At 36.1% G+C, this 122,994-nt stretch overlaps 4 protein-coding genes and 2 non-coding genes across 6 annotated transcripts; 3 read left to right on the forward strand and 3 right to left on the reverse strand.

Moving 5' to 3' along the window:
- The first annotated feature begins 10,856 nt into the window (after positions 1-10,856).
- Positions 10,857-19,137, forward strand: LOC137394003 (ADAM DEC1-like). The gene is made up of 5 exons (XM_068080719.1): positions 10,857-10,994; positions 11,162-11,204; positions 13,126-13,415; positions 18,237-18,348; positions 18,953-19,137. Exons 1-5 carry the CDS (start codon positions 10,935-10,937, stop codon positions 19,135-19,137), a joined length of 690 nt encoding a protein of 229 aa, XP_067936820.1. The 5' UTR covers positions 10,857-10,934.
- Positions 19,138-21,659: 2,522 nt separating this feature from the next.
- LOC137393654 (A disintegrin and metalloproteinase with thrombospondin motifs 3-like) lies at positions 21,660-41,280 on the forward strand. Its single transcript, XM_068080293.1, has 16 exons — positions 21,660-21,729; positions 23,006-23,111; positions 25,157-25,303; positions 26,351-26,483; positions 27,620-27,736; positions 29,506-29,690; positions 30,907-30,970; positions 31,389-31,475; positions 32,224-32,317; positions 33,176-33,430; positions 34,536-34,613; positions 35,173-35,327; positions 36,274-36,457; positions 37,170-37,305; positions 38,003-38,231; positions 39,465-41,280. Exons 1-16 carry the CDS (start codon positions 21,696-21,698, stop codon positions 41,004-41,006), a joined length of 3,546 nt encoding a protein of 1,181 aa, XP_067936394.1. The 5' UTR covers positions 21,660-21,695; the 3' UTR covers positions 41,007-41,280.
- Positions 41,281-41,596: 316 nt separating this feature from the next.
- LOC137394004 (metabotropic glutamate receptor 2-like) lies at positions 41,597-49,975 on the reverse strand. The gene is made up of 4 exons (XM_068080720.1): positions 49,685-49,975; positions 44,929-45,105; positions 42,788-44,515; positions 41,597-42,304 (listed from the first exon to the last, which is right to left on the reverse strand). The coding sequence occupies exons 1-4, from the start codon at positions 49,973-49,975 to the stop codon at positions 41,597-41,599; spliced, it is 2,904 nt and encodes a 967-aa protein (XP_067936821.1).
- Positions 49,976-51,251: 1,276 nt separating this feature from the next.
- Positions 51,252-116,407, reverse strand: LOC137392902 (E3 ubiquitin-protein ligase UBR3-like). Its single transcript, XM_068079262.1, has 34 exons — positions 116,284-116,407; positions 113,320-113,533; positions 109,309-109,439; positions 106,668-106,832; positions 104,139-104,249; positions 102,749-102,954; positions 101,003-101,101; positions 100,029-100,167; positions 96,644-96,829; positions 95,899-96,050; positions 94,825-94,952; positions 93,082-93,193; positions 91,728-91,856; positions 91,321-91,462; positions 89,809-90,002; positions 88,664-88,830; positions 87,910-88,057; positions 85,623-85,724; positions 84,457-84,661; positions 82,334-82,433; positions 77,431-77,718; positions 72,625-72,728; positions 65,117-65,260; positions 64,014-64,147; positions 63,803-63,913; positions 62,559-62,750; positions 58,639-58,843; positions 57,641-57,859; positions 55,341-55,783; positions 55,088-55,256; positions 54,759-54,949; positions 53,174-53,374; positions 52,815-52,954; positions 51,252-52,057 (listed from the first exon to the last, which is right to left on the reverse strand). The coding sequence occupies exons 2-34, from the start codon at positions 113,439-113,441 to the stop codon at positions 51,940-51,942; spliced, it is 5,397 nt and encodes a 1,798-aa protein (XP_067935363.1). The 5' UTR covers positions 113,442-113,533; positions 116,284-116,407; the 3' UTR covers positions 51,252-51,939.
- Positions 67,067-67,138, reverse strand: Trnaq-uug (transfer RNA glutamine (anticodon UUG)). The gene has a single exon. It is a non-coding gene; the product is annotated as a tRNA-Gln (tRNA).
- Trnaq-cug (transfer RNA glutamine (anticodon CUG)) lies at positions 79,675-79,746 on the forward strand. The gene has a single exon. It is a non-coding gene; the product is annotated as a tRNA-Gln (tRNA).
- Positions 116,408-122,994: the final 6,587 nt, after the last annotated feature.

Raw genomic sequence — 122,994 nt, forward strand, 5'->3', positions numbered from 1 at the left:
CTCTGAGAGAGGCTGGCAAAAGTAGTTTAGTGGCATGTGAAGTGTTAGAGTTAGTACCTACTCGCTGGAACTTTAATGGATCGGCGTTGCCTAATCGAGCCTTAAAGTGTGAGATTAAGGAAGCCTTAGGACTTGATTTAAACGAACTAATTAAAAACAACACTGATTTTTTTGTTTTAAAGGAAGAATACGTACACCTCGACATTTTCTTCAACTGCACATATTCTCCTCATAAACTCAGTAAGTTTTCTCAGTAAATATATAGTTGAACAGGTACATACTTACCGAAAGGTAGCCAACCGATGTGCAGAGTTTAGTTAGTATGAGAGAATGAGACGGGAATTTTTAGTTGGAGTTTGCGAATACTGGCAGACTGCTGAATACTACTTAGTTTGGGGCAGTTAGTTATAAATTATTAGCTTATTATATATTATATATTATGTTATATAATATTACATATAATATATTAAACTGCATTATACTGTGCCAGATTAAATTATACTGTATTTTATTATATGATATTGTATTAAATCATAATATTACACTTGGCAGTCCCATGCATCATGAGAGATTGTAATGAACGATCAGTATGTGCATAATTAGTTCACAGTGGCAAGGCGGTTGAGTTGTGTAGTGGTTAGTGCGCTGGTCTGTAAGCCGTGTATCCGAGTTCAATTCCCATGCCAGGCAATTTTATTTTTATAACACTCTTAGGGTGACTTTGGGCAGACGGATAAGCGGACACTGCTCTTACTATAGTAAAATTATATCATAGCATATTAGATAGTGTTATATTACGGGTATAATATATAATATTATATTGCATTATATTATATCATTTTATGCTATATTATACTATAATGCATCATATTTTATACCATATAAGGTACCATCTAACTGGAATAGTTTTTATTAGCATACTACCCAATCAAAATAGAATATTGAAGAAGTGATTAATCATAAGCTATACATTTTGCATAGCTTGAGTAGTGGCAACTATAACTGGGAATAGCTTATGTAAAAAGCTGGCCTTCTATCCTTTCTCTTTGTTAAAAGTACATCTGCATGCAAATCTTTGCTTAATTAACTATTATGCAGGTTATGATAAAGGCAGTACATATCACAGCCTTTTGCATGTTAGGTAATATTGTCTGTGAGAAAGAAAAGTTTACTACAGTTTGCAAAGAGAGAAGCGATGCTACTTAATACTGCATTTCATTTTTGCAAACTCATATAGTCTAAGTCTATATATAAATTTCAGCATTTGTCATTAGTTATCCAGTTATAGCGGTAGTGATATGTTTTGGGGATGAAAAATCCATTGTGCACTGGATTTGAACTTGGAACCTCCTAGTGTGTAGACAGAAATTCTTTCCACTAGGCCAAGTCACTAAATTGTTTCACAATGAAATAATGTGGTCTTACTCATTACATGTTCGTTGATGCGCATGCATGCGTAAAGTGCTTTCGGAAATGTTATTGGTTGCTACTAGCATGCTTCAAGATCATGATTGCAAGAGAGATCATGACACATAAAGTAACACGTAACGATTACAAGCTGGCCTCATGACTCTTATTATAGTAAAGACTTAGACAAGCTCGAGTTACTAGCTTAAGTTACTGAATGTAGCCAATTCACTAAATTTGTCATTGGCTAATTGGTTAATTTCGCCAATAGCAACTGAATCACCTGCCAATGTTTATAAGCTGATTTTCATTACCCTTACAATGCCAGACGATTAGCTAGTATTTGATAAACAAAGAGAATCACAATAATAAAGTATTTTTGTTTACAGATTTTAAAAATACAGCACAAAGTGGGAGACAAATTATTATAACCATGAGGCTGCAAGACTGCGGCACCAATTGGGATGACATAAGTTTTCTTGGAGTTATTTATAGTCTCATGGAGGTCGAGATGATACAGACACTGGCTGAAACACCACCAACAACTCTTGTAAACGAAACGGATGTATGGGGAGGCCTTGATGAGCTCACCTACATTATGCTGTCTTTTAATAACTTCTTAGGACCTGTTAATTTACACCAGTTTTTGCCATTTCAGAACACTTCGATGGACGGTTTAGGGGTGCTGAGAGTACAGTGTTTAGATGACAGTCGAGGAAGTCGAGTGTATTGTCCGAGTAATATGGTGACGTACAATTCCACATTACTAAAAGTCTTGTTTCCACACCTTCAAACTCTCAGTCTAAACGGGGTGTATCCTGTTGAGAACATTAGCTTAGACTTTCCGTGGTCTTTTAAACCAATGTCTGTACCATTCAATTTTTCGCACTCTTCTCACTATTTGATGCTTTCGACAACAGAAGAATATCGTAACAAAGGAAACGTAACGGACGAGATTTCTCGAGTGTTGTGCATCAACGGTCAATACGGAGTGCATGTTAACTTTATGTGTCCATCGTATAAATCATTACACACTGTCCTTCTTCGTAATTCCAGTCTGAGTTACATTCCGACTGATTGTTTTGCGCCAGAACCCGGCAAGCAATCGAGCCTTCACTTTTTGGATTTGACATATAACAGCTTTGAGCAACTCCATGTGGATGTATTCAGAGGTCTTTATTCTTTAGAGATCCTTCATCTAGCTAAAGGCAAGCTAAAACACCTCTCTGATACCATGTTTGATGACCTAGTCAAGCTAAAGGTTTTAAACTTGGACTACAACAAAATCACAAGTCTGAAAAGTGGCATATTTGCTAAGCTTCACCGTTTGAAGTCTCTTTTCATGCATAACAATAATCTGATTTATATCGAAAGCCAAAGTTTGCCAACATATTCAAAACATTTGACTTTCGTCGACGTACGAGACAACAATCTTACCACTATACCACGAGATTGCTTTACACTACCATATCTTCATACCTGTGATTGTGATCACAACCAGATTACACTTAGAGACTTTGATGACATCGTTACAAGTTTTCATCCGGTAGACATGCTTTTCATGCAAGCTTGGGCTATCTATAGAGGCACATTCAATCACGCTGATGTTGGGCTTATGCATGAATCAGATCAGACTGAGATCAGTTTGAGAGACAATCCACTCGAGTACAGCAACACATGGTTAGAGTGAGTTTATAAAGCAAATATGTGAAATTATCATTCATAACTTTGAAAACAATGCTAAGTGCAACTGTCTATACAGTGAAATTTATGTCAAATATTAAATAAACAAGGCAAATATGACATCTCTATAAAAGCAGAAAATAGTGTACATATCGTTTTGGGTAAATAAAGTTCCTTGATATCAAACAAAAACTTAAGAATTGAAATTAAGAATTGAAAGTTTTTTTTAAATATTATATCATTTGAGGAGCAAAGAGTTCAAACAAACAAATTGTTTTTTTTATCTCACTGAACTCTGCCTCAGCGATTGTCTATCAAAGTGCTAGCTGATCAACATCAATGATTTAACAGAAAGAGAATTTTATAGTCAGTTGCGCTTTTTGTCCCAACCAATGGCTTTATCTAAAAATTGTACTTCAACTTGCTGTTGACAGGTCAAGCACTTTAGATCGCTTCAGAAAGTGCGAATGGGATCTTATTTACATTTTAGTAAAAGGGTATTCAACAACATTGAAAAATTTTGCTCATGTGTTAAGCTAATAGAAAAATTGGTAATGGTGCACCTTAGGTCGGTACAACGAGCATACAACACATGCGCAACGGACATACAAGGCACTTGCAATGCACAAACATTGCGGATACAACGCTGACACAAGTAATAACAAACGCATGCGCCACAACGTGGCACTGTTAACACAAACGCACAAGCAACACCATCATGCAGCACTTGCGACAGACTACTGCCGCACATTATTTAGGCACAACGCAGAATCATCAGACAAACATGGCTCCAACGATGTATCCTTATTTGATGCCTGGTGTGCAACAAGCATGCACTGTCAGACCGTTGTATGTGTGTTGTGATGATACTGTATGCGCGTTGTATCCACAATGTTTGTGCGTTGCAAGTGCCTTGTATGTCCGTTGCACATGCGTTGTATGCACGTTGTACCGACCTAAGATGCACCGTTACCAAAAATCGCCTTGCTTGCTCATGAGGTTTACTATTGTGTGTATTTAAAGGGATAAAAAGAGAGACTTGGCAGCTTTCCTGAGCTTCTTTGAACTGACATTGGAGCCAAAGGAGGGTGACAACTACAACTATTGTGATTGTGACTTCTACCATTTGAAGCAATTCATCATAACTGGAGAGGCAAAAAGACTAATAATACGTTCAGTTTATTATCACATCCTCCTGTTGACTGAGACTAATTTCCAATCATGGAAATGCAAACCACATCGGGTTCTTCAACAAAATAATATTCGCGATGCCGCTGCATTCCTGACATTCGAGGATGACGCTTTTGTTTGTAAATCCAACTCTACGTGCCCTGACGGTTGCGAATGCTTTAACCGAGCTAACAAGGCAAACAGCATGCTAGTTGACTGCTATAATCGAAATAAAACGGAATTTCCTATTAAAATTTCAAGCCCAAACCCTGGGGGCGAACTGATCGTTGATCTAAGAAAAAATATGATCGAAAAGCCTCCAAATTGTTACATGAAAGAATATGATTGGCTTAAGCACACTACCACCCTGAACTTAGAAGGAAACTCAGGCTTTCGTCCAAAAACTTCGCAAAGCATGCTTACCTTTCTGGAGTGTCTCGAAGTTGCTTCCAACGTTTATCTGGCAAACTGTAATATCCGTAACCTGCCACTGCAAATTCAACACGTCAACTTCACTAAGCTAACGATATCTGGAAATGCCTTACTGTGCGACTGTAAAACCAGTTGGCTCAAACCCTGGTTACAGAATTCTAGAGCAGTTGTATACGACGCTTGGAATACATACTGCGCAGACGATGAGGGAAATATAGCATTTGGTAAGTGAAACTCTGTCATTATCTCCACATTCTAGTTTATTCCAGTTGACGATTTTGATGGGTCAAGTTTAAAAACATGATGCAGAGTTGATCAGGTCATTCTAGATGTATCATTGGTAACTAGTCCCTATTCTAAAGATGATCCATATGTTCCTTGTCATTATCTGCTAGTTTTCATGAAACAACTACTGTGGTACAAAATATTTAATATTTTTAAGGAAATGATCATTATCTTTTAGATCATCCATTAAGATAACAGCTAAACATAATAAAGTTATTGGGCCAGTTCTCTTTATTAACCTTTTACCTTTAGTACTATTTGTTAGAGTTTGGTCCGCTTTTAGAACAGCAAAATTTTGTTCTAAAAAAATTTTTAAACCTATAAAGCAAAATTTTTATAACCCAGAATATTAGGGATCCTGATAAAAGTGAACAATTTGTAAAACAAGATAAGTTTTTTCAAGATTGGTTTATTATGTTCTGTATTGATTTAGTTAGTTGAAACTAACTTGAAACAATAATAGTGCTTATAAAATGCTTTACCAAAATCTGAAACAAATCACAATTGTAAAAATGTGCAAATCCATTGTAGAATTCATTTGCTATTAAATTAAAAACTCGATGTGTAAAGGTATAATATTAAGGCTCTAGAGAACATACTTAAAATTTATTAATATGTTGTATAACTTTTGTATTTTGTTTAACTTTATTTTAGAGTTGTCCACTATTTTCCTAATTTTTTTGACAAATGTAGAACCGATTTTCTGTTAAATATGGTGTAATGTATATACATTATATATATATATATATATATATTTGAAAAATTATTGCGAAAAAAGTAAACTTTTAGTATTTGCGTTACAAATTTGTTTCGTGCGAAGCACTCATCAGATGCGATTGTACTAAAATCTTTTAGTACAATCGCGTCTGATGAGTGCTTCGCATGAAACAAATTTGTAACGCAAATACTAAAAGTTTACTTTTTCGCAATAATTTTTCAAATATTTCATACTCCACTAATAATCTTTTAGGTTTTTAGTGTAGAGTTCTCTTTTTATATGCTTTTGCACTTGCTTTTAGTTAATATATATATATATATATATATATATATATATATATATATATATATATATATATATATATATATTTCTTTAAAATTTATCAAGTACTAACTTTGAACTATAGAAATTACTTTTTTTCAGAAATTTTGCATTGAAACAAGAACAGTCAACATCATAAAACAATTAATATAGTTGCTTGGTAAAAGCTAATAATTTTTAGCTGGAAATGCTAGATGTGTCCAAAATTACAGTTGTCTTATCTTGTTTGCTATTAAGTAATGCTAGCCTGCTTACAGGCCAGCCAATCATGGAGCTCGAACCCAAGCACTTTCAGTGTCCACTGTCTCTGTGGGAAGTTGTCCCACCACTGCTTTGTTTTATGGTAACAGCCATAATTCTTAGCACTACTTGCTACATCTATGACTTTGAAATCAAAATAATTTTATTTGAAAAGTTAAACTGGCATCCATTCGATAAACAAGAGCGAGATGATGAAAAGGAGTACGATGCATATTTGATGTATCATCGAGACGACGATGTGTGGGTAATCAACACCCTACGAGTTGGCTTAGAGAGATCAGGCTAAAAGCTGTGTATTCCTGAAATCAACTGGGTCCCTGGTGGTGCAAATGCTGCGTTACTCTCGAGCTCGTTACGAAATAGCTGCAGAGTCATCGTTGTTGTGTCACAAAACTTCATCGATAATACACGAAGCATGAGTGCGTTTCACTTTGCACACGAGTTTTACCCTATTACTGACAAAAAGCGATTTCTAGTACTTGTTAAACTGAGTGAGACGTTGGATCTGAAGGAGCATGAGGTGCTGAGAGGATACCTTTCAACCAACTACTTTGTTTTGGTCAATGCAAGAAGGTTTTGGTCTCGTCTCTGCTACTGGCTGCCTCGTCTCCAAAAATTAGAGCTGCCAGCTAGCACTGATAATATAGTGAGAGATGATAACTCCGGAGAATGCACTAGAACCACTGCTATTTAGTAAATATGCAGCATGAGGTTTGATTGAGATGAGATTGCTGGTTAATATTATATATCATGTCTCTGTTGAATACCAGAGCTATAAAAAAATTTATTTCTGTTTGCCAAATAAGGTTTGGTTTATTTTCTTGCTGTTTTTTTTACGCATTACTTGTTCTGGGCTAAAAATTAATAAGAATTGTAACACTGAACACCTAGATTCTAATTTGCTAGAATAATTTCCAAACTGCCTGAAATGCTTACTTAATAGATAGATGGAGATTAACTTTATTTACAACGATCAATGTCGTTTGAAGGAAATTAGACCAGGAGGCAAAAACAAAATACATAGTAAAGTAAATTGGGTATTGAAAGAAAATGCTCTTTTCACATAACTCTGTTCTATAATGTAAATTGAAAAGGTGTTAGCGCCTGGTATAAGGCATCGTGGTTTTTTTCGAGAAGTAGGAATGTAATGAATGGTCAGGCAGATTGGAAATGCTATTAGAGTGTTTTAAACAGCAAATATTTAAGAACACATTTAGCTTCTCAGTTTTAAGGTCATTAAGACTCTGGTCATAACTGTCCATATCAAGTAGCATCATCAATTTATCTTGCATCATTGTTTTATGCTTTTCATTCTTCCTGATGGCCAGAATTGTTATGTAAAGTAAATCTATCGCTGTAGTCTTTGTAACTCTTTTCATCTACTGGATGTAGTCATTACTGTATTATATATTCTTAATGATTAATGTTTTGTATTGTAAAAATAAAGTTGCAGATATTTTTATTATATAAATTTGATTTATATAATTTATTATATAAATATTATAACATTTATTATAATATTATTACAATATTTTAGTAATTTTAATATCAATTAATATTATAAAATTAACTAATATTAGTATTATAATAGTAATTTAACATTCAATTTAGTCTGCTTTGCATCTGATTACATCACATATAAACACTACTGTAGGAACCCAAATAAGCTCGGCTGTTAAGTACAAATCACAAATGACGTATTCTTTTTTCCAACTGTCAATAGTTGGAAGCAAAAACGATGGAAGCTTCAGGCAGCCGGACGGGCAGCAACTAATCTTATTACAGTAAAGATTTGAGTTGCCTTAGAATCTCAGGGTAAATTTGGGGTCTACGCTCTGGCAGCTGTTAACATGCTAACATGTTAACTGGGAAGCTGTCAGAAGCGTGTGTGAGTGCATGTGTCTGTTTTGTTTCATCAATTACTAAAAATATAGCATCAAGCAAAATAAACATAGCTACAAAATTGATTCAATGGAAAATATGGATAAAGAAAATTAAAGCTTAATTTTCAAATAAGTAAGGTCAGGCACAGTAGCACAGCAGATAGAAGAGGCGCTGGGCCCACAGAGTTTGGCATAGGTCGGTAACAAAGATAGCACCCGCTGTCTTATTAAAAGTAGGAAAGTAGGCTAGTCTTGGTTAATTTTGATTTAAAAAGTGGCTTTTGACATCTCTTTTATTTAAAGTTACTGAGTGTTGAAGTGTGTAATCATAGATTGTGTTGCAAAGAACCAATGTCCGAGTGAATTATTAGGAAAGGTGTGAACCACTCATAAATTTTAAATGAAATCTGTGAATGACATATAACTACCTTTTCATAAATCACCAACGGAATCTAATAGACACCTTATTGCTATTAATGTAAGAAAAACTGGTTTATATTTATATGCGATGCATGGACTCACCATGATCTCTAGACACATTCAGACAGTTTAGTAAGATAACAGAGATCAAAGTGCTTTTCTAATTCTCTAAGATTGGTTAGAAGGGAGCTTCAAGTATGGGCGGAGCTCGGTGGATGAGAGGTGAAGTATAATTGTTTATTAACTACGTAATAATCTGCATGTGTTTACTGGCAATCATATTAAATAGAGGATATCAGCTACATCGTTTGTAGTTCAAAGTGGTTATCTTTTACCGCAATGTTTAGACAAGCGGTTAACGAAAAGTGAACAAATTGCTATACACTCTTTAACACAGAGATAGCTCTCTTCAAAAATTTATGACTTATATCTTCCGACCAACCGAATTCCGTGGTAAGAAACTTTAAGCTAAGGTACATGCTTCTCATTCTCATTTTATCAGGTAAACAATTTTTATTAGCAGAAAATTAATGTAAACAAAAGGATGAAAAGCTCTCTATTATAAATTCCTTAGCTCCTAGTTCTCACAAAACAAGTACTGTACTTGGTAAAAAGTACACACTCTTTTGTTCTCGGTCGTTCGGTTGAAGGTCTTCAAGTCTAGCTGGAGGATTATACAAGACTAATTAAATATCAGGCAACTCGGTGTTAGCATAATTAGCATATGGTTGATATCAGGATATAAACAGATGGGAGATGAGAGATCTGTAGAGGAATCATTACCAGTCTAGCTAATAAAGGGGTGGCTACTCTTGCACAACAGTTAGTCTTTCTACCTTGATTAGATAACTCTCACATATGAGAGTATTTCCACCGCACATGCTTGGTGTTAGTGTCAGTAGGTGGGGCAGCAATAGATCCTCACCTCTCCGGATGTCTTCTTGCTAGCTAAGAGGGATAGAGTTAAGGTAAGTATTGGTATGGTCCAGACAGCATAAATACTATTAATTGTAAATAAAATTTTTGTTTGTAATATAAAACATTCTGATTTTTTTATGCTCTAAACTTTTAAAAGAGTATTAATTTGATTCAATATAAAATCTTCAAAAGCAATATAAAAGAAAACAGAATTTTGCTATTTTCTAAGTTTTTGACATCCAAAAAGTATTAATTTGATTTGATAAAAAATGTAAATACAAGTACACAAAAAATTTACACTAATTATTAGTTTTTTAATTTGACAATAAAAATGTGTAGTATAGCAGGTCTTTTAGCTTCTTGTTGTAGAATAGCAGCTTTATAATGGTATAAAAGTATTTATTAAATACAAGATCGGAGTAGTAAAAATGTGAAACTAGATTAAAAAACTTGTTTTGTTATTTTTGGGGAAAAATCAATCTGAATTATGTTTATTTTAAAATGTTCACCTGTAAGATCCTTCATCCTTCTTCGAGAGTCTGAACTTGTAAGCTTGACGTTAACAAATATCTGAGATTATTTTTAACTTTTCTTAGCACAGTTTTCTTAGTTTAATCGAAAAGTTGAAGACTATCGTTAACTTTTCGATTAAACTGAAAATAAAATTTCTTGTCTATCCGGAAAGATTCGAATGGCAATCTAATAAAACGTGATCATCTGCAACTGTATACATGAAATCACTAAAAATTTTAGATTTGAACTTTCTAGGATTGAAAGTGGTGGAAGATTGAAAGGTTCTGTGCACTGAGGCCACTGGTAGGATAGTAAAGCTTTACAGTTCTCAAATGTGTTGTCCTGTGAAACAGTTACTACCAGCTTAAATTCAATAAGATGTCTACAGTTAAAAATTTGTTAAGGGCAAATATAAATTAATTGATACACAAAAAATTTTCTAAATTTACTTACTCTACTATATGAAGGCCACAAAATATAATTTTTTGAAAGTTGATGTTACTAGTGATTACATCTAACCCACTACTAAATAGCTGTCACTAGCAAGATTTGATCATTCTCTGCATCTTTGGTTTGTAGATTGCATTTAGTATACATATAGCTCGGCAGCTTGTGTGTAGAAAAATTTGTTCTAGGTGGCTAGACAATTATGACAATGTGTAGAAAAGGCTGAGATGTGTAGACAGGTGTGACAGGTCTGCGTTGCAGATGTGTCGGCTGATGCCTACATGCGCTTACGTCTTCATGCCATGCTCTAGGTGAGCCGGTGCAACGCCGAGCATAACGATCTCAAGCTTTCAATTGCAGGCTGATTCGCGTTCATCTCGTTCAAAATAAAGGAGTAGCTCGGAGAAGAGTCAACAGATAAATTGGACTACTAGCTGTGGATATAAACATCTAAACCGCATGATATTTGAGAGAGGATGCATTGCTGGCTCATATTACTGCTGGGAACATTAATGCCTTCGTCTCTAATCGGGCAGGTTAGTGTTTACCACTCGGCTTTTGTTTGTCATGAGAGCATAAAAACATGCAGCAGGTGCTGAATAATTCAAAAAGACAATGGAACAATGTCAATATTGACTTTTAAATCGATTTGACTTGTTTTGTGTGGTATGTTTTAATTAAAGGGTTTGTATTTGTCTTGTAGTCTCAGGAGTATTTACAATACCAAAGTGAACATCCTCATTCAGGTAATATTTGGCATCAATTATATAACTTTTTTATATATCAACAAAGAGTAACAACACTTACAACAGCATTAATGACGCTGTAATATGCTGCCATTAAAAGTACGAATATGTTGGCATGCCTGTTATAAGACAACATATCCAAAGTTTGGTTACATTTCTATGTCTTGCAATAGCCTCAGTGTTTTCAAAGTTCTCCTAACTCTATCTGTGTTCTCAACAAAATTGATTGGTAGCTCTGTCAACATATTGAGCTATTTCAGCATATGGCTATACGCTGTTCACATGTCAAAGATTTTCTACCAAAAAAACATCAGTTCAAGCAGAGTACCATAATACAGGAAATGGGTTTTTATTTTGATGGTCTAATCACACTTTTGTAGAGGTATTTTCAATCTTAATGCAATGTCTACATGTACTGCAGACTTTTGGTGGATGCGTAGTTGACAGTTAAATCTATCTCACCTTGCTCTTACATCAATTGTGATAAGATGTCTATTAAATCATATAGGATGATCTATGCAAGAATAGCTCTATACCGTTTATATGTTCCACTTAAAATTTATGAGTGGCTCAAGCTTCATAAAAATTTCTGTTTATTTTACTCAAAGTAAAAATTTTCAGAATAACCTTTTTGTGGTAATAGTAAATGAGGATGTTAATGCTAAAAACAATGCAAATACGGTAAGTATTTGCAGCAAGGTCTTGACATACTTTTGGTTGATACGCTGAATTCAAAAATGCTGTCACTCAATATCACCATCTTTGGTGATTATCGAGAGAAGGAACCAAAGGGAGTAAGAAATGGCAAGGCCGAATTGACTCGTGTTTGTAAGACTAAAATCAAGTTTATTTTTATCGTGACCGGCCGGAGGTTTCAAAGCCAGATGCAATATACAGATTGAAAGGCTCTACTAATAATAGGTATAAAAAACTGTAAGACAACAGACAGTTTTATTAAGATCCACGAACATCTTAAAAAGGGTCTTGTTCATCCCAGCCTAGTAGTCCTAAGTCACTGACAGATGACAATACCAGCTAAACTGTAAAAAGCAATAGTAATAATTGCTATAACAATAATGGCAGGCTGTAGGAAGCCAAGACTTGTTTTATACCAATAGTGCTAGCAGCACTTGTAGGAATATCATTCTATCTGTGGGTTGGACTAAAACATCTGTTAAAACTATTCCTCATGCAGTGTGTTGGACAGACGCATAGATATTAATAAATGCTCTTTAGTCATATGGACACAGTAGTAATTCTATGGTCCTTAGGTAAAGCATATGGTAACATAATATCAGCACTTAGTTATGGCACAATAATAACAACAATATTAATCCGATGTGGCAGCCTAACAGTGTCACTAGTACCATGATTATTGTACTGCTATTTATATACTTGTTGTTTATATAAATACATATATATGTATATATTTATATACGATGAAATCTGACTGGAGATCTGTTATCATATATAAGCCACAACCATAGACAGTCTTACATGTAGTACCCTCGACTGACTGCAAAAGAGTGAGAAAGATTTACATGTATACACTACCAATATCTATTATTTTTTGACAAATAAATGCTGTTACCAGTAATACATGCTTTAAAATACTTTGCTATTTTGATCAGTGATGTGTCATTAAAAATGGTAGGCATAAAAATTTTGGCTACAAAATTGCCCTCAGCCCTATATTTACGCAGGCTGCAAGTTGCCCCTTATGATTGAAAACACAGGTGGAAAATGACCCCTTTTGGCTTTCACTTCATATAGCAAGTCACTATCAATTCTGTACATATACTAATACCGTTTAGTTAGTCTTTGTAAACTTGACTGGTTTTTCGCCTACTGACAGGTGTTTTATGTTATCATGTATACAAACAATCAAAGGCTTGTGCATAATTATTTTTCTCTTTTGCAGACATAGTATTTACAGTGCCACTTGTTTCTAATGGAAACAACGACGAGCCAAAACGAATGCGTCGAAGCGAAGGCGAAGAGACTGTTGTCGACATAACTTTGCCTACGCCGAGTGAAGACATCGTACTCAGGCTAGTGCGTGCAGAATCCTTACTCGTGCCTGGCGCTACCTTTGAAGTGCGCAAAGACAATATATCGTTAGCTACACCAGTTAGAGAAGACTGCTACTACCAAGGAAAAGTTGCGGGTGTGGAGGAATCCTATGCAGCTATGAGCCTATGCAATGGCTTGGTGAGCCAATACTGTTTAACCTGCTTTGTGCTGTATAAACTTAGCTTTGAAATCGGATTGTGTCGCCAAAGTATGAAATATGATAACTCTGTGTTACTCCGTTAGAATAGGGTTCAGTTTCCTTGATATTAACTGGTTCATCAGACTGATAACATGAAAACATTAACTAAAAATGAGCTATAGCTTTATTGCTTTACAAGCTAGTAATGTGTTAATGCTGCACTACATAAAATAATTATGCACTATTCTTGCATTACTTTCCAACAAATATGCTTTTGTATTGAGTAATCTGGAAGAAAGAATTTGCTAGTCATGCATTATTTGACAGTAACGAAGCACTAGCCATGTATTACTGGCAGCAATGATGAACTAACTTCACGTTACTTAGCAATAGAGATCCATCAGTTTTACCAATAAAATGCAATAACATTTTATACTAAGGCAATATTGATACATTGGTTTTGCAGAATTTGGTTGCACTGATGCGGCAGACTTGCATTACTCAGTAGCACTGATGCACGCACTAGCCTTGCATTACTCAGTAGCACTGATGCACTAGCCTTACATTACTCAGTAGCACTGATGCACTAGCCTTGCATTACTCAGTAGTACTGGTGCACTAGCCTTGCATTACTCAGTAGCACTGATGCACTAGCCTTGCACTACTCAGTAGTACTGATGCACTAGCCTTGCATTACTCAGTAGCACTGATGCACTAGTCTTGCATTACTCAGTAGTACTGATGCACTAGTCTTGCATTACTCTTTGTCGGGTCGTCGGCAACTAAACCGGCTCTCCCATCTGCACAAGTAGGATGGCTAGCAAGTCTGCAGCTCTAAAAACAAAACCCGAAAAAGAGAGTGAGAGCTCCTTTGCATGCCAATGGCCAACTAGCTAGAAGTATTGTCTCTGTAAAAACACCCAACAGAAGGTAATGGTAAACCACTGTTGAAGCCTGCCAAGAATAGTCATGGTTATAAGAAGTGAGCTGAACCATGATCGGCGACGTCCTCACAAGACAACGTACTTAGAGAGAGAGGGGGAGACTGATGCTTTGGTTTTGCATTAAACTGTAGAATGAGTAGTATTGCCATAGTTTCTAGAGATTGAAAACTATTTGAAAAGTTCAAAATCTAAATAAAGATTTGTGAGTTGCCTATAGCTGCCTCACAGACAGTTCAGTTATGCAGAAAATAACTTACATCCGTCTTCAATCAACTGCTAACCTGAATGAAAATACAATCGTTTCCTTTCACAGAAAGACCTTTAAAAATTAATGCGAGCGACCTTTTATACTTGAATGTATCACCGCCTATTTTTAACGAGTTAATATAATAAAGAAAATAGGCAAACCTGCCTTTACATACTTCAAAGGAAACCATCAGCTGTTGATTAAGGGTTGGTGAAAATCTGATAACAAACATAGCCAATAAGAATGCTCAGAACTGCGCTGTCAGTCACTCGTGTCAGCCATGATGGATCGAGTGTTTGCTGTATTTCGAATTATAAACTAAACACAATACTGCCTATAAATTAATAATGATTATTTTTCAGGTGTTCAGGGATGATAACCTCTTCATATGTATTTGAAAGTTCAAAAGGTCAAATATGTGGTAGAATTATAATCAGGGCTGTTATTGTTCTTGTTTATCATGGAAGTAATCAGAAGAGATGGCAGTATATATAGAGTGCAAAATATTGTATTGCGTAAGAGATTCATCAGTTTCAGATGGAATGTAGCAGCCTCCATGTTTGATGCATTAGAGTTGATTTCATTAAAGACAGCTTTATGGAAAAACACAGCAGTAGAAGTATCAGACTTTTTATATACTTCTCTGCATCTTGGACAATTTTAAATGAATTTTATAAATAATTAATTTTTTAGCTCTAAAGCTATACTATTGCAGCAAAGGTCATGTAAAAAATTTAACATGGAAAAAACTCACCATGTAAAAAACATACTGCAAATATACTATATTTTGCTTTGGGTGACAAAGAATGCCTAGGAAAAACTGCCAATAAGTGCATTGAGAAGACAACTACCATTATAGGGTTGTTAACTTTAGCTCTCAAACTCTGTTTTATAATTATAAGTTTGATATTATTATGTTGTTTGTTATTTCAACCGTATGAAAATTTTTCAAGCAAAATTTGCGAAAGCTTAGCTTTTTGTAATATTTTATCCTGTGTTTTTAAGCAAAATTTCCCAAACAATAGAAACAAAATGAGCACAATTTATGAAAGGGATTTGTTTATCAGTTATCTGTCAACAAAAGCATTTCTTTTTATCAATTAATTTTTGTTAATAGATGTTATGCAAAACTTTTATGGTTATTATTAGTATTTAAATAATGTTGCATTATATCTTTGTCACAGAACAAATGTTAGTTATATTATAGCACAAAATACTAATAATTCAGTAGTTTACACAACTAGTAAAAAACTGCAATTTAGAGTCATTTGGTTGGCTGCTAATAACGCACAATTACCTGGTGCTCACTAGTAAACAAATACCTGCAGCTATCTAGTAATGCCAATTATATACATTCCACTTACACTGATATTCATGAGTACATTATTGAACTGCAGTTTTAAGATATTTGTTCAAGTGTAGTGTCATGCAGATAGTCTTTGGACCAGCTTTAAATGCATTGGAGTTTGGGGGCTCAGGGCGCTCCACCCTTCAATAATGTAATACTGTATAGAATTTGGAGAGAAGGGATTAAATTTTTTAATCCAAAACTCAAACTGCAATACATTTTCAAAGTAAGTCAAAACAAGTATTAAAATGTTAATATGTTTTAGTGTATAAATTAATTTTTACTATAATAGGAACTGAGTCAATCTGTCCGACCCCCCCCCCCCCCCCCCCGCTTAAAGCATGAGAAAAAAATATTATACTGACTGGGAATCAAACCCAGACATTTGGATTCCCAGCCAATACTTGGATTTAGAATAATTGTGTACATACTTATTACCCACGACTTCCAGTCCACCCAGAATAAAATAAAATTAGCCTTGAAACAACTTTATTAATTGTTCTTTAATTAAATCCAATCGACAGACTTGTTGATATATTTTTTAAACCTAACAAATATATCCTTTAAAATTTTAATCCGCAATATTGCATAAATTTACTGGCTGATTTCGAGCTAACCTGCCATGTTGTTTCTAAGTAATTCCACACTTTGCCTACAAGTATCAGCGCTTGGATGGAAAAAAGAAACTACACATAATTGAGTTATTCTCAGCCTTCCTCCTAATTACTCATATTGAGATGAGCTCGAAGCAGCATTGGGAAAGAATGACTTTCTGATTATTTGAAATTTGTAGAATGAACGAGGGAACAGCTATGGCATTGTCTTCAATTCATTTGAGATGTGCTCAGCTTGAGGTCAGCGCGGTCTTTCTAACTGCTCTGCGAGTTTTACAATACAAGGTTATAATTAACTGCAAGTGTAGTATGTACGCATGCATAACATGCACATATCGCATGCATTTATTAGAATGTTGAAAAGATGACAGCATCAAATGAATAACAACAATTAACTTTCGTGCATTTTTTCATTTAAAAATAAGCTAACTTATTCTTAAAGAAAAAATGCAAAACTTTAGTTCGCATATAAATATTGTAACTAAAAGTATATTTTGAGTAAAAACATTTCACATAAAAAATGTTTTTTACCATTTCTCACTGAGTACCTTGTTCTGTGAGGATGTAGGCGATCATGGTCCTCCCCCTCTTTCTATAACTATGATTTTTCTTGGCAGTTTTCAACAGTGGTCTGTCATTACCTTTTGTTGATTGTTTTTTTATTGTGACGCCATCTCTAGCTAGCTGGCCGTTGGCTCGCAGAGGAGCTTCTTCGCTCTTTTTCAGGTCTTGTTTTTAGTCCTGCAGGGTTGCTAGCCACCCTCTTCATCCACGCTGAAGTGCAGATGAGGAGCCAGTTTAATCGCCAATGACCAATAAAATATGCTCATTTTAAAAACAAATGACAAGGATGTTGTTGTAGAATATGCATTTACTCTAATAGGTTTCCACTTAACTGATGGTAAAACATTTAGCTGACAACTCTGCACTGAAAATTTTGTAAACAAGAATTCCTTATTTTAAAAAATATGTGCAAGCCATGATTAATCATAGGAAATCCTTTTTACAATATATATACATTATTACACATTTTATATTTCAAATACTTTTTCTTTATTAGTAATAGAATTGGAACTTGAAAGTCATAAAAAACATAAAAAGTTCATGAAATAAACAGTAGAATGCTTTAATCGCAATAAAATGAATAAACTACAGCGATTAAACTAATAACAGTAAGTCTCTGTAATTCAGCTAAATAGTCTGTAGGTAGGTGTTTACAACTAAATAGAGTTTTGAGACCAAATATCTTTAGTGACCTGTTGGGAAAGTTTGGACAAAGTAATCTAAAATATGTAAAACCGCATTGCATTTATACACACACACAAACACCCACGGACACGCACAAGCACTCACACACATTCACAAACACCTACAGACACACACAAACACTCACAGACACACACAAACCATGAAAATAGTTCAAAAGACATTTATCATTATTTGCTTACATTGTATTCCCTGCACTGTCAGTTTCATGATTTGCAATTATCACTAATAGACATAGGATTTGTTTGTAAAATCAAGCGACCATTTTAAAGGTGATAGCGACTATATAATGACACTATTACCTTTAAAATGTTCTTCTCTCTATGTCTGATAAAGTGTATAACTGTATTTTAGAGTCTTTGAAAGTCCATGTTACCAGTAAATGTCTTTGTTATTTTCAGATTGGAATTTATGAATACAAAGGTGCTCAATATTCTGTTCAGCCTGTCAGCACAGATGAGAAAGATGACAACTCCCAATGGCTGCATAGCATTCACAAACTGAACCAAACAGGTTTATAATAAAACAATGTTTTTAAATGTTAATCTTTTAGTTATTTTTCCTTTTGCCTCTCTCTCTCCTTCTCCCCCCCCCCACCCCCTCCCGCTTTCTCTCTTCTCCTCTCTCTCTCTTCTCCTCTCTCTCTCTTCTCCTCTTTCTCTCTCTCTCTCTCTCCCTTTTTTTATCTCGTCAGGCAGGGTTGCTAGACACCCTTCTCATCCACGCTGGAGCACAGCTGGGAGAGTCAGCTTGGTGGCTAACAACTCAATCCTAACTGTGTTTTTACCATAACCGTGCATAAAATATGTTTATTTTAAAAACAATCCCAATGATTTTGTTTTAGCATGTGTATATACTCTAATAAGTTAATAAGTTTCTACTTAACTGATGGTATAACAATTAGTTGACATCTTTGCACTCTCTCTCTCTCCTTCGCTTTACCTCTATGACCTTCTTTTTCCCTTTTCTTCCACTTTTCTCTTCTCTTTTTGCACACAAACAGTTTGAATTGTGTTACTCAGTAATCAGCTGTTTTTTACTAATAGACAATGCTGCACTTTATCCATGCCCAGAGTTGACAAAGTATCAGATGAAATGAGATTTATTTGTAATGCAGGATATGAAGGCATGATTGACAGACGATTAGCAATGCCTGAGCGAGACCGGAGAAGCAAAAGAGATGTTGCTGAGCAAAAATATCTAGAAGTCATGGTTGTCATCGACCAGACTGTCATAGAGTTTCATGGAGAGGATGACACAGAGCTATTCATACTCGCCCTCTTTAACATGGTAAGCTTATAGACAGTTAGAGACTATAACAGTAAGCTTCGATACTTAACATGGGCATGAGTACTAACATGTGAGAATACAATGTCTGACATGAAGCCGTAATGGATACAGTTACCAAGTATCAGATACAAGCATGTAATTTGATATTGTTGTTGTCTAAAGTCATAAAGATGTATTAATATAGTATATGGACAGGCAGTCTTAAAGCGTTGGAGAGTTCTCACCCTAGTATATATATACCTAGAACCTATCACAGCACATTTCATATAGGCAGCATCAAGTTATAAATATAATAGTGGCTTGTGATCGTCATTAACTGAACTATAATTTCAAGCTTGATGTATGGAAGTATAATGCCATGCAATAGAGGTATAATACATATTTTGCTAAGTTATAGCTATGTGCTGTGCCCAAACAATCCCAAGACATAGGTGTGCTGTGCACACACAATATCAAGGTATACTTATGTGGTGTGCGCATGCAATGTTATGTTATTGTTATGTGATGGGTCCACACATTACTGATGTATAACTATGTGATGTGCTCACACAATACCAAAGTATAGCTGTGATGTGCTCACACATTACCAAGGTATAGATATGATGTACTCACGCAGTATTAAGATATAGCTGTGATGTGCTCACACAATACCAAGGTATATGTGAAATATGCACACACAATACTAAGTTATAGCTGTGATGTGCTTACACAATACCAAGGTATAGCTGTAGTGTGCTCACACAATACCAAGGTATAGCTGTGATGTGCTTACACAATACTAAGGTATAGCTGTATTGTGCTTACACAATACCAAGGCATAGCTGTGATGTGCTTACACAATTATGCTTTATAGAGATATAATGAGCATCTATTATATTGCGCTATAAATATGTAATGTGCACATTCACAATGTCAAACCTAGGTACTTAGTGTGCACATGCAATACTAAATTATGAAAATGTTTTTATTACAGATAAATTTGATTTATGATCATTCTTCTCTTGGAGTCAACATCAAACTTTCTTTAGTCAAACTTGTTCTGCTTGAGAAAGACACCGTGAGTATAAATTTTTTTGTCATTCAACCATTTTATACCAAAGTCTCAAGCTAACATCTTCACTGTATGTTTGCATTAGATTGATCAGGTTCCTCATTGTTTTTGCCTGCGCCTGAAAATAATATATCATTATTTTTATTAAAAACTTGACTGTTTGAAAAAATAAATGCTCACGGCACTGACATATTATAGCTTTATCTTGTATAGCTATAATATGACACAATATGAGCAGTTATTTTTTAAACTTTATTGTTCAAAAAATAAATGTTCATGACACCATGATATATTTATATTTAAAATAGTATCTCTAATTACTAGTAATAAATTACAAGTAAAGGGTGGCTGGCTGAAGCTGAGAACCAGCTTCAATCAGCCATCTTTTACTTGTAATTTATATTTTAAATAAATTAAAATATTTAAAGTGTTTTAAATATTTTCTCATATTGTAAAGTTATGGCGAAAGATACAAAGCAGATGCATGTGAAGTTGGAATGGAATCGGCCCAAAAAAGTATAGACATGCATAGCGTTTACACAGATTAACTGGCGCACAATGACAATGCCAGAATTATTAATGTAGATTGAGTACTCCACAGTTTTTAAAACAATATAAAATGTGTTGGAAGACAGCTATAGTTATCTGTTTCTCCTGTATTTACCAGCTACTAGCCAAGAAGTTGGTAGAATTATAATCAGCGCTGTTATTGTTCTTGTTTATCATGGAAGTAATCAGAAGAGATGGCAGTATAGAGTGCAAAATATTGTATTGCGTAAGAGATTCATCAGTTTCAGATGGAATGTAGCAGCCTCCATGTTTGATGCATTAGAGATGATTTCAATAAAAACAGTTTTACGCAGAAGCACAGCAGCAGAAGTATCAAACCTTCTAGATTCTTTTTTGCATCTTGTTAAAGTTTTAATCAAATTTTAAAAATCGTTAATTTTTTGCTTTAAAACAATACTAATGCAACAGAGGTTTTAAAGTTTAACTGGGGTAGTACCCTAATTATGTAAAAAATATCCTGCAAATATAATCTACTTCACTTTGTGCGACAAAGATACTTGGGAACAATGATCACGCTTGAATGGCCTGTCACGGTCAGTCATCAGATGGTTTCTGAATGTGGTTAAAGATGGTGATTATTCTGCTTTCTTCTGATTGGTTGTTATCTGCTCATCTTAGTTAGATTTATATTTACCGTATACTTATATTTACAATTATACTTATTTTTACATTTATATTTACATTTAAACTAACATTCTCACTGTTATTCCAAGTTTGCTTTGACAGCTGACTGAAACAATCTTTGAACGTTATTATTTAAAATTCCCAGGCATCATTTTTCAAGCTTATTATCCATTAAAAATCTAGAAGCACATTCATCCAAGATATTTGCTTATAGGCAGAAGAGATGTGGAAAGATGACAACCCAAGAGAAGCTCTTGACAAGTTCTGCATGTGGTCAGCGGTAAATAGCCTAAGGGAGCACGAAGTCGGCCATTATGATTTTGCCATGTATTTATCTAGAGGCAGAATGAGTCCTGCAGGTAAATACACTCCATCTGCGTCTTAGTACAGTTTACCTGTAACAAACTCTCAAGTCCAAAACAACTACAGTACAGACGGTTCCCTACATACGAACATTCGAGTTACGAACAACGGTACATACGAACGCATGTACGTTGTTTGTAACTCGATTAACTTTCGAATTATTTGTTTGAACTTTGTTTGAAGTTTACATACGTATTGTAAAGAGATTTGCCAGCCTTTACTTGGCAAGATCTCTACTATTAAATAAAGATAAGAGAGTGCCTGTAGTTTCATTCAGCTTTTAATTAGCGAAGGAAATTTCACCAGCCGAGGAGCATACGGCTATCTGCTCTGCTCAACTAAATGAGCACACTCATTTATATACAATAACATCAACCGTTCCGGCTAACGGCAAACGGTAAGAACACCGGCTAACAAGGTGAATGAATAGGACCGCTAGCGTGTTGGTATGACAACAATCTAAGGGAGGATAAGTGATAGTGTTATGACGGTATATCAGATATAACAATAGCATAACGAGTGAAACAACAATATAATAAACGAACAACACATACAAAAAATAAGACAACAACGATAAGTGATAGCATAACAATTAAAACAACAATATAATAGAAATGACAAGACATACAATAAATAAGAAATGCAGTGTTATGGCCCGGCGTCCACTAAAGTATTATTTCCATTTTATTAAATTTTTTTCTGTACAAACCAATACAGGTTAATTATACAAGCCTTAAACATACTTATATAAACCTTCAATATACTTATATAAGCCTTAAACATAAATTATAATACAAAATATAGCACTGAAGCAACTTACGAACAAATTCACCTTACGAACAATCGTTCGGAACGTAACGCGTTCGTAGGTTGGGAACCGTCTGTACATATATGTTTTACTTTCTCTATTGCCTTATGGATATTTATTATATTCCCTCATTATAAAAGTCTCCAAGGGCCATAAACTGCTTTAAATTCACTACAAAAACACAGTTTACTAACTACGTCATAATAATGCACAATTTCTTTATTATCGGGATGTCAGCATTTGGATAGCTTGTTAATAACATGCTAACATCTAACAAATCCCTAACATGCTCTAACATCAGGATGTTAGCACATTAGGTACTTGGAATGTTTTGACATTACATGTATACAGAAGTTGACAGGCTTGTGTAGAAGTCTATTTATTGGTTATTATATCATTATAACGAGAAATGTACTTACAGTGTATACAATGATAGACTTGCTCATGTAGAAGTATATTTGTAGGTTATGCACCTGTAACAGGAATGTGTAGGCCCGACAGGAGTTGTGCTCTCATCAAGGAAGATGGTTTTTCTACCTCCTTTGTGGCTGCGCATGAAATCGGTCATACGTGAGTCATAGCTCAAATATAAACAGTCAGCATTCAAAACACTATATCATATCTAGATCACAACTTTACACGATTGAGTAGAACATGTTTGGCTGTTGATCATTTTCACATCTCAATTAAGTTAACCTTAACATATATGGTGTAAATAGATTTAATAAAAGTTAACATTTGTCAAGTTTCTTGTTTATGTCGCATCACTAGTAAATTAAAACAGTCACACTTCAGCGTGATAGAAAATATGTATTTAGCATATTGCTACATGTTTCTGCATATTGTTGTTCTCTGTTATTGCATGGCATCATTGTGTACATGTACTATGTTGAAAGCTTTTATATCAAACTTCTCTATTTTTGTTCCAATATATAATTATATGTTACATAATACAACATGTATTATTGTATTATTGTACTTTTTATGTGTTAGCATAAAATTGAATTATTGTGTTGTTTTATTTTTTAAATTGAATGAAGGATGGACTTACACAAAGTTTTAGTAGATTTGATCAGAAAGCTTATTTTATTTTATGATTATAATATTATTTTACTGTTATTTTCCTATGATTTGAGATTGTTTTTTATGTTTGAAGTGATTTGACTGCCAGGATGTTTTAAGGTTACAATCGACAAAACTTGATCACAGTTAAAACGCTCAGAAGAAAAATGTGCGAAATAATTTCACTAGTTGAAATCGAATATTAGGCTCAAGTTGCAGTGTTATGCATTTCTATTCTGTCTCTTTGCAACTGTATATGTCATAATTGCACTGTCGGTTGATCTGAGTGTTTTAATTACAAATAAGTTTTATTGATTCTAATCTTGAAACATCCTGGCAATCAGATCACCTCAAACATCAAAAACAATCGCAAATGGTAAAAAGTACCAATACTTTCTGATAAAAATCTACTGAAATTTTGCACAAATTCACCTTTAAATGGTCTTATACTGCACTATTGTATGAATCCTACAGTATTATATTTTATTTTATTAAATGTAACTTTATGCTTACAGAGCATTACAGGTTACTATATTTTGTTACGTAATACATTATGTTATATTATGTATATTTTTTGTATATGGTAGCCTTAAGTTAGAATATACATGTATTACACCCTAATGTATCACATTTCATATCTCAATATTTCTATTATATTATATTGATTCTCAGTGCCAACTTTTAATGCAAGGTCTATCTAAAACCTTCTAGAACACTGGATGCATGTACTATAGGATAGGAACCTTCTAGAACACTGAATGCGTGTACTGTATGATAGGAATGTTCTAGAACACTGGATGCGTGTACTGTAGGATAGGAATGTTCTAGAACACTGGATGCGTGTACTGTAGGATAGGAATGTTCTAGAACACTGGATGCGTGTACTGTAGGATAGGAATGTTCTAGAACACTGGATGCGTGTACTGTAGGATAGGAATGTTCTAGAACACTGGATGCGTGTACTGTAGGATAGGAATGTTCTAGAACACTGGATGTGTGTATTGAAGGATAGGAATGTTCTAGAACACTGGATGCGTGTACTGTAGGATAGGAATGTTATAGAACACTGGATGCGTGTACTGTAGGATAGGAACCTTCTAGAACACTGGATGCGTGTACTGTAGGATAGGAATGTTCTAGAACACTGGATGCGTGTACTGTAGGATAGGAATGTTCTAGAACACTGGATGCGTGTACTGTAGGATAGGAATGTTCTAGAACACTGGATGCGTGTACTGTAGGATAGGAATGTTTTAGAACACTGGATGCGTGTACTGTAGGATAGGAATGTTCTAGAATACTGGATGCGTGTACTGTAGGATAGGAATGTTCTAGAACACTGGATGCGTGTACTGTAGGATAGGAATGTTCTAGAACACTGGATGCGTGTACTGTAGGATAGGAATGTTCTAGAATACTGGATGCGTGTACTGTAGGATAGGAATGTTCTAGAACACTGGATGCATGTACTGTAGGATAGGAATGTCCTAGAACACTGGATGCGTGTACTGTAGGATAGGAATGTTCTAGAACACTGGATGCGTGTACTGTAGGATAGGAATGAGTCATGACGGAGAAGGTACCAACAAGTGTGTAAATGAGCCAAAGAGAGGCTCCATCATGGCACCGCTTGTCATGGCCAACCTCAACAACTACTTCTGGTCTCCTTGCAGCAAAGAGGAAATTGACTCTATTCTCAGGTTAGCTAAAGGTCACACTGTTGCCTTGCCAACAAGGCTGATTGGTTAACTATTTTTGGTATTTGCATAAATAAACTAGAAGGCTGAACGTTTTCACAAACTTGCAACCTTTATAGCTGAATAAATGCACAGTCGTACTTCGACGTTGACCTTTATACATTTTTAAACTGCTCTCATAAGTCAAATCTTTTGTAGCTTAAAGCAAATTATTTTATATAACGTAATTGAATACAAATTAATCCGTTGTTTATTTTCTAAAACCACTTTAAAACAGGATATTACGAAAAGGAAAATGAGGTTTTAACTGTAATAATTTACCACCTATGCTCACAAAGTAATAAATACCTATTTAGCGGTTATGATCCGAAATAATAATAAACGTAACATTATTATGTACGGTACCGTTTGAAGTTCTTACTTTCCAGACAGACAGCAGCGACTAATGCAGTATGAGAGACTTGACGGCAACACTTTTATGATGCTTACATAACATAAACTTAAAATTTAACTTGAATGAATTTACTCTACTAAACACATACTTAAAATAAGTTTTAATCTTACAGTAAACTTATAATCCTAACTGTGTTTTCAATTTAATTTTTTATTAATTTCTTCCGGTTTACCTTTTTGAATCGCTTTCACATTAACTTTTAGCTGACCTTTTTAAAACCTTTTCAAACTAGTCTGACAAGAAAGACAGAGCGACGGTATTTTTATAAAAGACCTCTCACACACTCGGACACCTAGCAGCCACGTCGAGAACCGTCTGTTATGCTCGTATGTCTATCTGTTCTTGTATCTCACGGCAAAATTTGCGGCAAAATTCACGGAAATTTCTCATATCTTAAGTTTCTTGTATTTTGGGCACTTGTATGTCGAGGTATGACTGTAGAATGTTGGATGTTGTTTACAAATATCTTCACTTTGTTTCTATAGCTAATGCTGGCACAATTCTAAAATTTTCCGTATTCTATCGTTTAGTTGATGATAATGTCGCTTCACCAGATTCGCTGTTCAATTTTCATCCCTATTAGCCATTTTACGTAGCACTCTTTACTGCATGAGAGACAACCCTTTTACCGTCACCTGGTCCGATCTAGAGATGCCTCTCGGAAAAAACTGGGACCTCGATGATCAGTGTGAAAAGGAGTTTGGAAAAGGATTCCAGCTGTGCTCAAGGGTAATCTGTCCAAACATCGCATTTTATTTGACCTTGATCTTATTTGACCTTGCTTGACCTTGTTTGACCTTGTTTGACCTTGAAAATCCTTAGTAGGCCCAACAGCTGTTACATTGAAATTGTAGAAACATTGGCAAGTAATGAGTTTCGGTTTGATTTTGAGTTTGATATCAAAGCCAGTGGCATGTTACATATGAAACTAGCTGCTATTGCGACCTTGTACACAAATGCTACAGTACACTACCAGCTTGTTGTATGAACAGACGTAATTTTTTATTATTATAAAATATATATCATTATTAAGGATGAACTTACAAAAGATTTTAGTAGATTTTATCAGAAAGTGCCGGTACTTTTTATCACTTGCAATTATTTTTTTTATGTTTGAGGTGATTTGACTGCAAGGGTGTCTCAAAATTAAAAAACTGAAAAACTTGCTCACGATTAAAATGCTCAAATCGTTCGAAAGGGTGATTTTGATGGCTATAGTAGCAAAGAGACCAACAGAATAGAGACGCATAATGCTGCAACTTGAATGCAATAGCCGATATCAGCTATCACAATAATAGCAACTTCGGAGTGTTTTAACCTTAAACAATTATTATCGATTTTAATCTTGAAACATCCTGGCAGTCAGATCATCTCAAATATTAAAAACAATCACAAATGATAGAAAAACACCAAAACTTTCTTATAAAATCTACTAAAATTTTCTGTAAGTACATGTTTAAATAACTTTATTTTTCACCCTTACAAAGCATATGGACATTATAGTTTATCATACAGCAATAAATGTACCAGAGAAATGCAGTTTTTATGTATAATAGACTAAAACATTTTATTTTTGTCATTAAAACTTATTGTATCCAAAACCAAAGGCCTTCAGCATTCTGATAAAAAGGTTTAAGGGATAAAGAATAAACCCTTTAACCTCTAGGGGTTTTCAAAAATTCATTACATGGATTTATGCTTTGGTATGAGGAGCTCGTGCAACGGCATGCTTTTAAGCTGACGGTTGCAAACTGTTAAATCCTAATTCTGTTGGTAAATATTGAAACACAAGCATTTTAAACTTTGTTATTATTTATATAGCTGCCTTTAGGATACTAATGTATATCAATGCCCTCATATTGCAGACGACACACAACTTCAATCCGTGCGAGAACTTGTGGTGTTCGACACCTGGCAACAGGTACTTATGCAAAACAAAAAGAGCACCTCCGCTACCAGGAAGTACTTGTGCGAGAGACAGAGTATGTTTGACACTATATTTATTCATGTTAGATATTTTTACAAGAATGTTGGTCAGTAGCTTTTGTATTGTAAATTCTGCTCCACCGAAAATTTTGCGCGATAACTTTGTGGATTTATAAAAGCTACCAGAAATGATAAGCCCACCATTATGCCAATCATTCCCATTATATATCAGGCTACACAGAAAGCCATTGTATATAGCTTTAAACTTGTAGCTTCATTGGCCAGGTTTCAGACAGCACAGACATTTTTACAGAATATCAATTTTATCCTAGCTGAATGTCAGCTATCACTTTCTTCATTCCTAAACTTTCATTATTGACGAATGAGAAATAATTTATGTAGATTTGATTACGATTTCCATAGTGATTCCTTTCAATTGAAATCAGCTTTTCGTCTGAAATTCCTTGAAGGTGACTTTGAATCAATGTTAAATGTTGACTTGCAACAAAATTCACATTACAGTTATTTGGTATCAAAAGATTCACCATGTCTTACTCTGTTGTGTTGTAGGTGCCAAATACGTGGAAATGTGATTACGAGCTCTTAAAAGCTCAAAAACGAAAGGCCGCCGTAGATTGGAGTCTCTCTATTTATCTGACGTAGTCATTACAGTTTAGTTATCGTCTTGTCACGTGATGTTCTCACGTGAATTGAAAGGCCAATAAAAAGCTCAATATAAACTTATTGTAGCACTAGTTTATGACAAACACTTCGGGTTTTACCGAAGACCCCGTATCAAATGTAGATGCTCACTACTTTACAGTTTTGTTTCGGCTTGGACTAATTGTCAAATCGTAATCTGATCATGTGACCCAATATATCAAAAGTAATTTTTGCAGCATTTTTCGATTATCACAAGTGACCAACAGGCTCGGCATGATTATCAGACAATGATATGTACTCCTTTGAGCTAAGGTTGAAAAGTTTAACGATTTTTTACTGTAAGTTAAAAGATATCAGTGCTAAAAGTGACAGCATTACAATGACGATAAAACAGACGCGTAAGAACAAGAGACATGGTTTTATTGAATGCGTGAAGTATATTTGTGAAAATATTTCGACGAATGAGATTGCATGAACGTGTAAACAGAAACCATCCTGTAACAACTACATCCCATTTGAGCCGTTTTGGAAAGAGAATCCCAACTACGGCGGTCTCTTGTGGCTGCGATTAACTGTTCGTTTTATCTTTTAAGAGCTTGTAATCACATTCCCATATATTTTGCACCTACAACACAACAGAGTAAGACATGGTGAATCTTATGATACCAAATAACTGTACATAATGTGAATTTTGTTGCAATTCAACCTTTAAATTGTCAAAAATGAGAACGTGTAGTACGGATGTCAAGGCCTTTTATTTTTGTGTTACAATAGCTGTTGTTTTAAATTTGTCAACTTTCGCACAATTACAAAATTATTTTCCCACAATTAATGAGGCAACTGAAATGTTGGTCAATGCAGGGCTTGAACCCAGGACGTTCAGCTAATTAGACTGACTTATTCACCGACTCATGCGAATAATTGTGTCATTATTTATTTTTTGTACTTCGTGTCAGAAAAAGGGAAGGAATGGATGGACAACAGCCACCAATGGTATTTGTTATCTAAGCTGCGTCTTTTTGCTGCTAGCAGACGTCGCTGCTTCAGAAAGCTAATCTGTCAAAACTGGAATGTTTGACCTTTTTCCATAGCTACCAGCACAGTTCAAAAATTATCCATAAGTTATTTAACAAATCATACTCTATTTTGTAAAATTTGTTAGTGGTGTTTCAACTCTCAATGTATCGTGGCCAATCCTGATGACCCGATCTGGAAGGACAAAAAGGTTGAGCACAGCAGGCTAAAAAGTGTCGATGGATCTTGGTCTAGGTGGGCAAGCTGGAGCGGCTGTTCGACTACGTGCGGCAGGGGAATAAAGTCTCGCACAAGAACCTGCGATAATCCTGAGTATGACAGAAATTTATACTAACGGTAGTCTGATATAAGTGCATTTGAGGCGATGAGTCAGATAGTATTTACACTTGTCATACGCTATGTTTTCATGATGCGGATAATGTGGAAGTTTGCGTCAATCCACACATCATCCGCAAAATGAAAATGACAAAAATTTACGAGTCAAGAGAGTTTTGTTACTTGCAAACCTTCATCAAATATTTCATGCTTGCGAATGATGGAAACAGCACTTGCGAATAATGCATAAAACAAGCCGCGCAAGCTATTCCATTTTAAACATTTTCACACATCAGTGTTTTTATTTCAATTTAAGCAGTTTTGAATGCTCTAATGTTCCGAATGCCTTGCTAATTATTGATCTCTGGTGTAGAAATTCTTATCTTTATTAGCAAAGCGCCAGCGTTAATCCGCAAGATTGGAATGTTCATTGATACACTTATCACATGGTAACTCAAAGAGCACACAACTCCAAATCCACATGAAGGAAACATAGTGATAGGAGTGCTCAAGTGATGAGTCACAGGCTTGAGTCACATGATGGATGTATGAGTCATACACATGAGTCACACGCAAGGGTTTTATAGTGTCAAAAATAATTATCAAGTTTTTAACACCAATTTTTTATTACTTCACCATATGTTGGTGTTGGTTGCGATACTACGATGTAGTATTTCCATATAAGGAAATACTAAGTACAAGAACAAATAGTGTTATGGAACTTGTAGCTTTATGTGCATGTTTGGGTTTGAGGTGATCACGACTGTCACAAATGGGTGTTGAAACTAACTACATGTAATAGTCAAAAACTCTGATTTTGAATTTGAAGGGTGGTCACTTTAGGCCCCCGAGCTGTGAGTAGTGATACGAAAGATGGTACCAAAAATGTACCAAAGATTTAAATCACCAAATTTTAAATCTTAAGCCATGCTACTGCGCATATGGGCCCACGTTGCACCTTAATTTTCTATAATCTTATTATGTCATGATTTAATGTAAAATAAAACAAACAAGTACAGCAGGTTCTGTGCAAAACTTACAAAACTGAAGTCATCACAACAACTCTGTCTTTGGAACTAGGGCTTTTTAAAACAAACAAACTCAGAAAATCATGGAGTTATCATAGCTGCAAGAAAAACTAATACTTATGAATCCTGAGATGCAGTAGCTATTCTTTGTTATGTGATTTTCTTAGCTCAGGGCCATGTTTTAGGCCTGCACTAGGTGGACGAGATTGTGTGGGAGAAAGCTATGATCTAAGGCTATGTGACCTCCCTGTAAGTACCAAGCATGCCTATAGAATCTTTGTGAGCCGCATGAAAACATGTTTGCTTGATTTTGCAGCATGAAATAACTGAATATAAAAAAAGCCTTTTCATTTGTTGCTGTCAACTCAAGCTTCTATATTATGTTTTTTAATTTATTTTGATCCAGATCCATGCAAAGGTTTCAGTGATGTTAGCTTCGCTGCTTATAATAGCTTTTCCAATCAGCATTTTGCTAATTGCTAAGAAGACAACTCCAATGGCTCCAAATCATTCTACAGTATTAGCTTATTTGTTAGGAATGTTAAGGAGTTAAATGCTATTTTTAGCATCTGCTTTTATGCAATAGACATTCTGTGGCTGTATCTCGTTCGGCCTTTGGATAGATATTCATCTTTTGGCATGACTTGAAGTTGTGTTCTCATTTTAGGAGCAAATGAGAATGGTGTGTAAAATGTTTTCAACCCTGAGTTATAGTGTGAGGAGATCTTGCATGAAACATAAGGTGTATTATAGGGTAAGCATCGTCTTCTAGAATATTCCATCTGTTCCATGTTCTGCCATGCTAGATCGCGCATTTAGATATTTGTTACAGTGGTCTCTACCTGGTGCTCATCATTCTTTTTCTTACAAGATGCGCTTTAGCTTTTGCGCTGCTGTATTTGCATAACTTGCTATACAGCAGTTACGATTACTCTACAGTTTTGGAGCAAAGACTATTTTACTGCACCTCTCTGGTTGCATGTGAAAAAATAACTTTCAATGACTAAGGCTATGTGGTGAACTTGGGCACACCATAAACTTGGTTTGTTATTCTTTTCGTGTCTGTTTCAACAGTTTGCCAACAAAAACAGTACCATATATCCCTGCATATAAGCTGATCCTAAAAACAGTCCTAAAATAATGAATTTATAAAAATTCACATATAAGCCGAATCTACAAGTTGTAACACTCTGTTCACACCTACCACATCAAAAGGTTAAAGAAAAAAAATTATATCCGTTACTGTTATGTTTTACTTTTACTAATACAGTAACCTTTTTGTCAAGTGTTCTGACTAGGAAATTTCAAATGCGGAGTTTGTCATAAGTAGAGTTTTTACTGTATATGCTTGCTCGCATGCCATACCTCGAAGATACACGGGCCTATCCGCAGCACTAAAACATTCTTATGATGACAAAACGTTACATTGTCCAGTATCGTGTACATGAATTTGTGTTTTTTTTCATAAAAACTAGTTTCAGCAAAATAATGTGTTATGGCAGACATGCAAGAGAGAAATAGATGATGCAAGGCTTGACCAATGTTCAAGATACAACAAAAGAGGCAGAACTTATAAACCATTTGAACCAGACGAAGGTCAGCATTTTACGGGCTTTAAGAATCTGTATTAAAATTATGAGCTGTTTTTAATATAAAATAACAGCCATAGAATTTACATAAATTGGTATTGCATAGCCACCAAAATATGTAGTAATGATGTGTCAAAAAGAGTGAATGTGATTTAGCAATCTGCCACGAAATTTAAATTTGTGATAATTATCAGATGGAAGGGATTTTTGTTTCTCATTGTGTGCAAATCAACTTTGTCTTTTTGGGTTTACATCATGTTCGATTAGGCTGCTCATGCAGACAAGTTTGGGCATTAAAAAGCAATTTTTACAAATCATCTTCAATTCTGTTTATATTCTTTTCACTCTAAAAATAATATGTTTAGCTTTCTCAGTAAGATTTACATAAATAACATTTGAGGAACATCAGTTAGACTTTTGTTCTCAAGTTTTGAGACTTCATCATTGGTTAGATGTTTTTGCAACAAAAATTTGTATGAATTAAAAAACGTGTCTGTAAACAGCCTAATTGCTTCCGTTAGTAACCAAAAGGCAAACAAATAATTTATAGACCAAAAATCTTTTAGTTTGTGATAAGCTTCAAATTCCAATTAAACTTCTCACAATAGATGAATATAGTTATCTATTTCAGGGTCAAATATTTCTTGTCTTTCAAAAGAAATTAGAGAATTAGGGCTAACAGGATAGGTTTCACTGGTCAGTGAGACAGGTAATCAATCATTGTGCTTTTAGCTTGAAGGCCAAACTGCTTGATTTTTTAAAATTAAGTATTCCGTTCAAATTAGCATACTAAACAATTCTCAACTAGTAAAAAAATTTTGTTTTTTTTTAAATAAAGTCCAATGTCTTTCTTTTTATATTTTAGAGGCCGTATTCTGTCTACTCAACTGTAAAACCGAGGAACAGAACATCCCTCTGTATGGTGAGATAGAGGCGATGGATGGTACATTTTGTTCTTATAATGATAGAAATGCTATGTGCTATGCTGGCAAGTGTATTCCGGTTGGCTGTGATGGTAAGATTAACTCTGGTGCCAGGGAAGACATGTGCGGTCAGTGCAAAGGAGACAACTCTCAATGCACTCTAAGACAAGACTACTACAATGAGAAACTAGAAAGAGGTAAATCCATAGATATAGTAAACCCTATATATGCTAATAACCAACACAAGTGAGGCCTATTATTAGCATGACGCAACGTCATGGTGATGCGTAAAGTGAATCAGCTGATTTATGAACTCCTATTGACTTAACACCAAAAACTGCTCAATTTTTCCATAGTTTACTATATCTATGGGTAAATCGACATAGTTTCTTCATGGAAACCTTAGCTGTTTATTAATCTCTACAAATGGATAAACAATATTTATATATTTTCTCATATTGATTTATTCATTTACTTATTTTATTTGTTTTTGTTCCTTTTAGTTGTTTATAGCAGAGTTTTAAAAAAATTAAGGTTCCAGTAACTGGTGCTAAAATATAAAATATATAACTATGTTTATTAATTTTCTTACTGGTACCGTATGGCAGTTCGCCTTTTTAAAAATCACTCGATGATTTGGTTTGATATTGCATGTAGATGAGTTGCGATATGTAGCAATATTATAAAAAAACTTGTAAATTTTTGTTAATGTTTTTTTATATTTTAATTTCAAAAGAAACTGTTTTATGTTTGTGGTAATTGAAAATAGTTATTCGTGAATGTCCGTGTGCGTGGAAAGTCACAAAATGAGGCCCATGCATTTTAGTTCCAGTATTGCTCACTCTAAAAATTGGTAGGTATGATGAGATAAACCGCCATTACACGATTATATTGTTTATACAACTGGCAATATCTCTTTAAATGCTGGCAATTGTCAAATTGTCTACCTTAAAAATCACCACCAAACCATTAAATCGCCGTATCGGCAGCTTTAGTATTATACTAATAGTGCTCTTGTCAGAGTTGTTTTCTCTTGTTTAGCATAATTCAGTACTTAGAAAATTTGGAACTTAAAACAATAATGCGTCTTTAATGATGTCTGAACAGAATATTAGCTGTTGACAAAAACATTCTTCATAAAGAATCTGATCTAAACAATAATATTGTTTAGATATTATAATATAATAATATAATATTATTTATAATATAATTTAGGTATTTTATACCTACCATGAAAATTAGTAATGCCACAGGAAACAATATCATGCTACCAAAATTTATAAAGTTAATTTTTGGTTTTAGGTTACCAATTACTTGTGCGACTGTATCCTGGCACTCGCAATTTCAAGATCAAAAAGCCAAATGATGCCTATAAAATAGGTAAGATTTCATCACGGTTGTAATCTTTAGATGTGGAGCAGCTGTAGTGAGATCTGCTTAATTTCAGGCATAGATTTGAAGTTAAGCAATATCTAATCAGCTTATAGAATTAACCAATCAGCTCTGCTTCTCTTGAAAGTAACATTAGTTCTGCTTTTCATGAAAGTAACCAATCAGGTCTGCTACTCATGAATGTAACCAATCAGCTCTGCTACTCATGAATGTAACCAATCAGCTCGCTACTCATAAATGTAAACAATCAGCTCTGCTACTCATGAAAGTAACCAATCAGCTCTGCTACTCATGAATGTAACCAATCAGCTCTGCTACTCATAAATGTAAACAATCAACTCTGCTATTCATAAAAAGTAACCAATCAGCTCTGCTACTCATGAAATTAACCAATCAGTTTTGCTACATGTGGAAACAACCAATCAATCTTGTAATTATGTTGTACAGTATAATAGCAGCTGAGACCAAAGACCTAATAGAGTTATAAACAATACAATTTAATTTACTCAGTCTCCATTTAGGAAATAACTGACCGTTTATAACTTAGTTTTAAGGAATGTGAAAACGAATGAAACAATACTGCCTGTAAGACAGAGGGAACCTTTCAACAAGACAGACTACGGTGCCCTCTGGAGCTACTCAAATACAAGAAGTGATACACTGGAGTCTGCTGGACCTTTGCAGGCTGAATATGATGTCATGGTAAGATCTCATAATGTGATATAGTCTTGTGGTACAGATGACATGCCAAAGTGTTATAAAGTCAGGCAGAGATGCTGTCAGGAGTATATAACGAGATGATGTTGAATCAAAAAATTCCCAGTGTGCAGATGTCATGGTATGAAGACAAAAAGGGATAGGATCGCAGTGTGATCATGTCATATCATTGGAATCGTATGTAATGATGATGCCACATGGCGATTGGTGAAGTCATAACGTGGCAATTAAATAGTATTATGCTAGCGTAATGTTGTTTTGAATTATTAGCACCCGTAGAGCTCCTTCTGATATTAAACATGCCAGAGGGCTGTGCTAGTGCTGACTGAGAGAGGAAAACTCTTCAGGGAAATTCACCTATTTGTATCTAACATAATGGGTTGAAGATACTGTAGTGCATGTATAAGAAAAGGTGGGATGGTGAGATACCTTTATTTAACACCGGCTATAGTAATGATTCGTTGATGTCATTTAAATCCTAACTGTTAAAAATGGAATAAAAACTATACAGCAACGTAAATAAAAACAATTCTACCTAACAGTGTTTGCTAAAGAAGTTAACATAGTTTGTTTGGCTACCTTTTTCAGGAACAGCATTTCTTATGCTCTAACAAACCACTAAATTTCATAGAAGTAAGACGTGGAGTTATGGCCACGCTATCTTTAGATTGCTACATTTGTGTTGTCATATGTTATTAGAACGTGTATTCTCGGCCAGCCAAGCTCCGCATATGTAATCAGCTAGTTCATGTTTAAAAATATTTCGTGGTTGTTCCACCTTTTGCAATGTTAATTAAACACATAAAACTAAATTTACTGCTACATACGCTACTTTTGTAAGCGTTTACTTTTACTACACTATTATATAATCTGCACCCAAGTAACTTCGTCTTGCTCTGAGAGCTATAGTGTATTTAGTTTTACCTTCTAGATCTACTCTCTGTACAGTGGGATGAGAGTATCTTTAAGTATTACTTTCACCGAACCTCTCAGTGTCGTCAGAGAGAATGACCAGCTTTCAACAACGCAGAGCTCAAGAAATCAAAAGAAAGGCAAAACTAAATACTCCTGGTCAACTGACGGTTGGGGAGAGTGCAGCCAACCTTGCGGTGATGGTACGTCTACTTTCCCTTATCGTAAAGCTACGAAAGGTACATTGTTTGTCTTAATCACTCTACTGATGCTCATGATACTTACCTGTGCCTTACTTTAATAACAAAAAATTTGCAAATAATAATAAAATGATAATATAAAAAATTATATAATTATTAAAAATAATATAACTAATAATTAAAGTTAATAAATTAATAATAAAAATTGCTTGCAAAATATTGCTTCCTATGGTATTCAAACTCACAACTGTTAGACTTCCAGATCAATGCTCTAACAGCTACACCAATCAACTCCTCCTAACATGGCAAAATGAGTGTATGTATAGGTATTACACCTGACAATCTCTCACAGCACACTAGTCTGCCAGAGTACTAACACCACTTAACAAGATAAAAAATTGCAAAACTACAAAACTGTTAATATGTAACATCACCATTTATTTAGTTTTAGTAACAGTGGTTCTTGGCGTAAACAAAAACGTCCTGAAGAATTAGTATCACCTTTACAAACTCAGTTAATTGCATTTGTAAATAAAGTGTTCCATTTATGCCCATTTGCTTCAGGATGTTCATATTCTTTAAATAACTTTTTAGCCAACCAGTAAACATACTCTATGCCAAGGTCATTTGTTTAAAAGTATTTACTGCTTACTCATACACTAAAGGACTTGTGCTTCTTATCAGTATATTTAGGTTAAGCTGGTATACCTTATAGGAATGTATGAACAGCTTCTGGTATGCCGTAATACTAAAACTAACAGAACTGTTCATGAACTGCTCTGCAAAAGTGAGGAGAAACCCAACACCCTCAAGAAGACATGCAATATCAAAGCTTGTGAAGTGTGGTACAGGTAGGTAGGCAGCTACAGGTAGCAGATGCTGTGATGCGCTGGGTCATTCATTATACATTCAAGTCTATGGTGTGGTAAACAGAGGTTAAAGGTCATCAATATGGTAGCAGTACGTATATAAGGTTGTCAGGGTAGCACCCTAATTATTCTGACTTGCTAGCAGTTACCATAACAACAAGGTTGCTGAATTCGTTTGACGAATCAAGTATTTAACTTTCTATATTTTATTGTATATCGGTCCCAAGATAGATCTATTATTACCAAGTGTTTATATTTATAGATGTTACCTTATTATCTGTCGGAAAATATCTATGTTCATAGACACTCACCTTATTACCTGTAGAAGCATATCTATACTTATAGACACTTACCTTATTACCTGTAGGAGCATATCTATGTTCATAGTCACTTACCTCATTACCTGTAGGAGCATATCTATGTTCATAGACACCTTATTAATTGTAGGAGCATATCTATGTTCATAGACACCTTATTAATTGTAGGAGCACATCTATGTTCATAGACACCTTATTAATAGTAGGAGCATATCTATGTTCATAGACACCTTATTAATTGTAGGAGCATATCTATGTTCATAGACACCTTATTAATTGTAGGAGCATATCTATGTTCATAGACACCTTATTAATTGTAGGAGCATATCTATGTTCATAGACACTCACCTTGATACTTGTAGGTGGGTTGTCAGTGAGTGGACAAAGTGTCCAGAAGAGCTTTGCTCCCTGGAAAAAGCTTTGCAAAGGCGTTGGGCATTCTGCGTAAGGGAGAGTCCAGAACTGGAGGTCAGATGGCACAGAGTAAAGGATTCCTTCTGCAGCACAATCGAGTCACCACTACTCATGCGCGAGTGTAATAGAAGCAGCTGCTCTGAACCTGGCTATTGGAAAACTGACAGTATATCTTTGGTAAGATTATTTCTGTGTTCCAACTAGCAAGTATGGCTCCATATAAACAACAAGTTAGTCAAATACATTTTGATGAATATTCACTTTTCTGTAGTCTCATCCTATCATTCGAGAGACACAATAGACATATTGTCTTCTATTATATAGACTATAGTATAGCCTAGACTATAGTACACGCTAGATGAATGCCCAGCGATGCTCAAGTAATAAAATAATTAATTACACAATGAATTTGAGTAGATTACCTTGTAAGCTAGTAATCTAACTCTTGTTAAACAATAGTGATGTTTTAATGCCAGCATATTAATCCTAGTGCTAGGTACTAACCCCCAGCGTAAGTATTTTAACCAATGTAATGAATGTGATTACAATCATTTATCACTACGGTCAGTTGAACAATTGTAGTGTACTGGTTTAGTTCACCGGTCGTCAGACCTGGAGGGTCTGAGATCAAATCCACTGCAAAGCAGATTTTTCATTGCTAGACTTTAATCACTATAACTGGTCACAGGGATGACAGAAAACAAAAGACAAACACTGAGATTTACATATATATAGATTAGTAAAACAGTTAAGCTTATTATCAATATATCCTGTTCGGTGTTTCAGCAGTAAAATACTGAGCATATTAAACAACAGCCTTAGCTGGCCTACTAGCCAATTCTTATAGACTATGGAGGTGAAGAGAAACCCGCTGCAGCTTACATGTATAGATGATAAGGTGTGGTTTGCAAAAGGCAAGGCAGTTGCATCAGCAGTATCAGTCAATACATCCAACCACGAGACTTGATGCTGAGAGAGAGACATTTTCAGAAACACTTCTAATATCTCGATGGATATTAATTAGTCAAATTAACTCATTTATTTTGTATTTTAATGCTTTATACAAACTGCTGAGTGTTTTTAAAATACGAAATATATAAAATGATTAAATTTTTAAAGTGTTGATAGCCACCTATATGGTTTTTTAAAGTTTTTGAATGCTCAGCATTTATCTTAGTATAGCACAATCCACATATATATGATTTTTGCAGTTTGTATTGGTTAGGGAGCGTGAAGGTTGGCCATGTCTAGTCTTTTTGTTTAAATTATTCAGCTTTTTTTCAATAATCACATCTACATTCTGTCAGTTTCGTATCTGCTTTGCATGTAGACAACAACTTGTGTGAAACAAACTGATATTTGAAAATGAAAATTTGTTTTTATGATGCAGTTCCCTGCGTGCTGTTGTAGTGCTCAGTGAGTTGTGGTGAAGGAGTGCAGACAAGAGAAGTCTCCTGTGTGCCCATAAATCCTTCCAGTATTGTTATTGCCCGATGTGATGAAAGAGAGAAGCCATCGACATCTGAAATCTGTGTTCAGGAAGCTTGCACCTCTTCAACCTCTCTATTTGTACTCTCTACGACTATTCAACAAGAGAGTACTACACAAATTGAAAATACCTATCCCGTGTCAACTTCAACATTCGTGACTTCTTCAAGGCGGGAAAATGGTAATGAGTTGTTGGAAGAAGCTGGTGATGTCATATTCTCTACAGATTTGCCAACATCGGAGGAAGCAGTTTATAGAAATATAACTGTTGTACTACCTACAACAGTGACAACAATATCATCAAAATATGCAGAAGAGGTAACTCCAGTAGCTAAGACCACATCCATAGCATTCACTAGTGCAGATGAAAGACCTGCTAAAACAGTAACTAACACCAAAGGAACTGAATTGAGTAGCATCAGTAGAGTGAAGCAGGCAACCACAACAACAACAGGCATACCAACAGAAACAACAGTCATATCAACAGAGACAACAGGCATACCAACAGAGACAACAGTCATATCAACTGAGACAACAGACATACCAACAGAGACAACAGTCATATCAACAGAGACAATAGTCATACCCACAGAAACAACAGTCATACCAATAGAGGCAACAATCATACCAACAGAGACAACAGTCATATCAACAGAGACAACAGTCATACCTACAGAGACAATGGTCATACCGATAGAGACAACATTCACACCAATAGAGACAACAATCATACCAACAGAGACAACAGTCATATCAACAGAGACAACAGTCATACCAACAGAGACAATAACACCAGTCACAGATATACCAATAATGATATCAAAAGCATCAGATTCATCAACAGATAAATCAGTTACAATTGAAGCAACTAGCACAAGCAGCACAAAGGAGACAAAGAATGATGCCTCTTCCATAAGAGAGCAGAGTAATGGATACAATAGAGTTGAAACAACCCACTCAGACATTTTAACACAAACTCAGCCCCAAACCACTACAAGACTCGTAACTCAGATTGATGACAAAACACTGATCTCTACAAATCCCCACCAACTAGTGACTACTACACAGCCTAATGGGGAGACGACTCCAATAGTTTCAGATGCAACTAGTGAATCATACAGAGATGACTCAACTTCAAAATATGTCTGGTGGTGGACGGTTGTGACTACATCTACCACGAGCCTACCAACCAGAACGCAGTTTGTTTGGTGGTGGACAACTCCAACCATCTCTCAAACCTCTCTGACGACGCAGCAAGTACCAACCCCAGATGCCAGTACTGACAGCATTAGTATGGCTACCCAGACCACCCAAACTAATAAACTGACAACCACAAACAATAAAAGTAATCTCCAAAACTGTGATAAGGATGAATCAAGGATCTGTCCACTTATGGATTCACATAGATGTAAGCTACTTCTGTTTCGCAGGCTATGTTGCAATACATGTGCACAGTATCTCTAGCCTGAGTTCGTCAGGAACACAAATTTCCATATCTCTATGTATGACAACTGAACTGTTATCCAAGAACTGTTGCCATTTGGCTCTGGTATGAATTTGATGTAAAATAATTTGTTATTGTAATGTAGTTATTATTTATGTCATTTGCTTATTGTAACAATCACTATTGGTTTCTCAAAAAGTTCTGGTTTGCCATATTCTAGATTTCATTATGAACAATTATGGCAAAGGATACTTCAACTTTATTAAACTAAATTATTATTACAAAAATATATCAATGTAATTATAATGCGTAATAATAATTAATCAACATTTTTGCTTGATATTGAACAAAAAGGAATTTTGATAGCAAGTTTATCTGACATAAAAGTCAAACAGCGACAAGGGAGACAACTCCGATAAAGAAAATGCAATGCAAGGAATAGCGAAATATCAAAATATTTTAAAGTAAATTTTAAATAGATGAGTCAAAAGACTGGCTTAAAAATAGAATAATAAATGATATAGTAATGAATCACGTATAAAACAAGAATAATCACCAACAATAAGAATAACATCATCTCGTAATAAAAACCTGAATAAACACTACCTTATTACACAGGATACTCTGAGGAATCAAATTGAACATCACCGGAAAATTTAAAAGTGTCCGAATCTTGAAACGTAACAGTTGGCGAGCTGTTCGTTTCATGTGCCTGAATGTCTGCAGCGACGTTTTGATAGCAAGCTGTAGAAATAATGTCAGGAGGGGTTACATCGACAGCGGGGCTGCTGGTGCTCTGCGGTCTACTCCTACTGGCACTCGTGTTCGCTACGGAGCCACATCTAGGCTTGTCAGTGAACGATTGTAAAGACATTGACATAGAGCGTAGGTTCATCTGGCGTCTCTCTACCCATCGAAGAGCGTAAAGACGAGGCACAAACAAACAACTTGTAGTTATAAGTGAGTTGATAAGCATCGCGACACTGAGTGGCACTCCCTTATAGTAGTGGCTGTTTAATGACAAGTAGGCTGGGATGAATGCAATCCACATGATTATAGTTGTATAGACTGTCATTCCTATAAACCTCGACTCCTTAAAATTGTCGGGTAGTCGACGAGTTTTGAAGGCGTGATATGCGCAGGCGAGACCGAGTAATAAGTTGTAAACCACGGGAGGTAGTAGCATGGATAATGGAATTTCACATGCGATATACGACCTAGTTATGTCAACCTCGTCTAAACGGTTTGTAATATCCATTGACATATTGTTGCCTTGTGTGAAGTGTGACGCTACTGAACAACATATTATTATCACCATCTACAAGAAGAATGGAGATATTTAGTTTGTGGCAGATTTGCCTTCTCACAAACCTAATCAAAAATGTATTGAAAGTCATTTCAACACCAATACCAAAAACAATTTTGTCTAAAATTGACAATGAGAAATACAACATATAACATAAGAAAAAAATGAGAAAATTAGGTAATCCTACAATTTGACCTCTCCGGCATCAACTTAATAAAGTAGTTTGTTGCCTATATTTAAGGGCAGAGTTGTCTTCTCACAAAATTATTTAACAATGAATAGAAAGTCACATCAAAAACTATCCAGTATCAAAACTTTGAGGAGAAAAGCGGCATGTAGAATCGAAAATGAGATTATCTCACCAATTTGATCTCACTGTCATCAACTACATAGACTCCTCTTCTGTAACTATATTAAGGGCAGATGAGCTAGGTCAGAAGTAGGTCTAAAAACTCTGATAGCAAAATTGAATCTATAATTAGAGCAGCTACTGACCTGAATCAGTATCATAACTCCTGCAAACAAGAGCTGATAACGGTTCTCTATGAATCGAGGCTTGGCAGCGCCTTTATTCCCTATGTTGAATATTCGATATATCCTATTGGCACGAGTCAGCATTGGAGCAATAATTACTGTGAAGGACAGACTAAAAATCACGTATTGAATGTAGCACCAATGCATGTTTGGTATTGGATCGCATCGTGCTGGTGTGTCGCATCCACTCTGCAGAGGCATAAAGTAAACGAAGATGGATAAGTAGGAGCAGAGAACTCCTGTCCATATAACATAACTCAGCTCGAGGCTGGTTGCTTTTATAAGTTTTTCTTGTCGGTTCTTTAAATATATTATGAGCAAGATTAATGTTGCGATGATGCAGATAACGTCGATAATAAGAATCGTAATTGCGACAGGATCTGACCAGCTAATGCTTTGTGGAATGACTATTTCACAAGTGTCCTTGGAATCAGTCGGAGTTGTAAAAATTGTTAGCCTCGTTGTGTTAAGAATGCTGCATCTGTCGCACTGATATGCTGGAAGATCCTCAATGACCGTGATTTTAGTATATTCGTTTGATTGACAGTTCGTACATTCCCAGCAACATTTAGAATGAATAAAATCTAATCGTGTCTGTTTTTGGCCTAGCTTGCATTCCGTGCTGCAGATAGAGAGAGGGACTGAGCCATTGAAATTACTCGAGTTGATTTTAGGATTCCAGGAGACTATTGGAGAGTCGTGTGGAGGCATTTCGAGCCTGCCTGTAAGCGTGTCATATGAGCCAACTTGCGTCAATCCATACTTCCTAGGGTTCATGTATTGATAGTTCATGATCATGTATTTGCTGTTGCCTTCTCCCATCGTTACGCTTACATGTTCACCATCGATATCTCCTTCCATCGCTGACAATAAAGCTTGCAAATCATCCCCTGTGATGTAATCTCTGAATTCCTTGCCTGAGCATGGTACGCTGCTGTTACGATGAATTTGGTACTTGCACCGACCTAGTAGTTCTTGAAGACTCTCTGCTATAGCATAAATGGCGATCTTAACTAGGCCTACTGTCATCTCGGGCTGCCAAACTTCTTTCAGTTGACCAAATGTTGTGTTTCTGCCACATTTATCGACTCGAAGTTTGCAGGACTCATTCCAAAATTCTCTCAAAAATGGATTTTGGGTTGTAAATGGATTTAGCTTAGAAAAATGATCGTCAAAGGATGGATCGTTCTTTGATGCAAACTTTATAGTTAAAACTCCTTCTGCTACATCCTCTATGCCACTGAAGTCTCGTTCATTTCTTCCCCATGCGTCTGAACCGATCCAAGTAAACTTTCCAATAAGATGACGCTCTTGAGCGGCCTTCAAAATACCGGTGGCGGATGTTTGTGAGAGAAACAGCATTACGACATGAGAAGGTTTACCATTAGTTCCAGCAATGAGTGAGTCGATAGCATTACTAAAGTTCTCCTTTGTCGGATTCTCTGGAAGACCAACTGTAGCAGCGAAGCAAATATTGCTGCTGGACCGTTTGACTTCCCCCAACATTATCAAATATCCGTAGATTCCATAAAAGCTGAGAGAGTAGACAAATGACACATAAGACCAGTTATAGTATTCCATGAGATCTATCAAAGCTCTTATCTGGTGATTGTCCGACGGGACGATGCGAGAAAAATAGGGATAGAGAATATCATCTCCTAAAATCGGACTCGTAGAAAGATAGCTAATCTACAAAATAACAAACCAACAAAACTAAACACAAATACTTCATGTCATACCTATTTGTTTATATCTTCAAGAAAAAATTTAAACACAAAAACTAAATTGAACATTTTGGTCATTTGTTATGAATTCAAACTGATAAACAGAAAATTTTTGAAAATAAGTTTGTCAACATCCCTGTTTCGAAAATAAAAATACTTTACTTAGCACTTACTGCCGCCGCTAAAGCATTGTCTAAAAACGTTTCCAAATTTTGTGCAAACGAGTGCCTTCTGGAGCATTCACTCGCTGGATTTAGACCTACACATAGCAGAGTATGCAAACAGAGTGTAAAACTCTATGTACATAGTTCAATTATAAACTAAGCATTTAGGGAAGTAGAGAACCTAAGGAACACTACATTTCCTGTTATTTCTCACCTGGGGAATCGCAAAAAGACCAAGCAGTTCCGCTAGCTGTTTAGAATTAGTGCTGCTTTCTGCTCCGACCACAGCGACGACCTCATTCATGACTTGATGGGCTGAATGACTTTTGTTGCCTATTCCATATTCACCTTGTGGTATGAACTGTAGGCCTCGGGCTAAGGCAGCATTCTCCTACAGTTGAACCAAACGCAAGGATTAGGGCTATGATTTGGAAGTTGATGCGGATTATGTATATCATATATATTTCATTATCAGCCGTAGATAACACTAAGCTATGGAAAGTCAGGAGAGGGAAGTAAAAAAGTGAATCAAGGATGTGACCCCGTTTTTACTGCCGCCCAAATTTGTTGAACTTTTACACCTGAGACAATAGCATAAAAACCCCTTAGCCAGAGTGACCAAGAATGTTCAGTCTATCAATTGAGCAGCTTTGGAAACCATTTGGCATAGAAATCCTTCTTCAGTGTTGTGGACTGAGGCTGGATGGTTTACCAAATAATTTTTTTTTAAGACTGTCACAGGCGAGTCAAGTTGCTCAACTTATTTGCTCCTAATGACTAACTCTGCCATTTTTTTAATTCAGTATATTGTTTATCCTCTTAGGTGAGGCAAATGATAGGAAAATTCCTCTTTTATGAAAATGCTATAACCTTACTTGTTATCAGAAGAACTTGGAAAAGAATGATGCTTATATACTACTTTGGTATTACAAACATGTAAAAAAAAATTAATTCTTTAATCAATTAGTGGTTCTCTGCAAAATCTCTGAAGTAGATAAAAACTGTCAGACAATCAATTAAATATTGTATATTCATTAGATTCTTACTTCCTAAAAAAATAATAACACTTTATACAAAACACCAATACCTGACCAATTTACATTATAGAACAGAGTTATGCAAAGAGAGCTTTTTCTTTCAATACGCAATTTACTTTACTATTTTTTGTTTTTGTCTCATGTTCTAATTTGCTTTAAATGGCATTGACTGGTGTAAGTAAAATTAACATCTATCTATTTCCTTAATCTACTTCAAAGCTTTTAAGCACTTTAACCAAGAAGTAAGTGTAATCCTTCCTTACTTTTTTCACAAGTAAATGGATAAACTCATAAAACTGTTATTAGGCCTATTGGGCAGTCATTGAATAAGTCGTTGCGGAACAGAACGTAATTACATCAAACACAATAGCGTTCTAGGAAAGATATCAATTATCTTGAAGATCAACAAACTTAGAAAAGTAGCCTTTGATTGAGTGGGTAGTCTAATGGGATACTAATATAACTAAACTGTAATTAGATTGATTAAATGCGGCAGCCATTTGTTTCTCAGAATTTTCAGCACGCTGTAATCGGCCAGTGACTTATACACTGCAATCACAAAGGTGTCTGTCGGCTGTGAACTTCTGCAATATCTGTTTGAATAATAAATAAGCCATTAACTGATTGTTGAATTGTGTCGATCACCTTGCTCGATAAACAATATGGGAGCCAAGTTTGCTATCACAGGTTTGCGAACAAAGAAACTGCAGAATGCAGTTGTTTTTCTAAAGAGAATTCTTAACTACAGTCACAAATTAGATTTTGCTTTGCCTACTTTAAGTTAACTGATAGTGAACATACTTGTGGTATCGCATTATAAGGTGCCATGTAAAGTACTTGGGAAGCATTAGGGTTAAGTCATACCAAGTGCAAACTTAATAAAAATCATGTCAAATGTAAGTCGTATAAAATGAAAATCATGTCGAATGTAAGTCATACTAAATAAAAATCGTGTCAAATGTAAGTCATATCAAATGAAAATCGTGTCAAATGTAAGTCATATCAAAAGAAACTCCTGTCATATGTAAGTCATCAGTAATGTAAATGTAAAGTTAAATGTAAATTAAATGGGGCCTCAATAAGGATGTGCTTTCTTTAATTAGTAAAATTACGCTGTGTTAGGTCTCCCTTGTACTACATTTCTGTGAACTGGGATTACTTTGAAAATATGCTTCATTTTTATTTTTAAAAAAGTTTTTATTTGAATAACTGTTTATTTAGGTTACAGATTTGAAGCAATGCAGGATTCGCATACTGAACAACACTACCTCTATAATGAGTTATTTTACGTTTTGGCCAAAGGCTATGTATTTATGGAACACAGGCTTTAACTAATATTTTCCTAATCCTATATAAAACAAAGACAGCTAGCTATCCAGTTAGCATAAGTTTCAGCTAACAAAATCCTAGAAAGGCTGCGAGTGTGCATTGAAAACCATGCAATACGCAACTAACTGCTGTTTTAGGAAACAGCATTATACAACGGATAGAGAAGATTTTTATTTTAATTTTTCCTGACTAAAATCAACTGCATTTCAAGCTACAGATAGGTAACTCTGCGGTCTCTTTCTCAGCAATACAGACTTGTCCTCTGTTTGATATTATTTTGGTTAGTATCCTATAGGTGGAGACTCATTATACACGCCTCTACATGTTTCATGTTGTAAATCAAATGTCTTTCTATTCATGGGCTCTTTATATAGCATCCTTAATTATTCATAATCGGCTTCATTTGTTATAAATTTGTTTCAAGATTGCATGCAATAACTATGTTTGAAATTACTTTATAGATAGTATACTGACCAATTAGCTCAGAGGCTTAAAGTGAGGTAAAAAATGATCATTTACACTCCATGATGTAAAACCATTAGGCAGCTTTTTCATCTTATTTTCTATTTTCTTCCACACGGCAGCAATTAATTTAGAGCTCCCTCAGCATAAATAATAAATAAATAATTACTTGAATAAACAGAATGCATTAAAACTAGTTTTAGAAGAGAATAGTAAACAGCCTTCTATTTATGTATGTATATTTGCTTATGCATTGCTTCAAACTATTCTGTTAACACACTATTAAAAACACTAATCTATTGGTTACATATAAACACGTCATTCCTTGAGAGCTCTCGCACTTCTACCTTCCTCCTCTGCATCGGGTCATAAGCGAGTCACATTTCAGGTGTTAGCAGTATAGAACTCTTAGTCAACTAACCTCTGACAAATAAGCAATTGTAATCACTTTAAATCAAGTCTGGAGGAACACAGCCTTAATCTACTCAAATAGTCCTGCGTATTCTTTTCATCTCAATATGAATCAACTGCCTACCAGGGCTTGCAGTCTTGACTAGCTATGCTACTGCTCATGTGGTTCCTCGTTACACTTTCTTTTACTTTTACTTCTATTTCTAACTGTTATGTATTTTTCAATGAAATAAAACAAACAAACAGTCAGTTGACTACTGAGTTCACTAGGCAGTCAGTCAGCTGTACATAACAGGACATTTTGAAGCAATCTTTGCTAGAATCAAGTGTTTGACTTTCACAATGGTCTATGCTATCTGTTAAACTTACAGGGAAGTTTACATTGATATATATAACAGATGATGCTAGATTAGGAAAAATTTTTCACAACGATTCATTTCTATCAACATTAGGGAGAGGTACAGTAAACGATGCGGGGAAAATTTAAACAGAACAGTGCTCAATTTTTTTTCCATAGCGAGTTATCGCTTGAGATTATTTGTGTTACCTCTAATCCATTAGTTATGTGTCTTTGGCCGTGGGTGTGTGCATGTGGTCACTATTATCAGTGATAAGGGTTATAAGAGGGATCAAGGATTGCAAATTTGTTGATGTTGTTATGACGTATTCCGACTTTTTAGTACAAGGTGATAGTACAATGGCCACAACTAATGTTCAGTACAAACGTCTTGCTGTAAGTGGATGTTGTTACTGTACAGCTAACCTGCTCTATAGGAACGTGTGTTGGTGTTGTTGCTGTACAGCCAACTTGCTCTATAGAAACATGTGTGTTAGTGTTGTTAATGTACAGCCAACTTGCTCTATAGGAACATGTGTTGGTGTTGTTACTGTACAGCCAACTTGCTCTATAGAAACATGTGTGTTGGTGTTGTTACTGTACAGTTAACTTGCTCTATAGGAACGTGTTGGTGTTATTACTGTACAGCCAACTTGCTCTATAGAAACATGTGTGTTGGTGTTGTTACTGTACAGTCAACTTGCTCTATAGGAACGTGTTGGTGTTGTTACTGTACAGCCAATTTGCTCCATAGGAACATGTCTGTTGGTGTTGTTACTGTACAGCCAACTTGCTCTATAGAAACATGAGTGATGGTGTTGCTTTACACTCATTTGTCAGTTAGCCTATTAATCACAGGCCTGTTAGTAGAGTTCCAACTTGCTAGACTGAAAGGGCTGGTTCCAATCCCCAACCTCAGCCAAGATTTATATCTGGTGGTAAGCAATGGCTTGTTAACATTCTGGAATGGAATATAGCTATCCACAGCCTCTGTATGGGTACGTTGTCACAGCTCCAGTGAGTATACTTTCAGATACGTTTGCAACTGAATCTTCAGATGTGTGTCATATCATCATTGATTATTATCTACCTTTCCTCTGGTGATAAAAAGCTGCCTCTTTCAGGATATAGTTTTTGTTGTGAATATTGAATAAGAGTCTGTTAATCAGTTAAGTCAGTTAATCAATTTGCATTTTCTCTACAAGTAAGGACTATTTCTAAAAGATTAGTTTTTCTTTCGAAAATATTAGCTGTCCTTTTACGCTTCTAATGAAAAACATTTCTAGACCATATGAAGGACAACCTTCTGTTCGCTACCGAATGAAGTTGTCGTAAGATACTTGTTTTAAATCCCTTTCAAATGGTTTATAATTTACATGTTATGTACCTCTTACCTTGTAGCAGTCATCAAGGATAATAAATCCTAGGTTGATGCCAGGCAGTAATGAAGCGTTTTTGTTGATCTCTCGAATGTAGAAAGCCATCGCTTCGGCCCTTTGTAACACACCGAGTTCACGAAGCGGCCCGCAAAAGGCGTGGTCATGTCCAGCTTGATGAAGAGGGAACACACCACCAATGATTATGTCTCCATCCAGTTTATAACTAGTGTTAGGCAGTCCAGCAATATCTTGGTAAGTGCCGTAAACTTCGTACGGAAGCAGTAGGAGTATGAATTGTAACAGCATGTTTGTGAACGGTTAGAGGGAAACCAACTTAGATGGTATAAACTCACAGAATGATCAGTAATAAATTATATCTCAATCAACGGACTAAATATAATCAAAAACAGCTGTCTCCTGAGACCGCGCATCCAAGGCTTTATAGAATTCAACTGTTGAAAAATATCAACACGCATGCATCGACTTAACCATAGAAAATAGATAAGCTTCAGACATCAAGTGGCGAGTTGAGTTGAAGAGAGATAAGTCACCTATACCCTCTATCAGTGTATCAGTTTCGAAGCTCTCAGAAGCACACTCAGGAATATTCCCATAAAAAAAATGTGCGCTCATGTTATCACAGCAATTATTAACACTTGAGGCAGCCGCGTAGAATGCAGTCTATATTGAGGTGGAGATAGTAAATTCTATAAAAGTTTAGTTTGGGTCATCAACTGAAACAATAAACTTATATATGGGCATGACCATATATAATATGTTGGAATTTAGAGTTATTTGATGCTACTGCACATGCACATTTGCTCCCATTGTAAAATTATTGGAATTAATAATATTATTGATGGAGTACTTTCTTGGCTTTCAGATAATATAAAATTTACTGCTTTCTAAAATAGTAGTTCCGGAGCTATGAAGTGCAACATGCGTAAATGATGGGACGTCACAAAATGTCCTATCAATTACGCAAGTTGCGCTTAATTGCACTGGAACTACTATTTTGGAAGAAGTAAATTTTATATTATCTGAAAGCCAAGAAAGTACTGCATGAATTAATTCAAAGAATTTTATAATGGAAGTAAATGTGCATGTGTAGTTGGCATCAAATAACTCTTAATTCCAAATTATTATTTATAGACATACCCATATATAAACTTATAGATATTTAAATCAGCTAAACTATTTAAATCAGCAAATGGTACGGAAATTTTTTAACTATAATATTACCAGTATGTTGACTTGTAGTGAAGGCTATTGGCTACAAACTTATGAGTCCCTTGTTACAAAAGTCTGTTAATACAGAAAAACTTGGCCATCTAGATGACTAGTTACATTACAAGAGGAAACGACTCCAACCTTTTCACCATCATCACCAAAACCAACATAATGAGATCAATACCAAGTGACCAGGATACGGATGAAACTTTCCTAAAGCGAGCTGGTTTTTACACCGATCTTCACAGCTGGTCTACATTTGAACGACCAACAAAAATGCTACGCCGCTGTCAGGCATCACCCTTAGCTTTATATTTTGAACTGCTAGAGACATCAGAAAAAATAGTGAGCTAGCCAAATGTTTATTAGACAAACTGACTCATCAAAAATATTTTGAGACACAAAAATATAGCAAAAAATAAAAGCAAGTGGAGAAAAAATGGATGGAAGAATAGTGGCTTGCCGGGCTGTACCAGGTTCAACCCATCAGCTTGTATCACAACCTGTGATCAATTGAATTATTTAATTACTTCAGACAAGTATTGAATAGGCTATCAAAATATTGAATGGCTTGAGCTTTACAAAATAGAGACAATGCACTGCGAGTACACTAGCGCATAGAAACCAAGGGAAACAACTTCTATCTTGTTGAAAGATATTGGTTGCTGCATCAAATGCTATTAAATTTCCTAGGAAACTATTCATCTATCTCATTGGCTATAGAGTACATTCCAGCACCAAAGGTATGAGGAAGTAGGTTACCACCTTAACAATTCATTTCAATCATTGGTAAATACCAAAAAGACAGAGATATACCAACTTCAACATAATCTCATCGGCGAGTACAACATTACAACAACAAAACAGCTTTCTGCACAAATCTGTCTAGAGGGTGTACACAATTCCAAACAAAGTCGTAGAGTTGCAATAGATTTGTTGGCATTTAATAACATAGCTTAAAATATCAGTTGACACATAGAAGTAGCCATGAAGCAATTAGCTGTACGTAGAGCGGGTAGAAGAGGAGAGAGACAGCAAGGCTAAAGTTGGTCGGAGTGAAAGATCCATCTCTTGCAGACATAGTCAAAGTTGTGCGATAGCCATTGCTGTTCGAGCATCTGGTATCTCTCCTTACACAAGTAGAGTGGCCTGCCTCTCCTATCATAGAGTAATAGAGTTATCACACCAGCCATAGAGTACATAGATAGTTGTTAACTTTGTAAGTGTAATAATCGTATCAACTGCAGTATGAATTGAGTTAGCAATGTAACAGAGTGTAATAATACAAACCTGCGGTTGACTGAGTAGGATACGCATCCTCATAAAATAGACATGCTGTATGATATTATGTCATATTATTGTATACTACGCCATACTACATTATACTATTTCATGTTAAAATTTTATACTATATAATATACAAATATTTTATAAATACTTGTATTTAAAATACAAATATTTATATATTTGTATTATTATACACGTATGTATTATATAATAACACATAATATATTATTAAATTATATAGTGTTGTGTAATAATATACAATATAAAATATATAATAATATATATTATATAATTTAGCTTATATTATAGAACATAATATTATATATTATTATATTAATTATTATCACATTATTTATATTATTCGACCTTATTACCTCATATTTTACTATATTTACTACTTAATACATTTAATTAAATTATTTTATATGACCATCACAACTGTTTGAATCATCAACAACTTCTCATCTTCTGGACCTTCCAGAGTAGTTTAGTATCCTGAGAGACGCAGCTTTTAACACTGGTCAGCAAGTAATAACTAAACCATTGCTGTTATAACGCGAATGAGTGCAAGTCATTTTACTCTGTGGGCTGCCATGTCTACCACCCGTAAGAGAACAACAAAACTCACTTTAGATCACGGTCTTCCTCACCATGCTCATCAAGATAGACTGAGCCCCAGAGAGTGGCCCTCTTTCCTCTGATGATCGCCACAATAGAGGCATTAATGTCTAGGACTACTGAGGTGCCAGAACCACAGGCTTTGGAGTGCTGTAATATATGAGCTAAATTAAACAGATCTTCGCTTTGCAAAAAGTCATGAAGAATGGAAAACTAAACGAGAAAAAAATCCGAAAACAAACAAAAAATAGCGTACAAATAACGCAGTTGATAGTTAATAAATGAGAGAAAAAACCAAATGTGAGTGAAAAAAAGGGGAAAAGCAAAAAATCATGGAGTAAACAGACAGAGATGACAAATGGAACATACAGCAACACCACTTTGAGATACGCAGCAGACCTCCTTGAAGCACACAAAGGCACCACAAATGAGGCATATAGAGGGTGAGACTGGAGGCCGCTTGCACAGTGGACATTTCATTTTTCGATAGAATTGGAATATGGCATCATATTGAGTAGGCAATTCCAAAAGTCTAGGTGTGTACCAACGCCTGTTGTCCATGATGTATGACTACAACAAACGAAACTGCATGCGCATAACAATATCACTAAGCAACAGCATACACAATCACTTTTCTAAGCGAAGTTAATCGATTTTGAGATTTACTTTGTATGTTAAAGCCATTGTATTCTGAAGCAACTATTCCTCAAAGACTACACTGTGTTTCGCTTATTTGGTTTCAAAACCTAAAGACCAAACGATAAACATTTCAGGTAATTTACACAAACCTGGCGGAAAATCGCCCAGGCCAGGCTGCCGAGCCGACCACACGGCCAACGTCACGGAAAAGCTGAGCCCTAGCTGGGCAGTAAACATGGCTGCTGGTGAGACTTCGGGTCGATCAAAGGTCAGCTGGCGAGACTGACATGCTACCGATCTATCAATGGGGCAGAGCCAGCCAATGGGGCGGAGCCAGCCAATGATGAAAGCGTATGTAAGAAGCTCAGATGAGCCAAAGAAGTCAGAGATCCCTGGCAGTCTCTTGCACGCTGTTCAGTGTATGCGCACACTTTGAATCGCTTGGATGCTTATACTAATTATCAAATATATATCTTTTATTTAGTTGCACTCCGTGATTTTGATTCTTGTGCAGCAGTAAAGGGAACATTGCGGTTTCCTTTACACATAGTACTAAAATAAATTATATAATATATGAAGATATATAAAACCTAAATACCAAAAACCTGAAAAATGAGTATGTCTGCAGAGGCTGCAGAGGCTTTGTGTGTTTTTAAGAGGCTTGTTGCACAAACAATGTCTCTATGGTAGTGGCTGGGCATGCCTGAGTCCAGTGGTAAGGGAACCCCAATGACTGGAGACATGTTCAGTTGCAGATGGCAATTTAAGGTTAGACGTCATTACAGTCACCATCATTGGTATTTCCTGAGAATTGAGCCTCAACTGTTGCTTGCAAATCAGGCATTTCAGACCAATAGGCCACGGCTGCTCTCCGGAGAGTACAAAGTCATAATACACTAATCTAGCTAATATATTTTTTGGCTATATTCATATTTCTGCCTAATCATTAATTTTTATCAAATTCTTTACTTTTGAATTTAAATTTTTCAAGAAACTTCGAAATTCACTTGTTTGGTCTAAATCCGCTTGTCATGGTGATGGGAAGTGGGGGAAAACCATGATAACCCACGTCCTCAGAGGACATAATACTTGTAGAGAGAGAAAATTAAGGATTAACCCAAATGTTACATCATATGTTGAAAAATCACCTTGTTGAAGCATAGGTAAGGCAAACAAATGTTTGACTGAATTGTTATTGACTTGGATCAAATGATGCATTGGTTAAAAATTTTTGATTTAAAAAAATTGATGAGCTGATGATAATTTTGTTTGAAATGTTCGAAATCTAACATAGATACTTCATGACAGCACACACCTTAATAGTTGATCGCTCCTTAGAAGTCATGATAAAGTTTAGCCACCCCTTTACTATGCTATGAGAATCCTGGCCGGCCCAGTCCAGCGATTGGGCACTAGGGCTATCAGATATTTCTTCTGCCCGGCATAGTCCAAGATACTTGGCAAGCCCTGTGAACCACTGCTGACAATCCTGAAGAGCAAAATGGACTCAGTCATCATATTCATTTTTCGATACGTTCCTCCAGCAAAATGCTGCTTTCAGAAAGCCATATTGAAAACATAAAGCAAGTGCTAGGTAGTGTTCGACATTGATTATCGATAAGACAACTCCTAAAAGATATAAGCTTACCTCTGAGCAAGAAATCTCGGTGTTGGGGCACCCGGCAGGACGTTCTGGCAGAGGTACATTGTAGACATGCTTTTTCAAAATGGCTACAAACTCAAGGTAGCTGAGGCACCTTCTCTGCACAAAGCACTCTATGCTCTGTGGAGACCAGACACTGCACTCCAGAAACTGAAACATTGAACAAGGCATCCACGGGAGACGAATCTCATATTACGCGTTAACAAATGGCTAATATGATGAGTAAGTACTTACAGACACACGTGTATCATCAGAAGGGTAGAACCTGATTGTAGTCAGCTGCGTAATGATGGTCTGCAGTAGCTGCTCCATATCGGCGAGACCGTGCTGTGTTGGCGGTTCACTGTTTGGAGAGAGATTACCACGCTGTCTGCCGCCAACGACAGCTGATCGAGTCATTCGGGTGCCAGGAGAAACTTTCTCCGTCGATTGACTCCATCTTCGATTCGAGCTTGCTTCAATAGAAATACTCAAGCGATTTGAATAGGGAACGTCACTCGATCGTCTAGAACCAGGCTTGTCATTCAACTGGCAAACGTCACTGGAAAAACTGGGTTTTCTCATACCTCGTGTGACCCACGACTGCCGCTCATCCTCGTTGAACTTGCAGCTGACATGGAACAAAGCCTGCACAAATGCCAGATTGTAGACTGCCGATACGAGCCTTTCAAAATATCCTGTTAAATACAAGCAAGAACATTAGAGCTTTAGCACTGTTGTGCAATGTATAGAACCATCAGAAGCTTTAGTATTGTTGTGCTATGTATAGAACCATCAGAAGCGATCAACTGCAAAAGCAAGTGATTCTGGCTCTCATCCGCTGGCAGGCCAACAACAGCAAGATGTAGAAGCACCTAGTTAATACTTTTTTGCCACAAAGGAAAGACTGAAAGGCCTAGCTGACAACAACAGTAACACTGGAGATCTCTGTAAACAAACAAAAAGATAATGCAAACACTACGACTCATACATATCAATTTATTATTTGATGTTCATAATAAATATTTTGAATTTTAGCATTTTTATTTATTTTATTTTTAAAGCTCTCTTTATACTAGATTACCCAATATTATTTTAAAGCGACCAAGATTTTATTATAAATCAAACTCGTCTTTCAACGTATTTTAGTTTTAAATTTGGGAACATGCTGACAGTCAGTTAGTCTATCTCTACGAAGTGACAAGAGTGAATATCAGGAACTCCTAATACAGATGAATACAATGGTAATCTCCGCTAGCATCAGTCGAAGTGTCAGAGCTCACAGATTCAGCGACAAACTAGTTTGATATTTTTCCAGTGGGTTTTGGCCTTAAAGCTTGCTCACACTATATCGCCGTATCTCGCCGTTGATGCCACAATACGTCGGTGACCATCTGTGATAACAATGTTCACACTATCACAAATCCATCGACTTTTACATCAGCCAATAGTCGATGGTATAGTGTTCTCATTATACAATGGGGTAGCGAAAAAAATGAAATACTAGTCTCGCAGCAACTGTCATGGAAGAAAATATAGATCAGGCAATCCGTGACAGTCGATCACCATCACTGAAGTAGTACACATTACACAGACTGTCATGGGTGCACGGCGAACTAATAGATAATTTTGACAGTTGCAATCTTTCCAGACGTACCCTACAGGATGAAATTATTCGCCGAGTTGAATTTAGCAAAAATTGTCTTTTTATGCATATTCGCGGATTAATTTATTTGCGGATGAACACATTCTCGAATAAATTAATCCATGAATTCAGCTAGCAATAGAGTAAAACTTTCACATGCGTATACCATGTGTTTAGGTTTCTATTTAGCTGGAAGATTTATGTCGATCATGCTAGGCTATAAATTTTTGCCTGCATCCAGTGGTTTTCATGAATATTCATTGATTTGAAGGCCTTTGGTGAACCAACAACTTGTGGTAAGTTATGAGCTTTTCTAACGTAAAGAGCTGCAGGAGATATTTTTGCGATGACGATGCCAAATCCTGAATGACAACCTTGAGTAATTTTGTAAAGAAGTGCAATGTATTGGCAATGGGCTTAACTCAAAACCCCAGCGATTATTTTAAAAGAGTTTGGAACTCAGCTATGTTTACTAACTCTGCCTAGCGGCTAGTTTTTAATTTGGTGTGGTTGTTACAGTATTCTCCTTTGTGTTAAAAATAAAATTAATTATTCGCTGTTTTTAATAATTCGCGAAATTGACTGTACGCGAATTATTGAATCCATCGAATAATTTCATCCTGTAGGGTATTAACGTTGCACATAGTCACACACGTTGCGCACATCGCTGTGAGGAAAACGCCGAAACATGGTGATATAGTGTGAATCAGCCTTAAGGCAGAAAGAGAAAAACTCAAAAACACAGAGACGATTATCATGCCTTCATAGCATGGACACGTTTTCAGTGTTTTTCCCACCCGCTTCCTGAACCACTTAAGGCGGTAGGGATGACTTGAATGAACAACTTCGCTTGTACCAAAGATAGATTCAAGAGTTCAGTGAGCGTATAAATTTATATCTTAAAAGATACCAAGAGAGAGATGAGGAGGCATTCTGAGATAAAGTTGAAGGAAGATTGAGATGGGGTCTCTGAGCAAAAGGGGGACAGCTCCCTGGTGGAGTACAAGACTGCTGGTGCTAGCAGAAGGATGAAATTCCACGGATGTGAGCTGGGAGAGAAGGTCGAGTGCCTCTGCTCCCTGTCCATGCAACTTCAGAATGCTCTGGGAGAGGGCACCTAGTAGATGGGCTACAAAATTATAAGAAAACTAAACTTACCAAAATCTCTCATGACATTGCTAATCTGCAAATATAGAACAAGTTAGGTGTGAACCAGTTAGTGAGGTGCTCTAGTGACCAATCACAAGGAAGCAGTGGCCAATCACAATGAAGCATTGACCGATCACAATGAAGTAGTGGCCAATCACAATGAAGCAGTGACCATCTAAATTCTCAAGGTAAATAATTCAGTACAAACGCACAAGGGATGTAAGACAACTGCCTGATGGAATTTACAATGAGGGAATGGATGTTAAGGCTAAAAACGAAAGCTGGAAGGATCTTAACATTTTCGTAAAAATCTATTTAATAAATTTTAAAAACAAAAGATGCAAAAGCAATTGGATCAGCCTACTAGCACAGATGAGACAGCGATACGAAAACATCCAAATAATGCCAAATGAGTCATGTCTATATAAATACGCTCAAACAAGCACAGATGAGATACCTCTATGAATATACTCAATCAAGCATAGATGAGATACCTCTATGAATGTACTCAAACAAGCACAGATGAAATACCTCAATGAATATACTCAAACAAGCATAGATGATATGCATACATCAGTCGAGCACAGATGAGATGCATTTATGGATACACTCAATCATGCACAGATGAGACACATCTATGGATACACTACAACAAGCACAGAGGAGATACATCTATGGATACACTGCAACAAGCACAGATGAGATACATCTATGGATAGTAAGATCTGTAATTGCGGCAATGATTAGTTTTTAACTCACCAGTAGACGACTTCCTGCTGGGCACGCTGATGCCATTGGTTTCATACAGAACAGCATAGTCTAGGTTACAGCGTGCTACGGATATGAGAAACTGGGCTACCTCATAGGGATTTCCTGCCTGCGTGTACTTGTTGATGTTACCCATGGCATTCGATCTCATTCCCATTGTAACGACATTTAACTCTTTGTAGAAGGGCTCTGAAGGCTGCAATCACAGCATTTGAAGTCATCACCAACTGTTGGAGTCTGCCTTTAGTAAAGACTCACCGAGGGCCAATGCACAGATCTACTACACCCAAACCTCTACTTATGATAGCCTTGACATATGTTTGAGATATCCAACATAGAAATTGAATTAATATTTGACACTACACCTGCAGTGATGTTAACATACCGTGCTCAAAATTTCGTAAAACACCCGTTTCGTAAGAGATCATAAAGAGATTAAAGATGAAATTTAAAAGGAAAATGTAAAAAATATATACAAATATTAATACAAAAATTAATACAAAAAAATTTATATTAATAATTCCACTTTGTCCCAATAAACGCTATGCGTTTCCACATTTTTGATCAATTTTATCCGAACTTTCGCTTTGTTCTAAATTCTGTTTTTTCATTGTGTCTGTCTGTGTGTCCATTAGAAACGCTCTGCGTTTCCACATTTATTGGCTGATTTTATTCAAGCTCCACAAACGTAAGTTCCGTGCCTTCCGCCAGGTTGATAAAATATTTGGTTTCGAAACTCTATCTGGTTCCTGTGAACTAGCCTCTTAAACACCCACCTTCAAACTATCTGGTTCCTGTGAACTAGCCTCTTAAACACCCACCTTCAAACTATCTGGTTCCTGTGAACTAGCCTCTTAAACACCCACCTTCAAACTATCTGGTTCCTGTGAACTAGCCTCTTAAACACCCACCTTCAAACTATCTGGTTCCTGTGAACTAGCCTCTTAAACACCCACCTTCAAACTATCTGGTTCCTGTGAACTAGCCTCTTAAACACCCACCTTCAAACTATCTGGTTCCTGTGAACTAGCCTCTTAAACACCCACCTTCAAACTATCTGGTTCCTGTGAACTAGCCTCTTAAACACCCACCTTCAAACTATCTGGTTCCTGTGAACTAGCCTCTTAAACACCCACCTTCAAACTATCTGGTTCCTGTGAACTAGCCTCTTAAACACCCACCTACAAACTATCTGGTTCCTGTGAACTAGCCTCTTAAACACCCACCTACAAACTATCTGGTTCCTGTGAACTAGCCTCTTAAAAACCCACCTACAAACTATCTGGTTTAGATGAAAGAAATCCTGGGCATCACCGAGCTTAGTGCTAGTATAAGTAAAATTATTTAAACTTTAAATAATCTAGGTTAAAGTAAGTTACGCTGCATATATTCATCACCGCCTCTACTACTGTACCTACGCATTACCAAACCTACATATTCATTATTGTATCTTTAAGGAAAAGTAGCAATGAACACCTCATAGATTGACTGCTTGTTTACTAGCTTAAGTTATCAAATCTGTTCTTACATTTTTCTTATATAATTATTGCTCATAGCTGTGTAAATACCTGCAGTATTTAGTAATGAGTTACTGTAAGTTTTAGGAAGTTTGCAGAACAAATTAAGTGAATCACAATGTAGTTTTTAGAACTATTTAAATTAACATATAGAACAGTTTTGACATAAAAAGCTTGTCTCAGAGTGAACTAAACTCCTATGTAGAGGTTACACTGTATACATAGTAAACTACTATGACTACCTGATAATAAGACTCTGTTCTCCGAGAACTCCCAAGATCATAAACCTTTCCAATGAAATTTTTTTCAACTAATGCTGGCAGCAAATGGCATACAAAATTCTACGCAGTTCTCAGCATGCCGAATGATTGCCTCAGATTTATACCCTAGGACACTTATATTTCGCTAGTATTTAGTTTCATGAGTGGCATACAGAGTAAAATTTCGCTGCAACTTAATTTTGCAGCTCTGATGAGTGCGAAAATATAGTGATGTGAAAATAAATGCAGTGGAACAAACGTAATTAGATTCATCAGGTCCAGTTCAGTGTTACGAAATTGTTTTCAATTTGCGACTAGTTGGTATTTGTAAACCGCAGGTAGAAATGTGTTGACGAGATCGATAGTGCAATTTGATCGCTTGCTACTATTTGTTTCTTGGACTATCAATGACGTCAAGGTCCCTCCCGTCGTGACTGATGCAGTACCAATATGAGATCTCAAGTATTTATACCACGCGGTGGCCATGGCTCCGGGTTGTTATTGTTTTTGGTTGGTAATAAAACTCATCACTACAATAATTATTATTAAATTTTATGACTTTCCCTACCAGACTTTCATCCTCATCAGTTACAAATTCAGTGACTAAACTAATATCATCATCTTCCTCATTTGTCTTGGCTTTTCCAAAAAAACCTGTTATCGTAATTTGCTTTGCCATGCTGCTCAATCGGTGTATTAGCTATAATGAGTTTAGCAGAAATAGCCCAATGAGCCAACCACACACGAAAAATGCCTGCATTTCTAATACGCATGACGATTTTATTGTGAATATTAATGACCAAAGCTATTTAATTTCGCGTTTTCGCTCGTTCATTATGATAGCTTAGTTTCGCTCATGAAATTTTCGCGAAAGGATGATTCTGCGAAAACGCGAAAGTTAGATGAGGCGAATACATAAGTGTCCTAGGGTATTTCTCTAATATATTCTGCAAGAAGCAGCTATTAGTTATTTTCTGCTCTCATTTTTTTCAATGCTGTATCTCAGTCATAATTTCTTAGATTTTTAAAAGTTAGTAAACCGTAACAGAAAAGATGCGTAAGATTTAAAGTTGATTGCAAACAACAACAAAACCTGTTCATGAAACTTACAGAACATTTTACAGCTAAGTACTAACTTTATTAAGCCAATAGAAAGCTGTGCTGTTGGACAAAATGATGCTTGAAAGTACCGTCTTTGGAGGGTAGTTTCTTAGAAACATAGGTTTCCTACAATTCCTAGTACAACTACTATTCCAACAGCTGCGATGCACATAGATATCAGTACAGCAGCAAACAGGAAGTCAGTACTTAGTCACTAAACTGCTATCCTGGCTAAAGTGACTATTTAAATTACCATCACTATATTAAACTCAGTGACTTAAATCACTGTCATAAAGTATTATCACAATGTATTAATTTCAGTCGTGATCTTTTGTGATCAGTCGTGAAAACTTTTTAACATTAACATAAAATGTTTATTTTCATCATTAAAATCTGACTGTTAAGCTATTAAAACAATGAGCCATGAAACTAATAACACTTCTAGTGTAATGTGAAAAAATTACATATATAAGTGAACTAGATGAATGCCCGGTGCTGTACGGGTAATAAAATAGTTGTTGAGTAACTTATGAATTTGCATGAACTCATAAATTATAAATGAACTGTCCGAATTTGAGTAACTTAACCTAGCAATAATAACTTTACTATAATAAGATCGGTGTCTGTCCTTCTGTCTGGGTGTTAAGAAAAAAGATTTCACCCCAAGGAAAATGAACTCACACATTCGGCGGATGCACGGATGTGAAGTGGTAGTGTGCACACTACCACTAAGCCATGCAGCAAGCTTGCTACAACCCGGAATAAGTATACTTATAATTGTTACGCGTCATGATCTCTCATACAGTCATGATCTTTCATACAGTCATGATCGCTCATACAGTCATGAACTTCAGGTGAGCTAGTAACAACCAAACAATTATTCTCTAGTTTGGCAAGGTGGCTGCATGATGCGGTTGGTTAGTGCACCAGTCTGCAAACGGTTTTTTCGTTCCTATAACTTTATCGTTATAACTGGACATACGTACAACAGACCAACAAACACTTAGATTTATATATAGCTTTATATACCAACCCATTTAAAAGGCTTGTGATTGAGCATAGCCCCGATATCCTTCAAGCACTGAAGAGTGTCGTCAGGAGCAGTAACTACTACAGGTAAGTCACTCCCAGTCGGTAGAATAGGCAAGAGAGCATTGGCTAACTGTCTACACAGCGGGCAGTGGTACTCATCACCTGTCAAATTTTGTCTTTGCCTCGACTGCACCTGCGATGCACAGCGGGAGGCATGTAAACACAGTATGTACATGCTGCATGTACTATTCAGACTATAGTGGATATACAGTTGCTACAGCAAGGTTGTTTGAGAAAACTGTCATGTCTATATTATTTTACAGGAGTTTAAGAGAAACGCTTTACATTTTAGAGTATCGATAAATAATTGAATAATTGAATACATATACATGTACTTTGTTTCTTTCTGAGTAACTTGAAGTTTTCTGCATTCACTTGCGCTCCTCAGGCTGGACTTCTAACAGCGAGAAAACTGCTAGTAAAATAGGTTTTGAAGGACCCAAAGCTAATACTAAAATAAATAATTGTTTTAAACACTTTTACCTTAATCTTAGCGAGTTTGAAAACAAATCCTGCAGGAATTTAAAGGTATCATCCGGCAGATTAACAATTTGGAAGTATTTGCATATTGACAAAGCATTGGTGAGATTGTCTACCATATATCACTCTCTGTTCAGAGAGATCTTTTGTTCTCAAATTTCTACACAAGATCCACACTTACAGGACATTAAAAACCATCCTAGACCATATGCACAAATCATACTTTATATCGTACTTTTCAGACCATAAATTACACCCATATGTAAGCCGCATCTGCTTCATTTTCCAAAAAACGATAATAAAACAATACATAGGCCGCACCTTTGTATAGGCCGCAGAACTCAGGATGGTGCTGTTTAACGCGGCAGCAACTTTGCTGTTTAGAATGGCACAGTGCCTAACGGCACTGTTTCGTATTAACCGACGCTTTTTAACCTAGTGCCTAACGGAACAGTACCGTTAGGCATTGTTTTGTTTTTTCTTTCACCGCTAGAGGCGCACTAACTGGAGATTCCGGTTAATGTGCCCTAGCGGTCAAAGAAAAAGCCACAGAATAGCCGCACCCTTATATAAGCCGCATGGCTCAAACCATCAGAAAAAAGTAGCGGCTAATAGTCTGAAAAGTACGGTAGATAAACTGTACATATCATACTGAACAGATAAACTGTACATATCATACTGGCTACGTCAGGTCCATAGACTTACAGTGACAGACTCTTGGTAAGCTTTGAAGCAGTCCAGATGCAAGTAATGACCACAAGACTGAGTGAACACTCCGATACTTCGATCAGCTTCGAGGGCAGCGGTATTGTCTTGCTACAAACAGATCACACCATTCCTTGCATCATCTGTGGTAAGAGGAAGAGATGGAATCAGTCTACACTGACAGAGATGGAAGAGCTAGCCATCCACTCACCTTGCCCGCAAACATGTGATCAAGCCGAGCCTGTGCTCTACGATAGTAATCTGAGAATAGCTCACTAGAGGTTGGCTGTTCGTCCGCCAAAGGAAGCTTCTTTGCATTTGGCTCAGATCTTGCAAAGTTCATTACTATCAAGAAGAAAATCAGTGTTGAGAAAGAGAGCACATGATATAAAAGCTACCTATCAAATCAGGTAGAAGAATGCAAACTTTTATAACGTGTCAAATTCTACATACAAAGTTTATTTACTTTAAGAGCCACCTTTTAAGTTGAACCTGTCACACGCTAGATACCTTCATAAAAATACCCAGTATTTTGTTTAATTCATCTAATTTCATTTCTGGGCTTTAAACCTTGCAATAAATACTTTGGGTAATCACGCTTTACATTAAAACAAACGCATAATACGACGGTAGAAAAATCTTAAGAAAAAGTATATTATACTTATAAAACTAAATTGATGAAGTAATAATATTCCATAAAATAACTGAACCTTTAAATACTTGCAACAGGAAGAGGATGCTAGAGACGCAATGAGAGTGTAATCTACTTTAATTATACTGCGTAAAGTTTTAATTAATTTCACTACGTTCACAATGTTTTGCTAATCTTCCTTTTTTATTAATGATTTTTTTATTTTAATCAACTTTACCTTTTACTTAACCGCCACCTTTGGATGCTTTAAAAATCGTGCTTTGAAGTTTACTCTGGGTCTAGACTCAAATTTTATATGACATGCTGAGATGATCATAAACAGAGGTTACAGAGGACATGAAATACTGATGAAAACAACACACTCTCAATGTTTAGCGCCAAATAACATCTCTGCAGACAATTTAGTACTCATGCGTATATCCAACTGCTTGATGAATTTTTTACATGGGATGGTGAGGACTGAAAGATAACTGTAATTATAACACCAACTTCATAAGCCTGCATACTATGCATGTAATATAGATCAAATCTATGTTGGAGTGGCTCTATAGCGAGCATCACCATCACACTCAGATGTCATGAGACATTCAAAATGCTAGCATAACGAAGAAGCTACGACGGTCTAAAAGTAGGCTATGCTATAGCATGTTTGAGATGCTTACCACAAGTCGATTGGAGGAGGGAAACCATTCCCATGGGCCGCTCCATGGTTGAGGGGGTCGTAGAGGAGCAGATGCTACATTCATAGTGTTCTATTACTATGTAGTTATCTTCAGGCAACTCGGCCTCCGTCAGCTTCTCAAAGTCTGCAAAGACCACCAAAGTTAATTGAAATGATATACTAGATGCTAATTGGAGTTGATACTATTAAATTTGATGAGCTGACCATTTAGAAAAAGTGCCTACAGTTGCCAGCTACTGCTGTTAAAATGCTCTCACTCGAGCACGCTACATGCTTTACAATGGGAACTATGCGAAGCAAACAAAAGAAGGCAACAAATGAATAACAGAACGGAATTATATTTCTACATTTTTTGCACAACTGAGAAACATTGACAATACAATGCAAAGGTTTCATTTAAGACTCACAAATTGGGAGTACATTGGAAGTATATTGAATGTCACAATTTGATAAAAAGTGTAGCAACAGCAAAAAAATCAACTAATTCCAGGTTCGACCAAAACTTGAACTCAGATCGCAGGATTCAGAGTCCTGAGTGCTAACCATTACACTATGGAACCCAGTGGCAGATCTAGGAAAAAAGTTTGTGGTGCAAAATTTTTGTAATATATCTAGAGTGGGAGGGGGTGCGCAGGGCGATCCCCTCACCTGGCCCCGCGCTAGCGGAACTTTTTGAAATTTAGGCATCTTAGAATGAAGGAGAAGTGTGTTTGAGCCCAAAAAAGTGTAATCATTTATTTGCAGCAAACAACAAGTTTAGAGGTAAAAATTAACATTAAATATGATTAATTAAATTGGTGTTTTATAATGTTCCTTATACTATGCACATGTATATCATGTCTATGCATAAAAAAAGTTTTGTAGTATTAGCTACATAACGATACTATTATAAAACAGACATATTAGGGCATACTTTTTTGAATTGCTGTTTTGTCGTCGAAAGAAATGATTCAATGTTCGTTCTTGACCTTTCTTTTGAAACATTTTGCTTTTAAAATTGCTTGTAGTACTTCTTTCGAAAAAGTTGTGGCTCAATTGGGGATGTTTATCGGGACCACTCTCATTTGTTTATAAGCTAAAAAAATTCAAGTCAATGTTATTAAAACTGGTTTGTTGTAACGAGCTCTACTAGGCCGTTTTTGTTCATTTCCTCCCAAAGCAAGTTATCAGTGAAATGAATTGTAATTTACTCAATTCTTGATAGATTTCAAATCTTTTTTTTTAATTTTTTTGCCATATTTGTGGTGGTGCATTTGCACCATATGCACCACAGTAGATCCGCCCCTGGAACCCTACAAGTTCACAATTTATGGCATTGGGATTATTTCCTACGCAGTTGCATTTGATCAAGACAACTCACACAGAGAACAAATATAAGGTGTTCTTAGAGTGGCCATTTGAAACAATCTGTTCATATTATGTTACATTACGTAATTTGGAATTTGAGTATCTGTATAGCTAAACTTGCTAATAAGACTTGCAAGAGCAAGCTTTAGTGACATTGCAGAATAGCTATGCGTATTTTAATCCAGATAATGACTCATATCACCCAATTAATCCATTGCATTCTGTGTAGCTAAATGGGTCAGCTTGTCGCCTTGTGAATGGGGGATTACGAGATTTAATCTTGTGTGATATGGACTTTTGCTGAGTTATAATTGCTCTAGGTGGATAGACACCGAAAGACGACCAACTTTGAGATACATGTATATGTATCACTTTATTGGCAATTATTAGTAATTTAGTAATATTTCCATAGCAATAATTCTATAGACAGAATTCTATATTGAAAGTTTTTCACCATCCAAGCAACATTGATCATGATGTAGCGCTAAGGCTTTATTTTAGACTCACATACGGTATACAATTATTCTGGATGTCACAATCTGATAGAAAGCAAAACTAAAGCAAAAAAAATTGATCCAATATCAGGTTCCACCGAGATTTGAACTCGGATCGCAGGATTCAAAGTCCTGAGTGCTAACCATTACACCATGGAACCAATCTGTTGAGAGCTTAAGGCATTGGGATTATTTTCTATACAGTTGCATTTGATCAAGAAAGCTCACACAGAGAACCAATTTAGGTTGTTCTTAGACTGGCCATGTGGAACAATCTATTCATATCATATTACGCAGCAGAGCCCATTGCATTAGTCTCCCTGTGACTTGATCAAAAGTAAATACAGTAATCTCTCCTACTTTCAGTGATGTAGTGCTACCCTAGCTCTCCCTAACTAAGTTATGGTTAAAAAATTTGTGTTTTTTAAGTATAACTATAGTTAGGGTTAAAATTTTTAGACTTTGCCAATTCTCAATGTAAATTATAGCTCTATTTCATTGATTCAAGTACACTAATGTCATTATAGTCGACATTCAATGGCCATTCAATGTAAAGCAACATAAAGTTCAATACAGTGATGTAATGTTCATGTAACATGACAAGATTGTGATCCTAATTGGTTACAGCAAACCAATGGCAGTCAGCATTTATACCAAGGCAAAAGCATTGATTTTTGTTATTTTTTCAACTTATTTATTACTACAAATGTGCTCACTTTTCATATCATATACATGATTTTAAAGCCCTGTAGGCTTTGGCGCCAAGGCTTGCCAAGGCTTACATCGCCCCCAAGCCCCCAGCTGTTCCAACCAAGAGTTTTTGCGACCAAGAGTCGCGTTGTGACTCTTGGTCGCCTACATCTACTTATCTCAAAATACAGTTATGGTTAAAAAAAGGTTAGCACTACATCACTGCCTACTTTGTAGTTTGTATGATGTATCTTCTGCTGTATTACGCTGTATATCCGCTGTATGTTTTCAGCCTTTATATTTGCATACACTCTGATACGGTATCAGTTTAATGGGCGCACAGCCTATTGAAAGTTCTCCAGCAATGAGCTGGTTGTTGTCAACGATAAAAATGAAACCTCTACAGGGAATAGCTCGAAATGGCCTAGAATTCCTGAATCTGAATGCTTGGCAAGTACCCAACTACATACCCTCCCTATGCATAAGGCGTCCCAAACAGCCCTCAACAGCTCTCCAACAACCGTCAAACAAGGGTGAGTTGTCCTCACTCTACAATCTCTGTCCATACATCGTAAGAGTAACTTTGTTGGAAAGTCTACTTACAAATTCATTGAAAGGGTGATATTAGCAGAAATTACCATATTAAATATTACTAGGGTGGGTCAGTGTCTGCCTCTTGAATTATTTAGTTTTATTCAAAAACGAAACTAAAAATCTTGACTATTAATTTTACACGAGTTTTTGAAATGTGGATTTGGGATGCTGTCAATCCAATGGTCAAATGCCATAAGCAATGGCACACAGAAAAATACAAACTTGTTTTGACTATAGATGTTTGTTAAAGGTTGACTTGCAACAAAATTCACATTACAGTTATTTGGTATCAAAAGATTCACCATGTCTTACTCTGTTGTGTTGTAGGTGCAAAATATGTGAAAATGTGATTACAAGCTCTTAAAAGCTCAAAAACGCACAATTAATCGTCGCCATCACGAAATTGCCATATACTAGAATCTCTTTCCAAAATGGCTCAAATGGGACGTAGCTGAACAAGATGGCTTTTGTTTACACTTTCATGCAACCTCATTTGTCAAAATATTTTTACAAATATACTTCATGCATTCAATAAAACCATGTCTATTGTCCTTAAGGGTTTATTTCATCATAATTGTAATGCTGTCATTTTTAGCACTGATATCTCAAAACCTACCATGAAAATTCATTTAATTTTTTAACCTCAGCTCGGAGGAGTGCATATCATTCTCTCATAAACATGACGAGTTTGTTGGTCACCTGTGATAGTCGAAAAATGCTGCAGAAATTATTCGCGCTATTTGGCAGATGGGTTATATGATCAGATTACGACTAAGCGATTAGACCAAGCTGAAACAAAACTGTAAACTAGCGAGCATCTATATTTGGTAAAGGCTCTTTGGTAAAACCCGAAGTGTTTGTCATAAACTAGTGCAACGAGAAGTTTTATATTGAGCCTTTTATTGGCTTATCAATTCACGTGAGAACATCACATGTCGAAACAATAACCAAATGTAATGACTATGTCAGAGAAATAAACTGATTCCAGTCCATGGCGGTTTTGTGATGGCGGCGATTAACTGTTCGTTTTTGAGCTTTCGAGAGCTTTTAATCACATTTCCACATATTTTGAACCTACAACACAGCAGAGTAAGACATGGTGAATCTTTTGATACCAAATAACTGTAATGTGAATTTTGGTGCAAGTCAACCTTTAAGTTGATGGCAAAACATACTTATAACTGTTCTGTAATTACAAAAAGACGAACCTTTTAAATGTCTTGAAATTCAACAGCTGCGCAAGATGAGCTCAGCAAATTGATTCGATGACCCTAGTTTGAAATCAACATTTTAAGTTTTACCAAAATATCTTAAATGAACTTGTATCGGATAAAGTGTTCAGGCTTGTGAGAGTTGGTCGCCACACTGATCAACCTTATATTGTGAAAAACCTTGACATAAGAGCGCTCTAACATACAAGAAAATTGAGATACAAGCAAAATTTCGAGCAAGTTTCTGCTTAGAGATACGAAAAACCTTTGAGATACGAGCTGGTTCTCGATGGCCACTAAATGGCCCAGTATGTGAAAGGCTGTTTTCGAGAACAGCATCGCTCAGTTTTTCTCGTAAATTCAGTTAGAAAAAGTTTAAAAAAAAGTCTTTTCAAAATTATAGAAAAGGCGAAGCAAAAAGCATCAAGCCGGAAACAGATAATAAAAAATTTAGCCGAAGACAAAGCTAAATTTAGTAAAATATTAAAACTTAGCTTCAAGTTTGTAAGCTAAATTCGTTTAAGTTATATTCAAAGTTGATGTTATGTTACATGGCACCACAAGTCAAGTGTACTGAATGTGTTGCTGTCAAGCTGTCAGGTCTCTCACACACCGCCGTTAGCTACTATATCTGTAAGGTAAGAACTCCATACAGTACTTTACATAGTAATATTACATTCTATTGCAGATCATAACCACTAGGTAGGTATTTATTACTTTGTGAGCATAAGTACTGAATTACAACAATTAAAAACATGTTTCTCCATCGTAATATCCTGTTTTTAGGTTATTTTTTATAGTATGCGAACGAATTAATTTGTATTTAGTTTATTTATATAGGGAATATCGCCTTGAGACACGAGTAAATTGACATACAAGCTCGGTGCCAAAATGTATTAAAGCACATAAATTACATAATTTTTTATTATATAGTTCAATACATCAGAGTCTTGGCATTCGAATGAGCCTATATTCAATACACAAAGAATAATAGAACTATGAAAAACAGGGTGTCAAAAGTATGTACTGCAATAAAAAAACACTTGGTTGTGGTTCCCACAATGTGATGTCATAATTATTATTTAGCCTTAGGTAGTCGATCCCTTTCGCTGCCATTGAGGCTGCGCTTTTCTGTGATGATCGGTGCTGTTAAACCCAAAGAGCGCTAATTATGAACTAGGATTCTAGACAATCAACAATGCCCGGGGATCTGCTAACAGCCGACCAATACAAACACATGTTCTGGGTTAATTAATTATGCTTCAATAAATATACAGTCATACTTCAACTTACGAGCTTAATGCGATCCGAGACTGAGCTCGTATGTTAATTTACTCGCATGTTGGGGCAATTTATTTATATATAGAACCATTAAATATATATTGATTGGTTTCCATACTCTAAAAAATGCAAATAAAACACTCAAAACAAGATATTGTAACAGAAAGAACATGTTGGTTATTGTACTAATTTACCAAATGCTTTCAAAAAGCAACAATTAAAAATCAATGCAAGGAAATGTGATTAATTCAAATGTCAAAATTAAATACATACAATAGCAGCTAACGCTAGCATTTGCCAGAGAGGGAGATATAAGATATCCTTCATTACAACAGTTGACTTTGATAAATTTGGATTTTATTAATGTCTTAAAAGACAAACGTAGAAGCAAACCTAGAAGCAAACTTTCATTTTTAACTTAACGTAAATTAAAATTTCTTCGGCGTTCGTAGTTTGAAATTTCTCGCTGGTTTGCTAATTTTTCCATTGTTTCGCTTTCACGACTAGCCGGTCGTTTTAAGATAATCTTATCTAAAGACGTTTGCCTTTGTCGCCCTTTCAACATGTTGCGATTAGGACGAACGCGGGTGTCGTCACAAAAGGTTAACGCACGACCACTAGCCAACTTGTCCGAATGTCTATTTTTATAGTTTTGCTAGATAGCACCGACCTTTTCATACAGCATCGTTGCAGTTACGCTGTCACCGGCCAATTGTTTATCCAATACCTGAGCAGTCTCTCCATCAGCGGTCGTGAAGGCCGCTGCGCCGCTTAGAAACTACGGCCAGTCCTTTTGCGAACTAAATGCCCTGAATATAATCCTTCGGTTTGATAATTGTGGATGTATTTCTGTCATATTGCTGAGCTAGCTCAATCACGCATACACATTTTGCATATTTTTCAATAATTTTCCGTTTAATATCAACTGTTATCATTCGCTTTTTCTTTGCATTATCTTTCATTTTACTGGCAAACTTTTGGTCAACGCAGAGTACTTTTAATTCACATAATTCCGCAATGAAAATCGCACAAAAAATACGGTACAACAGTATAACCTGAGCAGTTGAAAAATAAAGAGTGATGCTGTTCTCATAAAACACATCCGGCATACTTTGCAACTGACTCACATGCTCGTATCTCAAACATGGCTCGTATGTTAGTGCTAAAGCTTGCTTAAAAGCTGGCTAGTATCTCAAGTTTCTCGTACGTTGGAACACTCGTAAGTTGAAGTATTACTGTACTGTCTTTGATAAAGGTAATAAAATCACATCGATTAAATTGTGACCTGCAGTTGCATGGCCCTAGGACTATGTCAATCGCACTTTCGCGAGATCACGCAATGCTTGAAATCAATTAGTCCCAGTCATGCCCCTTAGCATCACAATGAAAAGAGAGGACTCATGCATAATATCATCAGAAAATGTAGTATGGTGCTTGGAATCTGAGTTATTTATCATATAAATAATCTGTACATGGAGAGCTAATGACACTGATTCCTTTGTCAACTTCATTGGTTATCTGGAGTTGTCCTACTCTCGCCTGCCACTAGCGTCATTATCGTAGTTGATAAATATAAGTGGTAAGCAATAAAATAAGCGGTAAGAGCACACAACCCCCAATATGAAAATTGTGACATCACAATTTTCGAGCCTATACCATTAAACAATTCTGCGGTAGAGCTCTGGGGAAATCCTATAAACACCAACCAATGTCTGTCCCACCATGTCAAACAATGGCTCATTCAAAAGCCAAGATTCTGATGTATTAAAACATATGATAAAAAAACTATGTAATTTATGTGCTTTAAGCTCATATGTTGAGGTATGACTGTATAGTGAACACATCGAAGATGCTAAATAGAAAATCCTCACCTTCTTTACTCATCGTCTTCTCAATTTTATCCATAAACTTGTTTTGCATTTTATTCATCTTGTCCAACAACCTTTTCTGCCTATCCTGGGCTTTTTTCTTCTTCCTGTATAACCAAAAAGCCAGCATTTACATCAAGGTCAGTGCTTATACGGTCAGTGATTACCTCAAGGTCAGTGCATATACAGCCAGTGACTACCTCAAGGTCAGTGCTTATACAATTGGTGATTACCTCAAGGTCAGTGTTTATATGGTCAGTGGTTACCTCATGTCAGTATATATACAGTTAGTGATTACCTCAAGGTCAATGCATATACAGTCAGTGATTACCTCAAGGTCTGTGCATATACGGTCAGTAATAACCCCTGAGTCAGTGCATATACAATCAGTGATTACCTTAAGGTTGGTGCATATACAGTCAGTGATTACCTCAAGGTCAATGCTTATACAGTCAGTGATTACCTCAAGGTCAGTGCATTTATAGTCAGCAAAAATTTGAGTTTGTTACTTCTGTGAATTTCACTTGCAAAGATTGGGCACCCTATTCTATTTAATGTTGAACTAGACAGACATTTGTATAATGAGAGGCAATCAGACATTTTTAATACCGAATACCTTCACTGCCAATTGTTCCAAGAAGTCTAAATCCATAGTTCTTGTAACAGTAGATACTTATATAATATTCCAGAGAGAAAATGATCTGTTTAATGCACTGGTAAATGCTTCAAGCTGTCGGTTTATCTAAACAATAAATACTTGCATCTTCTAAAGAATTGTAACTGAAAAATCTTCAAAACTGTAAGAAGCTAGATGAGAAACTAAATAATTATAGATACACGTCGAGAAAAATCTGAATCAACAAAAATGTAAAGGTTACTTACATAGGTCATTTACGAAGGTCACTTACAAAGGTCACCTACAAAGGTCACTTACAAATGCTACTTACAAAGGTCACTTATAAAGCTCACTTACGAATGTCACTTACAAAGGTAACTTACAAAGGTCACTTATAAAGCTAACTTATGAAGGTCACTTACAAAGGTCACTTACAAAGGCCACTTACTAAGGTCACTTATAAAGCTCACTTACCAAGGTCAGTTACAAAGGTCACTTGCTAAGGTCACTTATAAAGCTCACTTACGAAGCTCACTTACGAAGGTCACTTACGAAGAGAAGACTATCTACAAAGGTCACTTACAAAACTCACGAAGGTCACTTACATACAAAGGTTACTTCTAAAGGTCATAGGTATACAAATGCTTTCCATACTAATAGCAGGTAAAAGCATAATGTACATATAATGTCACCCTTCATGAACACAGTTATCGACCGTCATTAACACAGTTCACTTGTACTTATGATATGCCCTTCAGTCCCTATTGTATGTTTGGGCTGGATATTAAAACTTAGGTGAGAGCTGAGGCTACCCTGAATTCAATATAAATACATATTTTAGTATTGAAAGCTATTTTCCGACATTATCCTCATTTTTTAGTCTAGTTATGGGGGTCCTACCACACAAAGTTGTCATCAGAATAGTCACTTTTAAAATCACTGTCACCTTTTTTAAGTTGGTAACCAAAACAACCTCTTTCTCACATTCATTATTTTAATACAAATATCCATTCTGGTGGCACTGGGCTGCGTTAAAAACTTGAAACTTGCTCAATTTGAACTTCTGCTAACCAAAAGCATGGCTCAACCAGCGACGTTCACAAGCTTATTAGTGATGTTTGGGAGCGTTGCTGATTACTCCGCGAAGAGTGACAGCCGTCTTATGTTTTTAGGGCTAGATTTCTTGTACTGAAAATAGACCGAGATCGTCTTTAATAACCACTGTCAGTCACAGACTTGGAAACGGATTTGCTGTCCATGTCGTGGCATTTCATTGCTGTTTACTTTAATTATTTGGCAGTCTATAAATGCTGGGCCAGATGCTTCAAACCAAAACTAGTGAAGTTTCGGTTGAACGTGTTGATTTATGGACAAATAATAAGTTAGTAAAGGTACGGCTACACGTAACAAATTTTTCGTTGGTTCTAACCAAAATCACAAAATGATTGAAACACACAGAATTATTCTGCGCTGCTGGAATCGTGCTAGCGAGCACGATTCCAGCAGCTTTTGCAATTAGTATAATCCAAGAGACGTATAATGACACACAATAAAAGTATAAGTGCAATTCAACATAGTAGACACGATGCAACTGCTTAGATTGCGTTCTTGTATGTATTTATTGTTTGGACGCTATAGCTACAAATTGTTTATTTTTTAATTATATTTTCTTTTTAGCAGCAAAAGTTTTGTGGTAGAAAATGTTGCCATCTTTAGCGCAATCAAGTCGGTTGCATCGTATTTACTATCATGGATTTCCGTAATATTTTTCTTGCGTGTCGCATTATGTTCTCGGACTACATATATCTTAAAATTTGCTAGAGTCGTGCTCGATCACCAACAATAGCGCAACTTAAACAGTTACACCGTGTGTTCTATGTTGAATTACTTTCGTACTTTTATTGTGTGTCGCAATACATGTCTTGGACTATACTAATTGCTAAAGCTGCTAAAATCGTGCTCGCTAATAATTTGTTTAATCTGTTAAAAGCGTTTCGTCGACGAACTCGGTGGGCATGCACAGCTCAAATAATTCTGTGAATTTCGACCAATTAATCCTGCGTTTTTCGTGATTTCGGCCAGAACTCAGAACCAACGAAAAATTTGTTACGTGTAGCCGTACCTTTAGTAATCCCCTTACACAATCATCGTCACCTTGTCACCTACATTGATAAATGGTCATCTCGTCTGTCACTTTTTAAATATCCCCGTCGTGGGGTCGTCAGAATCATCACAAAACATGGGAGGACCCCCAGTTATTAATGCTGCTCACTTGATTCTAGCACCGGAGTAAATAATCTGAAACTGACACTTTACAGTATGAAAAGGTTTATAGTCCATAGAGTATCCAATGATAGATGAGATCAGTCAGGAACATCAGACAAAATACGCCTTCAGTAGTTAGGCATCCATTTTAGGTATCATGTTAGGTCGGCAATGCATGGCTGTGTAGTCAACGAGCACGACAAATGTACTTACTAAATTACGTACAAATTTATGAAATAGCAAATGTACACGAACTCAATTCCCTTACGCAGTAAGCAAATAAGCGGACTTATGTTGTTTTGTAATTTTCGCTAAATAATATGTTTCACCGATCTTTTTATGTAGCACAAAAAATGTAATAGAATCCGAGTATTCCTACAATCCAAACAAAGAATGACCAATGCTAACTATATATACAGTGAAAGAATCGATTTCTTTCCGACTTTGTTTACAAAAATCTCCAATTGTTGAGACGAAATCAAACAAGCCTAATGTACAATATACTAGAGCTTAAAATGTATCTGTAAAACATTTACAGTCAAACATGGATAACTCGTCCACGGATAGCTCGAACACATGGTTAATTCGAACATTTCCTTTGGTCCGTTCCCACGTAATGATAAATTGCTATAGATAACTCGAACTCAACACTGTTAATTCGAACTGTTTTTTTGCCCAACGGCTACCGAAACGGTTGTTATCGCTTTAGAAAATCACTTAATTCAAAGCCATAGAGGTAAACTTCATCTTTTCGTAATTCATAAGCGCCGTTATTACCACCATCAGCAAAATATTTTTGTCAACGACTTTTCTAAAGGTTTGGTGAAATTTGATTTATACTGCTATACGATGAATAGCACGGGCTAGTCGGGTCACGCGCGCAAGGATTTTCGCCACGCACATACAAAACAAAAATCGCATGTTGTTTTTGTTTTGTATGTGCGTGGCGAAAATCCTTGAGTGCGTGGCGTAACCCAGCTAGCCCGTGATGAATAGTTTTCCGACGTTGATTCCGTGTTGAATCAACGTCGGAATGTTGAATGTTTAAAACGTCTTAAAAATTGTTGTAATTAAACTTTAACGTTGTCTGAGCTACAAAAAACTATTCATCGTTTGACCTAAACACAGAATACGTGTGTACATTCAATAAGTATCTATTAAAAAAACGTGAGTGATATAGAATGTACGTAAAACCTCGTAAAACTTCTAATTGAACTGCCTCGGAGTGTTGCTCTTAACGAATCCCAGGTAAAGTAAGATAATCTTTGCATAAACTTCAAGAAAAAACAGCAAAATTGATCGTGGGTAAAACCCCAAAAGAAAAAAATGTCTTTTCTTTTGAGCATTTCAACAACGATCAAGTTTTGCCAATGTCAATCTGAAAAACGTCCTGGCAATAACATCACCTCAAACAACAAACCAATCTCAAGTGATAGAAAAATCTCTATACTTTTTCATAAAAACGTTTTAAACTTTACATTAGAAGCATTTAATTTGAAACAAGCCATTTGTGCTTTTGATTTATATTATAGTTTGTATATGTACATGTATCTACTAATAAATAAGTAAATATATGGACTTGTGACAGTGCTCTGATAACTTGAACGCTCTGATAATTCGAACACTTTTGCTCGGTCCCTTGAAGTTCGAGTTATCCATGTTTGACTGTATATTGTATTTTATTGTATATGTATTTATAATTGTATATTTCATTTTCAACAAGTCAGTTTCCCGCATTCCTGCCCTGCAGTCTACAAATCATCCTGCAGTAATTAATGCTTTTATTTCTCTCACCCAGCTCAACAGTTTCATTCTAGCTTCATTTCTAACCTATATTGAGCATTCTTAGCTGGCAAACACTTTTATATAATCCAAATAATACTACAACAGGTCTTATACTACAACAGGACTTATAAAAAACACCTTACTTTGATGAATTGGAATTGCTGTCAGCTTCTAACTTTGGCTTGAGTGCTTCATACGTTTTTTCTATAGCTTCAGCACACTTGGTGCTCTTTGAGCTGAGAGTGTCGAGAACACGCCCGACAAAGAATGGCCCATCACCGACTAAGGTAGAGTAGTCCGGTTTGCGTTTGCTAATGGAAATGGGTACGTATGACCCTTCCTTGTCACTGAGCCTGTTATGCAGCTTCATGAGAAGAGAGACCAAACTCTCGCTTAGGGTTACATCGACGTCTCTAGAGAGTGAAGTGTTGCTAAAAGACAAACAACCATGATAGATGTGATTTCTATCACCATGTTTTCATGACGTCATCCGCAAGTTTGTCATCATATGCAAGATGGAAACAGTAAAGATCCGCGAGTCAAGCGAGTTTTGTCTTTCACGAATTTTTATCAATTACTTTATGCTTACAAAAAATGAAAACAGCACTTGCGAATGATGCGTAGAAAAATGCTGCGTAAGCTGATCTATTTTGAAAGTTTCCCACACTGGAGTCCTTTTAATTTCAATTTGAGTAGTTCCAAATGTGTCGCGATTAGCTCTAGTGTAGAAATCCTTATTTTTTTTAACAAAGCACCCAGTGTTAATCCGCAACATTGGAGTATTCAGTAAAACACTTATTACACAGAAACTCAATATGGGCACACAACTCCAAATCAGCATCATTAATAGTCATGAATACATAGTGTATGTCTATTTACCATGACTAAGCCATGTTTATCATAGACATCTAACCACTTATACGTGCAGATATGATAATTAAAGCAGCAGATGGCTTAACACACAACTTACCTTTATTGTCTTTCTCAATATCTTATAATGTAGTTCATTAAATAAAATTATAATTTATATGAAAAAAAATGTATTGTTAAATTATAAATTACATGATTTGGCAAGAAGCAGTATGCAGCAGACAGCGTCTTTTAAACTGAAGGTGAACATAACTAGCATCGGCAGCATATATATATATACTACTATATCGAATTATGATAATGTTTGTGAGTTGTCTACTCATAACACAAAGTGCTTATAAACTTTTCTGTTAAAGTTTACATGCACAGACTGCAGCATTTCCTAGTGTGACATTTCTGTTACAATTAAGTCACAATAAATACATGATCATCTTTACACCATGTTCATGCAAAATATTGCACCACATGGGAATCAAACTTCAGTATTCAACTTCTTGAACCAATGGTCTAACCACTGCACCACACAGGTACCCTGCAGGATGGTGGAATAACTGTACACATAGCTATTGCACATGATGATGCGCTCACACGGATCTGCCAGCATACCAGTAGCAATAAAGCAAGTAGCTATAATGGCACTGCGAGTAGAGCTTGCCAAAGACTTTTCATATGCTTATGCCTTGTATCCAGTCTTGTATTGGGTATCGATATCAATACTAGAGCTTACAGTAGAGTCTGGAACACGTCTATTTAAAGATTTTTATAGCGCATTAGTCCTTTTAAATAAAATGATCACTTATCTGGAAAAAATTAAAAAATTGCTTTAAAGTGGTTAACAATAATGAAATGGCAACGTTGTCAAGGAAATACAGACCCAACGTCGCATCATGGTTTTCAAGATAGCGAACAAAACTAAACACAAGTTCTTGAAAACATTATCAATATAATTCTATAAATTTAGTAGCGTTGATGTACAGTGTACCCTCACTATTTTGAGGTTCAGCTTTTGTGGCTTCAGTACTCCGCGGAGTAAAAAATATTTATTACAAAAATAAAAATTAAAGAAAATACGTAAAAATAAAAACCAATACAAATGCATCTCTCTCATACTCCTGCCCAGTGAGGCCCCTCCACGAGCATCATTGTGATATTAGTCGTTGCGTCTCGCTGTTTTCCTGCAACGCTTTGTCAAGTGTAAAAGTACAAAGCGCTTGGGCACACCAAGCGAAAGATAACTACATGTATGTAGATAACCACATAGATGAGTACATGCATACATGAGTAGATTAACTCATAACATAACTACTGTATGTACTTTTGATCACGTCATAAGAAGAATAATTCTTCAAATGGCCTCAAAGCTAAAGTAACGGCTCTGCTGCGTAACATGATACGAAAAGATTGCTTCACATGACCATAGTCTAAACACACCTTTAAATTGTTTTCTAGGTGAGCCATCTTGATTAAATGCAGCTGTGTACAAAATAATCCCAATGCCATAAATGAGGAACATGTGGGGTTCCATGGTGTAATGGTTAGCACTCAGGACTCTGAATCCTGCGATCCGAGTTCAAGTCTCGGTGGAACCTGAAGTAAGTTAGTTCTTTTTTGCTGTTGCAACAATTTCTATCAAATTGTGACATTTAATATACTGTACTTCCAATTTGCGCGTCTTAAATGAAACCTTTGCATTGTATTGTCAATGTTTCTCAGTTGTGCAAAAAATGTAGCAATGTAATTCTGTTCTGTTATTCAGTTGTTGCCTTCTTTAGTTTGTTTGGCATAATTCCCGATATAAAGCATGTAGGGTGCTCTAGCGAGAGAATTTTAATAGCAATAGCTGGCAACTGTAGGGCACTTTTTCACAGTTCATTAAATTTAATAGTATCAACTCCAATTAGCATCTAGTATATCACTTTTAATATTTGTACTCTTTGCAGACTTTGAGAAGCTGACAGAGGCCGAGTTGCCTGAAGATAACTACATAGTAATAGAACACTATGAATGTAGCATCTGCTCCTCTACGACTCCCTCAACCATGGAGCGGCCCATGAGAATTGTTTCCCTCCTCTAATCTACTTGTGGTAAACATCCCAAACATGCTATAGCATAGCCTACTTTTAGACCGTCGTAGCTTCTTTGTTGTGCTAGCATTTTGAGTGTCTTGTGACAGCTGAGTGTGATGGTGATGCTCACTGTAGAGCCACTTCATCATGGATTTGATCTATATTACATGCATAGTATGCAGGCCTATGAAGTTGGTGTTATAATTACAGTTATATCTCAGTCCTCACCATCTCATGTAAAAGATTCTTCTAGCAGTTGGATATACACATGAGTGCTAATTTGTCTGCAGAGTTGTTATACAGAGCTAAACACTGATAGCGTGTTGTTTTCATCAGTATTTCATGTCCTCCGTAACCTCTGTTTATGATCATCCCGGCATATCATGTAAAATTTGAGTCTACACACAGAGTAAATTTCAACGCATGGCTTTTCAAGTATCTCCAAACACATCAGTAAAGGGAATCATCTCAGCATGTCATGTCAAATTTGATTCGAAGAGGATAAGTTCCCAAAAAATTACACAAGAAAACAGTTATCTTTTAGAGTAGATCTTCAATATGGTCGCGACAGACCTCTGTATATATACATCGATATAGGGGTAATGCAGCTTCCTGGATTTTCTCTTATCACAGGGTTCTGGTCTTTATTAGCCATGATCAACGAGGAAATACCGTTCTGAATATTATGAAATCCTTAGTAGCTCTATGATTGATCCACAATATAATAACTTTATAATCTTGTGTAAAATTTGAAGACATTCAAGTACGTATCATGTATGACTCATTCTTGTTGGAAACACTTACAATGCCTGGTTTCAGGATGTAAAGTACTACACTACTTCAGTTTTCCTAGATTTGCTGTCTGACTACAAACTTTGAGACTCAGTTGTGCTTGAACGTAAGTGCACTCACATCTCTATTAAACACACTCTTCTACCACGAGGCAACGACTCCAAATTCTTACTCTAAGGCTTACAACAAACACACTAAGGACTGAAACATACTCAAAAAAGATCGCACAAACTAAGTTTGGAGAGCATAGTTGTTGCAGTGGTGCGAAACAGCGACTTTGTGTTTATCTAAAAGTGTTTGACATTGGCGGTCGAGGCTTTGTCACGATTGGCTAGATAATTGGGTTAATTGAAATCTAAATCTTAAACTGATTCAATCTTTACTATAATAAGATCCGTGTCCGTTAGTCCGCTTGAAGCAGGTACAGGATTCCAGCTCACGACATGCAGTTTGGTAGACCGACACTCAAACACCTTTGTTAATCGGCCACCTTACGGTACTTTGGAATGATTGTGCGTGTTGTAATTACACGTGACGATCTCTAAGGGCACTCGAGACTAGTGTACTAAGGTGGTAGTTTAATATGAAAATTCCTTTGCTCTATAATAATGTAAAGCAGCTCAAAATAAAAATGGTGTTAGAAATAAAATAGTAAGAATACATAATGAAAGTATTGCAATAATAAGTATAATAATAATAATAATAATGTTGCAAGCTTTAAAGGTGAGCTTACACAAATGTTTTGTAGATTTCATCAGAAAGTATCGGTACTATTTTTCTATCATTTGCGATTGTTTTTGATTTTTAAGGCGATCTGATTGCCAGGATGTTTCAAGATTAAAATTAATAAAACTTAATCGCAATTAGAACAATAAGATCAAGTGAAAGTATGATTATGACATCTACAATTGTAAAAAGACCGATAGAATAGAAACTCATAATGCTTCAACTTGAACGCAGTAGCTGATATCAACTATCGCTACGGTAACAACTAGTGTCACCAATTTGCACGTATTTTTTTCTGAAGCGTTTTAATTGCGATGAAGTTTTATCGATTTTAATATAGGAACATCCTGGCAGTCAGATCAACTTAAACATCAAAAACGATTGCAAATGATTGATAAATACCGATGCTTTCTGATAAAATCTACAAAAATTTTGTGGAAGCTCATCTTTGAAAGATGATTGGGCTTGTTAGAGCGTCAGGGACAGAAGATTTTTCCCATATTTTTCACATTTTCCCAGTGTGCCCTGCACATTCCGCCTTGAGAGCAGCAAAAAAGACAAACATATTAACAGAAAATAGATGCTTTATTACCTGGAAGAAGAGGCAACCGCTACTACTGGTGCAGGAGTGGCCAGAGCACCTGGAGTAGATCGACTGTCTCGTCCCATTTGAAGCAATCGTACCATTTCTGCTGTAATAAATAGGTATAAATAGGAACAAAAAAAGATGGTCTCTTCTCTTACTATATTCTGCTTCACCTGTAGTTCACTAAACATAATACAATAACAGAACACAATAGTTATTATGCAGTCTTTTTGATAGTAATATTGATAGAAACAAAAACACATGTAAAAAAATAAAAATGCTCCCAAACATTTATGAACGTCTTAGCAGCACAACGTGAATAACTCTGTGATTAATTTGGTTGACTCTAATAACCCACTGTTGTAGTATGAACTCCTTGTGGGCTCTACAGCTTCGCATTGAGAAAACAAAATTACTAGCTCATTTTTGCGATATGTCAACCATCTGACTTGCGTTAGTATGGGAGCGTAGCAAGTGGCTCGTTCAACGCAAAAAAGAGGAGTGATTATTTAGCCCTTTCAAGTTATAACAACTTCTTGAGGACACTCCCATGTAGATCCATAAATCACAAATGAATGACAGCTTTTTGGTCTCCAAAAAATAGTCGAAATAATGATGCTATTTTATTACGATGGAAAATAAGCTAAGGCTCACTGACTCACAAACCATGGTTACGGTAGGAATAGCTCTTAGGCTATTCATGCAGTTTGCTTAAAGTTTAAGACTGGCTAGCGGCCATGTTAGAATTTTTTATTGGTTCAAGCAGCAGCCCACTACATGTAGCTGGATTGTCAATGAGGAGCTCATGTAACCGCGGGATGACACACATGTAGCCATGGGATGACACACATGTAACCATGGGATGACACACATGTAGCCATTGGATGACACACATGTAACCATGGGATGACACACATGTAACCATGGGATGACACACATGTAACCATGGGATGACACACATGTAACCATGGGATGACACATGTAACCATGGGATGACACACATGTAACCATGGGATGACACACATGTAGCCATTGGATGACACACATGTAACCATGGGATGACACACATGTAACCATGGGATGACACACATGTAACCATGGGATGACACACATGTAGCCATTGGATGACACACATGTAACCATGGGATGACACACATGTAACCATGGGATGACACACATGTAGCCATTGGATGACACACATGTAACCATTGGATGACACACATGTAACCATGGGATAACACACATGTAACCGCGGGATGACACACATGTAACCATGGGATGACTAACATGCAACCGTGGGATGACACACATGTAACCATGGGATGACACACATGCAACCGTGGGATGACACACAGCAGGAAGTATGAGCACGTGTAACCAGACATATCGTATAATCTAAATAGCAAAGGTGTATAGGGTACTTGCGGGTTCTCTATGCGTACCCTAGAGAGGTATGTATTACGAAATGCTAAAATATTTCTATAGTGCAATGAAATACCCAATAGTTCTCTTTGTATCCATAGACTTTTGGAGTTACCTTCTATGTGTCGGTTTCAACAATATTTGAGCAACACAAAATTACTTCATCATAGACCCATGAACCAATCATAAAAGACATTTGGAATGCATCAAATGTGACTCTTATGAGGCGAGTGATTGATTACCGGAATATTAAATCATTAAAATCTTTACTATAATAAGAGCAGTGCCCGTCCATCCATTTGTCTGAGACCACAAGCCTAAGAGCGCTTGGAAAAAATTGCCTCGCATGGGAATTGAACTCGGATACTCCTATGTACAGCCCAGGACACTAACCACTACACCATCACACCATGACAATCTCTCACACTGCGCGAGACTGCCAAGGGTAATAGTATTTATAAGCGTTTGAAGCCACGAACTCTGTTGATGCATCACTATGCATGCATTTATCTACTGTCAATGGATACTACTCAACTCGATTATCATGTACCCCAGTCAAGGCAAAACTACCATAATTCTCCTCAAATTAAGGGGGTACGCATACTTCTATGCGTAGGAAATCCGAAAGCATCCCTTTGCCGTGGCCCATATACACAACCCAATATAATATTGTACAGGGTGACTCATACCAAGTGACTTACCTTGACTGCCAAACAAATTGGTGTGTGATGAAAACATTGTCTGTATATTCTGCTCAACTCCAGTTTCTTCAACATCCATCATCGTATCCCTACGTTGTTCCTTGTCTCGCCTCGACGAGGGTATATGCACGGTTACGGTGCCAATAGTATGTATTAGATTTTCCATGACAGTACCATAAGGAAACCAGCTGCTAGCCATTGCTGAACCAACCTACAAACATTGAAACATCCTCGACTTTGAATGACCTACTGAGTTGCAGTCGATAATTATGATAAACAGCACATCGCTACTAAAGCTACTAACAAGTACAGGTGCTAAATTAGAAAGTCAACTTTCATGGGATTTTATATATCTGAGTCCTGTGGGTCTCATCTGCTATAAGGACTCTCAACAGATGCTAGCATGCTATGCTACTAGTAGGCCTTCCATAATACAATAATAATAATAAAAACAACAACAGCATAACATTAATGGATATGTATTAGTTTGATATTGTATTATTCTGTTTTTCTAGGTGTTCCCATTATTTGTACATAAGCTAAAAATATGAGTTTATATTTTTAGTTTATGTCCAAATTATCAGCTAAAAATGTATTAAAGCTACGCAAAGCTACATATTATGTACATAGCTTATATTCTTAGCTTATGTAAATATGAGGTTATATCTTTAGTTAGTGCCATGTTTCAGCATGTTTCAGAAAGAAAATAAAAAAACTTCATCAATCATGATTGTTCAAAATTTTTATAACGCTGCAATTACATCACAACATGCCTTGTAAGGCAACAAAGGACAATAAACTATTTAAAAATACTTATACTCAGAAAAACTAAGGATATCCATATCTTCATCACTATAAGCAGATGTTATTTAATAACTGTAGATAAGTCTATAAATAGATAAGCGCAGTGATAAGTTTACTCCACGAATGCATTACCTTAAATTATAAGAAAGATGTTTGTCTCAACAGCTTTCATAAAATGGGAGAATTGACCATTGATACATCTTTTTTAATGTCCATTATTTAGAACAACACAAACTAACAGATCCTTTAGTAAATTTACGATATGACCTTTGTCGAGGCTGCAGTAACAGTACTGACTGTATGTATAAATAGTATCCTCCCATCATACCTACTGTACTACAATCACATGTTATAGAAAGGGCACTTACCATCTGAGTATCAGGCTCCATTTCATGTACAATAAGCTGCATAAAAAAGATGACCATGTAGAGAGAAGGCTCGGTGACAGTGCTGATTTTGCTGTTCAGTTTCTATAAATAGACGTAACGCTATACATGGCACAAATATAAGTAACACATGAAAAGAGATAAGCTCATACCTGAACTTAGCTGTGTGGGTTCACAGCATTCTATTTCATAGATTTTCCTTTCACACAAACGACTGGTAAGAATTGAAATTGAAATGTGGTCATGTTCTTCCATGAGAAAAGAAATTAAGCATCATAATCACACAGCTTCCATATGTAGTCTTACAAATATTATATAATGAATTGTACTGGGTAAATAAGATTGAGAAGGAAATACCACAAACAGTACTAAAAACTAAACGCTGTCATTTAGTAAAAAAGCATCCATGAAACAGCACTAAAAAACTAATAAACACAGAAATTAACCCTTTCAGTTCCAGGCAATATTAATAACCCTTTCAGTTCCAGGCAATATTAATAACCCTTTCAGTTCCAGGCAATATTAATAACCCTTTCAGTTCCAGGCAATATTAATAACCCTTTCAGTTCCAGGCAATATTAATAACCCTTTCAGTTCCAGGCAATATTAATAACCCTTTCAGTTCCAGGCAATATTAATAACCCTTTCAGTTCCAGGCAATATTAATAACCCTTTCATTTAGTGCATGCAAAACACGATTTCAACAAGTACAAGTAGTTGTAACACAGACGGCCATATTATGCTATATATCCTTGGAATGCTCAGTTTGTAAACATCCTGGTCCGTACAAATATTGGTGTTTCAACTTTTATTGAGCAGAATTCATACTAATTCAGAAAATAATCATTTCAGAGTTTTATTAGAATTATAGAGACCATCTAGCTGCGGGTAAAAATACACCTTAAATTGCTGAGACTAGCAATTAATGTATTAAAACAATCGGACAGTCCTGGCAGCAAAAAAGATTTAAATTTTGTGCTGAGATCTAAAGAATATACGGACGGTTCCCAACCTACGAACGAGTTATGTTCCGAACGATTGTTCGTAAAGTGAATTTGTTCGTAAGTCGCTTCAGTGCTATATTTTGTATTATAATTTATGTTTAAGGCCTATATAAGTATATTGAAGGTTTATATAAGTATGTTTAAGGCTTGTATAAGTAACCTGTATTGGTTTGTACTGAAACAAATATTTAATAAAATCGAGAGAATACTGTGGTGGACACCGGGCCATGACACTGCATTTCTTATTTATTGTAAGTCTTGTCCTTTTAATTATATTGTTGTTTTAATCGTTATGCTATCACTTATCGTTGTTGTCTTATTTTTTGTATGTGTTGTCCATTTACTATATCGTTTTTTCACTCAATATGCTATTGTTATATCTGATATACCGTCATAACACTATCACTTATCGTCACTTATATTGTTGTCATAACAACGCGCTAGCGGTCCTATTTATTCACCTTGTTAGCCGGTGTTCTTACCGTTTGCAGTTAGACGGAACGGTTGATATTATTGTATATAAAGGAGTGCACTCATTTAGTTGAGCAGAGCAGATAGCCGTACGCTCCTCGGCTGGTGAAATTTCCTTCGCTAATTAAAAGCTGAAATGAAACACTCTCTTCTCTTTATTTATTAGTCTTGATCGCGCCAAGTAAAGACCGGCAAATCCCTTTACAATACGTACAGTAAAAATAAAAAAGTTCTTTGCGCACTGGAGATACGTTCACGCACCTATGCACTGCAACGAACTGGGCAGAGAAAGGTGGATGCTGGGTGGTGCTTCTGAGTAGTGCCTACGCGCAGACCTGTTCGTATGTACCGTTGTTCGTAACTCGAATGTTCGTAAGTAGGGAACCATCTGTGTTTTAGTTATGACTATGTACTTTAGACTATGTACTATGGACTATGTACTGCTGACTATGGACTTTGCATGTTTCTTTATACAAGGGTTATACGTATAGACCTACATAATGAGAGGACAGTATTCCATCTCACCAAGATCAGCTAATAAGTGCATGAACTAGAGGGTTAGAGACAAATGCATTTTTAAAAAAACTAACCATCTATCTCAGCAAAGGCTTCTATTCTTATCTATGGAATAACTCAGACTGAGATCCATCACATTTTGTCAATTGCAGTGGGTGAGCATGTGCATACACCCCTATCAAAGTGAACAGCATGGAAGGCTAGATCAACTCAGGAAAACACTAATATTCATAGCACTGCAACAATCAACTGTGCGAGACACGTGGCAGCAGGCTGACCTTGTGGAGTAAGTTGAAGCAGAAGGTCAGCAAGGACCGAGAGTGCAGCATGTCATAGAGACCGCTGTATGCCTTCAAAGGTCGGTCAGGTATTCTAAGAGGAGGCCAGGGCGTCTGACCTTGGGGAAAAGTTTTCGAGTTGTGCACACTACAACGGTATGACAATTTCACAACAAAGTGCTTTATAATCCTACTCTACTTAAAAAGGTTTGTAACGTGATACTGTGACGATTTTTAATTATTTCCCCATCGAAATGATCCGATTTGTTAATTGCTTAAATTTACTTGAGCTTTAGGTCATTCTTTTAAAGTTCACCCATCTTTTATGGGTAAAAGTCTAAATTTTCAGTTTACATACGAAATAATGTAGTTTCGAGCACTTTTTTACAAATATCAAAGTCAGATTGAGTGGAACCATGTTTGAAATTTGTACTAACTTTAGTGTTGTGAAGTCTATTCAGACAAAAACCCATGCAATAAATTCAGAGGAACCCAATCAGTTCATAGCTCTTATATGAGGTTTATTAATGGAGTAATGTTGATTTCCACGTAATGGCTTCAGAGTCAGAGTACATGATACGGGCGACGAGAACCTCACAATACATTTATTGTAGACATAATTATGCTTGAAATGTTTATAAACAATGTAGAGCTTCTAGGTTATAACCATACTTTTATATAAGTTTGGAGACACAGAAAAAGCTTGATATGATCATAACGTTATGACGGATATGCAGACGAATTGCAGACTTACAATTCAGTATATCTGTCCATGGCTTGCTGAAATTCTCTACGATGGACGGTACGGAGCATGATATGCAAAGGGTCAAACTGTTTGAGCCAAATCTCAGGCTTAGGTGAGTAGGTTCCCTGCTGTAACTTCCCGCTGGCATTGAATCCGGGGGCATTGTAATCAGCCACCTGCATTTAAAGTTTAGACAGTACTCAACTTCTATCAATTATAATTATAGTATATGCAATCAATGTTGTTTCCACTATTTTTTCCTCATAGTTAAAGGTTAGAAAATTATGAATAGAAATTAAACCATAATATGTAGCTGGTTCTTTTGGATCTTTCAGTCACATCAGCTTACTCAAATGCAGAACACTGTGCCAAGAAGAAAGATGGAAACGTCAGACTTCCAATTAAGTCATAATTATGGGTGCTTTTGGACTCCCACTCGTAAAAGGTGTGAAATTGTGGTGCAAGTGAAGAGTTCAAAGTTCAATTGTGTACCCCTGACATTTGTATGAGATTTTTAGCAGCTTATATTACATTCATTGGAGTACACAATGGTGTATTCGCTGAATAACAAGGTCAGGTAAGGACAGCTGACAGTAGACAAGCAGATGCGTGTCATAGTATCATTAAAAGCGATGACTGAGGATCTTTCTAAATATTTTAACGTTTTCAGGTTATGATAACCAAACATTTACTTTATAACTAATGCGTTGGGTGTCTGTTCTTATGAACTCATTCGTCGGGCATCGACAGATATGAACCTCATTATTACCGGTCCATTTCATTCAAAGCAAATTAGACAAAAAATAAAAAATAATCAAGTAAAATTATTAAGTATTGGAAAAAAAGACCTTTTTGTATAACTTTTAATAATTTTCTTTTTCTTACATCTTTTGTCAATAGACAAATTACTGTGTCGGCCGAACATCGTTGACAATGGCATACAGAAGATTACTTCAATTAAACCGATACGTTTCGAACAACATGAAAGCTTATTGAGAAGTCTTAAGTATTTTCTGATATTTTGACATATTATACCCTAGACCTCCTCTAGGGTACGCGAAGAGAACCCAAAAGCATAACAGAGTTTAGTAGAACCAAACAATAGTGCACAGAATAGTGCAGAAAGTCAGAGCCATTTATGGCTGAATAAGAACCTCTTGAAGGTATAACTTGAGGTCAGCGGGAGGATTGTTTGAGCCAGACTTCTCTGGAATAGAGTCACAGAGCTGACTGTAGGTCCTGTCACTCATACAGAGCAGAGTCACTATCTCTGAGTGCATGATGTCGCTTGTTGACTCTCCGCTGTAGGTGCGGATACACAGAAGCATGGCCAAAGTTGTCAGCGCTCCTGTAAAAGCAGAGACAATATTCCCCTCGATGAAGACAGCAAACTGGTACATGCCCTAAATGCGTCTAAGAGAAATGAAACATGTAATCTTACTAATTATTCAGTTATAGTCGCCCACCACGGCCGCTCCTACTGCCATCAAATATAGCCCTAACATCAAATATAGCCCTAACATCAAATATAGCCCTAACATCAAATATAGCCCTAACATCAAATATAGCCCTAACATCAAATATAGCCCTAACATCAAATATAGCCCTAACATCAAATATAGCCCTAACATCAAATATAGCCCTAACATCAAATATAGCCCTAACATCAAATATAGCCCTAACATCAAATATAGCCCTAACATCAAATATAGCCCTAACATCAAATATAGCCCTAACATCAAATATAGCCCTAGCATCAAATATAGCTTCAACAAAATCTTGTTCAATTTATTTCACAGTTGTCTAAATGTTTTATTTCTTGAAACTTGTCTATTGAATGTCTATTGAATGTAGAGCTGAATAAAGAGATTTAATGGTTTGGAGGTGGTTTTTAAGGTGGACAATTTGAAAATTGCCACAATTTAAAGAGATATCACCAATGGTATAAACAATATAATCGTGTAATGGCGGTTTATCTCATCATACCTACCGATTTTTAGATTGTGCAATACTGGAACTAAAGTGCTGATAACCATGAGTTCTATCTTGAATTGAGATATTTAAAAAATTGAAAAAAGCCTTTATTTGCAGGCAAGATGAAAAGGTGATATTAACAACATAGATAATGTAGTCAAAACAAAAAGGTTGATATCACAGGATGTTGTAACCACAAACCACGGATATATATAACATAAAATACAATAGAATAAATCATGTTTAGAGGGCAACAAAAACACACGGGTCTTCTAGCCTTATAAAAAACTCGTTCCACGACCTTCCACGCACACGAGCATTCATGAAATAAATATTTCTAATTACCACAAACACAAAATAGCATGGTCGGAAGTTAAAATACTAATTAAAATTTACAAGTTTGTTGCATACTAATAATATCGCAATATAACACAAATCATCTATTTGCAATATCGAATCGTCTAGAGATTTTTGTAAATCGTGAAGCTCTAATTGAACGGCTTAAAGATTTACAACTTTAGTACCGTGTGTCAACATGTTAGCAACAGAGAGCTTCAATAAAATGTATCGTTAATATTCATTATTAACACAAAAATTTTCATATAATTTCAATAAAGACTGTATAATAGCACAAAAAGGCGTTTTTGGCAGGATAAAATGTTAAACCCTAAAAATTCCATAATAAAATGTACCTTCAAGCATAGACTCGTCCTGGTGTGTCTCAATATTCTCCCGGCTCGAGGAAGCTTCTATGGGCAGATTCCAATGCTCAACATGGAATGCTTTCAGTACTGTGTTGATGAAATAGTCTGCATTCAAATAGCTGCAGCCCACCTAAAGCCAAGGTAATAGAGTTATCACATAGAGCAATCGCATGAGTGATAATAAAGTAGGTTACTCAAACTCGCTGTTAACATTCCTTGTCCAACATGTCAAAAATAACAAAGCAAAAAAATTCTTTCTTTCAACTTATCATAAACAAACAACATATAGAATTAAAAACCTTTTACAATACAGCAGCCTATAAAAAGGCTTTTTGAGTGCCGAAAATGGCTGGCAACTAAAAGGGCTGATGGTTGGCCATCCATAAGGCTCTCACCTGCAGGAGATAGAGATCAAGATCGATGAGCGAGTTGCAGAAATGGCATTGAGTATATGTCATAGCTTGACCTCTAATTTGTAGGCCATTACGTACCCACATCTGAGCAAAGATCTCATAGAATGCCACCTGTTGAAATTGACAAATACTCAGATAACTATTTGTACTTCGGTACATAGTACAGTCTTAGTTATACAGAAGGTCCATCATATAGCGCTCATCCTTTGCACCCTAGTCTATAAAAACTGCAGGGTCAAGAGGTCAGTGAAATAAGCAGGAGATTGCTAGAAAATTTTAAACAAATCCTAAACATAGTCTTAAATTAATAGAGCAAAACCATAAGGATCACATGCTAGACAATTTATTGTTTAAATACAGGTTGGACTTCAATATATGCACCCGAATAAAAATGTATTTGATGCTTGCATACAGATTAAACTAATTCATATAATCTAAATACTGCGTTACCAATCAGACTTCAAACAGTTTAAAGTTGCCAAGAGGGAGCTGAATGAGCAAGATAGTTTTCACTGAATTTATATTTACCAAAAAGGATGCATGTGTATGAATCATCTTTGTCCTATGTTGATGGATATCTATTTGAGCCAAGTCCCGATTTTGGCTGATATAAAATAAGGGATAAAGAACCCCAAATATTCCTAGTGATAGCTTATAATACATACTTCCAATCAAGGATGCGAACATATTAGGCAATTGTAAAGCTGTGGTTGGTAAATTTGTTAGTAGAATGTAAAAAAAAAAAGAAAATTCAATACAACGACGATGACACTGAGTCCAAGCTTTCACTGACTATCATCTATGACTTATTTTGTTAATACTTATTCTTTATTATTATTTCAGGTTAGTAATTATTCTTTACGTTGCTGGTGTCTATAATACTATTTTATGTGTTCAAGCTTACAATATCTTATTGAACTTAAAAGTTATCGACTCGCTCGTTATTTGTCAAGTCTGAATGGTTTTATACTTGAGGTGTTATAATCCTGAGGTTTTACTATCCATGTGAGACACGATATGCAGTGTTTTAAATGGGTCATGAAATACCCCCACTTGTTCCTTCAAAGGGGTACAAACCTAAAATATATCATGCAGTAGAAGCTCATTCATGTCAAGAGTGTAATGATGTAGCATTTTCAACTTATCGGAGGTTTTATTTGTAAAAGAAGATCTCCTCTATCATAATTTCACACAAAAAGTACAGAAAGGATCGGTACAGGATGCATTTGGCCAGAATGAAAGGGTCTTCATAATTATAATAGGAAACCAAATGCAGTTTGGAATGAATGACATGACCAGCATTGCAAGTATAGCCGATACTCAAGCAATAACACACCTGTATCTGTAAGGGGTGAACTATGAGGAGTTCCAGAAACTCTACTGAGAGTTCCTCCTTAGGAAAAAAACCATCATGCAGAATGGCGGTGCAGAGGAACGCAGCAAAGTACCTGAAAATAAATTACAAGGAAAATTTACTTATACTCTCTAGGTTATAGCGTATATTTCACACTGGAAAATCATGCAATACTAACAATATAGCAAAACTACTTTTTAAAAAGCACCAGACTAATGACGGTCTCTGCAAAAGAAGTAATATACTTTTATGCCACAGAATAAAATGAAAATTTTTTATAAAACGACGAAAGATAATTGAAGCAGTGTAACATCACTTAGTTTGTGCTTGTATACTTGTAGTGTATCAGAATGAAATGTGTTACCCTTTCTTTTCCCAGACTTGCATAACAGTTTGAGTAGTTTCCCTTTTTGATAAGGTATATTTGGGTATACAAGGAGTTGTGTTGAATCAGGTGATAGCATCACCCACTTAGCGGACATCAAAATAAAAAGTTTAACATTGAAGGCAGCATTGTGAACTAGTGAACTACATACGGTGGAACTTTAGTGCTTGAACAAATCCAAACTCCAACAATTCAAAACTCGAACGAGAAATACGAGAATATTTTGCTTCAGAATTGGTACATATATTCGGATGCACCAATTTTTGTCACCACGTGAATGTGGATAGATGTACGTTTTGTGCAAAAACTTTACTTCATGTTTTGTGTGACCAATTTTTTATTAATAATGGGCCCCAAGAAAGTCAGCAGTGATGAGAAGCCAAAAAGGAAGAGTGTGAGGACCACAATGGAGTGGAAAAAGGAAATAATAGCAAAGCTGAAAAACAGCAATCATCTCATATTTATTTTTATAATTTACTGTTAATAGTTTATGTTGTTTTTCATACTATATCAAATTTTTTTTAAATACATACATTATATTATGTCTAGAAACGCATTATTCAATATCCCTTCTTTTCTTATAGAAAGAAATTGATTCGCTATTCCAACAATTCAGTCGTCGAACAAAAGTCTGAAACAGATTGTGTTCAAGGACTGAGGTACCACTGTACATGTAACTAATTTGGTATTTATAAGCAAATAAATACTGACAAGATTGAATATTTTATAAGAATACATTATAAAATAATAAATAACACTTTTCATATGCTACCTATTATAAGATTATACCAGTTTCACAAAGTAAATAAAACCTCTGCTATTATACTCATTAGCTGTTTAAAATTTGTGATAATCATACAGCAACAGATACCTTCTCATATCATAAATGCTCCCTCTTTTCCAGCTTTCATTTGCATAATCTGTACAAGGTGCATAGTTTATCAACTTGTGTCATGTACAACTAAACCCCACTCTATTGTATAACAGTAATCATCATTCATGTGGCCCCAAAATGCCTACCACTGTAAACTATGTACCAACTACCAACTATGTAAACAGTCTAGGTAAAGATTGAGAGTTTTGTAGTCCAGGTACTTCATCAATAGCTGCCAAAGTCATAGAGCTACTAACATCATAGAGCAACACCACAGTATTACATTGGCTTACCGATGCCATTGAATAATCAACGTCATAGAGTAACCAATTTCTAGAACGATCAGTGTCATGATACAACCAGTGCCATAGAACAAGTGATGTTGTAGAGCTAAGCTATCCGCAGACAAAAAATAAATAAAACCATAGAGCTATCAATCTCTAAAGAGGAATAGTCGAATTGCTACCTGTGTAGTGGCAGATGAAAGGAGACTTGATATTCATTGACTTTGGCACTCCCAGCAGGTACTCGTGAAAGTCCAGAATTTTCAAACCATACCTTCAGCGACTCCATTATCTTCCGCAAAACAGTTACCTGCGAAGCAGAACCAGGGCCTCACCTATATCTAGTTCAGACGATAAAAATAACGACAACGGGTACATATGTGCACTTGCTACCACAGGCTAACAGGCCAGGTAGTTAACAGTTTAACACTTTGAAGCCTAGTTTTATAAGCCGAGTCCTTGACCGTATTAATAACCTTCTATCGACTGTGAAAGCGCTAAAAATAACACAATTAATTCTGAGCTGAATATTATATTAAAGCTCCAAGCTTGTAGAGCTCAAAGAACACAAATCTAATAGAGTAAATAGTTTTTTCCATGTTTTTTAAAGAATTAATGTTTTAGAAGTAACTGAAGAAACATAATGGTTCACGTACACCGAGTCTGATAGACCGTGTATATTTATTATGTATAGAAAAGCAAATAGTTTTAGAGTAAAGCTTTTATTGTTGGGAGAAGCTTTCTAGCTTTTTATATTTTTGATTCTTCATTACTAAGAGTTTCAATCAGTGCTTCATGAGAAACTGATGTTCTGTCAGCAGGCATTTTGTATTTCTTGGTCGGTCAGAGGTGCCCTTGGTATTCCAGCGATATCTCAAAAAATAATAGTTCTATCGACTTGAAACTTCGGAATTACCCTGAAAAGCTATCAGGGGAAAAAGAGAGCTAAATTTTGTAATTCTACGTGAACCGGAAGTACAGCAAAAGAAAGCGAAATTATGCAGCTAAGTTTACTTGGGCGTATGATCTGGTGGGAAGACAATTCCCTGAATCATCTCAGGCCAAGGATTCAAAGCATTAATGTCTGTCTAAAGCTATCAAATAATGTGAGCACATGTTTTTAGCTGCCAACAACAACACGAATCGCATAAAACTCAGTGTTTAGCTGTCGTCTAGTCGGCATTGTTGTTTGCTAGGATGCAATGCCAAAAGACAATGTCATGAAGCGTGAAGAACATAAAGGAAGGACAACTCACGACATGGCTGTTGGTAGATGAGTCAGTACAGTGCAGTAACAGTCTCCAAAGGGGAGAACAGCTGATCTCAAACTCAGCGGAGAAGGAGGCGTAGTAAGTGTCTGTCTCATACTCAACGTGCTGCATCAGTTCCCTCTCATTCAGGTTCATACCTGTAAGAGTACTGCCTTAGACTACCCCTAGGCGAATTCATATTGTTTAAAACATAGTTACTAAAATGTAGTACATAACTACAGCTCTGACAAGTCTTTATGCTAACTAAATACGATATCTAATACATAACTGCGTATAAATTCATGTATATTACAATATTGGTTCTAAGTTCAAATCCAGCTCAAAGAGCATTTTTCGGTGCTTAAAATTTGATTGCTATAACTAGACTAATGACAAACACTGAAATGTACATTAGATACTACAAACATTCCTTTGTGCAATAAAGTATATAATTCCTTTGTGCGAGAAAGTGCTGCTTTCATTCCAATAGCAAGTTTTGCATCAAGATCAGGTGCCATAATTTTCTGTATAAACATTTCTTACGCTAAACAATTAATTGGTGTGCTCGTATGTAACCCGGATGTGCTACAATGCATATGTACTTGCATATGGTTAGCTATTGGTGTGCTCGCATATAACCCGGATGTGCTACAATGCATATGTACTTGCATATGGTTAGCTATTGGTGTGCTCGTATATAACCCGGATGTGCTACAATGCATATGTACTTGCATATGGTTAGCTCACATACCTTGAAGAAAGCCGACCATCTCAAACCAGATGTCGAGGAGGAGAGAGTTCTCCATAAACACGAGTGCGACTGGCTTGTGAGACATGATGTTAACAAGGTCACTGATGAGAGGCCAGAAGCAGTGGTCTTTGATGATATCATTAGAGCAGTCTAGCACTCGATGAAGGCTTGCTGTCGCACCTAAAACTGAGACAGGATAACGTATTGGACCATAATACCAATTGAGCAAGAACATACTCCTCGCTGTAGCAGTTCCACATAATACAAAAGTTGACTGGGAGTTGTTTGCAGTTGACGCAACTTTTATCAATACTAGTACACTAGCAGTGTGGTGTATTGTTAAAGGTTGACTTGCAACAAAATTCACATTACAGTTATTTGGTATCAAAAGATTCACCATGTCTTACTCTGATAAGTTGTAGGTGCCAAATACGTGGAAATGTGATTACAAGCTCTTAAAAGCTCAAAAACGAAAAGCCGCTGTAGATTGGAGTCTGTTTATTTATCTGACATAGTCATTACAGTTTGGTTATCGTCTTGTCACGTGATGTTCTCACGTGTATTGAAAGGCCAATAAAAAGCTCACTATAAAACATATTGTAGCACTAGTTTATGACAAACACTTCGGGTTTTATCAAAGTCTCCGTATTAAATATAGATGCTCACTACTTTACAGTTTTGTTTCGGCATTATGCAATCGTCAAGTCGTAATCTGATCAAGTGACCCAATACTTCGCAAATAATTTTTGCAGCACTTTTCAATTATCACAGGTAACCAACAGGCTCGTCATGATTATCAGACAATGATATGTACTCCTTCGAGCAAAAGTTAAAAAGTTTAACGATTTTTTACAGTAAGTTATAAGATATCAGTGCTAAAAGTGACAGCATTACAATGACGATAAAACAGACGCATAAGAACAATAGACATGGTTTTATTGAATACATGAAGTATATTTGTGAAAAATATTTCGACGAATGTGGTTGCATGAATGTGTAAACAGAAACCATCCTGTAACAACTACGTCCCATTTGAGCCGTTTTGAAAAGTGAATCCAAACAACGGTGGCCTCGTGTGGCTGCGATTAACTGTTCGTTTTTTAGCTTTTAAGAGCTTGTAATCACATATTTTGCACCTACAACACAACAGAATAAGACATGGTGAATCTTATGAAACCAAATAACTGTAATGTGAATTTTGTTGCACGTCAACCTTTAAAGACAGTCAGGTGTAATAGCTATACATATAATAATCCAGAGATTCCAGTAAGCAGTTGAGTGGTGCATGTGTTAGAGTGGTGAGTGGGGAAATGCAATATCATGGGTTTGAATCTCATATGATGCAACCTTTTTTCAAATCTCGAACAGTATCTTTGGACAGAAGGACAGGGCTTTTATTACAGTACAGATTGAAAATATCTTAGCATATTTCTACCATTATTAATCAAAGTCAAAAAAAAAATTTACTGACACTTCAAATTGTTGGCATGGAATGACCAAGCTGAAACTGTAAAGTAGCGAGCATCTATACTTGATGGCTTTCTGATAAAACACGAAGCGTTTTTCATAAAACTAGCGCTACAAGACGTTTTATATGGAGCCTTTCATTTCAAGTAATAACATCACCTGCCAAAACAACCATGTCGAGTTGAATACATCATCAAAATATGGGATTCCAACCTATGGCCATTTTCGTGATGGCTGTATTTAACTGTTCGTTTTTGAGCTTTTAAGAGCTTGTAATCACATTTCTACATATTTTGAACCTACAACACAGTAGAGTAAAACATGGTGAACCTTTTGATACCAAATAACTGTAATGTGAATTTTGTTGCAAGTCAATTTTTAAACAAGCCAATAAATCGAGTATCCGATGAACAATGGCGGACAACACAACAATTTGTCTGCTTTTTATAATGTCGAGAATGGAAGAGAAGACAATTGTTGTTCCTCAGCCTTATGATTAGTGGTATGAAGTTATTTGTTATGCCTCTCTAGCCTATTCACCTAGCTGCTACCTAGATTTTACTGAAAGCCAAAAGTTCAGTGAACAAGTAGCAAAGTATCCTATTATTATTATCTCTGTAACAAAATTTACAACCAAGTAGAAACTAAGATCTACACTGCAAATTACTCTATAAATTTGGAATAACTAGAAACCAAGAAGACCAATATTTTTCTATTGAACTACGTACTTGGAAGCATTACAATCATTTGCTGAATATACATAAAAGAGAACACAACTCTAAAGCATCAAATATCGTGCTTGCACACACCCCTTACTCATGTATGAATTCCGGTTGTACAATCAGACTACAAGAATCTGAACTGAAAAAAAAAAACTACAAAAATCAGGATTTTGCAAATATCACTAATTTTAAACATATTAATAATGTAATAATGAATATATATTGCAATATACCATAAAAATTATAATATATTATGATAAAATGAAACATAAACAAAAAGACAAGAGGTATCAATAAACTAAGACCCTTATTCTCAATGAACCAGCATCTGACCCTCAAATTGCAGCTTTAGCTGAGATATAACCATCTTGGAAGGTTCAGTTCAGATACCATACAGTTTCTGCTTTAAAACATATTATTTTTAAACTCATTCCACAGCCCATAAAATGATGACAAATACTTTAAAACACTTGAATTAAATACGCATGTAGCATTACAAAAGGTGCGTTATATAGAACTAAGGATGATAATTTAAATTATATGTATAAACCAAATTAATGACTAAAATTAATAAAAAATTGTTATTGTTACTTTACTTTAGAGACACGAGAGCTAAAGTATAGACTTAGAAATGTATAAATTAGGTAACAAAATGAGTAATAGAATTCAATGGTAAAACTTACTATAATTTTTAATACATTACGTTTTAATTAACTAAATTTATATTTTTTGTTGTTTTAAAGTATATTTGTAATCTCTACCAGTTTTTTTACTACCACTACCAGAACTGTAATATGTTACAAAATGTTATGTGTTGTATACCGAAAATGATTTTGTATGTCGAAAAATTCATTTGAAACGGTGGTAGTATATCAGGGTTTGACTGTAGTTAGCGGTGGTAGTAACTCGGGGAATGACTGTAGTTAGAGGTGTTAGTAACTTGGGGTATGACTGTAGTTAGAGGTGTTAGTAACTTGAGGCTTGAATGCAGTTAAACTTTCAAAATTGGAATCAAGTTAAACAAATTCCCTAAAAATTTCAGAATAAAAATGAATGTTCCAGTGTTGACTATATGCCACATACATGTATATGACTGAGAAGCCACGGAGAATGAGACGTATGAGAGGCAGCACATGACTTACCTGTCAGAAAGGCAGCACATGATTTACCTGTCAGAAAGGCAGCATATGACTTACCTGTGACAGAACTCTGTATGAGGTTAGACCCTAGCATGCTGTACAACGAAACGACCATGCGAGTGAGCAGCTGCCTCTCCGCTGTCATCCTGATAGCATATACCTCATTACTAAACAGCTGCACACTGACATGAACCACCTGCAGAAAGTCATCAAACACTACAGTCTCACTAATGTGTCAGGTTCTGACAGGTGATCATTTTAAATGATCACTGATACAGAAGGTGTTGTAGCTTTTCCAAACACTGAATTAAAATGTTTTTGTTTATAACCAATTTTTAGTAAATTTTGTTTAAAGAAAATTGTAACAAGGTTTTAAAATGATAAGATTGTAGGCTATCAAAAAGAACTAGTTGAGAAGCATCGATGAGTATAATAATAATCTTTAGACAAGCTCAAACCTGTCATATACCGGCTAAGTTGATGCCAGCAAAAGGTAACACTAGATAATAAAAATAGTAAATAAAGTTGCTATGTAATACCTAAATATGTATGAATAATAAAAACAAAAATGATAACTAAAAAGCACAAATAATAAATAAATATCTATAGTTACTATGTTAGAATGATGAATGTGCTGAAAGTGGTTACCTCCAGTTGAGAGTTTACAGTTTGAGTAAAAACAACAATGACTCAATGACCTAAATAATGGATATTCCGCAATGTAAGCTTGAATCGTTGAAACTTTAAGGAAAGGTGTTTATTCTCCATAAAATACAGGGAATCATCAATAAGACTCTGCTAGTGAGCCAATACACAAACTAAGGGGAAAAACCTGCCCTACCTTCCAGCTGCCTACCATTCCAATGACTCAACGAATTATTCTCATTCAACTGTTAGGGAGGCCTTAATATTCTCCATCGATGTGTGTGAGTATCAAGCAAAATCAGATAGTGAATGAGAGACCTAAGGCTAACTCAAAGACTAACTTAAGACTATTTCACAGCACTAAGTCTATGCTTTATATTACTTACTTTATTTGACACACGCTGCCTTTGATCATTACCCTTACATTTGATGAGAGATGTGGCTATCCTCGTGTAGTGATCAACAAATGCTTTGGTGAACTCTTCCTGACAACAGCAATAACATCATGCAGGCACTTCAACCGAAAATAACTGTCAACACCTTTAGTTTGTGGGATCCAAATCTAAACATTTTTGACAAGCTCTACAACTGAAAGAGAAAACAACTTCTTTTTCTATTAATTAAGCTTAAACACCTAATTGACAGTAGATATTTACAGATCTCAAACATCAATCATATATCTTATCAGCATCTCAAAAGTAATATTTTTCTAAATTGTATGTAAAATCACAAATTTTTAAAAATTTCTTTTATTCATAGCTGGAAACAGAATATAATAAAAAATAATGGTTCTGTACAACAACATCATCATAAAAACATCTGCAAAAAGACTTTGTATGAAGACACCATCAGACTGTCAGTCTATAATGCCTGATGGCCAGTGTATATATTCAATTGATAATAAGTTAATAATAAAGATCCTCACCACATATTTAACAAGACTTCTTTATGATGCAGCCATTTTACATTGTAGTGCTTGAATTTGTTAATTTGAATGAGGAAACAATAAACTAGGACCATTCTACTGAAACTAAAAGGATGTTAAATATCGTAGTGAGGCATATTGCATCATTTCCTGTCTGACACAACTATTGTCAACTACTGTGATTCATTCTGCCACTGACATTCGAAAAAGTTACACAGTTTTCAACTTTGGAATGAAAACATAAATACAGCAGACACTCCTATAACATATACCTTCTATAATGTAAATTTCGCCTAAAGTAAAGAATGTATGTGAAGTCTTTACTTCGTACTACGTAAAAAGTTCCATATAGTCGGGCGAGTTCTCAAATTCTATTTGAATGGCAACGAACTAGATCTACTCAAGGCAATTGCGAAAGAAAAAATTGTGTGCGTGTAGCATTATATCTATTCTATAAAAAAAATCTGTGACATTCTAGTTCGTAGTGATCGATCGTCAGATGTGTCCGCAAAACAGATAATACGATAGCTGCACAAATTGTTAATAAATACTTAAGGCGATCAATTGGTGCAGGTATTACAGCATCGGTCCACCAATCTGAATGTCACGAGTTGGAGTTCCACGAAATTTTAATCTTTTATCCTAACCTAACCTTGACCCCTGGATACAGATAGACAATGAACAGATAGTACCACTCGTTTAATAGTGAAAATATTTTTTGTTCTGTTTTGCTTTATTGTAGACGTATAAAATATTTGTTGTTAGTTTTACTTTGCAAAATAGACTTTGCTGTTTAGAAAAAGTAAGAAAATCATTGTAAATGAGTGTCATAAATGTACGCTCCCCATTAACTTATTGTGACATTACCGCAGTCATTGTCTATAAAACCAGTGAAGTTGATCAGAAAAAGTAGAAAAGTTGTCGATGCAAACCAATAATACTGCAGATACAGTACAGCCCACAAATTAGAAAGTTAGGTCTAGTTTTTCCTTTCTGAAAGACCAAAAGGGTGAGTTAGGAAAAATCCTGGAACAGATTAGGCAATCTACATGTATTTTACAGTTCTTATAACATAAATTCCCTATAGAATAAACGTTCCTGGAAAGGATTATTTACGAGCGCCTACTTTATTTAGGATTTACTATTTAGGACTTACTATTTAGGAGCGCCTACTGTATTGCATAATCAAAGCTACTATTGAACGAACCTTGAAGTTCTCATCGGGGAGGATAGCGAGTAACCAAGTCGTGATCTTTTCTGGAAACTCATACTTGACAGCCCAGAAAAGGATCTCCTGCAGCGCTGTCGTGTGGTTGAGTGTGTCAGAGAGTGAGAGGCCGTCTGATGATTGCACACATTCATAGCCACACCTCCAATGATTGCGGACCGTCTGGTCACCACCCCTTCCACACACTACAGTCAAAGCGCAACAAAAATACTGCTTTACCGCAGGTCCTTGACTCATTCTCTAACAATCGGAAAGCCTCTAACAAAAGGCAGAGCATTCTGCATCTTGTACTATATAGGACTGACTTGGCCAAGCATGAAAAAGCGTCGCAGCTGTCACGAGAAATGCTATTGATATAAAAAAGTCTTATTTTAATATACTTTATACTCAAATCTTAGAGTTTAGAGTTCTCCTTTCTAACTTCAAATAGATATGGATGTATATTGAAAGAGTATTTTTACATATCTATTTGTAAAGAAAGCACTTACAAAATTCATGACATATTCAAGTGTCATCAAAGTAATTTTAACATTGTCATCCCAGACCATTAATCAACTTCAAATAATGAGATTCTGATGTAAAAGTACAAGCTGGAAAATCATAAGCTTTTAAAGAAAGTGTCACAACAGGTTTTGAAACATGAAAATTGTAAATAAAATTATGAAGTAGAAGAAGAATGTCTATTTTAGTGAAACATCTTTTTTGTAAAAACAACATAAAATAATACATGTTAGCTTTCGTTCAAATATAGTCATTCATATTAAATGATCATGTTCTAATATAGGATGAAACCCAGACAAGCTGACTAAAGATTACCCATCCAAACATCCAAACTGCATCTTTTCTCCTGTCAGCATAAATGTAGGCATTTGCACTACAGTATTTTGAGACTGGCTCATTGTCTTCATATAAAATGAATTTTCAAAGTAATTATGAGCAATCTTTACAATAGTAAAATTGACATCCACCGTCCATCTGAAGCTACTGTTGTAGGTTGAGAAAAAAGATTGCATCACACGGGATTTGAACTCCAAGCATTAAACCTACTAACCAGATAAGCTACCACCTGCACTACTTGTTCACTTTCCATGTTAAAGAATAATTTTGTATACACTCTGTGCAATATCGTCACACCTGAACATCTCTCACAGCAACTGGATGGCCAGGGTACTAGTTGTATTTTCAAGTTACAAACAGTTCATTCTTCAAAAAGGCTCACACCAGCCAACGTGAAAAATACCCACAGAGAATGAAACTGACAACTACGAGAAATCATCAAAAATTCCAAAGTTGAAATTAAAACTGTTGGCTAAAAAGGATGTCAAATCTTTTAGGAATCTTGATGGTTAGGAGTGTAGGCGTAATCTACCTTGCACTCCATAGAATTTTGGTTGAGGGGCAGGCAACTCTTCCTTGGCCTTTCTGTATTGCTCCTGGCAATGAATGGCCATCAAATTCATGGTGTGGGAGTCAGGCTGGTCTAAAATTAAGTTTAGAGAGTTAAACTGGGTAACACGGCCTATTAAAAGCACAAATAATGATGCAATTTAATGCCTTCATACACCTGGTGAACTAGCTAGCAACTATCTATTCATGCCGTAAAGGTGTGATATTTGGCCAAGCATTGGAACAGGAATTATCTTTCTGACAATCACCTATTGGGTCATAACAAACACTTGTTGTGTCATGGCAAGCACAAGCTGAGTCATGACAAGCGCATGCTGGGGCATGACAAGCACATGTTGGGTCATGAAAAGCACCTGCCGGGTTTAAGGCCAACACCTGCTGGGCAATGACAAGCACCTGCTAGAAAATGACAAGCACCTGCTGGGCAATGACAAGCACCTGCTGAGTCATGACAAGTGCATACAGGGCCATGACAAGCACATGTTGGAGCCATATATTTTAAGACATTAATCGATTCCAACCAAGCTTAAATACAGCATGAAGCTTGTCTAGTCCTACTAGACGGAAACTGACATATTCAGCCCCGAGTGATTTGAGCTAGAACTCCATTGGCTACTTTAATAAGATACTGTAAGTGTATGAAATCTTTTATATACACTTATATGTCTATATGTCTATTTATATACACTTATATATCTATATGTGAGTAAACCTACAGTAGGCTATATCCCACAAATAAGATGATACTCAAAAAGTGCCCAAAAGTGAGGAATTTTATCAAAACCTGTATTTAATCCAGCCCCAGATACCATGGTTCTTTGGGCAGATAACGATAAAGATAAAGGTTCATTATCAAAGCACAATTAAATTTCTCTAAACTTTTACTACAAGTGAAACTAAAAAACTGCAACATGATGATTATTTTGTGTGGATTTCTATATATATATTTCTCAAAGTATGTCTGTAGGTCGTATATCTGTCTGTCATTCCAGCTATAGCTATTATTAGAATAGCTGTAGCTGGACAACAATGCAGACGCAAAGTCATGGCTTCCCGCCATTAATAGCCTAGCTAATACAAGCAGCTTACTGGAATTTTCCATTGGCAATGTGCCTGGCAAACAGCTTGAAAGTTACAGTTGTTTGACAAAGTTTTAAAACCTTTACAGTTGTTTTTATTTTTCTCTTAATTTATTTTAACTACAAAAAACACTTCTCTCATGATATGTAGTGTGAAAGCTAGAATGGGAAATGTTATTATATGTTAAATACAAATCAATTTTCTAACCAAAGACTTTTTTATTACCCGGGCAACACTGGGTAGCACAGCTAGTTAATCATAAAATGATTATTTTGCAAGACATTTTAATCATAGAATGATTATTTTGCATTGTATTTAAGGTTTAATTGATGATGTATGATCAAGTGATCGACAAAACAAATTTCAAAGCGGAGAGTAAACAAAGTGCACATTAAAACTAATATTTAACTTAAATTTCAGTTTGTCAGAGTTAACTTTATTTCCGATATTTCCAAGTTTTTATTTTATGGCTGTATTTATGACAGAACTAGGTGAATGCCCTGCGTTGCACAGGTAATGAAAAACTTATAAACAATGCATTACCTACTAAATTACCTTTTCACTACATTACTTGCAACTGTTTATAAGCTGTTTTTATTACCCGTGCAATGCCGGGCATTCACCTAGTGAGGCCAGCTGCTAATCGTTACGTGTCATCGCAAAGTCATTAGGCATATTTTAACTACTGTAATGAATATATTCATCATTATTGATCACTATGCTTAATTAAATGCCATTAGCTAATGGTTAAGCGTGACGCCTGCAGGATCTGAGATCAAGTCCTCTCCATGGTGGATTTTCATTGCTAGATTTTATCACTATAACTGGACACAGGGATGAAAACAAAAAGGCAAACAAACACTGAGATTTATATATAGTATATAGATGGAATATCAGTGATATTATGTTGCATTTTAAAAGGCATGTAATTTAGTTGGCGTGAAATCCGAGTTATGCGTGTAAGACAACCCTATACTTTTTCATCGTTTATGGTAGGTAAAATGTGAGTATATATAGTACATGTATTTGTTTAGATAAAGATGCAATTGCCCTGGATCCTGTTTAATACGTTTGTGCTGGTACATATTTTGGCTGTTCAAGTGTCCATAATTTATTATAAACAAAGATGAAAGAGCTTATAATCCTTTTAAGTGAATCATTCCGATATTGATATTGGATTTTGTCTAATTACAATGACAAGTTTATGCTAGTCAGAAAATTTATTACGAGAGGATTTCAATGACATTCAGTATTGTACAGATCATATGCACACGTCTACTTCTGAACGCCATTTAAAAACACAAAAAATGATCAAGTGAAAATTTCCTTGAGATTAAACGTAAAGCAGGATACAGAATAATCCCAGACACTTTCTCACCAGTCATGTCAGTAGCAAAAGCAGAAAACACACCTGGGGAGGCAAGAAATTCCTTCGCATAGGATTCCTGACAGTTGAGAGCTTCGCTGATAATAGTCCTAATGACAACACCCAGAGCTGACAGGTCATGGAGTAGTGCTAACAGGTTCTCTCCATCCTCCAGACTGAATGTATCACTGCCTCCAGATGACAACCATTCTATAAAATAGATCAATAAGAGAATTATTTCATGTTATAGCTCTTTTGCTTGCATTCAATATATTCCATGATTTACAGAGCAAGTAGTCTTTCATAATTGATGGGCGTATCTATCATGGCATGTATCTATAACCTTATGTTGGCATTGGTACTCATGAACAAAAGGATATTTTTCATTACATGCCAAAAGAATAAAATTGAAAAAACAGGAATCAGGCGTATCAAAAAACTCACACAAGTCACACAGTTTTTATAAGAATAAACTTGACTACACGATTCGCAGCTCATATTGCAAGTTGAAACAGTCGAATGTTGCATGAAATGTTTCCATAAGAATACACACTAATTTATTTTGCAGCAAAAACTCAATGATAATATGGCAAATACTTACACATAGCAATAAAACAAATGCATTATAGAAAGTGTATAGTAGAGAGATTCAAGTAAATAAATAAAGAAGCGATGAATAAAACAAGGTTTCTATTATTCCTGTACAATAGAGAAAAAGAATACAAGTTCTAGCTGAATGCCCAGCATCGCACAGGTAATTAAAAGGTTTTTGCGCAGAAAATTTATTTTTAATCAACATATACACCATTCACCATTCTAACTTTTAAATGAAGGTGTTTGTTTATTTCTGTATACTGTGTATATTCCTGTATACTGTGTATATTCCTGTATACTGTGTATATTCCTGTATACTGTGTATATTCCTGTATACTGTGTATATTCCTGTATACTGTGTATATTCCTGTATACTGTGTATATTCCTGTATACTGTGTATATTCCTGTATACTGTGTATATTCCTGTATACTGTGTATATTCCTGTATACTGTGTATATTCCTGTATATACACTGTGTATATTCCTGTATACTGTGTATATTCCTGTATATACACTGTGTATATTCCTGTATATACACTGTGTATATTCCTGTATACTGTGTATATTCCTGTATACTGTGTATATTCCTGTATACTGTGTATATTCCTGTATACTGTGTATATTCCTGTATACTGTGTATATTCCTGTATATTTCTGTGTAATTTATGCTGTACCGACCACAGTGCCTACTACAGCTTTATACTGATTACAATAGTTTTGTGTTTCCAAGTTCAATTCCAGTGCAAAGCGGTTTTCTTTTCCTATATTTTAATCGCTATAACTGGACATATGGATGACGACAAACAAACACTTGGATTCACAAATGTAGATATTTGTACACTTACATGTAGTAACCCGTGAGCATACAATACACTGTATATTAATATAGAAGGAACTTTAAGAACTGAAGCACTCTAAAAGAGAAATAAGAAACATGACCAAATGCTAGGTCTAGCCTCAGTCTGTGGACAGAGTGCTCTGAAGTTCACACTCAAGTTTTTTGTCCTTGACACTTACACATCAATTTCTATTAGAGCTGTTTTAAAAAAAGTTGTGTATTTTTGTTAATGAAGTTTTTAATAACTTAGTTCTCGAAGTTATTCCAATTATTGTGAGGCTCCGTCAAGAGAGTGCATTTGACTTCAAAAAACATGTTTTTTTTATTTTTTTTTACTGTCCTAAAATAAAGTGTTATTACACCACTTCACTAGGGAGGCAGGAGCGGTCTCATTGTGAAAGAGTGTGCAGAGAGCATTTGATCTGTGGTGTAGGGATCCTGTTAGCCCTGGGTATGCTCACGCCACACACACAGCCCAAAGCAGAAGTATGAAATCTAGCGATTAGACCCAAACAACACCATAGAAGCAATATTGAACAGTGATGAGAATACAGGCAGAGAGAGACGAAAATACACAGAATACAGGTTGTGCAGAGGTGAGCTGTGATTTATCACGATTTATCATCGCAATGAAGACGGTTGGGTGCAAGATGTTTTCCTCCCAAGGGTCGGCCTGACAGAAAATAATAAGTGAGAAGCGCTGTTCTAGGGCAACCCAGTTTCTATTATAAAACTAGCGGAATGTCCGGGTTGCATGGGTATTACAAATCAGCTTATAAACAGTGGCAGGTAAAGTAGTTGCCTGCCACTTGCCATTAGCTTGGCACATTGCCAATGGCTAATTTGAGTAAGCTAGTTAGTAAACTTATTAATAAACTTACTAATAAGAGCCGCGAGAGCAAGCTTTAATGACTTCTTAACCCAGTATTTTCACCTGGATAGCGAGATATATAACCCGATAAATCCATTAATTCCATGTAGCTTACTTGGTAAGATATTTGCCTGGGGAATGGGAGGTTCCGAGATCAAATCCAGCATGAAACTGATATTTCATTCCTAAATCTTAATAGCTGTAGCCGGGCACACAGAATGGCACATAAACTTTCAGATTTATATAGATATGCTAATGCCAACAGATCCACCAGCGAATATGTTCGATATTTCTACTGAGCGCTTCACATACTTTATGTAATACATTTTTGGCACACAGGAAACTGTACAAGTAGAGACTACCAACAGCCTAACCCACTAACCTTGGTGCTTGCTGCGTAGATAGAAGACAAATCTGGTGATGAGTTTAGAGATGACGAGTCGTGCGGTATTAGTCACATCGGCTGGTACAGCTTTAGCTGTGGTCTCTCGTTTCCCATGCTTTGTGCAGAACCTGTGAATCACACGCACAAATGAGAATCTCCTCTGAAAAATGGTCAGTTATGGTTTTGTTGACAAAATGAAAAGAAGTGTCTGGGTCAATAAGTACGGTCTACCTCATTCATCATGGTTAGATGGCTAGCGCTTAACATCTGACCACCACTGTCGCCAAGTATCTAGGGCCCTAAAGATGAAGTAGGCTACGTGGCTACGTGACTAGCCTCAGAATATTTTCATTGATTTGTAGATGAACTTAACAGGCACCAACAGCAATCACAGTTTTGTGTGAAACTGCAATGAAGCCTTCCCATGACACTAGAGATCTGAAGGGATCGAGAACTTTAGAGACGCGCTAATGGCCGAAAGCTATCAACTCCTTCCCTCCGGAAGAGTCACAATTACTCCTCAAGTAGTTCTATTATTATATATATTATTATTATTTTCCTTATATATTTGTTATATTAATTATGTTATTAATATATTATAATAATATAATACATATTAATATATTATAATATAATACATATTAATATAGAGTATTAATATGTTATATACATGTATAATAAATAATATTACTATATTATATATTATATTATGCAGCAGACGTACTAAAAAAATTATGAATAACGCAATCATTTTAAAGTATATCAAGAAACAACTTTTGTCTGTTTTTAAGCTTAGCGACCCAACAGAGCTACCAAACAGCAAAGAGGGAAAAACAGCTAGTGGAATCAAGGCTGTTATAGGTAGTTAAAATGAATGACATAACAGCGAACTCCTAACGTTTGAAAGGTTAACTAACTTGTATCAATGTTCTATCCGGCATCTTACGCTATCAATTTCGTTTTATTATGAATGTATGTCACAGATTCCGAGTACTGTATATAGTATACATGTAAACAAAGTAATAGGTAGCGTGACAATAACTATTGCGCAATACGCTGATGAATCATACAGTAGTAGTTCAGTGGATTATGATTAGCCCTCTATATATGTAGATGTACATGTTTTAATGAGTCATGATCATAAATTTAGAACATTGTTCTATTACTAGATTTTTCCTGAATGGATTTTCTGGAATTTTCTAGAATAATTGTAAGAAGGTATAAATAATCTGACTGCAGCTAATACAGGGCAGTTCATAAGAATTCAGTTTACAGCGTGAGTGTCTACAAGTCAGCAATAAAGGATTATATCATACTCTCCCAGCAATCTTCTGCATATTATTATATAGACATGATATTACTTATACATAGTTAGCCACAATATTACACCCGGACGTCTTAACTCTTAGCCTTGTGCAGACATCAGGATACAATCACAACACCAGATATCTCGAACCTGTCACATTTCATCACCACTTTGTGACAATGTAGTTAAAAATTGATCTAGCTTTGATTGAATGCAATGTAACAGGAACTGACTGAACAGTAAGGAACATGTTTACAGCCGCTTACTCGCCCCATAACTAACACACTAAGCCTTCTGAAAATAAAAAAAGATATTTTCTTAATTGCAAGTCACAAAGGTTTAAACTTTATTTGAGATTAAGAGGCCGCAAAGCTGTGGGTACTAACTCAGATCCTCTCAATCCATATACCTGTATAACCAGAGCTTACTAACTACAATTGAACACCTTTTATCAATAACAAACTTTACATTAAACCGTCATTAAAGAAAATGAAATAGAGCCTTTGAAACGACAAGCTGTTTGATAACGTAGCCATTAAGGAATACTTTTCCATTTGCAAACTAACAAGCTTTCCTTGCGCAATTCTACTAGACTTGTTCTTGTTAAGTCAAGCGCCAGTCGAGAGTCGGGTATTAGCCAAAATTCAAATTTTTGGCACTCGTCCAACATATGAATCAGAGAACGCACCACAAACTGTTATAACTGAACAAAAATTATGCAGCTATTAAAAAGCCTTTATTTGGCTCAATTCACAATGTGGAAGTTTGTCAACAGATTTGACAAAGGAGTGAATTTTATCATACACACTTCTTACGAGCCTGTAAATAATCAGTATGTTTCCATGACGTGCATGTTGCAGATTTGGAGTTGTGCACACGTTGAGTTACCGACTGATAAGTGTTTTAATAGACATTCACACGATGCAAATTAAGGTTGGCCCTTTGTTAAAAAAAATAAGAATTTCTACATAAGAAGTCAGAGTGGCTCATTCAGAACTACTTAAATCGAAATAAGAATGACTGAAATGTGAAAAAATATCGAAGAGGGAATATCTTGCATGGCATTTCCTTGCGCATCATTCGCAATCGTTTTCATCTTTCGCAAACATGAAAGGTTGACTTGCAACAAAATTCACATTACAGTTATTTGGTATCAAAAGATTCACCATGTCTTACTCTGTTGTGTTGTAGGTGCCAAATATGTGGAAATGTGATTACAAGCTCTTAAAAGCTCAAAATGAACAGTTAATCGCAGCCACACGAGACCGCCGTAGCTTGGATTCTCTTTCCAAAATGGCTCAAATGTGACGTAGTTGTGGTAGATGGTTTCTGTTTACACTTTCATGCAACCTTATTTCGTCGAAGTTTAATACGAGAAAGCGTGTTTGCTATTTGCAATAGATCTTGAACTGAAACTAACATTATCTGATCATTTGACATACAATTCCCGTCATGGCGCGAACAATTTTTACAGCATTTTTCGACGACGATCGTAGCAGACCAAAAGATTCATCATTTTTATCAGAGGATGATATGCAATCGTTCAAGCTAAGTTTAAAATATTAAACATATTTTTATGCTAAGTTTTGAGATATCAGTGCTCAAAGTTGCAGCATTACGATGCCGATAAAATAGACGCGTAAGAATAATAGACATGGTTTTTGTTGCAAGCGTGAAGTATATTTGTGAAAATATTTCGACGAATAAGGATGCATGAAAGTGTAAACATAAACCATCTCGCACATATACGTCACATTTTAGCCGTTTTGGAAAACGAATCCAAACTGTGGCGGTCTCGTGTCGCTGCGATTTTCTGTTCGTTTTTGAGCTTTTAAGATCATTTCTTTTAATCACATCGAGCTTTTAATCACATTCCCACATATTTGGCACCTACTACACAACAGAGTAAGACATGGTGAATCTTTTGATATCAGTTAACTGTAAAGTGAATTTAGTTGCAAGTCAACCTTGAGGCATTCGATAAAAAACTGCGAGTAACAAAACTCTCTTAACTTGCGAATTTTTGCTGTTCCCATCTTGTGGATGACACAAACTTGAGTATAACGTAACATAATCCCCAGCATGGAAACATAATCCCCAGCATGGAAACATAATCCCCAGCATGGAAACATAATCCCCAGCATGGAAACATAATCCCCAGCATGAAAACATAATCCCCAGCATGGAAACATAATCCCCAGCATAGAAACATAATCCCCAGCATGGAAACATAATCCCCAGTATGAAAACATAATCCCCGGCATGGAAACATAATCCCCGGCATGGAAACATAATCCCCGGCATGGAAACATAATCCCCAGCATGGAAACATAATCCCCAGCATGGAAACATAATCCCCAGCATGGAAACATAATCCCCAGCATGGAAACATAATCCCCAGCATGGAAACATAATCCCCAGCATGGAAACATAATCCCCAGCATGGAAACAAAATCCCCAGCATGGAAACATAATCCCCAGCATGGAAACATAATCCCCAGCATGGAAACATAATCTCCAGCATGGAAACATAATCTCCAGCATGGAAACATAGTGATAGTCCAGAGTGAGTTAGGGAGAAAACATCATAACGTGGCCGCCAGTCGGCCACTGAAGAAGAACTAATGGCAAGCCATGAAGATTAACTTGATCAACAAACATAAATTTTTATCCAGGCTCGTCAAGAGAAGACAAATACTCACCCCTCAGGTTTCATGACATTCACATCGCCGCAATCACATGCGCCTCCCGCATGGCTGCGGAACATGTTGAAATCGTGACCGGTATGGTCGGCTCCATTAAAGCATTCAGGGCAGAGCGACATACACGGTGAGATACCGCAGGTCCTGCAGCGATACGCTATGAACTGCGCTGTCCAGACTAACCCACACACTTTGGTGACATCAAACTGGCGAACTGTGAGAAAATGTGAACTGCATCTTGATGAAGCAATAATATGAAATGTCCACAGGTAACAACCATATTTTATAGGTTTTAAATGGTGTCCAAAAGTGCCTTTGTCATATTAAGCAGATTTGCTTGGCACAAATCTATAGGCCTATATATATTTCTCAAAGTATGTCTTTGTGTCGTATGTCTGTCTGCATTCTGGCTATAGCTATTATTAGAATAACTGCAGCTGGACAGCAATGCTGATGCAATGTCATGGAGTACCATCATTAAAAGCCTAGCAGCTTACTGGAATTTTCCATTGGCAATGTGCCAGGCTAATAGCTTGAAAGTTACAATTGTTTGACAAAGTTTTAAAACCTTTGCAGTTGTTTTAATTTTTCTCTTAACTTATTTCAACTACACAAAACAATTATCTCACGATACGTAATTTGAAAGTTAGAATGGTAAATGTTGTTATATGTTAAATACAAATCAATTTTCTGTCCAGACTTTTTTGTTACTAGGGCAACGCCGGGTAGCACAGCTAGTCTTTACTATAACTAGACCCGTGTCCATCAGTATAAACCAACGTTACAAAAAACCATCTGCACACATGGGAATTGAACTCAGGTATTCCATTTTGCAGCCAAGCGCCGCTACCAACTGCACCACTCGACCATCTTTATACAACTAAGAATAATTGTGCACATAATTATTACACATAATCTCCCATGGCGCATGGGATTGCCAGCGTACTAGTATATTTAAAGACATTAAAAAACAAATTTATTCTAAATGGTAAAACTCATTACTGAAAACAATGTTTTAGCATGAATGACAGGCATACACATGTGCTAATGACAGGCATACACAGGTGCTAATGACAGGCATACACAAGTGCTAATGACAAGCATACACAAGTGCTAATGACAGGCATACACAAGTGCTAATGACAGGCATACACATGTGCTAATGACAGGCATACACAAGTGCTAATGACAGGCATACACATGTGCTAATGACAGGCATACACAAGTGATAATGACAGGCATACACATGCGCTAATGACAGGCATACACATGTGCTAATGACAGGCATACACATGCGCTAATGACAGGCATACACAAGTGATAATGACAGGCATACACATGCGCTAATGACAGGCATACACATGCGCTAATGACAGGCATACACATGTGCTAATGACAGGCATACACATGTGCTAATGACAGGCATACACATGTGCTAATGACAGGCATACACATGTGCTAATGACAGGCATACACATGTGCTAATGACAAGCATACACATGTGCTAATGACAGGCATACACGTTTGCTAATGACAGGCATACACATGTGCTAATGGCAGGCATACGCATGTGCTAACGAGCTAGTACTGACAGAAACATACATAAAGAATCGCAAAAATTCACCTGCACTTTGGGATATGTTCAAGAACCTCATTAATAATTATTACCACACAATTATAAAACATGGTTCTCTTTTTGAATGACTAAATGGTGTTGCATTCTGTTTCAACTGTACGCAGTGAGTGTATATCTGACTATAACATCGGTATTTATGTATTACATTCAGTTATATAGAGCTGATTGAAATTAAAACACCAACGTGTAATTTTTATGATCCAATGAAATAGTAGGTGCTCAAAATATGCACTTATCGTAATATTCAAGAAGAGTTTTGTATACTAATACACTGAACATTTGCTTGACTGTAAAAATACACTGCCAAATGTAGAAGTGATGGAAATGACTGTTTTTTCTTCACCAAGTTTCAGTTATCCAATCATATTCTTACTATCCATCGTTTTTTTTGACGTCATCAAGTCGTTTGCACATGCGCTCGTTCACGAAAAAGCCGCCATATTTGTAGAAAACGATCATTTTACTTTTATTTACTAGTACTTTTAGGTGTTGTTTTGATACTATAATAAAAAAATTACAAACAAAAACATCGTTTTCAAATTATCATTGTAAAAGCTTCCTGTTTTTAACGATAAAATTGTCTATAAAGATGGCCGACAACGATAAAATGACGTCACAAAAAACGAAGGATTAAACACATGTGGTATGAACTAGTTTCTGAATATATGTAGTGCCATAAAACAAGCATCAGCTCGAAACTGGGACTGAGAATAGGAGATACCAAAGGAAGCGAGAGTGAACCATCAGTGAGCAAACAAGCCTTCAACTGGTCCAAAAAATAGGACTAACCATTTAAGATGAGAGACCACAGCTGCAATGCTCCAGATATATAATTTTTGTACGTGTACCAGCAATGAGACTTAGGAAGGCCTTAGCTATAGTCATGACTCATATTTTTTCAATCAAGTATTTAGCAGTTCCTGTCCTAGGATAATAAGTCAATAGCATAATTGAAATTCTTTATACGTGTACACTTATATGAAAAGCTAACTTGGTAAATTGTAAGCGTTATATGGAATCATTGGTAACATCTATGGAAACATTGGTAACATCTATTGAATCATTGGTAGCGTCTATGGAATCATTAATAACATCCATGGAATCATTAGCAGCATCTATGGATTCATTGTCAACATTTATGGAACCATTGGTAACATTTATGGAATCATTAGTAACATCCGTGAAATCATTAGTAACATATATGGAGTCATTATTAACATCTATGGAACCCTTAGTAACATCTATGGAATCATTAGTAACATCTATGGAATCATTAGTAACATCTATGGAATCATTGTTAGCATTTAGTAAGGATTCAGAAAACCTACCGAACTCTGAATATTCTTCAAAACCAATTCCACCAGAAATGAGCTGCCGACACCAATCAGCAGCATCGAGATCTACAGGTTTTTCTGGGTCAAGAAGGAATGATAGGATTTCCTCGAGCTGACGAAGACCTGCAGGCCTGCCATTGCTGCAATCACTTTTTATCTGAGTCGCTACCTGCCTCTTGCCCCGCTTGAGTATAGCGAGATGTGAGCCGGAGTCGCTGGGTGTGTTGGAGCTGCTGGCCATGCTAGCTGGCTGTTAGTTTGTTAATAGGCAAGATTATAGCATTCCGAAATAATCTTCATAGCATCTGCAACGTAACAGAGTTTGGAAAGTACAATTAGAAGAGGCAGTAAAGATAAAAAAGGCAAAAAAAGAAAATCCAAGATTGAAAATAAGATTATTTGATTAAATAATTGCCTTGGTCAGCATTAATATTACACGTTATATGATTGGACAGCACAAGGATTTCATGTCATGTGATTGGTCACAGCCACAGATTACACAACATGGTCAGTCAAGTATTACACGATCTATGTATAATTGGACAGCACAAGGATTTTATGGCGTTTGATATGTCACAGCCACAGCAATTCTTACAATCCTATTTATTAACTTACTTGACAACAATCAGGGCTATTGCAGATAATTCTTGTTTAAATAAGTTTAATCCATTTTAATGGCTCATTTGTGAACTAAAAATGTGTAATTTAGTTATAGCCTATTTATGATATTTACAATAATAAGCTGTTGGGTTATTGTTGCTATATAACAAGTAATTTTAGTTATATCACAGCACATAGTATAATGTGGAATATATAAAATGTACAATTTGCAGTATAATATTTTGCACTAGTGAATATTCTTTCTAAAAGCGTTAATTCTCGTAATACAGCAAAAGTCACTTTGCCAACCATATAAAAGCTCTTATTTTAAAAACAGCCTGAAACGATCTTTATGTTATTGTAAAGGACTAACTGCTACAAGTTTCGTTAGGAAAAATGTGATTATTGTTCACTGTAAGAATCAAAACTCCGGCATACAAACTATGTATAAAATAAGTCATGCGGCACAGCTTCCTCAATGAAAGCCCAACATGAGCCTCATAACTCACTGTGGATGTAAGCTAATGCTAGTAGTGCTATAATACATGCAAGTTTAATATTAAACATGTAATGCTTAGCAACATCTACTTGAAACAATGTTCAAAAATGTTCGGAGCTAAAAACACCGTTCACTAAAGCCTAACTCTTATCCGTAAGTCGGCAGAACGTCGCCTATATAATCTTTGGTTATTTACAAGGTCGAGCAGTTCATGTGACGTAATGTCAAGGGTTACCAGATTATTTCACCTCAGCGTTCAAAGAAATTTAGCCTGTAGAAAATCTTCTTATAATTTAGGAAAAAATGTTGTGCGTCCGTCTTAATACAACTACGTATATAGCGGAATACCCAAATTGCATTTTCTACCTTGATAAAGACCTAATCTTGTAACAACTAGCATTCTTTTTAGCGCGTCCCGTTTGAGCAATTTTATAAAATAGGTAGATTTTTAGCCAAACTAAGCTTTCGCTTTGATAGTTAAAACAGTAACGGTCGTTTCCGAAGAGGACTGATTAAAGAAAAATAGTCGACGTTAACTAGTATAAATTTTGAATTATAAGTATACTCAACTAATGTGCTAACATTCTGATAGTTTTGTATGTAATGTAATAATGTTTTTTTTATATTTAGTAGTACTGATGGTTATACGAATAGCTCTTTGAAAATGAAACGCACTTTTGCTGCCATTTACAATTTTGTCTGATACTTTAGCAAGCAAGTTTAGGGCTGGCAGATGAGAATGTTTTTTGTTTTTTACTGGCTTATTAATTTTAAAAAATGCATTTAATTTGAAAAAAAGTTTACAAAGTTGAATTTTATCAAATTTTTATAATTTTCAGTAGTTCTTCAAGCAAAGGCGTAGTCTGTGTAACAGAGGCGAGTGTGCTGGCTAATTCTTTTTTGTTGTATTTTAAATTGCACGTGTTGTATTGTGGTAGATTCTACATCATTAGGAGGTTGCATTTGTAGCCAAAAGGCTATATCGAGTTGCAGTAGTTCATGTTGTAGCAGTCTGATGCAAGGGTGTTACTTAGGAATACTTTAGTGACTTTTAATGATTGTCCTAGGAAACATTTATTCAACTGGAAACTGGCTGTCGTAACATACGTCTATATAATATGATTACGAAAATAGGGAAACAGTTCTACATAAGCATTGATCTCGAAAAGAGTATTATGATTATGCAACATCTTCCTTGCCCGAGATGATAAAATAAAACAGCTAAATAGCAGACCACCAAACACGAATGGATGAAACTACTACTACAAACTACGTAAAGCAATATAGGAATAAAACCATGATTCAATTTAGTAATGTTGACAGGATTGTCGAAAATTTTACAGGGCCTAATAGTTCGGCCAAAGCTAGGCTGTTTTGCATTATCATTCACTTTAGGAGAATTGGTTGGTTCTAACAGAACTATGTTAGTGATATTTTGCCTGACTGCACTACCCCTGCTATCCTGTACCACCACCGAACGGGGAGTTGTGGGGAGCAACCAACAATTTCAGCGTCCCGCTTCAGGTCTCAAACATGAACATTACTACCTGGACTAAGGCAAGGCGGGGCTACAACACGACGTCTTTCATCAAAGTTAGCTTTACACTAAATTCGACTGAGAAACTCTCTGGAATGAACAGTTTCTAGATCAGGCTGTTTGGGAGTTAGAAATGAGAGCAGAGAGGGTAATGTTGTGCGAATTTTGCGACTCAGCCGTTCAGACGGGGAGAAACCATTTTCTAATGGAGAAGACTTGTATGCCATCAGACCCATTTAAGGATCTGGTATTTTCTTGACGATTTTTTTCATGGTCTGGACTGTCGGTTCAGTGGCACTGCTTCTTTGTGGGTGTGTGGGAGAACTGGTGATATGTGTTAACCCGTACGCCTTAACAAAAGACTTGAACTCATCTGAGGCGTACTGGGAGCCATTGTCCGAAATTGAAACCTCAGGGACTCCATGGCGGGCAAAAATATTTTTCTTGTGTCAGATCACCTTAGAACTAGTGGTCTCTTCTAACAATGCAACTTCAATGAATCGAGAACGATAATCCACTACCTGCAAATACCATTTGCTGTCAAAAAACAAATCACTGCCTAGTTTTTCCCAAGGACGGTTAGAGAATTCCAAACGGAGAAGAGGAGCTTGCTGAATATTAGGCTCCTTGCACAATTCACACCTACACACCATTTCAGCCATTTGTTGGGATAAGCTAGACCACCACACTGATTGAGCAGCTTTAGCTCTACACTTTACATTACTAAAATGGCCACTGTGAATTTTTTCAAGGACCGAGAGACGCTCAACTTGAAGGATTACGATGCAGTAATCAAAAACCAGGATACCATCAACTACAGAAAGCCTAAACCGGCACTCAAAATAGGGACGTAGCAAAGTTTCATGAGAAGGGAGGTATGTAGGCCAGCCAGACCTCACATGAATTCTGAGAACGCAAGAGGTAACCTCATGCTTTTTTTTAACTTTCAACTTCTTCAAACGGGGTGATGAGACGGTGCGATAAAGTGCTGACACAGCAAACAACTCAGTTTCCCCCATTAACATATCATCATCTTTACAGATAAAACCAAAAGAATATGACAATGCGTCGGCAATAACGTTATCTTTTTTTGAGATGTGTTCAACACGATAGTGAAACTCCATGAGACGCATTCTAAACCTCTGGATACGGGCTGGGTTTTTGTCTAACTCTACGTCATTCAGTGGCTGGCGAGACCAAGGGCTTGTGATCGGTTTTTATCATGACTTTCAGGCCTATGATATAATTTCGAAACTTTTTATTTGCCCAGACAACGCTTAAAGCTTTCTGCTCAATAGTGACATACCGTTTCTCGGTTTCACTTAGTGCTCGAGAATCTGCACTGACTAATTGCAACTCCCCATCATCTCGCACCTAAAACAAGGCAGCACCGATGCCACCTCAAGAGGCGTCTTTGTGTATAACTGTTTCGCGTTGTGGGCTATATGATGCAAGTTCAACTGAACGCTTCAATTCTTTTATGGCACGATTGAACGCTTGCTCCTGAGCTTTAGCCCAAATCCACACAGAAATTTTGTGAACCAACTCTCACAATAGAGCACTGAGTTCATCAAGCTTGGTGGTGAACTTGTTGAGCTGGTTTGCCATACCTAGGAAATTACGGGCATCTTTAACACAGGTTGGTGGGGCGAAACTTTCAATACCTTGACTAGATTCAGGGTTAGTGCGAATACCGGAAGCAGATACAACAAGACCGAGAAATTTTATGCTCCTGCGAGAGAACTTGCACTTAGCAACATTTAGAGTCGTACCAGCCTCAATCATCTTACTTAACACAGCACAAACTCTGGCATCATGCTCAGCAGTGGACTTTCCCAATATGCACACGTCATCCATATAGACTATTATGCCTTCAAGGCCATCCAGCATTTGAGACACAATCTTGGAATACAGCTCTCTAGGCTAGACGGCAGACCGAAAGGCAACCGATTAAAAGCAAACCTACCAAATGGAGACAAGAACGTGGTTAACATTCTTGCTTTTGGGGAAAGGTGAATCTGGTAGAAACCAGAATTGGCATCAAGGAGGGTAAAAATGCTACCATTTTTGAGTTTGGCAAGACTTGACCCGATGTGAGCCATTGGGTGAACCTCTTGACCGACAACTTTGTTTAGTTCTGTGTAGTCGACACAAATTCAGACTTTTTTGTTGGCTTTGGGGACAACAACCAAAGGGGCGCACCAATCGGTAGGCTCACTGACAGGGGACATGACACCCTTAGCAACCATATCAGCTAATTCTTGTGTGACATTATGCAACAGCGGATAGGGCGCAGACTGTGGGGTGTTGATAGCAAAGGGTCTGCAGTCAGGGCGTAATTCTATGCCTATTTCCTGTTTCATCTTACCTAAGCCTTGAAAAAGTTTAGGAAACTCACTACGAAATACATATAGTTCAGTGGTATCATATTCAGAGTCTACATCACATTCACAAGTTATTAAACCTAGTTTAACACATGCACTGCGACTAAGCAACGCTTTAGTTTGGTTTACAACATACATTGTTTTACCATGATTAACGTTATTGACAGAAAGTACAGCCCTAAATGATCCTAGCACTGGTGTCTTAATGTTACCCGGGTCTACGTACTGTTTCTTTGTTTTTTCAAGGGCTACATGTGCGCAGAGTGTATTGTAGTGTACTGCATTGTATTTGCAGTTGCATTGGAGTTCTTGTAGATGTTAATCTATTGGTTAGTGAAAAGTATCAAAGTAGCCAACACCTGTAATTTGAAAAAAACTCTTTGTAACATACCCAACATTGTAGTGACAGTTGTTTTCCTTTTTTCACTGTCTCAGAGCAAAAACCTATTTATCTGCATTTGATGAATGTGCAGTCAATTGGTCAAGGTCTGAGCTGCAAGGTCTTGTTTCACTTGTGTGAATCATTCTTCTTTGCACATATCAGCTTTTTACTAGTCAGTGTTTTGTAAGAGTTTACTTGTGTGTAGGTTTGTAAAATAAACATAGTGGTTGCATAAGCATAGACAATGCTTAAATACACTCATTTTTGAGAGCTGTGATTGGATTATGTTCTCGTGTATACATCTAGTTATTGTATTGTGTATGAATAGGTATATTGAACATGTGTTGTATACAACACATGTTCTCGTGTACATCTAGTGTAATCGACTATGTTAGTATCAGATTGACTGTTGTCAGTGAACTCGGGTCGTGACTCATCATGGGTAGCTGAATGGGACACGGAGGCAGTATTTTTTGGCTAACCACCTTCACCTACTGCTGTAAAGCATCTTGTGTAGTTGGCCATGAACGGGAGCCAAAAGTATTTCGGTTTATCAGTGGCATTGTTGTTACTATGTATAGTAATGCTTCTGGTGGAAAGCAATTTATTGACAGCTGTAGTAGTCAATACAAAGTAGGTTTTCAGGTACTAGGTACTGATAAGGTACTAGGTAATAACCTTTGGAGCCTCAAGTAACTAGCTTGCGTTTGTGTCCACCATTGTAGTATGCACAAGAAGCCCCAAAGGTATATTCTTTTATCCGTGGCATAATTCTTGGGAAAAGTTCTTAGGCTATCTAAGTAGCAAATCTCTGATAGATTTTGTTACATAACTACAAGATGCGACGGACACCATATTTTTACATATTTTTTATAATGTTGGTATCTGATATGAAACATCAAGCCATATCAATCTAAGTTCTCCATGATGGCTCAGATTTTTTGTCAGATGGCCTCAGTGGAGTGTTGCTGTTGTGAATTTGGCTCATCGCTTCTCATAAGATTGCAGGAATGGGATCTGCAATGTCAATGCTCACCTGTTTTAGTCATTTTGTAGCAAGAGTGAGTCAAAGACTCGCTCATTTTGAATTTAGATTTAACAGTCATCTGGTTTGTAGAACAGATGGTACAGGCACATGGTTGTTGATCTTCAAATCTTCATGGAGTTGTGGTAGACTCATGATATTATTGCAGCTCATGTGTCTCTCGTCTTGGTACCACTGATCTAATGTCTTTGCTGTATAGGCTAATTCATGTCAAGCATGGAGAAAGAAGAGTTGTTAAAGGTAGTATCCTCAACAGTA

The sequence above is a fragment of the Watersipora subatra genome, chromosome 4, assembly GCF_963576615.1.
Source record: "Watersipora subatra chromosome 4, tzWatSuba1.1, whole genome shotgun sequence".
NCBI classification, from domain to species: domain Eukaryota; kingdom Metazoa; phylum Bryozoa; class Gymnolaemata; order Cheilostomatida; family Watersiporidae; genus Watersipora; species Watersipora subatra.

Bases quoted from the DNA above. Each gene is read 5' to 3' on its own strand.
- LOC137394003 (XM_068080719.1), top strand. From the start codon at position 10,935: ATGCATTGCTGGCTCATATTACTGCTGGGAACATTAATGCCTTCGTCT. The intron at 13,416-18,236 runs GTGAGCCAATAC...TGTTATTTTCAG, and splicing joins TGAGCCTATGCAATGGCTTG to ATTGGAATTTATGAATACAA. The intron at 18,349-18,952 runs GTTTATAATAAA...TTTGTAATGCAG, and splicing joins TCACAAACTGAACCAAACAG to GATATGAAGGCATGATTGAC.
- LOC137393654 (XM_068080293.1), top strand. From the start codon at position 21,696: ATGTATTTATCTAGAGGCAGAATGAGTCCTGCAG. The intron at 30,971-31,388 runs GTAAGTACCAAG...TTCTCATTTTAG, and splicing joins TAAGGCTATGTGACCTCCCT to GAGCAAATGAGAATGGTGTG. The intron at 34,614-35,172 runs GTAAGATTTCAT...TTTATAACTTAG, and splicing joins AAATGATGCCTATAAAATAG to TTTTAAGGAATGTGAAAACG.
- LOC137394004 (XM_068080720.1), bottom strand. From the start codon at position 49,975: ATGCTGTTACAATTCATACTCCTACTGCTTCCGTACGAAGTTTACGGC. The intron at 45,106-49,684 runs GTAAGAGGTACA...GTTCAACTGTAG, and splicing joins TCCTTGATGACTGCTACAAG to GAGAATGCTGCCTTAGCCCG. The intron at 44,516-44,928 runs GTGAGAAATAAC...GTTATTTTGTAG, and splicing joins GTCTTTTTGCGATTCCCCAG to ATTAGCTATCTTTCTACGAG.
- LOC137392902 (XM_068079262.1), bottom strand. From the start codon at position 113,441: ATGTCGCTCTGCCCTGAATGCTTTAATGGAGCCGACCATACCGGTCAC. The intron at 91,463-91,727 runs GTGAGAGCCTTA...CCTTGGCTTTAG, and splicing joins TTGATCTCTATCTCCTGCAG to GTGGGCTGCAGCTATTTGAA. The intron at 55,257-55,340 runs GTAAGTACTTAC...TCAATGTTTCAG, and splicing joins CTGATGATACACGTGTGTCT to TTTCTGGAGTGCAGTGTCTG.